Source organism: Cygnus atratus, chromosome 25 (genome assembly GCF_013377495.2).
Source record: "Cygnus atratus isolate AKBS03 ecotype Queensland, Australia chromosome 25, CAtr_DNAZoo_HiC_assembly, whole genome shotgun sequence".
NCBI classification, from domain to species: domain Eukaryota; kingdom Metazoa; phylum Chordata; class Aves; order Anseriformes; family Anatidae; genus Cygnus; species Cygnus atratus.
Window position 1 is genome coordinate 1 of NC_066386.1, and position 129,483 is coordinate 129,483.

A 129,483-nucleotide genomic window follows, 5' to 3' on the forward strand; every position below is an offset into this window, starting at 1 on the left:
TCAAGAACTACATTTCCCAACATCCCCGTGTTCTCAACATAGCCGCCTACTCGGCAGAGTCTTGAGAACTAAACATCTGTTCCCATACTCTTCCCATACACCTCTCCGGCTTCCGGACACCTCATGGCCACTAAGCCAAGCGCCCTTCCCGCGCTTCCGATGCTGAATCGGACGCTGTACCCGACGCCTCGCCGGTCTTTCCGTGCTCTCTTCGGAGCCTTGACCCCGCCGCGCCCCGGCGCCGGTCCGTCGGGGCCTCCCAGCGGCCCATTCGGGCCCCCGCGCGCCACATTAGCGGAGCTCCGCGCTTGATTTGCATGCCCCGCCCCCGTCACCGCCTCTCCCTCCCCACCGCCCACCAGCTGCGTGCACCGCCCACGAAGCCCCTGCGCCCCACCCCTGCTCCTCGCTGATTGGTGCTTCTCGTCCCTGTATTTGCATTCGCCCCGCCTCTTCACCCGCCCCCTCCGCCCCCGCCTGCCTGCCTCCGTCCCCAACGCGATTTGCATGCCCCGCCCATCGCTTCGTAGCCGCGCCGCTAGGTGCCGCCTCATTGGCCCGGGGCCCAGCGCGACCGCCCCGGCCGCGCCGACCCCGGCTACGGCCTTCCCGGCCGCGCCGGGAGGCCTCGGTGGGAGGGCTTGAGCGGCCGGCCGGGCTCGGCAGATCGCTGCCGCCGGCGGGGGTCCTCTGACCCTCCGTTCAGCGCCCGAGGCCGCCGCCTCCGGAACGAGGCCCGGGGCCCGGCCCGGCGCGGCGACCGGGGGACGGAGCCGTCGCACGAGGAGGGGCTGCGAGCGCTGAGCACCCTCGGGCCGGAGGGGAGACGCTTTTTCTGCACCAGGAGCTGGGAGGAGACACAACCGGGACAGTGACCCTAAAGGGGTGTCCGTAACGGACGACATCACGCGGAGCACCGACTGGGAAGGATGGCGACGGGCGGCCGCTGCTGAAGAACTGGCTGGGTATTCGGACACACATGTGAGCAATTGCAGCATGCATCAATAGTTTTGTGTATACATACACATGATTATTGTTGTTGTTATTATTTTCCCTTCATTTTCTATCCTGTTAAAGCGGTTTTATCTCAATCCGCAAGTTTTACCCACCCCCAATTCTTTCCCCTTTCCCGGGGCAGGGGAGAGGGGGGCACTGAGCACCAACGGCTGCACATGGTGCTGAGCTGCGCGCCAGGTTGAAGCACAAGAGCCAGAGAGGCTCCCACTGCCCCGACATCATGGCCAGACCATAACCCCCTTGCAGCCCCCACAGCTGAAGGGATGTGCCAATGTGCAACCTGCTCCCCGGGACACTGGAGACAGCAAGCGCCATTGTGCTTACAGTGGTGGAAGCAACTGCCACATGGCTGGAAATATAGCCCGTGCCCCCACCCAGAACACTATTTTGGGCCTTGAAAAGTAAGTCTTATGGTGACACAGCACCCCAGCAAGATCTGAATCACACAACGGGACTCATTTCTGGCTGAATATGAGGCATTTCTTTACTGTCAGGGTGACAGAGCACTGGAACAGGTTGTCCCAGGAGGATGTGGAGTCTCCTTCTCTGGAGATATTCAAAACCTGCCTGGATGCAATCCTGCAGAATGTGTTCTAGATGATCCTGCTTGGAAGGGGGTTTGGACTAGTCCCTTCCAACCTCTGCCATTCTGTGATTTCTACAACAACCTCATAGACACCTGAGCCAAACAGCATGGCATTGAATAGGTATACAACATCCCTTTTCCTGCACGAGCCTCCAGGAAAAATCAAACGGTACAACAGACTGTTACTACTTCTAGTGCTATTACTTCCACTGCCTCTTCCGCTTCCACCAGGCCCACAATCCCACCCACACCCAGGTACAGCCCCTTTACACAGAAGGGCTGCCTGGATCCACCCTCATTAGATCCACCTCAGAAGAGCAACCTCTCAGAAATATGGGGCCACTATCCCACAGCCCATGCTTCCTCCCTCCCATCTGCTAGTATTTATCCCACTCCCTTAGCTACTGGAAATGGCCACATACCTAGTGTAAAGGGATAGTTCCTGCTGCCCAGAGCACAAGCAAGAAAGCAACTGTATATTAACTCATGTGCATCACTTTTGTGAGGGATCCTGCAAGGGCCTCAGGGCTTGCACACTCCCTCCCCCTCTTCCCTTGGGGCACCTCAGAAATCAGGCCTGGAGCAGCATTCATACACATGCAACCATGGGGAATGGTCACCTGCTGTAGCCATGGGCTGCAGTGCAGAGGTGGAAGAAATAAAACTAAGCGAAGAATGATATGGAGCCATAGGGCTTGGCCCGGCGCAGCAATGTGAAATGTGACCAAGGGATTGGAGACGCTATTACAAAGAGGGGCTGTGGGTAGGGACTGTGCTTCGGCTGGAGGGGAGACAGCTCCAGGCCCCCATCCCATGCAGAGACACCAGAGAACAACACAGGGCTGTGTGGGCATGGGGTCACAACCGAAACCAGTAGGCACTGCTCAGAAAAGGAGCTCCAAATCCAGCTCTTTACCTCTATGATTACATTAACATAAAACCATCTCACTGTCAACTTGCCAATCATTAAATGCTAAAAAACAACAAGTCTTTTTTTTTTCCCCTCAGTGTTCTTTCTTGGGGAAGCTGCTGGCTGCACGCTGTTATCTGCTCCTGGAACATAGCTACTTCTTCTTCACAACATGTCGCTCACAGATCCAGGTGTCTGTTCCTTCCACTCTCACTGCCATTTGCATTGTTAATGGCACTAGGAATGGACCTTGCCATCACAGTGGGAGTTCCTCCAGCAGCATTGTATGTACACCCAGTCTCCAGTTTTCAGGAAGTGCTGCCGTTCTGGATTTATTTGGGCCAAGAAGGCTTCTTCCACCTGTAAATAACAGTCACTGATGTTTTACAGAAGTTAGTGAAACACAGTCATCAAGATTCATATCTGCCACTGGCCAAGGAGGCAATGCAAATCTCATGCATTGGCCTGTAAGTACCTCACAGGCACTTAATCCCAGCTGTTTAATGGCTATGGTGCATATACTAAGTGAAAGGTTGGGAATCACCTCAACCCTACTCCTTCCTGTCCCTTAACATAAGTTAGCTGATTTTTTTTTCTAGACTTTGTGGAGACTAGAGGCAATGAAAACACTCAACACAGCAAAATGCTGCATTAAATGTTGCACTATTATCCTCATCAAGTATGCACCCCTATCTGATAAAGGGTGGCAGGGATACCCCCAGGGTAAGAGAGGGGGTTCAGAGAGCCTGACAGAAGGATGGAGACAGAGAGCCAGGGCAGTGAAGAGCACAAGAAAGAAAGGGAAGCAGGGACAGGTGGAGGGGTGGGGGGGGGGGGCGGGTGGCAAAATGGGCTGGGCAGTACTCACTGCAGTTCCCACTCTTGGTGCCACCAGGAGGATTTTGCAGTTCAGGCACTTCTTGTTCACTCTTTCCCCCAGCTTCCTCCTCTTTATGGGTCTGGTGGCTCAGCTGTCACATACCCAATCCAAGGGGTCTTGCACACTTTACATGGGCCAAAGCTCTGCCAGCCTCAGCCAGACACAGATGACCACAGTGGCCACAGGGGACGAAGGGACTTCAGTGCCAGCCCTGGCAAAGAAAGGGAACAAGTCACTGATAGATGCTCTTCTTCACAGAGCCTGCCCTGGGCTGCTGGCCCTCCTCCAACTGACCAGGAGCTTTTCTGAGCAGTCGCTTGGAAATTCCCTGCGTGGGCAGACCTGGGCCTCGGGCTGCCGCCCCTCCGTTCTGCACTGGGGCTCCTGCCGCTTCCTGCCTGTGGACACCCTGGGTAGCATCCATGGGAATGGCCATGCTCCTGGCCACTGCAGTCCCCCACACCCACTTCCAGCAGGACACCAAGCATGCCCCCCCCTCAAGCCCTCCTTACCAATATTCACAGGTGGCACCCTCGAGCCTGTAACCACCAAAGGGTCTTGCCTGCCTCACTGCCAGGAGCTGCACACAAAACCACGTGCAGCCAGCAGGACTCTGTGCCTCCCAGCGCGCGTGAGCTGGCCGGGCTGTGGGAAAGCCAGCCTCACAGACACAGCCCCCAACTCCAACACGGCCCCCTGCAACAGAGCATTCCTCTCTGGCCCCACGCGGACACCAAAACGCAAATACCACCCCCCACGCCACTCCCCCCCCTTTCTGCTCAGACTCTTCCAATGTGGGTCCCAAAAGGCCCCCGGAGCACCGACCCCACTGCACCAAGCCCGGAGCGGTGCAGCCCCACCGCTGCCCCACCCGCGCGATGTCCTGAGGCACCAGCAGCCTCGGCTGAGTCGCTGTGGCTCAATGACCCGCCCCTGTCGCACCACCGCCGCTGTCGGCGAAACGCGCCCTCGGGGCAGCCGCGTCGCACCGAGCACGGTCGCCCCGCGGCCCCGCAGGTGGCGGCAGCGAGCGCCGCGGCAATACCCCCCAGGCTCGCCAGGCCCTACTGCGCATCCTCGTGGTGGGGCGCTACTGCGCATGCCCGAAAGGTGACGGTACTGCGCATGCGCTGAGCTAACTCCCGCAGTACCACGTTTTGGCCACCGGGTGGCGGGGCTCCCAGCCGCGGGGCTTCCTCGCGCGCGCAGCTCCGTTTGCTGCAGTGCCGCGGCTCGGTCACCAGGGGCGCGGCAGAGAGCGCGGCGGGTTCGCTTCGCGGCTCGGGAGTTGGGACGGAGCGCTGCCGAACTCGGGACACGGCTCCCAGAGCGCACCCATCGCGCGTTCCGCTGCTTCACGGCCCTGCGTGACCCTGGCGTGGCGCGGAGGACCCGAGAGGGGACAAAGCACGGGGGCATCCTGACATTCGAGCATTTGCTGTGACTTTCCCGGGCAGGATCTGCCACAGGCTGCGCATGCTGAGTTGCAGGCACACGCAGGCAAGAGCTGAATTGTGGACGTCCTCTGGGACCCGCTCTCACTTTTAGAGCCCCCATCTATCACCCCACTCAAAGGACAGTGGATGCAGGAAGGTTTTGGCACCAGAGCTTCTGTTTCTGGGTTGCAGAGTAACTCTGCACCTTGGTTTCCCCACCCTGAACAGAGCAGATAGGAAAGGGATCCTCCTCTGAGCTCATGGAGAGGACACAATGTTCCCTAATTGCTCCTGGGATCTGCTGGGCCTTAGAGGGTTTATCGTCATTTTCTCCCTGCTACACGGTCAGGAGTGGGCATGGTCTGAGGGGTAATGAAGTCCCCTGTGCTCACAGGTGTCACATCGGAGGGAAAATCCATCAGGGAAGGTGCCACAGTGGGTGCACAGTGGACGTGGATGCCTCTGTGCAGGAAGGGCATGCTCTGGGGTCTCCCTGGGCAGTGTCATGTTGTTTTTGTTTGTTTCTCCTCTCGTTTCCCTTTTAGTCAGGAGTCATGGAGGCAATGGGAGAGAGCTGCTTCCCTTCAGCAGCACTGGTCTTCCTGCTTTTGGGGTTGCTGGGCCAAAGGGTATGCTCATGGTAATGGAATAAGGGGCCTTTGTCCTATGCCAGCACCTGTGCTCACAGCAGGAGCCAGGGTGACTCTGGGGCTGTCTCGTTTCTCACACGAAAGGGGTGACTAAGTGCATAGCAGTTGGATGCAGAACCTAGCTGGGAATGTTGCAGTCAGACAGGGGATGTGACTGGGCTTCTGGGGTCCCTGCTTTTGTCATCACTGCCACTTCTCAGAAAACCATTTATGGTGCCCTTCAGCTCTGGGCATTCACTAGGCTGTCTGACAGCCCTCTGCACTGCCAGGGGCAGCCATGGCCCCCCACAACCCCAGAACCCACTGCTCCTCTGCCCAGGAAGTACTGGGAAAGGCCAGTTCCAGCCCCGTTTTCTCCTGTGATTGGAAAGGAGTGGGCACACGCTGCTCCATCCCGTCTGGGCATTTAGGTAGCAACTCAGAACCCTCGCAAGTCTCAGCATTCCCCCGTGCTGGACACCGTACCAGGACAGCCCCTATCTGTCTTCAATCTACCAGGACTACAGTTCCCAGGACAACCTGCGCGCAGCGGGAGAGACACAGCCAATGGCAAGTGGCCTTGCTCAACAAGAGGGACGCCGCCGGGCTCGCCTGGAATTGTATACTGCCCGGGAAGGCGGAGAAGAACTACACTTCCCAGAATGCCACGAAAAAGCGTGGGCCAATAAGGAGCGGGCGTCTTGGCATAGTGCGCAGACGCAGTGTGGCTGGCGGTCGTGGATTCATGTGGAGGTCAGGGTCGCTGCGGGAGGAGGAGAAGGAGTGGGGGAGAGGGGGGTGAGAGAGAGAGAATCGGGGACGGCCTGGTTGGCTCCGGGGCCCGGGCTGCTGTGTGGGAGCGGGCTGGGCTGGGCTGGGCTGCGGGAGACAGCAGGACGTGGGCTCGCGAGGCGCCCGGCCTAGGGGTGAGCGGCCTTGGAGCGGGTGGAAGGAAGGAGGATGGGGGGGTCAGGGTGTGGGCAGTGTAGAGGAGACCGGGGGTCGGGGCAGCGCGGGGGGATGGGGAGAGCTGTGGCCTAGGGGCAGGCGGCCTGGGCCTGCGGAGTGGTGCTGCAGCAGGGGAGAGACCCTGGAGCGCGGGTATCTGCGAGGCCTTGGGCTTAGAGCCCCAGGGAGAAGTAGCGCGAGGTGTCAGAGTGGAGGATGCCGGTGTGGTTGAAGTGGCCGTTGAGGGGGAGAAAAAGTTTCTGGGGTGAATGCGAACATTGCAGGTTGGGATTTTTGGAGGAGGATTAATTCTCAAATCTGTAGGCAAGTGCATGCAAAGTTGTGTGTTTTTGCAGGAGGGGCTTCTTAAAGGGGCTAGAACCTCACATGTGAAATGGCTGCAAAAGTGCTCGAAAGCCTTGGGAAATTTGGCCTGGGGTTGGCTGTTGCAGGTGGAGTAGTTAATTCTGCTCTTTACAATGGTGAGTGGCAGTATATCCTTTACTACATAAAGGATATCACTTTATATTCTTTTTGTCAGCATTTTGGTTGCTCTTTTATTGCTAATGGCATCTGGGGAAAACAGTCATGAAGCCTTGCTGAGCGGTTTTATACCTTATACGTTCCATAGGCAAGAGGATTGCAGAGTCCTTTCTCAAGAAAGCTGTCAATTGGATGCTGCTTTTGTGAGCAGCCTAAGGGGTCACCAGTTATGGCTGAGACTTTTTATTTCCTTTGTTCCTGACAGTATAATTAATCTCACCAGTTTCCTATAGCAAAAGATCTTAACTCATCTCAGTAGATTGTTTCTACAGAGAAGGTTCTGATGGTGTGTACTTTAAACTGATGATAATAGTTAAACCACTATTTCTTCCACAGTTGATGCAGGCCACAGAGCCGTTATCTTTGACCGATTCCGTGGGGTCCAGGACACAGTGGTAGGAGAAGGTACCCACTTCCTCATCCCCTGGGTACAGAAACCAATCATTTTTGATTGCCGTTCTCGCCCTCGTAACATACCTGTCATCACTGGCAGCAAAGGTGAGTATTTGAACCAGACAGCTGTAAGATTTCACTGCTTAGTTAGTAGCTAGATGGACAGAGGCATGAGAAAAAGCTTTATCACAGTCATGACTTCTATGATCTCTAACCTGCAGAAAAGGAATATTTGTGTGAGGCTTTTCTCTTCTGGACACGGGGTTTCCATGTATGCTGAGTCCAGTTTGGCACAGCATCAGTAACGGTTTGATCTGTCTTTCAGTTACAGAATGGATTAAGGGATCTTTCCTTCAGTTTTGTAAATTTTCCCTTAAACATAAAATCTCTATGTGTACAGTAGGGCCAGTAATATCCTGCATTGCAAGCTGAAGCTTAAATCTTATCTGTAAGGAAGATTTGGATCCCTAGATGGAAGGAATATTAAAAGTTACTCATTTTTGTTGGCAAAAAGAAGTCCGAGTGTTTATCCTTTCTCATTTAGTTACTCTAGAGAGGACAACTTCAGAATATTTCCTATTGCTGTGGTTTGCAGCTAAACTTCTGACTGTATTTCTCCAGATCTGCAGAATGTGAACATCACATTGCGTATTCTGTTTAGACCAGTGACTGCCCAGTTGCCCCGGATTTTCACAAGTATTGGAGAGGACTATGATGAGCGTGTTCTGCCCTCAATCACAACTGAAATCCTGAAGTCTGTTGTGGTAAGAATGGTGTGAGAACTGCTGAGCTCCACCTGTCACCTTTCTTTCTTCTTTTTAGTATCCAAGGGACCTGATAGAGTGTAGAAGATATAAGATGTAGTGCTCCAAACTAAGAAATCTCTTTCCACCTCCAGCTCTAATGGGCAATCCAGAAGAGCTAATTGTAGCTGTGCTACAATTTTGTGTTCCTCTGTCATTCTAACTGCCTGGCCTTTATTCAAGTGGAATGATGTCTGGATGGAAGGAGGCTTCTTCATGACTTGCTGTTAGCGCTGCCTTTCAGAGTGGGAGTCAGAAGACTTGGATTCTCGCTTCTCATTTATTCTTACATTTCAGCTTTCTGAAGTTTTCTGGCTTTGGAAGCATCCCCAGGGGACTACTGAATAAGCACTAACCATCTGTAGTACAGTTTGTATGCTTTTATGTGAGGTGCTCAACTGGACAGCAATTCCAAATATTTCTCTTAATTCAAATAGAATCATTTAGGTTAGAAAAGATGAATAAGATCAAGTCCAACCATCACCTAACACTACCAAGTCCATCACTAAACCATGTCCCTAAATACTACGTCCACACCTCTCTTGTGTACCTCCAGGGATGGTGACTCCACCACTTCTCTGGGCAGCCTGTTCCAATGCATGGGTAGCTCAGTGTTTGCAAGCTTTGGGAGATGAATTGGATTAACTCTGGGGCTCATGGGTGCAAAGACGAGCAGGGCAGGGAGAGTCATTTATGGGAGCCTTTTTCTCACTGTTGTTCACCCTGACTTCAGGCTCGCTTTGATGCTGGAGAATTGATCACTCAGAGAGAGCTGGTCTCCAGGCAAGTGAGTGAAGACCTCACAGAGAGAGCAGCAACTTTTGGCCTCATTCTGGATGATGTATCCTTGGTAAGGGTTCTTCCTTTTCAGTTTTTCTCTTTGCCCAAATAAGAGCAGTAGGGAAGAGAATCGATGGATGACCAAAGAAGGGGCCTGGAAGTTTAGACTATGTTTGTCTGTCTGCAGTTGCATGTGATGTAGTGGTTACAGTTCAAGTCAGTACCTCTAGTTTTGTCACTGGCCTTCTGTGACCTTGAACAAGCTCTTGCAGGCTCCAATGCACTGGCTTATCAACAGACTTCACTACTGTAGGGCTTTTATAGTTAAAAATGAGAAGAAAATGATTTTGTGGGTGATAGATCAGTCTGCAGTTTGCTATAAAGAAAGGCTGCTGTTCCACAGGCACCCTGAGACACAGGGAGAAAGTCTTAGGCACGAGGAGGTAGTGAAAATGTACACTTTCGATAGCATCCTTTTTTTCTGCTATGTATACTACTTCCTCTTAGTTGTGATGTCTTCTAAGGCTATTCAAGGGAGGGAGCTCTCCCCTCCTTCCCTCTACCTCCTTATAAGCTTTGAAATGAAACCTTGTGCAGCCTGACTTGTATGTGCATATCTCTCTTCTGGGATTTCCTTCACAAAATCTGCCTAGAGTAAGTAAGTAACTCTCATTTAGCTTTGAACACATAGGAAGTGTTCACAGGAAGGTGGCTTTGTAATATTTTTTTTTTTAACTTTTTTTCTGAATACACCACTTAAGGAAACTCCCCTTTCCCCTGTAACATCGCAGTGTATCTGTATGTGTCTACAGCAGCTCAGGCAGAGTACACCAGTGAATAATTGAGCGTGAAAAGTTCACGGCTGCTTGGCAGAGTGCACGCTCCCCTGGCAAGGGAGGGGAGCAAACAGACTCCCTCCTCTAGGTGTGCAAGCAAGTGATGTCAGGAGAGTATGGTATGTCCCTTAAGGTACTCGTGTTAACCCATCAGGTGGATTGGAGTTGCGCTTATGGTTTCTCTTGACGCTTCCAAACAAGTTGGGTAGGCCTGCTTGGTATAGTTCCTGTTACTTTGCAGTTCTTTTAGGGATACTGGTTTTCCATCTTCACAGATACAGGCAGGCTGCCCTCTACCTCAGAGGTGTGCTGTTCATAACAGTGCTGCAGTAAATTGTCATTGTTGTGGACTGTGATTTCTGTCCTCCAGACACATCTGACCTTTGGCAAGGAGTTCACTGAGGCGGTTGAAATGAAGCAAGTGGCCCAGCAAGAAGCAGAGCGAGCCAGATTTATTGTGGAAAAGGTACATTATCCTTCAGAGGAACTTTCACTTGGAAACAGTCCCGGGTATCTCTTTGCCAATCCAGCTCGTAGTGAACATCTCCTGTTCAGGGTACTGGACAGGTGAATGACAGATGTCACTGAGGGTCATAATGCTTATACAGCTCTCAGCTCTGGCACATCATTGTTGGATAGGTAAAGCCTAAGGTTCTGTTCTTGGTTCTTTGTTTTTTTTTCTTTTTTCCTTTTTTTTTTTTTCATGTCAAAGTCTTGTAAGACTTCAGGACAGAAGTGCCTGCAAGGATGAGAAGAGAGAATACACTCAAGGGAAAATGTTACTTATAAATGGGGTTAAAGGTTGAGATTTGCAACCTGAGTGATCCTGCTGTTTGTGAATTTTGAGAGGTGGCTGAAGTTTTCCATGGTGTTTGGTATCATGGGCGTGAGGCCTGTGTCGTAGGAGTGTTATTAATTGCATGTGAGACTGTGTAATCTCACATCAACCCAGGATGTCAGTGAGGAGCCTGAACACCCACAGAAATAATTTCATGTAAAACTACCCTGATAGAGCTGAGAACCTGCTGAACACCTGTTAAGATTGCAAGAACCTGAAACTACACCCTGAATTCATCCAGTGGATGTAGTAAGATGCATGTAATCAGGATAATTAAACAGCACAAGAGTTTATTTAGCTCCACTGGCGAAGATCTCAAATCTTTTTTAGATAACTTTCTACTAGGAGTACCCTTAGGTGGGTTGATGTTTCATGAGGTTAAGATAAGACAATCTCAAAAAGATTTTTTAAACCTTTTTTCCACAGTAGACAAAAAAAGTCAAAATACAACTTTAGAATAAAACCACCTTCTATTTTATCTCTCTCAAGTCTCCTGCTTGGGGAAAGAGCAGTAGGGTGGTGAAGTAGGAATTGCTACTTTAAACAGGACAGTAGCATTTTCCTTCCCTTTTGCTCTTGTTTTCTGTTTCATTTTCCTTCTCACTTGTTCCCTCTCAGGCTGAGCAGCAGAAGAAAGCAGCTGTCATCTCTGCTGAGGGAGACTCAAAAGCAGCTGAGCTGATTGCCAATTCACTGGCCACTGCAGGTGATGGCTTGATTGAACTACGGAAGCTGGAGGCAGCTGAAGACATCGCTTACCAGCTCTCACGGTCCCGCAACATCACCTACCTGCCTTCCGGACAGTCTGTGCTCCTCCAGCTGCCACAGTGAACCTGGCTTTGCAGCTGTAGGTAGCCTGATCACCTTTATCTACCAGATCAGCCCTTTGCAAAAGAATCTTTGTAATTTCCTGGTTGCCTAAAAGCAGAGAAAATTAAAATACAATTGATTTTGAATTCTTAAATAAAACTGAATGCTCTTCAGAACAAACCGGCATTCCTCCCATGTATGGTCAGAGTAGTGGCTCCACTGACTGTTAAGCTAGGTTTGAGAATTGCACCTTTTCATGCAGTCTGTGCAACAGGAGCAGTTTTAATCTGTTTGCTCCTGGCACAAACAAGTAGCCCAGGAGCCTCCCAGAACATGAGTGCTTGTATCAGGTGTCACAGTGATGTTCAGAACCTTTAGGCTGGCTGAACAGGGGTTGTCACATAATTACAGGTCTTAGACTACGGAATAGGGATGCTCAGGGCTTGCTCTTCAGGGAGACTGTATAGCAGCCTTCCAGTACCTAAAGGGGGCTACAGGAAAGCTGTGGAAGGACTCTTTGTCAGCGATTGTGGCGACAGGATAAGGAATAATAGTTTCAAACCAAAAAAGGGTAGATTTAGATTAGATATTAAGAAGAAATTCTTTACTATGAGGGTGGTGAGACAGTGGAAAAGGTTGCCCAGAGAAGCTGTGGATGTACCATTCCTGGAATTGTTTGAGGCCAGGTTGGATGGGACTTTGAACAACCTGGTCTGGTGGGAGGTTTCCCTGGCCATGGCAGGGGGGGGTGGAATTAGATGCTATTTAAGGTCCCTTTCAACCCAAACCATTCTATGATTCTGTGATTCTATAACAGGCTGCATTAGCTCAAAAGAACACTTGAGACGAGGTCACCTCTTTCACAAGGCAAAATGAATACAAACTGGAGTGGATGAGGCCGGCAGCCAGGCTGCTCTCCCACCAGATGGCAGCAGCAATTCTGCTCTTTGCACCGGGAGAGTGGTGGGGACAAAGAGGTGTGTGTGCCTCTGCCTCCCTGTATGGACAGGTGAGCAGGTCACCCTGCCCTGAGCTGAGGATGTACGGAGTGGATGTGGACAAGGGCACACACAATAATACACAGTGTTTGGGCACGGGGGGGGTGGAGGGGGGAGCACAAGCTGCCAGACGAGCTTTCGATGAGCTGCCATACGAGACAGGCAGTGCTGCACCCACAGGCAGGCACATTTACTCCCTGTACCAGGCTGTGCTGGTAAACGTCTGATGCCCATTTGACTCTGTATTGAGCATTTCCGATCCCTTCTCCAGGCTTTAACCCCTTTAACCTACAGTAACACACTGAAATGTGCAAATGTCTGTCTCCTTTTCTAATGCTGGTCCTAGGGTGGCTTGGCTTTACAGCGTGTCTCTTTGTAGCCCTTTCAGTGTTTCTTCTGTGCCCTTTTTGTAACCCCCAAAGGCCTTCCCTAGCTCAATACTAATTCAGGGTGGACAGAAGTAACAGAAACATCTAGAGTAACTTCAGTGGCACAAGCTCATTTAGCTTGATATTAGAAAACTGCATTGAGTCTTTGGATCCAGACCATTAGTATGATGATTTCATACCGGAAGACCCGGTGTTGGTAAAAACTTGGCAGTTTTTTAATCTGAAGCCCTGTATTTAGTTGGCACCAGAGCAATTACAATAATGGCAACACAGGTTTGTTGCTTGTATTTCTCTGAATACAGCCCAAAAACTAAGCTATGGGAACCCAGTTTGAGGCAAGGTCTTCTGTTTATATGCAATGAGAGACCTGCTGGGGCTGCTGCAGGGCCCTGTATGAGGGGGAGTGCAACCCTCTGTGCTGGCAAAAAGTTGCTAGAATGCATCTCCCACTTGAGAGTGAAGAGCAGCAGTTGGTTGCCATCTTTGCACATCAATGCCCTACAATCCATAGTGAAATCTCCCTGTCCACCCCACTCTGCCTTGGCTGCAAACTTCCAAAGAGGTGGTCTGTGTGTTTTTTTCTTCTCTATTTTCCCCCCAGGAGATTTGGTTTTACTTCTCTTTCCTTTCATGCTAGTGGAAGAGCTCAGCTTTTGCAGCTGGGCCAGTCTGCCAGCAATGTTCAGACCAGCCAAACAAACTTTTGTTCGTGATAAAGAGGAAACTGCCTGATTTCCTCTGTTCACCCTCTCTCTTCCTATTTAATAGATAACCAGCCTATCTGACTTGCGAGGAGACAACCAAAAGCGACCATATGGACAGATACTCGGGAGCAGTTGTAATTTGCAGAATGGCTGTTACATAGGAATGGGCATCTACTTCCTGATAGTTACTGATGCACCAGAGCTGCTGACGCCTCTCCAGGTAGGGGAGCTACCCAAGCTTGTAATGATTTGTACCCTGCAGCAAGCTGGCAGCATGTCTGAAGCAGTTAGAATGAGGAATAGGGAGGAGTTTCCTTATAGCTCCCTTTGTGCTGTTTATATCCACATGGATCAAGCAGAAAATGCCTCTGTCCTAAAATGCAGAGGACGGGGGAGAAACACTCATGGTAGGAGGTAGGAAGTGAATAATTGCCTATTCCAGGCTAGAGCTCAGATGGACTCTCAGATGGGAGATGGGGAGCAATTCTTAGGGCCAAATTTAGTTTAATTATTCCTCAGCTGGCACTAGGTAGCACTGAGGGCAGAGATGCTCCTCATATGCCTGTTTTCCATCAGCAGAATTAAGCTGATTTCAGTCCAGCAAGTCCATCCTGACATACACTAGTATAAGTAAATCTCAGAGGTGGGTCAGGTTTATTTAGAGATGACAACTCCCTGTGCTTTGTTTTTCTGCTTGGTGAAGCATGAGGTGAGAGTCACACCTAGTGAGAAATATCAGTGATGGGGGACAGCGTACTCTAGCTAAAGGGATGCAGAACAAACTCCAGAGAAGGTGACGTATCTGATGCCTCAGAAGAAATACAGTGGATACTTCTTTTAACCATGTGCTCACCATAACTATGGTAAGTTCACCTTCCCCACCCATAGAAAGTAATAAAAAAATAAATTTATGGGCAAAGGACCTGCGGTAGAGCAGCCATCCATTTCTTGCTGAGCTCTTCTCCGGAAAGGAACTAGAGAAGCTGGGGAGACACCAAGGGGACCTGTCCCACTTGAAGAAAGCATCATCACAGTTAGTGGTTCAGCTACAGCAGCCATTTATTGCAGCTGCTTTAGCCAGGCTGAGTTTAAACTCTTATTGCACATGGCCCTGTAAAATCACGCTGAAAACACCTGTCCTTGCTGTGTCCCTGAAGACACCGAGATTCCTGCAGCATTAAAATACTTGCTGGGGAAAGCTGTGTGTGTCTTCTCAGAAATGTAGAGTGAAAGTCACCACTACCACTGGTAAGCACCTCAGTCTGGAATTCTGCTTCTCAGGTGTTTGTTTATTGTATGAACACTACCTACATCCTGCTGCCCTTGAGGTCTAATCTAGGGCATGAAGAGATGCTGGTGCGTGTTAACTTCGCAATATTATTTGAAGGCAGATAACCTTTAATTGTGACCTAACGCTTAACTAGTAAAGGTGAATGGAGAGTGGGGACAAATTTCCTCTTTGAACTTCTACTTTGCTCTTATACAGTCTCAAAGGACAGCACTCAGGAGTGGTGGTTCCTTCAGAGAGTGTAGGGCTTCCTCTGACATGAGCTAGCAGGAAAAGCCCTTTCTTTTCCCATTGCTTGAAAGGATCCTGAATCCTGCAGGACATAGCAGGATACCTAAAAGATAAAGTGTTGGTCCAAGAGAACTTGGTTGGGTTGCAGTCTAGATCAGCAAGCTGTCAGTGTCCCTGCCCCTGCCTAAGTTTCTCTTCTCACCCTTGGCTTGTTTTCCCAGATGGGGCTGGGCCTGTTTGTTGCAGCACCCTCGAGCAGCACCCTTCTCCAAGGACATTCCTCCTTTGGGAAAGGAGAAAGAGTCCCACTCGCAACTGCATACTCGCGAGGTCCTTGATGCCGAGTCATGCCCAGTTCAGGCTGCTCCCAAAACAGAACTGTTAGGATGTGGAAACCTCAGCAAAACAGCAAGCTTGTGGAGAAGAGCTAGTGCTGTTCCACCAAGTCCTTCTTAGTGCCAGCCCCGGCACCAGCACCAACAAGCTACCAAGAGTCACCTCTTACTTTGGGAAGAGGCAGGAAGGCAACCCATCTCCCTGTTGGCTGTAGAAGAAAGAATGCTAGAAGGGCTGTTTCATTGGCTGCTGAGAGTTTCCCAAGAAATCATTGTAGCAAGAGCCCTGATGAAGCATACAGCCATCGCTGCCTGGGTGAAATAGAGAACTCTCATAAATTGTGGCTCATTCCGCAGCAGCACAGTTCACATGGGATTGCAGGCCCTGGACTAGACAGACATCTCCCTTACAAGAGGACTCCAGCCTGGGATTACTACCTGGTAAGACACAAAAAAACAGCCAGAGCAGCCAGCTCAGAGATTGCCCAGGAATGCCCAGCTTTGCAAACCCAAGAAGCTGAACCATGCCACAAGAAAATTAACTGCTGATATATGTAGGAACTCAACTCTGTCTGATTTTCCCCTCCCCATGCTATTCTGCAGCTGGTGTGTTAGCGGTTATCCCCAACGCAGAGAGAGCTGCATCTCAGCAATACTCGTACTCATTAGGTTTGCTTTCTCAGCAAGTCTAGAACACCCATTCCTATAGGAAAACAACAAAAAAACAGAGGTGGGTAACGCTGTGTTCCGGTGTGTGAAGTAACTGGTCCTGCAAGTTCTCATATTGTTACTGTATTTTTTACCCTGAAAGGTCCTAAGCCACTTAGCAAGAAATGATCTGGTATCTAGCAGGGGATAATTTCACCTACTGTTGTATTGCTACTACTTCTGGAGTGAGCTGCAAAAAGCTCCTTGCTGAAACACTGCCACAGTTTAAGGCAGGAAATGAAGATCTGTATCACCTGTTCCTGGCACTGCATGCAATGAGGAAGATGTGTGAGAGCATTTCCCATACTGGTTATACTTCAGTGAGAAGAAAAATGCCAGAAGGGGCAAGGGAGCACAGCACCTTACTGAACAGTGAACAAGATGCACAAATTTGCCTCTAGAAGTTAAACAACAGTGTGAAGGGAAAGCAGAGATGACAGCAAGGAAAACAGAGGGCTGTGATAAGGATCTGTGGCTATGAGGCAGGTGTGTGCTAGGGAGCAGATCATGTGCGACCGGAGATGTGGGACCGTTCCTGTATTTTGTTTCCCTCTACCTGGCTGACATGTCTTTTCACATCAAAAACTAGATCAAAGAGAGGAATGTAGAGAACTGAAGGTAGTGGCTGAGTATAGCAGCGAACCACTCAGCTGGCGCTCTCCCTAGGAGATGTGAGGAGCTGTCTCCTGCCAGTTGTTTGACTAAAGGCAAAATGTGCAAATGTGGGCTGCCCTGGGCATTCAGGAGACAAACCACACAGTGGGACTAGGAAGAGTCAGTCTCCTCTGCAGCAGCCCATTCCCCAACACCAATGCTTAAGTGACACAGCAGGATGATAAGGACAAATGCTTTGGTGTCATCACGTCAGAAGTCCTTCAGACTCAATATCTGCACTTTGTAGAATGGCTCAGGTTAAAAGGGACCTTAAGGACCGTCTAGTTCCAAAAGCCCTGCCATGGGCACGGATGCCACCCACCAGATCAGGTTGCCCAGTCTGGCCTTGAATACCTCCAGGGATGGGGCATCTTGGCATTCTCTGGGCAACGTGGTTCCAGTGCCTCACCTTACCCTCTGAATAAAGAATTTCCTCCTAACCTCTAATCTAAATATCCCCTCTTTTAGTTTGAAAACATTTTCCCTTTTCCTCTCACTATCTTCCTGTGTAAAAAGTCACTCTTCATCTTTTTTTATAAGCTCCCATTTAAGCACAATGAGGTCTCCCTGTATCCTTCTCTTCTCCAGGCTGAACATCCCCAGCTTTCTGTCTTTCTTCATAGGGGAGGTCCCATATTTTTCCCCCCTCTCCCTCTGCAGAGTTCTGGTTGAGAAAGAGGGACTTAGTAATTCCTTTTAATTTAGGCACAGCTCATGGGTGGAGTAACATCACCCTTGTTGGCATCACCTGAAACTGAGGACATGGAGCATCTTTTACAAGAAAGGCCTCTGTAATCCTCCAGTAGCCATTTCAACATAAGGGGACCTCATGCTGTATGCTCAGGGTAAAGAAGCCAGGGTAGAAAACTACAGACACGGCATCAGAGAAGAGGGAACAGCAAAACAACCTGGGAGACTAAATGCTCTTCCCCACACACCAGAGGGAGAACTCATCAAGGCACTGGCCTACTCTTGTCCCATGAACAGACACCAGCAGTGGCTGTGCCTTTGTGCAGGTATTAAAATAGTTGGTGGCTTCACTCTGCACCTGTGCTCCTTTGAGCAAGAATGTCCACTGCTTTCTGATGTCCCTCTGATGAAATTCAGAATTTTGAAGAGGGTCACCGCTGTCCTGTTCATTCACCTGCCAAAAAAAAAAAAAAGGTGTCCAGCATTTTTCTTCTTGTCCTCTTAAGGCTTGAAATTCAGTTACGTGGCATCCCTCGCGTACACCCAGTTAACCAACAGCTGCATCGCATCATCCCATGACATTCTCTTTATTCTTCCTCAAGAAGCTGCATTGCACAAGGGTGTTGGGCTGAACTGGAGCAATGCTAATGCTCCCAAAGCCCAGGGTCTCCCTTGACCATCCCTTCCCCCCCCTCCTGCTATACACAGTCCAAGCAGAGGAGAGAACAGACTGGGCCTGCTAGTAATAGCTCCCATGGGGCTGGTCTTAGCAAAGTGCTTGTGCTCTGCTCCTTTCCCATGCCCCCACAGTAAGGGTTGCTAGGGCAAAGAAGAAAGCTCGCAACACGGTTCTGATCCACCACGGTGCTTCTCCAGCATATACTGCCCCTATCTGATTATGCACTTTGAGAGTCCCAACCCCTGCTCTGCACAGGGAGCTCAAATCTGGATTTTAAGTTCAGTAATCAAGAGAAGATCAAATGCACTAGCAGGAAGCATTTCAGAGGACAGATGGATTTTTTTTTTTACAGAACCTCAAATCAAGTGCTCTATGCTGTTAGGGGAGCATTTCCAGCAAACAGCAGATAAGACAACAAACCACAGGTAAAGAAAGGGTTGTAGACTAAAAGATAAAAAAAAAGTGGGTGCTATGGCAGGGACATGAGTCTGAAAGTGGGCAGGAGGGAGTCAAAGTACATGACATGAGATTCCTGAAGTCCCTGGGATGCAGCTAACTACCAAAAACACTGGTGCCTTTCACCCTTTTCCTGCTTCTGCTGCTTTTGCTAATTCTTTTGCTGCTGCTAAACCTAAACCGCAGCAGTGCTCTTCCCTCCTACACAGTGCTCATAAGTGGTTTTCAAGACTATGGAGCAGGCTTTGCAGCTTCCTGGCAGAGGTTGTACTGCTGCAAAATGCTGTGCCGGCCTGGAAAGAAGCCCTGACCCACTCCACATCCTTTTATGAACCCCATACCTGACACAAACAGTGAGTTCTATCAACAGATAAACACTTCTAACTTGTCACATCTCTCATATATCACACTTAGGCCCTGTAGGTGGGTGCAATCAAGAAACCACAAGCTAGAGTTAAGTATTTATTAGTATTGTAATGGGAGAGAAAGGTTGGAACAAGTGACTACTTGGGGTTTGGCATAACAGAAACGATAGGCTCTTCCATCTACTGCGAGTCAAATTGGGCCTCGCTAATAAGGCCCTTTTTAAGGTCTTATCTAGCTCTTGAGGGGAAGCTCTGTGACACCCTACGTGGCAAGTAGCCCTTCCAAGGCGCCTCCCAGCCCGAGACCGCCACCGTCCCTGCACGGTGGCCGCTCTGTGAGGCCTTACCCACATTTATCCCGGCGGAGCAGGGCCCCGAGACCTGGCACTGGCCCGGCTCTCGTTCCGGCCATTATTCCCCAGGCCGCCGGCGGCAATACTGCGACCGGGGCCTTCGCCAGAGCCGCGGAGGGAGGCGCGGGCCAGGGTTAGCCACAGCGCGGCGAAGCGCTCGCCACGGCTTGCCCGGCTCAGCTGACTGCAATTAGGGCAGCCTCTGTAATTGCCTCAGCAGAGTAACGGTCGGCCCTGCCGGGGGAGCGCAGCTAAGAGGAGCCAGCGCCGTGCTCCTCCCCCCCTCCACCTCACCTGAGCCCCGCGGGGCGCCGGAACCCGCGCATGCGCGCCCCCCGCCCCCCCGGGCCTCACCTGCGCGCCGCGCTCCCCTCCGGCTCCGCCGCGCCCGAGGTGAATCGCGAGCGGGAGGGGAACCGACGGCCGCCCGACGGCGCATGCGCCCCTGGCTCGCGTTCCCCTCGGCCTATGGGAGTTTCCCCCCTGCCCAGCGCGCTCGCGCGCGCGCGTCCCCCCCCGCCCCGCTCGCGGCAGACACCTCCTCGGCGCGCTCCCGCGCGCGTGCGCGCGGCGGAGTCGCGAGACTGGCTGCGGCGGCCACGTAGCGCTGCGGCGGCGGCCGAGGGGAGCGGGAGCCCGGGCGGCAGCCGCGTCCGCCGGCGGTGGCGGAGCCTGGGCCTGCCCCCGAGCTCGACCCCGACCCCGAGGCGGAGGCTGCTCGAGCGCCGCTGCGGCGGCCGAAGGGGCCGAGCGGAGGCAGGCGGGGAGGGAGGGCCCCGGCCGCCCTGCCCTCCGCCCTCCCGCCTCGCCTCCTCCGCCCGCCCGCCGCCGCCCCTGCTGCGCCCCCCGCCCTGCGCCGCCCGGCATGGAAGGCGGCGGGGGCGGCCGTGAGGGGATCGGCCTGGGTGAGTGGGGGCCCCCCGCCCGGCTGGGAATCTCCTTCCCCCTTCTCCGCGGGCATGGCGGCAGCAGCCGAGCAGCGCTAGGCCCAGCCGGGGGTGGGTGGCGGAGGGAGCGGGGCAGGGCCGCCGCCCGGCCTGGAAGGGAGCGGGGCTGCGAGGGGCGGGGGGGCGCGTCGTGCCCGGCCTGCGGCCCGCGGGGGCAGCGCGCTGCGGCCGGGGCGCCCCGCGGGTGTAGGGGTGCAGCCGGGGCAGTCCCTGGCGAGCGGGGGAAACGCTCCTGGAGGCCCGGGGGTCTGCCCTGGCAGGGCACCCCGCGAGGAGGGGGCTGGTCCACCTGCTGGGAGGTGAGGGGAGAGACGGGTCAGTTGCACGAAGTGAGCGGAAAAAATAACCGTACTGCATCTGGGTTGGACCGCCTTTCCGCACATCTTGCTTTGTGGCACTGCTTTCCAGCCTCCTCTCGTGGAGTGGTAGCACGGAGGTACGGGAGCCGCTGGCAGCCCTTTACATCCTTCTTGCCGCTTGCCTGCCTAATTGTGCACCCCCAGCGGTATGCAGTCCGTGATTGTTAGGAGGAAACGTTGTTACTAAATGCACTAGCTTCTGGGACTACAGTTGTCCTTGGGTAGGTGAGGAGCTGAAAAGTAGCCTTCTCCAGTGGCTGTTTCTGGATCTAGGTACGTGTAGGAAAATAACAGATGTTTTTCCTTTTCCTCAGTTGTTTGCTTAGGTATCTTCCTCTTCTCATTGCTCTCAAGGTGTATGTTGTAGGCTGTGTGTCCCAGGGTTTTGATTTTTAACTGTCTTGCATCCACTTGCAGTTCTGTGGATGTTTTGGTACAGGCGTTGTTAGAATGAGAAGTTAATGCTTTCAGTAAATGTTTCTCGTTTGGTTTTAATAGTATCGTGTAAGTACCTTCTTCTGTCATCACAGAGTTTTGGCACCTTGTGCAGCAGAAGTGATTTAAGTCAAAGAGAGGGAAGTACTGTTAGCATAAAAGATGTGAGGAATGTGCATTTTTATCTTTCAGGGGATGACCTGAGCTGTATTGTTCTGGGAATGGCAACTGGCACGTGCTTTGTTGGCAGCAGTGTATGTGGTGAATCGAGAGAATGAGGGTGGGTTATGCATGTAACTGAATAAAGGAGATGTAATGTGTGAGCAATGATTTGTGAAGCATGGTCTGATGCACCTTGATCTGTCACTATGCTGATTGCAGCTTGCTTGTTCACGTGTACAAGTTAGACACTCTTCCTGTGGAGGTAGTTGGTGTGTATTAACAAAATGCATATTGTAGGACTATAGACAGGACTAGAGAAAATGTTAAAAAACACTGTGGAGTTTCAGAATCTCATATAAAAAGGAACTAATACTTTATCGTTGCAAATAATTTGCTTCCTTTATGTGGGTCTGCTGTTATCACTGGTACGTATTTGATGCCCCTTTCTCTGTCTTTCTCCCAGCATATACAATGCATTTTTTGTGCTTTCTAGAGATTAATCGAGTATATGCAATATAATTGTTTTGCTCTATGAGTTAAGTCCTTGCCCCAGGCACAACAATCAGATGTCGATAATAAAGTTGAGATATAAACTAACAATGTAAATGTGTAGTCAAGGGAGAGAGATTTTGAAAGCATTTTCAGAGCGTTTGAAAGAGGAGTGAGAAATCATAAAGGCTTTTTTATTTTTCTAACCAAGCAATTGTATGTAGTGGGATATCAGAGACTTAAGATTGTATTTATAAATTCTATCTAGTATTTGGTGAGCCTAATATTCATGGGTACGTCAGTATTTATTTGCAATAACAGAACAGTTGTATTTGGTAAGATCAGTAAATGTTTTGTGGCTTAGCATTTGTAATACTTTTTTTTAAAAGTTCAAAATATTTACATGCTCAGAAGAGACTTTTTGTCATTAGAGACTTGTTAATTTGTTTTAAAGGACTTCATTGATTATATTATTATTTCATGTTTAATGCTGATACAGAAAGCATTTTGCTGATGTTCTCTGGAGACTAAATTCTTCAGCAGTTTTGTATGAATGTTTAGGTATATACAGGAACTAAATTAAAAAATCTGTGAAGCTCGTTGCAAGTGCAAGGTACAGGGACTTTCTGGTTTTGCTCTCATTGCTAGAATAATAGACTCTGAAACTTTCATGCTGAGACATACAATTTCGTCTAAAGATGGGAAGTCTTTATACGCACAAGAAATTGTTTATAGGTTGGAAATACTTTGTGTAGTGCAATCCCACCTAGAGCGTAAGATATACTTGTAAGAACTACTTGGGAAGAATCCTTTGAGTGTGTACAACTGCATTAAATTGATATTTTTAGTAAACAAGGTCCCATCTTCCGTTCTTTATATCATGTGCCATACCAGTGCCTAATGGAAGAGTGGTATACCATACCATATCAGATACCAATAGTGTTAAGTCTGTGCTAATTTTCTTTTTGGAATCTTATAGTTTGGGGGTGGGGGCGTCCCCCACAGTAGTTAGAAAAATTGCGGGTTCTTATGTGGAGATCATTGTATTATCATGAAGTTATACGCTTTAAATATTGATGCAATCAATGTACCTGGTGCTGTCTGCAGTTGACATCATCCTATAATATTTTGAGCTTTTTCAAGCTGAGTAAGCATGCTGAATTGTTTCATTGTTTTCCATGAGGATCTGTAGTTTTTAACCTCTTCTTTTTGTGGATTGAAATGCCTAGCTTCCAAATATTTCCGCTAGCAAACATTTCCTAGCAAATGCTAGGCTTACAAATTTTAAAGCCTTTGCAATAACTCCTTTATTTTGTATCCAAAGCCTAAATTACTATTCTCTATTAATATAAAAATATATTTTGTCTACAAGTTAAAAATTTAATTATTTTAAGAACAGTTTCATAAAAACATTATTTGGCCTTGAAGTTGCAAGCTCTGTTTAGGCACCTGTATGAGTAAAATTATATACTATCTCAGGTCTTTAAAGGATTTTCATTTTCAGTATTTTGAAAAGTGGGTGGGATTTGCTTATAAGTAAAAGTCATGCTTTTACTGGTTGTGAGATCTATGTGAAGACTGACTTTCCTAATTCAGCTGAAACATACATTATAACTTAAACTTCTAGTACCTAATTTCAAATTAGTTTTACAGATGCTTAGTTTTTTGAGTGGTTTTAAATTGGTGATTTTTTTTTGAATTGCTCCTCCCTCCCGAAAAACAACTGCGTGGGTAATGAAACACTGGTGGTAGCTCTGGTGCCAGCATCTTAAACTCATTAACACAAACAGCTTGCATTAGTTTCCTTGACACTTTCAGACACCCTCCCCTCAGGAGGTTTCAGACTAGTACTTTTCACTCAAGAGAAACATTTAGCTATGCTAAACATCTAACAACACTTACATGCTCTAGTGTTCTTGTTAATGTATTTTTTAAGTTTGGAAACTTGATGCTGTGGAACAGTGATTTTAGAAATGTTGTGAAAGGCTAATCTAATAGAGGCTGGGCCTGCTTAAAGATAGGTTACTGGAATTAGGATCCGTATTGAGAAATTTGAGACAAAATCTGTTAAGCCAATTTCATTCTGGCTCTGGTACTAAACACAAGCAAAGTTTTTTCAGCTGGAGTTTTGGAGGAATATTTGTGGTACCACTGTGAAGACACGTGGCTTGGTAAGGTTTTCTTCTCCGTACTTGCCCCCCACCCCACCCACACACATTTCGTAGGTTTTATAGTTGAAAATGTATGGACAAGCATCCATTGATTCATGTACTGTCTTTTATGGAAATTTGGTACACAAAAAGTTGCAAATATTTGAGTTGGAGCCTAGCTTAATCTTGCAGGTGCAGAAAGATGACTAGAACTTTGCTTTTCCTATGGCTGACTAGTCTCATGGAAAATGGTGAAAATCTGTTCTACTCTGTAGTTGTTTGCAAGTCATACTCATTTAAACCTTTTTAATGCTTATGTAATGAAAGGGAAATTATGGAATGTTTCTTAATAGTGCTGTCTGAAGGCAAATGACATATGGTGACAGCTGCGAATTTTAGTGATAGAAGGCAGGTTATTTCTAACTAAAAGTCTGATTGCTGTTATATATTTTAAAGAAGCAGCTCTCCTTCCTGGCCACACTTCTGTAGCTTTTCTGGTTCTGTCCTTTCTAACAAACTATACTGTTTAATACAATAATGGGAGCTCTTTTGCTGATTCCTGTAACTTTTTTTTTCCAGGCTAGCAAATTTGAGGTATTTCTCATAGAAATTATGGGGTCGGCTGTATTGCTCTTCCTCTGTTTTGTATGCTTTCTCACTGTAGTAAGTTCTGTGAATTCACTGTTAAATGTAATGCACTACACTGAGATTTCACATTTTAACTGCATGCCACTTCAAGGAACTTAATTTGGGATAGGTGTGACATGCACTATGACATCAGGAGTCTCAACATTATGAAAATACAAGTTTACAAGTTGTGGCATATAGATGTAAATTCAGAAGTTTTTAGCAGGGTCAGAAACGTGTCCTAATAAGTCTTCATCATCTGTGTCATGTAATAATAAAAATGTCTGCTGTTAATCTCTAGTAAGCTGTATTGTAATGTGCGTATCTTGAATCATTCGTTTCACGCTTCCTAACTGCAGGACAAAATCTATTGGAGTGAAGTGCCTTTCTGACTGCAGTCTAAAAGTCTGAGAAAAGTTATGTGCAGAATTTAATTGCAACTTTTTGCCCAGCAGTTTTGTTTTAACATATACCTTGTTGCACTTTCCTTCCAGTAGTACCTTTCTAAATTTATTCCAAATCTCCTGGCTTTGTGTTTGGTATCCCCTCTCCTTTCTCATTCTTTATTATGGTGTTTTGTATTGCCTTTTCTGAACTTGTTTCTTAAAACAGTCTATTACCTTTTTTCTTTTCCCTCTTTTAAAGTTTCATAGCTCTACCTCTAACCTGCAGATTACTTGATGAATTATCCTGCCTTCTACTTCTCTTTGGTAAAATACCTAGCCCTCTTATAGTGCTATAAAATCATTTAACATAAAATCTACTGTGGACAACTGACTTCTATTATCCCACACTCCAGTCGCATTAAATTCAGACAGTAAAATGGAGCTGATTATCTGTGCTCAGTGGACACCCCTCTCCTCCTTCTCACTTCCCAACAAAAACAGCAGTCTTTGTCTGTAGGGTAGCATTGGGCATTACAGAGATGCTACTCCCCGTCTTGCTCTGGAAATTAAGTAACTGTTGTTAATTTCTGCCAAGAGGGAGAAGAAAAGTTTTGTGTGTGTCTTTTTTTTCCCCAAGTGTTCTCATTCTCGCCCTGAAACTCGCTGGCTGCTCTAAAGGCTGTCACTGTTACTGCAACTTGGAATTCTTGTGCTATGGAGTAGGTACTGAGGTGGTTTCTGTGATAGTTCAGACCTTTGAAAAGGTGTGAATTTGACTTGAAGCCTATGACTCTAATCCTAATGTTCTTAAGATACATCTGTGGTTTTAGATTGTAACATATTAGTAAGAAGAGAGAGCTCATACCTGGAATATTTTTATAATCATTAGGCCATGGAACTCATTTTAAATGAACACTTGAGCTACACAGAGGCTGAAATCATTGAAGAAAATTTCCAGTTTGCTACAGGCTCTTGAAAATACATTATTTTTTCAAGATCGATTCTTTAGCATCATCCTTGGATTTATTCTGCAAATTTGTTGTGCTTCTGGTTTTCTTACCTTGCTATTTTATGGAAGTTGAAAGCCAGATTGCACCTGTAGAGCAAACAGGTTGTTTCAGGAAGCAAAATCTTGTAATGGATGGTAGTATTCATCAAGCTGCTTGGTGAGCTGGTTCAGAGAACTGATCCAGCTGAAAACAAATCCCAAGGAATTACTGTTTTTTGGATTGTTTTCACAAGGCAGTTGTCCCCGCAACCATAAGAATGTTAGTGCTGGCGCATGAATAGGGGAAGAGTGTACTGGCTCATTTGGCCATCACACAGACTTAGATCAGATAAAATGAACAAATAACTTTTTCCTTACCTGATTATTGCCCTCACTTCACCTAGAGGGAAACTTAGAGCAGAGGCAAGATGTCTGTAGTTGCCTGATGATGTAGAGTTAAAACTGGGAATCACATCTATTGTATCAGTGAAGAGAGTATTTATGCTTGAGAATTGCACCTGACAAACGTGAAGCATGAGATGAACTGCTGCCGTGGTACACTGTGTGTTTTGATCACACGTTCAGGTGAATATAGACTTGCTGAATGGCTTTCTATCTCCATGCCTAACTGGTAACTTTAGTGAGAGTACTTAATGTAGTTTCTACTTGCAAAGGTAGAACTTTTGGAAATAGGAGTTTCTCTTGAAGTATTGTTACTTGGTTAGCATTTCTTGACAGCTGATAAATTTGTTATTAAATGTGCTTTTTGAAATTATGTAAATGCTACAAAAGCAAGACTTCATGTTTTTCCAAAAGTTTATATTGTGCATCTAAATCAATCTCTGTGTTCAGTGTTTGAAGAGATTCAGTAGCTCAAATGTACTGAATGGTTTTCAGGGTTTACAGAAGCGTTTTGACACTGTGCAAAGAGAAACACACGGAGTAGTATAGTTTTAGTATTGGCACATTTAGAGTTTGTCAACACTATCTTACCTAAATGTCTCGGGAATTGTTCCAGGACATCAGTTCCATTGGTGATTTGTGCTTGTGTGAACACACACCTCATCTTTGTACTAAAAACCACAAGGTTAAATGGAGTTGGTTTGAGTAGTGTTTGGCAATTAGGTAGTTAAAATGCTGCTAGAAGTTATAAAACTGGAACTCTGCAGGCAAATGCAGCCATATAATTTTTGTGGGCAGTTTGAAAAGAGGAGATAGTAAGAAAAGTCCAGGTAAGGAGAAGCTCCTTGTGATAGTTCTCAGTGAGTGCAGCATTTACCAGCATGAGAGAGAGACTGGTGAGTCAGGTTCCTAACCTCCTAACCAGTGTGTCTGCCACTATGCAGAGGACAGTTGTGCAGCTGCTGCAAGTATTTTGGGAGGTTTTTACAAACTTGCTGCTGGTTTCAAAGTCAAAGGTTACCTAATGTGTAAAGAGTTCTAGATTTTAAATCGGGAGGATTTCAAACCTTATCTGTAAGTACATTCCAATGATGTGAGAAGAACAAACTTTATTTTAGAGAAATCAAATTCACATTTCCATGAAGCCAAAGATTTTGCTGACTGGAAGTGAATCAGTGTTGTTGTTTTTTAAACTACATTAAATAGAAGGACTCTGTAAAATGGGTGGGTGTAACATCATGCTCTCAGCTTATATGGGATTATTTTAAACATTCCATTATTACAGTTTAAAAGGTGAATGATATAGGAGCACATTACATGCTCTGAGGTGTAGTACAGGTTGATCAAATCTGTAAGCAAACAGAGTGTTACGGAACCTGTATGTGAGCTTTCAAAACTGAACTCTTGTAAAAAGTACAAAACAAAATGTCTTTTCCATTCTAAATATTGTGAAGGTCTCCTTTAGGGCTCACTAGGAGAAGAGCTCAGCCTATTCTGGGTATAATTCTGAATGCGGGTATTCCATAATATTTTTTTTCCCTACCAAGATAGTGCTGTTAGCTTAAACTGAGAAAAAAACTTACGGAATGAATGTCCAGATGGAAGTTAATACTTGTCAACTTTACTTTGTGGACAGACCATTTAATTTCTTTAATAAAAATCTAATCCACTGATCTGTATATTCAAAGACATAGCTACACATCTACTGCCACTTTTGTCACAACTCACCCTGTAGGAGGAAAAATGCTAACTCTGGGAAAAAGAAGTACAGATCTTGATGACTGATTTCCTTTTTGTCTTCGTATGGCTTTGTGTGTAGCCTATGTTGTTAGCGCAATCACTTGCAGCCTTGCTAGTGATGTTTAATAAGTGTCATCACTGAGCATCCATGAAAATAAGTGAACGGTTTAAAACATTAGAATTTTTACTAGTTTTCAAAATATGCAAACAGATAATGAGGAAAGGAAGAGTTTTTAAAGCAGAGAGGAATCTAGCTTCTGAATGAGAAGAAAACCAGGCCAAAAAAGTGCTTTGGAACAAAGGGTAGACTAATAGGTGAAACAGTTGCCTTTCAGTATCATGGCAGTAGGTAGTTTTGTGAACTTCTGGCACATATTTTTAGGAATATGTACATTTAAAGGGACAGAAAATCTTTCTGTAATAAATTATTACAGAAGAGTGATTAGTGTGAAAGCTAGGTGTGTATGTGTGGATGACTGCTGTTGAGTGATAACTACCTGGTTTTGTTTTAATCTTGCTTTCTCTTTTTTGACATTGAAAGAAATAGACAAGTCAGAATAGTTTTGAATGCAAGGAAGTTCCTAATCCAGTCACAGTGTTTAACTTTGACACATTTAAGGTAGCACGAAGTACTAAGACTTTTTTGAATGTATATTGTGCTTTACTAGAACATTTTTCAAAAGGGTTTTGCCTTGAAAAAGAAAACTGTTGGGGTCCATGGCTGTCATATCTAAAGCTAGTTCCTAGCCAACAGAAAGAAGCCTTCAGCTTATTTCATAAACTGAGGGGTTAGAATGCTGCTGAATTCTGAAATGGTAACCTTAAACTATTTTCTGTGGAGATAATGCCTGAAAAAATTCCAGATTTACAGTTCTGGAAATCACTGGTTTGAAAACCTCTGTCCCACAAACCACATTTCTAGATACAGAGAAATAATTCATCCTAAGAAATGGAAAAAATCTGGAGGTTTTGTATCCTAGTATTATGTTTTAGCTGCAAGATGTTACATAAGGCATTTTTCTCAAATTGGAAATGTGGTCTGCTTCATTTTCCGTTAGACTGATAAATATTTAGAGGCAAGTTGCTCCTTACGATGAAAAAGTTGTCTGCTGAGTTAGCAGGATACCTGTCATAGATTATTTTAGGAGAGGTTGAAAAAAGTAACTGGAAGATGGGACAGTCTGGATGCTGTACTGCATCTTCAGCCTTTTGTATACTTTCCTGTCATATTTCTGCCAACCTTTACTTTGAGAACTGGACAGTATTGATTCAGTCTCCAGTCTTTTGTTTCCTTCCCAAGACTGACTGCAATATCTTCAGTTACTGCCAGTGCTGTGGTGTGTGTTTTTTGTTTGTTTTTTGCTTGTTTGTTGGTGTTGTTGTTTTTTATGATGCCCGAATAGCTTTAATTTCATCAAAATACAAGCCACAGTGCTACACTTTTATATCTGATCTTTTATGTAAGTTGATGGGAAAATCTGCTTCAAGCGATTTCTGGGCTTGCAGTGAAAAGAAGATTGTTGTGATTTTTCTGTTTTCACAGTACATTCCCAGGAATTCCTTTGTGAATGCTGCTTCTGAATGTCCTCTCAGCATGTTAAACCGTATTCCCAAAGTCTGCATCAGTTGCACAAAATAAACATTCTGATACAGTAGATTGTAAAAGCTATAGAGGAAAGTAGAAAAGAGTAATCCTAAGTGTTGACCCTATTACAGATACCATCTCTTAGATGGGTATTAAACATGACGAAATAGGCTGTTGGTCACGTTTAGTCTTTTTGTTCTGTAGTTAGGTGGGCAAAGGCAGGTTTGAGTACATCTCCGTAGAAATGCAAAGTCTGTGAAGATGTTCTGACTGTGCCTTTGTCTTGAGATAGAACTTAGAATTTAAGAACACTTTTTTTTTTTGCATATAAAGTGTCTGAGATGCACAAGAAGGGAGTGATTTTATGATGATATAAATGATTCCCTCCTGTCTTATAGTCCTGATTACTATCTACTGACATGATGTAACTTGTACCAGGTGTGTTTTCCCACTAACAGAATTGCTATGGCTGCTGTCCTGTTTCACGCACCTGTTCTTCAGATTGTGCAAGTGTATTGAAACACTTTTTCATCTGCTCTGAAATATTGCTGATGTATTGAAATGTACATGATTGGAACGTTTTAGTCAAACACTGTTTTTTTCACATTGCATCCACAGTTGTTTCTTGCTAATGTGCTACTCAGATTTCACAGGAAAAAAAAAAATAAAGAACTCTTATTACTAAAGGATTCAGTAAATCTAAACAGATATCTATCTCTCTGATACATTTTCTTGTATTTCTATCCTGTCATGTAAAGAAATTGACATGAAATTGATTAACAGGTAACACAGACTGTACAAATGTTAACGGAAGTTAAGTGAAAAATCACACTCCTGTTTACCTCTACGTTTATACTTACCAGAAAGATGCATTCACTTATCAGCCTTTCAAAATAAACACAATTGTGCTGTCTTAACATAGCCCTAATACTCTTCCTGTACCCAAATAAGGTCATTAATAGGTGTGAAAATTTTTTACTTAAAATGATTCTGCTGTTTTGAAAGGGTGAGCTATCCTGTTGTATTCTGATTTCACACAGTTTTTAGCTGTACTAGAAATTTCTACCCATTGAATGAACTTTGACCCAGCTTCAGGAAGCAGAGAAGCTGGCCCTCCAGTTTTGGTTCGAAATTTGGGTGGTGGTCAGACTGTCACATGTCCCAGGTATGGCATAATGTTGGCGCTGTGGTTTAATTAATCCCACAGCCTGCAACCACTGCCTTACATCTGTTCAGAGTAAAGTTTCATCAACAAATACTTGACTAGTTTGAAATCAGTGCGTTATCTTGAGTAATGTAAATGATTTATTTATACACATGGTTGTTTCACTGCTTGTAACTGAATGCAACTCTAGTTGCCTTGGGCTGTAGTGGAGCTGCTGGATTGTAGCTTCCAACCAAAAGACATTCAGGATCCTTAACACCTTCACATTGTTAATGCATGCACAAAATGGCATTGCCTTTAATTATAACACAGTTATGTTTTTTTCTTAACTTTTGCTTTTTCTAACAGTATTTTGAGAGGTCTCATTTTATGGAAAAGAAAAATTTCAAACGTCAAGATACTCAAGCTTTCTTTTTGAACTTGGTTTAATATATAGTGGTCTATATATTGGTCTGTAAGTGCCAGAGTGGAAAACCTATTCACATCATGCAGTGCTTCTTGATTGTAAAAAGTTGCTGTGAACAGATTGCTCTTAAACTGAAGCAGCAGGATGTGTGTGAAACTTAGATCTTGTGAAGTTATAGGACTTGTGTTATGGAAAGGAATTGTTCAAATAATTTGTAAAACTTTTATATAAGGTGTTTGTTATTTTGGTGCTACAGTGTTATCTATGGTTCAGATTCATCCATGGGTCAAGTTCTATATACTTGGTGGAAGAATAATTTTGTCAGGGTGTCTTGTGAGCTATATTAAAGTTGAGAGCACTTCTTGCTGTGCAAAGTTGGAAGAGAAATCTAGTACAAGTAGCTCATAAACAAAAACGTATATATATTTTTTTCAAGACAGGTACAGTTATTATATATATGTATAATCATGTGAATATGTATATGTAGTCTGTATCTGTCTTGAAAGTGTGTATTACAGGGGGAAAAAACAGCTGACCAATAAACTAATGTATTTTTAATCTTGGACAATGACTATTGCAATATCTTTTTTCACAGTATGCACTTTTCATGCAAGGTATAGGTGAGCTTCAGGAAAACCCCAAGCTCATATCCTTCCTTCTCTTTTTCCTCATGGTGTGTGTAAAACTTATCCAAATGCCAATGATTTGCAAATTCAGGCATGGATTTTTATTTTATTTTTTTACTGTAATTTTCTGGCCCTTATAGCTGTCTGGGAAGAGTAAGGGAACCTCCAGATGTTAACTAAGTAATAAATCCATACAGTGCCATCTTTATTTCTCTATACAAATCATCCTTGTGCCTGCAGTACTTTTCCTAGACTTGCCAACCTGTAACAAAGTGAATTATACCAATGTCTGACAATTTTCAGATCTAATATTGATAACTTAATGTGGGTAACAATTCAACTGGTTTTAAAAATAATTAAATTAGATCACTCTCACATTGGCCATGAGTGGCAGGGTCATAGTTGGTTGTGGAATGCCCTGAGGTGCCATTTCATCCCTTTTCTGGGAGCCAACAAACAGTCCAGGCAGAAAGAATGAATAGTTAAGTGTATATCTGTGGAGCTGGCAGCCAAAGTACGATAGCAGGCAAACAGCTGTAGGACGTGTAGGGGTCAGTAGCTTACAGGGCCTTGATATGCAGAAATGACCATGTAACAACCGCTTCACTTACTAGCCAGGGTAAAAGAAGCAGTATTTTTCTTTACTTATGGTGGATGCTTGCCAGCGCAGAAATCGTATGTCGTTGGCACAGGTTGCACTAAAATATGAGATGTCCAGACTTTCAAGCTGGTCCCTTTCTGAGCCCAACCAAGGACATGTAATTTGAAGCCATTAACTGTCGAGTATATTGAAGTTGGTCTGTAGTGATTTCAAGGCATCTACTGTGTCAGAGTTGAGGCAGGTAACTATCTGTACTTGTGTCTCTGTTATAAATTGTTCTATTTTTGGTACAAATAGCATGAAGAAATGTGGTTTTTCTTCAGAAGCAGCGAAAGCATTATACGAAGTGTTAGTCCCGCATGCACATGCTTCCTCCACCTACATATTTGCCTGCAAGTTGTTTCTACTTTTTTTTTCTGGGTGTGAGCCTTTAATATTTGTAGGCTTGCAAACCTTTCTCATATGATCTTTGATTACCAAATGTTGTATGTACCTCAAATGCATTCTATGCTCGTAATAGTTATTCCTCAGTTTCATGTCTTGATAGGGTTCCTCAGAAATAACTTCGAAACTGCATTTAAAACAGAGTGTAAACTACTGTTCACATTTTAATCAGATCTTTTATTGCTTCCATTTTTAGTATGGCTGAAATTCATTCTGTGAGCCCAAGCTGTTCAGCAGCTTTGAAAAAAGTGGATTTACATTTATTAAAGGGGAGGGAGGGGGGAGTGCTTCCTTATGTTTGGGATCAGAAAATTTAGAAAAAATTGTTCTGGTAAAAGATTTTTTGCAGTATTTAAAGTACTGTCTCTCAGAACTGTCAGTTGTCTAATAGCAAGTTGTTTATCTCAAGTATATAAGGAGGACTTTGCTTCACCGTCTGGTTGACTGCTAAATAATGTTGTTCGAAAGATGTGGGTCCCTTGAGGGTAGCAAGGGATGTATTCAAAGTGAAAGTAGGTTACTATTTCTGTAGAGTGAAGTGGTTTTAAGACCCAGTAGCTTTGATAATTCAGAACATGCCCCCTTTTTTTTTTTTTTTTTTCAATTATTTTTTGAAGTGGTAATATGTTCATACGAAGTGGTTTATTATACTGAATATTCTATAAATGAGCAGAGATTAAATGATGGCAGGGTATGTAAAGAGAATATTTCAAATGCTTCAAGAGGCATTTGGACATCACTCTCAGACATATGGTTTGATTTTTGGGTGGTCCTCTGTGGAGCCATGAGTTGGACTCGCTGATCCTGGTGGGTCCATCCCACTGTAGGATATTCACAGAATTGTAGGGGTTGGAAGGGACCTCAGGAGATAATCCACTCCAACCCCCCTGCCAAAGCAGGTTCCCTAGAGCAGGTTGCCAAGGTAGGCGTCCAGATGGGTCTTGAATGTCTCCAGAGGAGGGGACTCCACAACCTCCCTGGGCAGCCTGTCCCAGTGCTCCATCACCCTCACTGTGAAGAAGTTCTTTTGCGTGTTGGTGTGGAACTTCATGTGCTCCGTTTTGTGGCCATTGCCCCTTGTCCTGTCCCCATAGACCACTGAAAAGAGATTGGCCAAATCCCTCCATCTCCCACACTTAAGGTATTTATAGACATTGATAAGATCCCCTCTCAGTTTTCTTTTCTCAAGGCAGAACAGACTCAGGTCTCTCAGCCTTTCCTCTTCAGGTAGGTGCTCCAGGCCCCGTATCATCTCTGTGGCCTTCTGCTGGACTCTTTCCAGGAGATCCCTGTCTTTTTTGTTCTGGGGAGCCCAGAACTGGACACAATGCTCCAGGTGAGGCCTGAACAGTAGGGCAGAGTAGAGGGGAAGGATCACCTCCTTTGATGTGCTGGTCACGTTCCTTTTAATGCACACCAGGATCCCATTGACCTTCTTGGCCACCAGGGCACACTGCTGGCTCATGGCCAACCTGTTGTCCGCCAGGACCCCCAGGTCCTTCTCCACAGAGCTCCTTTCCAGCAGGTCATCCCCCAGCCTGTACTGATACATGCGCAAAATTCTATATGTTCTGTTGTTCTGTTCTGTCGTTCAATGTCAGCATTCAGTAAATGGGGGGAGGGGAAAGGTAACGCTTCCTTTTCATGACAAGTTTTTTTTTACTTTTCCTGGTTATCTAGCTGCAGAATTCTGGCAGCCTTCCTGAATTACTCATGCAGTTTTGAAAAATACTTAATATGCTGAGGAAAGAATCTCAACATGAGTGGTTTTTGGACATCTAAATAATTTTTTAGATTTTCTCAAGGGAAAAGTTAAACGATGGATTTCATTATGCCCACTGCTTTCTAACCTCGGTATAGGGTTGTTAATTTTGGCTTGCAGTCACAACCAGTTTATTATTTACTAGTTTTTCCATCTGAATATTACTTGGTATCACAAGTCAGTGTTAACAGCCCTATCTCCATGTATTTCCTGGCCCAGCTGGGTCTTGACAACCCCCCTCCTGCCTCTCACCTCTGGAGATCGGAAGCTGGGACCTGAGACCCTGCTGAGCGGTATGCAGCAGTGGGGGCAGACCCTGGTGTTGTGAGTCTAGGTTACTCTATCTGCAGGGTGCTTGTTGAGTGCATTTGGAAATACTGGAGAACTGTTCAAGAATCTGTTTAATTAACTTCAGGCTGGTAATCAGACAACTGCTTATTGGTAAGTCACTTTCACTAGTATGTTACTTCACAAAGATTGTAGGGCAAAGTTTGGTCTTTTGTTATTCAAACCACTTAGAGGTTCATCTCCTGTTCAATTAAATTTATTTCAAAGGGGGAAATTTCTTGTGGAACAGTAAGATTGAAACTACAATATATAAAAATTGTGTCAAAATGTGTTTGCAAGGAAGGTATTGCATTTGTAGTGTGGAGAGCATTTTAACTTAGAACGAAGTGGACAGAAATTTATTGTAAAAATCCTGTTTGTATTACTGCTTCAGATTGGTTTTTTTATTGTTGCTCTGATAATAATGAAAATAAAAATCAGCGTATGATTCTGCAAAGTTCAAATGTTTTATACCTGTCTGCTGGACTTTTCCCAAGTTTATAACCTCAAACTCAAGGAATTTTTCAGACCCCAACAGTAGGGATCCAGTGCTCTTCATACTTAGCTGCTCAGTCTTTCCATTTTCTCTCAGGGATCTTCTCTATCATCCAGTCATGGGATCTCCCTCAGACTCTCTATAATGAACCTCTTCTGTCTGCGCCCTTTAGTTGCAAGTTTGGCTCTGACCAATTGGTATTGTAATACTGTGCTACTAAAATGTAATTGACTGGGTAAAAAATAAATTTTTTTCCACGCCAGAGGTGGATTACTTGTATTTGTTAGGGATCACATGGTACTTTTTGCAAAAGGTAGTAGTAGTGTCTTGGCCAAATTCCAGCTTGGATAACTGCAAATGAAATTTAGATGGGCAAAAGTAATATTGTTTGGCTATTGCAGTGAGGAATAAATAGGTGGGGGAAAAGAGAATGAGAAGAAAAGAATAAGGTGCCTTAAATCAAGAGGCTTTGAGGGATGTCTGATGTGGAAACAAGCTGGGGGACACACTGTTCTTAACCTGATTTAGTGCTGCCAGTTGAAAATGTTTCCATTGAAATATTTTGTGCATATCTACGTTAATGCAACGTTGTTTGATATAAAAGTTCTTAATATGTCCTCTTCAGGGGTAAGGATTTGCTTTCTGTGGAAGTTACAGAAGAAGAGGTATTTCTGCATAGGTATACGTGTATACACGTTTGATGAAGAGGCATATGAGAGCTGAGCAGAGTCTTGGGGCCATCAGTGCTCCAGGAGAAACAGAGATCAGCATATTGGCCCAGCTTTCAGTTAGAAGGTGGTGATTTTTGACAGGTGCAGAGTATTCATTTTGAAATGAATAGCATGCCTTGATTTCTGCTTCTGAGGGTTCTAGTACTAGTTCTGGCCCACTTAAAAGATGCATGTGTTTGTACCTAACTCCCAGTTTTGCTTGAGATAATGCTATAGGACAATCCACCCACAGCAGATACAGGTCATGGATGGTATATACCTTGTTTTTTACCTTACTTGTACAAACCCAGAAGAAATTTGTAAAGATTTTAGGGTGCTTTTTTTTTTTTTTTTGTAATTGATCATGTTTTCTCTGTTGTCTTTTATAGATAAAATGTTCAACAGTTCATTGACAACTTTCGTCAGAAGAATAATTGCTACTGCTCTGCTCTTGGCTTAATATCAGAGTTCTGTGACCTACGCATCAGTGCTAAACATCAATAGAGAATCCTATTCTGTGTAGATGAAACAGGCATCGGTCATGAGAACCCATCTGAATTTAAAGCTGCTTGCTTGGTTTTCTGGGATTAAAGGTGTTCATTGAATCAGAGTGCCCCGTCCCGTCCCCCCCCACCCCATGAGTCAGACAACCAATTCTTGTCAACAGTTGGTTGAAAACTGTGCAGTGCATGTAGCAGGTATGGCGCAAGAGGACAGTCACCGTGGTCAAGTGCCACCCACATTTTATCATGGTGCCAGCCAGGAACTTGATCTATCCACCAAAGTATACAAGAGAGAGTCAGGAAGCCCTTACTCAGTGTTGGTGGACAGCAAAATGAGCAAACCACATCTCCATGAAAGAGAAGAGCAGCCGTATTTCAGGGAGAACAGATCAGTAGGAGAAGTCCGGGCTGTGAAAGAAGATAGAGAAAACTCTGACGACTCTGAGGAGGAGGAAGAGGAGGAAGATGAAGTGACTTACAAAAGGGAGCAGATTATAGTAGAGGTAAACCTTAACAACCAAACATTAAATGTATCAAAAGGGGAGAAGGGTGTCCCCTCCCAGTCCAAAGAGACTGCTGTTCTTAAGACCAGCAGTGAGGAAGAGGAGGGTGACAGTGGGGAAGAGGCCACTGAAGAAAGTAATGATGATGAGGAAAATGAGAGGCAGAAGAAAAAAGAGAAAAGAGTGGAAAAAGTTAGTGTTGCACAAAGGAGAACAAGGAGAGCTGCATCTGCTGCAGCAGCCACAACTTCCCCATCACCCAGAACTACAAGGGGTCGTAGAAAGAGTGTGGAGCCCCCCAAGCGTAAGAAGAAAGCTGCAAAGGAGCCCAAGGCACCTGTGCAGAAATCAAAGTGTGAAGAGAAGGAGACTTTAACCTGTGAGAAGTGCCCCAGGGTGTTTAACACACGCTGGTACCTGGAGAAGCACATGAACGTCACTCACAGGCGCATGCAGATCTGCGACAAATGTGGGAAGAAATTTGTTCTAGAAAGTGAGCTGTCCCTTCACCAGCAAACAGACTGTGAAAAAAATATCCAGGTAGGTTTGCTCACCTGCTTGCCAGATTTCCATACCTTCTGTTGTGCCCTAGATACAGCTAGTGGACACTTCAGAGGGGGAAATCTCTTGTGCAGACCAGATTCTGACCAAGACCTTGTCTCTACCTATCAGCGCTTTTTGGTGTCTCCCAAAAGAAGTAAATTGTAGGGAACAGAGTATGCAAGTGTTGTCTGGTTTAGCAGAGTTACTCTAGTATTTAACTACATGTTGGGGAAAACACAAAGCTACTTTAACACATGTCAAACTCTAGAGTAACTGGCCTGAAAACAAGTGCACATGACAGGAAAAAACCTACTTCTTCAGGTGCTGAGCACCTGCAGCTATCACTAGCTTTAAAGTTTCAGTGTCCTGATACTCAGTCACATATTATATCCAGATAACATTTCAAGGGAGAACAAAATTAGGATGTATATGTGGTATTGTAATTAGAAATTTTTACAATACTGGAGAGGCAAGCAGGTGAGAATGAAGCTAGTGAAGTTAGGATTTGGATTTGTGTTAAAAAGTAACCTTTTTTTAGTCCTACTGAAATAATCATAAGTAATGTACAGCATTGCTTATAGTTCATGTATGTATAGGGAAGTATATGAATTCAGTGACTGAATCTGTTCATGAGCCTGCCCTTTTTTCAGTGCAAAAAGTTCAGTAAATCTCACTGATCATAAAAAGATGTCTGGTCTTTCTTGCCAGAGGATTTGCAGCTTTTAATTGTATACAGCAATGGAAGCTCGTGTTGTAATGGAACTATTTTAAAGTTACAGTTGTGGAAAGAGTGTCAGAGGTTCTCATTCATCTGTGGTTTGTTCTTTGCTCATGGGCATCTATGTTCGCATGTAACTGGAGGCAATGTTGTTTTATATGGCGATTTTAACAAGCTTTTTTTGCCTTGTTAAACTAGGCACAGTGTTAACCACCTACTTCAGAAATACTCCCACTGCTAGGATGAAGCAGATGGGGTTCAATTTCTGTGCAGCTGAAATGTTCCTAGTTTGTAGGGCAACAAGTTTGTTTTTTTTTAGTCTGTCCAATGAGTTTTACCAGAAACATTTAAGACTTTTTTGTTGTTGTTGTTTGCTTAAATGCTAAACTGAATTTGTATTCAATTCCCACTATGCGGGAGATGGTTGAAATGTTTGTTGCAATTTCTCTTTGCTGTAAGACTCAAATGCAGCTCTGTATAACACTATGCTATTTTTCCTTATGTTTCAGCTCATAGGAGGAAGACTGAAGGAAGGAATATAATATATGATAATGAGTCTTGAACATAGTAAAATACACAAACATTTCAGTATGTCCTTGCAATTTTTGAAATAAACTGAAGTTTTATGTGGCAGAGAACATTTTCATGTAAATTTCAGGGATGCTCTGTCATCCAGATGGCTCATTCACAGCATTAAATCTTTTGATTTGAACAAGAATTTATGAATAGTTTAAATGTGTGGCATAGAATGGAGAAGCGTCCCGTAATCCATGCACCCATGTGCTTCTGAGGGGTTACATTCATTTCTCCAAAGGAATAAGGAAAGAAGAAGTTGTAGAAATTGTTTTATATCCTATACCAGAAGAACCAGGTCCAGATTTTTTCCCTGATATTCATAGGTGGTAGAAGCACCACTAGTTGTCTTCAAGTTCTCAGTATAAGTATATATTCAGCAATTATTTTTGTCTGTTGTAACATTTGGAATATGTTTCACAGCTGCCTGCAAATTTTCTATTGCACTTGGCAAAAGGAGTACAGGGATAGGAAAGTGTTACATTAATATAGGGGATATAATATATAATGTATATAAATATACATTAATATATGTCAAGGGAGATACGGAGCTTTGTCTAGAAACATGGCTTCATTATGTAAGTGGTAGTTGAACTGATAAACATGGCTGTGTCTTCTCTGTATTTTTTGAGAAAGTGATGTAATATGTCTGTTTTTCTAGGTAACTTCTGGTTTTTATCCTTTCCAAATTAGCACCCTCACAGAATTTCTGTTGTCATCTTAGATTCCATGTGGTAGATGTTAACAGTCTACAATTTCACTGATGATCAGCAGCAAGTAATTTAGATTGACAGCGTCAAGGTCTCACTGAACCTTAAATGATTTTTGATCGTTTCTTAGTATTACTTTGCTCTATAGAGTCCTGTTCTGCCTCACGTCCCCGTCCCCCACCCCGGACTACAGTTTGATCCTGACTTGCCTCCAAGTAGGTACTTTCAGAGGTAAATGATCTCCTTGGAGTCAGCATGGTGAGTGGTGTACCAGATTTTCCAGGCCTGCAGAGACTTGAGCACTGTGGAAGCAGCATAACTTGCCTGTGCAGAGAAGAAACAACTCAAGTTGTCAGAAGGCATAGTATTTGCTAGTTCTTCAGTGAGCAGCAAACAGCTGTTCTTACTTGGGGGAGGAGAGTAACTGACAGGCAGAAAAATGGAGATGTACCAAAAAACACCAAACACCCCAACAGCTAACAAAAAACAACAAGCCACAATTCCTTCTTCTTTACTTCAAAGATGAAAATAACTTTGTATCCTCACATGTATGGCTGCTATCAAGTTTATACTTGGATTATTCTGGAACTTTCAAAATTGCACAAGGATTTTTATCAAGTCTTTAGCAAGAACTCTGTTGAAAAACGAGATGTGTGAAAGCCTGTGGATCCTGCTCATCACTGATTTTCTGAATGTTTCACAGTAGTTGTGCGAAGAGGTCGAAACGTTTGCACGTGGTCATTTTAGACCTTCAGTGCTACTGATAAGTATAAATGAAGAGTTAGACCGTAAAAGATGAAGTCGGCAACATAAAACATGAAGGCAGCAACTTGCTTTGCTGTACTGAATGTGTGTACAGACTCTCTGCATGGTCAACAGCTGCAAGATAGAAGCTGTCCTCTGTACAGAACTAAAAAGGTTACAAGAGGTTCAGAGTGGTCCTGAAAAAGACAGGGCTGGATGGGCAGATGGGGGTTAACAACTAGGTGGTGTTACCCTCCTCCACCTTTGTTGGCTTCTTCCCACACCATGGTTTAGACTACCAGCAGCATCGGTGCCTGTGAAGTCGTCATTTTTGTCTTAGGACTTGCTCAGTTCCTTGGAGGCTGCATCCAGCTATGTATGTTGTTGTGTTTTGGAAATAAGGTAGCACAGTGGCTGTGGTGCTCTTTGGGTGGTGTCAAAATGCAGTGTATTAACACCATTTCTAATTGTGCTTGATCAGAATTTCTGGCTTTTCTTAGTGTATTTGTTTCAACTGTGAAACAGTAAGAGTAGGCTGTAGCGCAGTCTGAGACAATATACAACATTTTGCATTGGTTTGGGTTGCTTTTTGTAATGCAGGAGTAGGACACATGGATTAACTCTGCAAACTTGAATCACTGAATCTTTCTAATTTAAACTTCCTTGTATTATCCCATTCATTCAGTGCGTTTCCTGTAATAAATCATTCAAGAAGCTCTGGTCCCTCCACGAACATATCAAGATTGTCCACGGATATGCAGAAAAGAAATTCTCTTGTGAGATTTGTGAAAAGAAGTTCTACACTATGGCCCATGTGCGAAAACATATGGTTGGTGAGTTATTGATCAGTGCTTCTGTTGTTTCTGCCTCAAATGTGTCTTTGTGGTTCTTCACTTAGAATTGCTGGTTTTGAGGAGAAAAAAAAAGCAAATTCAGTTTATCCGTAGCTTAAATGTTCCAATCTGTGGTACTGACAGCAAGCAAAGTGTGTATATACATACATGCGTACAAACATATATATACTTAAAAGCTGTGCAAGACTAATAATCATTTTCCTTCTCAGTACCGGAGAAGAAATTTTATTCAAGAGCTTAAATGTTTGTGTGGTAGTGACCATCTCTAATGTACTGTTGTGTTGCAGCACACACAAAGGACATGCCGTTTACATGTGAAACCTGTGGAAAATCATTCAAACGCAGTATGTCTCTCAAAGTACATTCCCTACAGCATTCTGGAGAGAAACCTTTCAGATGTGAGGTGAGGCAGCAACTGTTAATCTGTTTAGATATAAAGATATAAGATATTTATTTTGTTTAACATTCTTACATTTAGATATTATATATAAGACATAAAAATAATAACACTGTCAGTAGGGCATATGGGTGGAAACTGAATTGACTAACTTGTAGATGAGGAACAGTTCCATAAAAATTTGGGGAAAATTATTCTCTGTTTGGGGAGCACAGCAGGAGTGCATCTAACAGCAACTCAAACTGAGATGTATTTGGTTTGCTTTTACTATTGGCTGTCATGTTTTTCTCAGTTAGTACACACTACAGCAAGATTTGAATGCCAGTTTTCCCTCGGTGTTCATAGTAAAGCAGTGTCATGATGTAAATTATGGTAATCCTGTTCATCCCGCCCAGTGACTTGAAACAGACAGAGGTGGCAACAGTGAAAAGAAATTGCTGCTTGATTTTCGCTTGTGAGGAAAAACTATCAGCATCACTGCAAACTGTTACCTCCTTGAGATACAAGACTAGTCTAAATTGGCATTTCCTAAACTGAGTGTATGTTTTTGGAAGGGGGAAGTATCTTGCTAGTGCATTCATGTGTATTTGTGATTTGTAATTTTGCACCTGCCCTTGGGAAGGAGATCTGTATGGTATAGACTTAGCCAGTCATATGTCTAGGGCAAATAATGTCTCGGTCATGTGATGGGGATGCTTGTGGGTATCACATGAGGGAGGCAGGCCCTGATGTAGAGCCCTTCCTGTTTCCAGGTCGGGTTGGGTGGCTCACCCTGTCCACAAAGTGGAGCACAACTTCAGCATGATATGGAGTAGTAATGGTGGTATTGCAGCCATAGTCGTCTTGAGGAGCTTGTAGGGAAAGAAATTACCTCATGTCAATTAATTAAAGCTGGAAAACTGTCTGCTTTTCTGAAACACAAGCCTGCTTTACAGAGCCGCTGTTGGTTTTCCTGTGTGAGCAGAGTCCTCTAGTGGAGGCATGCCGTAATCCAGCAGAGAGATCTGGCAAAGCTGCAAAACCTCCAAGTGATATGTTAAGTGAACTTTTCTGTTGGCATAACTGTGTCCCTCCCTCAGCTTTGCCAACAGCTATGTCAGCTAAAGGCTATGACTGTTCCATGCTTCTTGTCAAGGCTATTGTGGCAGCAGACCTTTTAGCACAGGTCAAATTCTATTCCCATTGAGTAACTTAAATCCTGCATTCGTAGAGTGTGAGGGTCTGTATCCATGCTGATTTCATAGAATCATAGAATGGTCAGATTGAAAGGCACCTTAAAGATCATCCAGTTCCAACCCCCCTGCCATGGGCAGGAACGCCACCCACCAGATCAGGTTGCCCAGGGCCTCATCTAGCCTGGTCTTGAACACCTCCAGGGATGGGGCATCCACAGCTTCTCTGAGCAATTTGTTCCAGTGCCTTACATCACCCTCAGAGTAAACAATTTCCCCCTAATCTCTAATCTAAATCTCCCCTCTTTTAGTTTAAAACCATTCCCCCTCGTCCTGTCATTATCTGATTGAGCAAAAAGTTGCTCTCCATCTGTTTTATAAGCCCCCTTTAAGTGTTGAAAAGGTGCAATGAAGTCTACCCGGAGCCTTCTCTTCAGGCTGAACATCCCCAGCTCTCTCAGCCTTCCTTCGTAGGAGAGGTGCTCCAGCCCTCTGATCATCCTCATGGCCCTCCTCTGGACCCACTCTAAGAGATCAACATCCTTGTGCTGGGGCCCCAGACCTGAACTCAGTACTCCAAGTGGGGCCTCAAAAGGGCAGAGCAGAGGGGGACAATCAGCTGCATCCACCTGCTGGCCACGCCTCTTTTGATGCAGCCCAGGATGCAGTTGGCCTTCTGGGCTGCAAGCGCGAACTGCTGGCTCGTGTCAAGCTTTTTGTCCACCAGAACGCCCAAGTCCTTCTCTGTAGGGCTGCTCTCAATGAGTTCTTCTCCCAGCCTGTTCTCAAGTCTGGGATTGCCCCTACTGAGGTGCAGTACCTTGCACTTAAACTTGTTGAACCTCATTAGGTTCGCATGGGCCTGCTTCTCAAGCCTGTCCAGGTCCCCTTAGATGGCATCCCTTCCTTCTGCTGTATCGACTGCACCACTCAGCGTGGTGTCATCTGCAAACTTTCTGAGGGTGCTTTCAATCCCGCTGTCAATGTCATTGATGAAGATGCTAAATGGTACCAGTCCCAGGACAGACCCCTGAGGGACACCACTCATCACCGGCTTCCACCTGGACATAGAGCCATAAACCACCACTCTCTGGGTGTGACCTTCAGGCCAACTCTTTGTCCACTGAATGGTCCACCCATCAAACCTCTCCAGTTTGGAGATCAGAATGTCATGTGGGACCATGTCAAAGGCTTTACAGAAGTCCAGGTGGATGACATCAGTCGGTCTTCCCTTGTCGACTGATGCAGTCACTCCATCACAGAAGGCCACCAGATTGGCCAGGCATGATTTGCCCTTGGTGAAGCCATGCTGGCTCTCTCGGATCACTTCTTTGTCTTGCATGTGCCTTGACATTGCTTCCAGGAGGATTTTTTCCATGATCCTCCCAGGCACAGAGGTGAGGCTCACTGGTCTGTAGTTCCCCAGATCCTCCTTTATACCCTTTTTAAAAGTGGGAGTGATGTTTCCCTAGTTCAGGGAAGTTCAGGTATTCTGTACTCCTTCACTTAGTACTTTTGAATGCTGTCCTGTGACTGCCTTGCTTTCTGATCTGTGATGCTTGAATATCATGGTTGCTGTTCTTCTGTTGCAGAACTGTGATGAGAGGTTTCAGTACAAGTACCAGCTGCGCTCCCACATGAGCATCCACATCGGGCACAAACAGTTCATGTGCCAGTGGTGTGGCAAAGACTTCAACATGAAACAGTACTTTGATGAGCACATGAAAACACACACTGGTAAGAACTTAGCAAAGAAAAGTACAGGTACTTCCAGGACAAAAACATTCCTACTCTTCCATCTGTATTCCATCCCTTGGAACTTGGGATCAAAGCTGTTATCCAGCCTAGAAAATCAGAAAGGAGAGATTAGTATGTTAATTTACGTTAAATCTAAAGAACTGCTTATAGTCCTGTGATTCACTGCTGGGGGAATTGAGAGTTTAGGCCTTATAGAAGGTTTTCTTGTGCATCAAAATCCAAAAAAGAGGATTTCATAAAGACTGAGGACTTCTGTAGAGCAGCTGTCTCTGCTGAACGTAGCAGTCAGAATAGATTTTGTAGTATACAGTTTGTATAAGCATGCTAAAGGAAGTCTTAGAAGATGTTTTGTGCCTAACCAGTTGCCATATCTGTGCTCAATAGGAGAAAAGCCCTTTATCTGTGAAATCTGTGGGAAAAGCTTCACCAGCCGCCCAAACATGAAGAGACATCGCCGAACTCACACAGGGGAGAAGCCCTACCCATGTGATGTGTGTGGCCAGCGATTTCGCTTCTCCAACATGCTCAAGGCACACAAGGAGAAGTGCTTCCGTGTTACCAGCCCTGTGAATGTGTCATCTGCAGTCCAGATTGCGCTGTCCACAGCTTCTCCTGCCACCACAGTCCCTGCTGTAGTAAACACACCCACCACCCCAACTCCACCTATGAACCTGAACCCAGTGAATACACTTCCTCCACGCCCCATTCCCCATCCATACTCACACCTCCACCTACATCCTCATCCTCACCATCCACATCATCTTCCGGTTCCTCCTGTTCCCCATTTACCTCCTCCTCCAGCTCTTTTTAAGAGTGAGCCTTTAAATCACAGAGGTCAGAGTGAGGACAACTTTCTGCGACACTTGGCAGAAAAAAACAGTTCAGCACAGCACCACTAACATCTTGGCTTCCTGTCAGTCATTTTCCCATTTTATGCACATGAAAACATGCCCTCATGGAAGTACAGAGGGTTAGCTGATGAGGACTTTTGTCCGTCTCTTAGCCCCAGCAGATGATCCTTGTTTTTCCTTTGAATTGGTTAGCAAGTGAGGAAATCCTGGTTTGGATCAGCAGTGCTCATTTGAACCTGGGAATCAACAGGACTCAACCCCAATTTGCTTGTGTTTTACTGGTGACTTTTATAAAATTTCAGATACTGAAACTTGTGGAATTTTATAATTTCATATCAGCTGATGAGGTATGCTTGCTTTTATATCCTGGACTTCTCCTCAAAGAGGAGAAAGCCCAGGTTTTCTTTGTACTAATCGGAAAGGCTGTGAGATTAATACAGAGCATTAATTGTATCACTGTGTATTGTAATGGATTCTTTTTCAGCTTTTGGTGCCGGCTATGGAGTGAGCCAGCCACGTATCACAGTATATTTGAGCATTATAAAGAAGACAAAAAAAAAATCTTGTTTCTGTAGCTCTCCTAACACACTCTTTATTTTACTACAGAAATTATTTTAGAGTTTTTTGTATAGACCTATTTAGTAGTTTGTTTCTAAAATGAGATGTATTTCAATAAGCGGTGTAATTTTTTCAGTGTAGCTGGACTTATGTTGTATAATAGATAAATTTTTATAATCATTGAAATGTGATTCTTAAAAGATGCATATAGCTTCTATAGTTAAAGTTATTCTTACAACTATACAACTTACAGCAGCAAAAGGTGCTTCATAGAAGAAAGCAATCCAAGAGGTCTCTGGAAATGTTGCCTCAAAAGTGATGTTGATTTCAGAACTTTACGTAATTTATTTTAGTAGGTTGGTGGGTTGTTTTTTTTTTGTTGCTTGTTTGTTTGTTATGTTGGCTTTTGTTTTTTTTTGGGGGGGGGGGCAGGAATGTTTGGGGGGGTGTTCTTTGCTTTAAGTTCCCCTTTTCAGAGTTTCTCTTACGGTTTATTTTTGGACAAGGATGTTGAGATACCATATTCTTCCTATACCGGTTATTGTTTAGTTAAGTCAGAGTCAGGTATGAAATGGGCTAGAGAGAGAGTATCTCAAGTCAGCCAAACATCTTTTCTCTCTATGTGGGAGAGCCAGTTTTAATGGCTTTTCATGGTATGGTTTTAAGCGGGGGATCATATAAAATGCTGCTCTTCAGATTGCGTGTTGGAATTCCTGGAGTTGTTAAGAGAAGGGAATTAAGTGAAATCATAAATGTGGTGTTTCTGACTGATTGTAAAAGTGAGAAGAGAAGTTTGAATGAGACAGTGGTGTTTCAGTTGCTGTGTTAAGAAAATGCTGGTAGTGTATGTACCATGGGAAGCTCTATCCCATAAATGTAATATGCGTAAAATTATGGGATGATTTCTAGAGGTTGTAGTAATACGTTTGGCAAATCTAAGTTTTACGGTTGTAGGATAGGAAACTCTTAATTGTAGGCATGTCACTGTTTCATAATCTTGAGAGGCTATGAGGAGGAAATGACAAGTTTAGTTTGGGAATTGTGGGCTGGAATGCCAAATGTATCTGTTTTAACCCTCGTGTAGCAGTTATTTTTTCAGGTTTGTATGTCTCTTCAACTAAAACTAAACATAGCAGCATTATGCAATCTAGTAAATTGTTGCTACCTTCAGTGAAGACAGAGGCCCAAGGCAACATACTGTAAGTCCTCTTTTCCTTAAAATTCATACTCTCCTGTGCTGCTTTTTAAATTTGTACTCTTCTGAGCTGCTTTTTAAATTAAATCCCACCAAACTATACATCCAGATATTCTCATAGGCAGATGTCTAACTTACTATTCTGCTTACTAATGAACTGGGTTTCTGTGGCTAATGGGATTAATTTTTTTTTAGTTTTCAAGGTAGCAGAAATGGTGGAAATTCTTCCTACCATTACTTCCTCAAAGTTACTGCTGTTAAGCTCTATGTTTTTAAAACACTATATCCTTTGTCTGTTGGGAATTAGCTCTGTAGTTCATGCTTTTCATGATTTTCTACCATCTAATCATTAATGTTGTGGGTTTTTTTTCATAACAAGCGTAGGAAACTAGGAAACAGGATGGGCAATTTTGGCCCAACAAACCTATTCAGTTTTGAGCTGAAGCCCCTGCCAGCATTTCTGAAAATTAAAACAATGTGTTTTTTAAATGTTTTCTCTATAATATTTGTGTACACTCTTATCTTCTAGACAAAAAAGACAGTCGTGATTATGACTGTTGTATTTACTGTGGCTGGTCCGCCCTAGAGGTTCTATGCATTCCATGTCACATTTGCAGCCTATATTTTCTGTTGTTCCACTATTTTATGATCAGGCCCATTATTAAATGATTTTTCAATGCTAAAAAAAAAAAACACCAAACCTCTTGGTAAATCAGTTGTATTCTGTTTTTGCAAAATGGTTTTCTTCTCAATAAATTTACAGTATTAGGCTGCTATTCAGAATTCCAAGATCTGGGGCAGGTTTTTCTTTCTTTCTTTCTTTCTTGGGGTTTTTGTTTGCTTTTTTCTCTCTTTAGTTCATAGCAATGATACACTTTATAATTTTTTCCTTCCAAGACTTAGGTACTTAGGAATTCTTTCTGTGGAAGAAGATTAAACTGTTTAACCTGTTTAACTAGGCATCTGTGACAAACATACTGAAAGCTCATAGACTGGTCTAAAAGTGTTACAGTCTGGTAGTTTATAAAGTACATATTTTAGAGAAAAATGAAAATAGATGTTACAGAAGACACAAAATTAAAGGTTGAGATTTGCTGTGGCATTTCACTTCTGCTTAAATTTGCATAAGTATGCACACCTACAGGGTTTGTGCAACGCTAAGGAATGTATTCAAGTGCATTTACTACTTCTTGCATATGTTGATAAGCTAACAATAATGTTTTATATTAGCTTTACTATAGTTAGTACATTAAGGGGTTGGTTTGTTAAATTAAGGGATTGGTTTGTGTTGCTGAAATGCTTCCCTCAAGAAGAGCAAAGACAAATTACACAAACTTTGGGTTTGGTTTGAATATTTCTGGGAAGTGGGACTAACATCTCTATTTTTTTTTCCGAAGCATCCTACAGCCTAAAGCAAAGTTTTACTAAATCTTTAAAATGAGATTTTTAAGAAGGAGAATTCACCAGAATTAACACTATCATTGGGAGGTAGGCATTCCAAGATGAGCAGTTTAAAGGGCAGTATCTTTTCTAGAGCAATTTAAACCACTAGTCCTTTGGACAGTGCCTTATCCTTAATAAAGGCATAGGCTGTGCGAGGTTGTTTAATCAGTGTGTTATCTAAGATAAATTTAGCTTTTTGGATAAAAGTGTGGTGATTACCTGTTTTGTATTGTCATGCCTGTCTGAATTATTGACTCTCCTTTTTACACAGCTAAGATGCTTCTTAGATGACCTAATTTGTATTGCTGTTGCACATCAAAAGCACTGTCACCCACCTTGTATGGGTGACAACTGCATCTTTAATTACGGGCTTTTGAAAGAGTGCTTTAAGCTGAATTCAGGCTCTTTTCACTGGGAGATTAGTTCATATCTTAACAGTGCAGTCCATCTGGATGTTTTTGTCTTTGCCCAGTTGCATCTCTTGAGCATGTAATAGCAATTTTCAGTTTATTGGAGAGGAGAAGGTAAAACTCACAAGCATGCAGTTTAAAAGATAGTGCTTCCCTTTGACAGATTTAGTCTGTTTTAGCCAAATAAGTGAAAGACCAAGTTCACCTCTGAGCTGAAAAACAGTAGTATTTTTGTAATTTGTTTAATTTGTTGTCTGTTTCTTTGCATTATAATGTACGCAGTGGTGTCACCGTCAGTGGGACTGCGTACCATTTTGTTAGGAGTTTTAGAGAGAGGCTGTTGTGCAGAGCTGTTTCGATGCTTACAAAGATAGTGTTGCATTGACACTTTTGGTCTGATTATTACTTGCGCAGTATGTAGGCCTTTGAGAAAATGATAAAAACAATACGCAGTGTGCAAATAAGGCACTCAAGAACACTAAATAATGTCAAATTTGTACTCTTAGGAACTGAGCTCAGGGTTGTAAAATGTTTAAATGGTTATTTTATGGTTTCATATTTCATTTAATTAACAGTATTAAAACAAACAGTAATATATGTCTCCACAATTTATTTACACCCACCAATGAGGAACATCTCACTTCTAAATTAGAATTTGGATCAAGTTTCTGTTCTTAAAGTTGGTTTTGGTCTTAAAACTGGGGAGACGTGTGGCACCTCTGAGAGATGATGGAGGTATATTAAATAAACAGTTTGCCCATTTTCATGGAGAAATGAACCGACAGTTTTTCCAGCCCATTATGTACTAAACTGTGATTAAGATATGAGTGATTCTTAATGGAGAACGTGACTTTATTCTTATAGTTTTCCCGCTTCTGAACATTGAGCTCTACTGTTTTTCAGGAGTGAGTATGAAAGTTCTTCAGACCTCTGTCCTTACAGTCTCATCGCTCTCTTTCTTTTTCTTTAATGGGTATATAATTTTTTATTCTTTTGTTTGGTGTAATTTTTATTGCTGAGCAGAAGACTCGTGTAAAGTTCAAGCCTGGATATGATCTTGTGCATCTTGGTTAGAAAAGCATAGAATGGAGGTATGTGTACTTGATATAACCAATAGCCACATGTCTTTAAAGGATTATATTTGTGTGTTAAAGAAAGTGAGACTGGCACTAGATATTTTGCTGAGTAATTATAGATATTATGCACTATTTCCCAGAGTTTGTGTGCATGTGGATGAAACGCAGTAATTTTCTTTGAAGATTTAGGGGTGTTCAAATCTGGACTTAATACAACTTTCACTGTTTTAGCAGATAGAAATAGAAGGCAGTTTTGAAGTAATCTGATACTAATAGGTAGTAGTGTTTGGCAGGCCTTGGAAGGTATAAATTATTTAATTTTTGGATTTAAGCCCGTTGAAAGTGCTGAAAAAAAGTTGCATGGTATATTATATGTGTATTGAAGACATGGCAGAAAAAATAAAATCCACCCTTATGGAAGGAGAAGTTCAAAAAGAAGGCAAGCACTTCTGTTTCCTTATAGACACTAGAAAAAAAGTCTTAGGGTTCCCAGATGTTCTTAATAAAGACTTTCATCCTGGTAGCAACAGGATAATTTTGCAGTTTTTAAGCTTTTAATATCATTCTGAATAAGAAATGAGAATTGCATTATTTTCATAATTATTTCCCAATTCTCCAGTATAATTTCAGACCGAGTCAACCTATTCAAATTTATCCTGGTGCCTAAGAAAGTTTGTTGTGGATTGCAAGGGGTACCCTCTGCTTTCAGAAGTAACCAGTGCTTTTTCAAACAGAGTTGCATTCTTCTCTGTTGTTAGCTGTGCCTATTCAAATGAGGATAAAGATTTGAGAGGGATTTTTTTGGCTTTTTTTTCCATTTTAAAAATTCACCTCTCTCTGTATTTTTGCAAGTAAATCCTCATATTTTCTTGATCTGTTGCTGCCTTTACAGGTTGGAATTAGCAAATACCTTCTGGTGAAATTTCTTTGAATATTGGAAATAGCTTCCTTTGTACCGAGTCATGGCCTGTGTACGTACAAATAGTAATGTAGGCCTCTCTGTACTGAGAATTTATGTTACACAAATACTGTAGTCAAATGAAGCTCCCTGAGAACACCAGTTGGTCTAAAAGTTTAAAGTCTCTTACTTCATTATATTGCTAATTATTTCTTTCATCCATGTCTTGCTGATACCTTTAATTTAGCATGAAAATGGGTTTGTGTGATATGTGGTTGCATTTCTAATTCTTATGCCATTTTTCACGATCTACGGCTCTTCACCATGTACCGTGGCAAAAGAGCCTTATAATATGCAGTTCAAACACATTTGAAATTGAGACATTATGTAAAGTTTCCACCAACAAGGAAATACTGCTTTTGTTTATTTTGTTTGAATTCCCTTCCCTGAAAAACCTGCCAAAAGCTCCTGGGCAGAGTGTGGTAGCAGACCAGAAGTCCCCTGTGGAAGTGATCTATTAATGTTAATTATTATCTTTTGCTTAGAGAACTCTGAACAATGTTACTTTTTATTCTTAGTCAACCTATACAGCAATAGCATGGTTCCCTGTTTTTGTTTTGGTTTGGTTTTCTTTTTTAATTTTGATTTTGCACAAAGATAAAATTTGTAATAACACTGACACTGATCAGTAGAGGATGTTTTTTCAATAAACTACACATCTAAATTTTCTTGAACTAGGTGTCTGGTTTCCTAAAGGGTCATTGAAGTCAGGAGAACAAGTCAGGAGAAAGCTACAGTATTTACACCAAGTAGCCAAATTACTGACAATCCTGCCCTCAACAACCTTGAACTGAAAAAACCAGTAAGGATGGGTGTTGGTTATACTAGACTTCTTGCTTGTGTGACCTGAACAAAACTGAATGTTATAAGTGCTGTTTCTGTTTACACACTTAATTTTGCAATTTCATTTTCATATTGCCTCCATGCTGCTTTACCTTATAGTCTGAGTAATAATCAAGGGGTAGCTGATAGTGCCCGCAGTAACTTGATCTTTTTCAGTCTTTCATGTGCGCTGGTACTGTGTGCTGCACATTTGAGTGGGATATGTGAGTTAAAACTATGTGACATGTTCATGTCTGTGAACTGAGCTGCAAAATAATTCTGCAGCTGTGCGTTGCCGCATCTGAGAGCTTGCAAAATGAAAAACTGAGACAGCATATTACAGAGTAGCTTCCAGTTTTGCTTTCAAACAGGAATTCAGCCTGCCTTTTTTCCTGAAGGAAAACTCAGTGCATGGCAATGAACTGAAGTGCTCTTTGCTTGCTTTCGATATAAAAGCACTAGCGTGCTTTCATCTCCATGCTTAAAACTCTTCAGCCTCTCTCCTGCACTAAGTGAGAATTTCTTAATTCCTTTACTGGGAATACAACTTTTTCCATAAGCTTTGATAAAATTAGTAAGTTTATTCAAAGAGAACTGTTGTAGAAGAGAACTTATTTAAGGGTTTCCAGTGGTGCTTACTATTGTGTCTACTTGAGCAGCCTGTGTGATTAAATTTAGTATATTACTGTCAGATGAGTAAATAAATATCCATGTTTTGTAGATGTGGAACGGAGACACTGACATTATGTAAGCAAGTGACAGCTGGGGACAGAGTTCTGAGTTATTTCTGATCCAGACTACTGCCATAACCGCAGGATCACCATTTCCCCTTTCAGTTCTTTTTTGATTTTCTGCATACTTTCCTCTGTAAGGTTTTTTCAGATAGTGGATAGAGTATATTGCAATAAAGGAGATGAGAATCAGTCAGCCCCTTTGTGGTTATGCTGAAGGTACTATATACTGGCAAAAAAAAAAAAACATGAACAGGAAAAATAGCAGCTCAGAAGTCTTACTCATCTCACAATGTGTTTCTGATCACTTAAGCTAAACAAGGAAAAGAACATAGCCTATGTTTCTGTTGGAGAGGTCTCAGAAAAATGATAAACAAAATTAGACTGAAAAATTATACCTTCCAAGTCAGCCAAAGCATGAAGGTATCGGCTTGCTGTTCAACCTTAGATATCCTTAATAGTCTGAAGGTCTTAGGACGCTTAAAATAATGCCTGTGTCCTCTTCAAACTCTAGTTTGGTAACTGTTCAGATTCTTCTGTAACATCTGTGATTTCAACAGGTATTCTACACCTGCCTTTCACAGAACAGTTCCTGCAGGGTGCTAAAATAAAATTTATTGTATGTCAGCGGAGAGGTTGAATTTGATATTAGTTGCAAGATGACCTCATTCCCGGGGGTAGAAAGAGAACCAGTGCACTGAGGGAAGAAGGTGTTAAGGAAGTCTGGTAGATACCTGTCCATTCTAGTTGCAGGTTTGTAATAGAAAAAGTATTCATCAGCCACTACCAAGGAAACTGAGTGTGTCAGAATATACTAGTTTACATAGAGTTTAGACCCCCTGAGTGGTGTTCTACAAGAAAGCCAGAGAGGAACTCTTTATTAGGGAGTATAGTGACAGGACAAGGGGTAGTGGTTTTAAACTAAAAGAGGGTAGATTTACATTAGATATTACAAAGAAGTTCTTTACTCAGAAGATGGTGAGGCACTGGAACAGGCTGCTCAGAGAAGCTGTGGATGCCCCATCCCTGGAAGCATTGAAGGACAAGTTGGATGGGGCTTTGGGCAGTCTGGTCTGTTGGAAAGTGTTTCTGCCCATGGCAAGGGGGTTGAAATTGGATAAGCTTTAAGGTCGCTTCCAACATAAACCATTGTATGATTTCTAAAAGAATCAGAGGTTTGCTAGTTTAAGGTTGTTAGTTCGTAGGAAAATACTTGGCTGAAGTGTTGTCTGAAAATGTAAGCTTTTTGTTATTACTGGAAGACAACTGTGTTCTGTTACAGTGTCTCAGATTTTCATTTATTCCTTTTAGACATTTTCATCATTTACAGTAATCCATCCACTCTGCCTCCTGTTTAAAAAAAAAAAAAAGGCAAATAATGTTAGATTGTCACAGAAGATAAATTCAGATGTTTAAGTTAATGTAACTCATGGTACCTCACGTTTCTATCATAGGTTCAAAAGGGGAAAAGGATAATATCAGGCTTTTTAGTGATCAGGTGTGTAACAGCAGGACAATGTTTGAGGGATGGTGTGCTGGTGAGGGCTTTCACTCTGCTCCACGAGGTACTGGGTACACTGCAGTGCATTTGAAATGTTTATAGACCGAGGCACGCTGTTTGAGAAATAAACAAGAGGAACTAGAACCTTTGTCTCAGTTGCGGAGGTACAACATCATTGGCGTAAGTGAGACTCGGTGGGAAGAGTCCTGTGACTGGAGTGTTGTGATGGGCACTTACAGGCCCTTCAGGAGAGAGAGACAGAGCAGGTGAGGTGGAGGGGTAGCATTGCATGTAAAGGAGGGGTTGGACTGTGCAGCACTTGCACTTAGGAATGATGTGGTTGAAAGCCTCTGGGTAAGGATTGGAAGAAAAGCTAATGTGGATGTTGTTGTGGGAGCGTACTATAGATCACCAAGCCCGAGTGATGACACTGATGTATTATTCTATAAAGAATTAAGGGAAATCTCTAGATCAGTTGCCCTTGTCCTTATGGACAACTTCGGCTTCCCCGGTGTTAACTGGGACTATCATACAGCAGACACAAACAGGTCCAGGAAATTCCAGAAACATGAAATAACCTTTTTTTGTTTTATATAGGTACTAAAGGAGCTGACTAGGAAGGATGTTCTCCCAGATCTGTTGTTCATAAATAAAGATGGTCTTGTGTGTGAAGTGATGATGGTGGTTGTCTTGGCCACAGCAATCATGAAATGGTTGAGTTTAAAATCCTTTGTGATAAAAAGCTGTCAGCAGAGCTACTGCCATGGATTTTGAGAGAGCAGACTTCAGGCTGCTCAAGAAAATAGTAAGGTACCCTGGAAATCTGCTTTTGAGGGTGTTGGGGTCCATAAATACTGGTTACTTTTTAAAAGACATCTTTTAAGAGTGAAGGAGCAAGCAATTCCTATGTGTTGGAAGTCAAGCAAGCAAGGCAGAAGGCAGGTTTGGCTGAACAGAGGTCTCCTGAAACTTAGGCAGAAGAAGAATATGTGTTGACTTAAGAAACAAGGTCAGGCTACACCGAGGGACTAGCGAGATGCCAATTGCCACTGTAGGGAGAAAACTCTTACAGCCAAAGATCAATTGGAGTCAAAGCTGGCCAGTACTGTGGCAGATAACAAAGGGTGGTTTTTAAGTATGTTAACGGTTATAGAAGGACTAAAGAGAACGTAAGTCTGTTGTGCTAATGGGTGAAGTTAAAGCAGGGATATTTAATGCCTTCTTCACCTGTTTTTAGACTGTCTGGTAGACAAAGGGAAGGCAGTGGATATGTTTGATTTTATTATTTTATATTTATTTTATTATTTTTTATTTTATTATTTTAGCAGAGCTTTTGATACTGTCTCTCACAGTATCCTGAACAAAATGTCCAGCCTACAGCTAGATATGTACACACAATATTGTGGGTGAACATACAGCTGAAGGGTCAAGCCCAAAAAGTTATAGTAAAGGGGGTAACATTAGGCTGGCAGCTAGCCATTAGTGGTGTTCCCCAGGGCTTAATTTTAGGGCCTTTTCTCTTCATTGTTTTTATCAACGACCTGGACTTAGTAAGTTTGCAGATGATAGTAAATTTGGAGGAGCCCTTGATTGCCGTAAGGGCAGAGAGGCCTTACAGAGAGATCTTGATAGGTTAGAGCACTGGGCAATCACCAACTGTATGAAATTTAACGAGCAAATACCAAATTCTGCACCTGGGACAGTGTGTTCCTAGTGGTACGTGTAGTCTGGGGGACAAATGGCTGGAGTGCAGCCCTTCAGAAAGTGGTCTGGGAGGGTTGGTTGATGGTAAGCTCAATATGAATTGACAGTGTTCCCTGGTGGCCAAAAAGGTCCACCATATCCTGGGGTGCATCAAGCACAGTACTACTAACTGATCAAAAGACGTCACGGTCCTACTATACTCAACATTGGTGCTGACTCACCTTGAGTAGTGTGCAATTTGGGGCTACACAATATAAGAAGGATATGCAAATACTAGAATGCTTCCAAAGGAGGGCAACAAGGATGGTGAAAGGACTAGAGGACATGACTTATGAGGAATACTTGGTTTGTTCAGCTCAAAAAAGAGGAGACTGAGGGTTGACTTCATTGCTGCCTGCAACTTCATCCTGAAGAGTAGAAAGCGAGGTGCTCATCTCTTGACCGGTGAGAGGATGCAAGGGAATGACTTAAAGCTGTGTCATGGGAAGTTCAGGTTGGACATTAGGAAAAAGTTCTTCATTGAATGGGTGGTCAAGCACTGTAACAAGCTCCCCAGAGAAGTGGTCATGGCCCCAAACCTGTTGGCGTGCAAGAAGCGTTTGGACCAGTCTCTTAGGTACTTGGTTTAACTCATAGGTTCTGTGTGGAGTCAATTGGAGTCAGTAATCCTCATGGGTCCCTTCCAACTCAGAATGTTCTGTGATCTTATGATTTTTCCCATCCCACAGAGAAATTGTTCCCCAGAAGGCTGGAATTTAGTCTGTGTCCTTCCTGTTGAGAACTGCAGGAGGAACATTTTGTGGAGGATTAGCCACGAGATGGCAGTGAAGCAGGTCACTGACAGCTACTCAGAGAAGCAAATGAAGTAGATGAAGGAAGTCAGCAGCATGCTTCTCTAGTCATAACAATGTTGGAATCTTTGCATGAAGTAATTTACTGAATTAGGAATTTTTCTCCAATTTTGAAGCTGGTTTCTAATTAACTGCTAATGTCTCAGATCCCCCAAATTTTCACATTATTTAAATTGAATTTTCCTAATTAGGGCCACTAAGCACTCTTAGGTCAGTCCACCTCATAAAAGCCCTATCTTGTTGCCTATGTTCCCTGACTTCTATATGTTATATGGACCCGAACATAGGAAGTAATCTGTTTTATACAGAGCTGCATAATTCCAGTTTGGCTTCTTTTAATCCCTTGTAGTGATTTTATATCATAGCTGTTTGTTACATGAATCCTTAGTGGTAATTAGTCTTGTAAATGCTTTCCTAACTGTAATTTTTAATATAAGGCTTCTCCCTCAAGATGCTTAACTAGAGAGACAGGAGCTTTTGGTGAACAAGTTATCTCAGGGGGGTTCTTTCAGTTTGTCAGAACTAGGTGGCAGTCCTGTTGGGGAGGGGGAATCCATATTTTCCAGGGTGGAGGGGAAATATAAATCACCGTGTGGTCTGTGAGCCAGAGGATAAAGAACTTGCCCAGGATTTAAGTTAGATATTTGATAAAATTTTCTTTAAAAAGAAATTGGAGTCGTACCCTTTCCCCTGACCACGAGTACAAGTAAGGTGCCTGGAGTGCTACAGAGCATGACTGTCTTACCCCATTTAATAATTTATTTTCATAAAAACAAACATTTACAAAACAGAAATTTTGGGGTTCCTGTCTATTGCTGGGTGAACCTAGCCACTCTGGGGAGTCTGTCTTTCTGTCTGTCTGTCTTTTCTGTCTGTCTTGATTCTTATCATTACAAAGCACAAAACTGAAGCCCAAGTTGGAGAAACCTTGGGAGAGCTGAGTTTTGACTGGATTAGCCTTGAACTGAGTGAAGCTGGCCACTTTCTGTCCAGTGTCCCGGCCGCTGCACTGTGGGAGACTGCAGAAATAGATGCATGGGAAGGTCACCCCAAGTAGTGAAATGAAACAAAAGGAGTGTACAGTTTGTTGGTTTTTTGTTTGTTTTTTGAGGGTGGGGATTTTGTTATTGTATGCTCAGTATCAGAAAAAAATATATAATTTGGCCACCAAAAGTATATTGTTAGAAATAATGTGTAAGATAATACTATGTTGAGAAGATGGCACAAGGTGACTAGCTGCAATTGAAGATTCCTTGTCCATGTGCCTTAAAGACAGCTGTAGAGGTGGTCTCCCCCCTGTGAATAAAGGAAAGCTTTAGTTTTACTCTGAGGTTCCCCGAAATACGTAGTGCATTAAGGGTTGGACCCTATCTGAAGCAGGTGGCTGGATGGATTTCATGGCGTCTACTGAACTAAGACTAACCTAACTTTTGTGTGTCACAGGAGGGAAATTGGGGGGGGGGCAGACACAAATACGTGGATTTTGTAAGCCTACAGTTACTTAAGGGCTGATGCAATCTACTTGTGGGTTAGAAAACAGGAGGACAAACATGGAGAGAAGTGTATATCAGTGAATTTCCTGCAGCATGGGGATGTTACACCCATTGCGGGGAAATTGTGTACTCATGAGAGGGTTGCCTGTCTGTTCAGGGGTTGCCAGGAGCCAAGTCAGCCCAGTGTAGGGAATGCTGTCCTCACTTGCTCTCCACAGTTCTTAACAGTGGAAAATCACTGGGAGACTGGATCACCCTTGCCAAACTCCTCTGCCTGTGATGTTTCTGGAATGATCTTTGCCCTAGTGCCTTTCAGTAGGAAAGCAACAGAAGGCAGGGGAGAATTTGCCCTTGTTGAGTTTCCCACTTGCCTTAGACCCACTGACAAATCGCTTTGAGTACAGACTTCTGTGTTCATAGAAGCTGGTTTAGCTCTAAGGGGGAGCTAACGCAAAAAGAAAAGCATCAAAATCCATGCTGTACAGAAGAAACTGTGTGTGCTCTACATCAAAAAGGCAAAATGTCTCTAACTAAATAGATGATAAAATAGTTCCTTGATAAGCAGGGTTCTTTTATAAGGACAGTGACTGCTGGCAGTTATCACTACGTGAAGGTTAGTGTCCTTTAACAACTGGGAGCAAAGTCCATTAGGAGAGGTCTCAAAATACCAACAGTTGGGCTGCACTAGTGCTCTGGTCGGTTGGAGCTGGAACCGAATTTTGGAGAGATGGGGAAATGTTAAAGGTCTAAGGACTGAGGCTTGACCACTTCGGCAATGTGGCTTTCCCCAGAGCAGCTGGCACCGGGGTGGGGGGTCTTAGTGGTCCTCATCCAGCCTGTGTACCACGCGTGCACGTAGGCAGCAGAAGGCCGTGCTTTTTGCAGCTCTTTTGAGGTTTGTGTCCTTCTTTTCTTAGACGTCGTTAATTAAAAAGCAAGACAAAAACCCAACCTCAGGCAGCCTCCTAAGTACATGTTTGTGAAGGCCGTGCTGTTACGTCCCCTCCCTGCCCACGCCCTCCGCTTGCAGACTTTGAACGAGCTCGGCTTTGCGCCCCCTTTAATCGCTGGTGCCTCCCGTACAAATTACACGTTCTGCAAAACCCAAGATACCGCTCCGCCGCCGCCCCGGGAGCAGGCGGCGGCTCGGGGCGGGGACGTGGCCGCCGTGTTCCCTGCGATCCTGCGGCGGGGCGGGCGCCTAAAATTAGCCCGGCTGCGGGCAGCGCCGGGCCGGCGGCGCCCTGGGCGAGGCGTCGCTGTCCCGGCTCGGCAGAAACGGAGCGTCCCGGGGAGCGCGGGGGGGGGCCCGGCCCTCGTCCCGCCCGGGCCGGGGGCTCTGAGCCTCCGTCGGCCTGGGGAGGCAAAGCCCCCAGAAGTGCTCGATTACAAACCCGCAAATTTGCCCATATCTAGGAGAGAAAAAAATAGTCTGCTGCTTGCTGCTGATGTCCCCAGGCACTCGGAGCAAAGCCCGGCCGCACGCCCGCGACGTGCGGGGGGGGTGGGGCTGCCGGCGCCCCCGCTTGCGGGAGGGCGTCGGTAAGGGCGGGGCTCTGGCGGGCACCGCCTCCTTTGATATGCGCCGGCGTGGCTGCTATTGGTTGTGCGGGCGGTGACGTTTCAGGACTGCGGTTGTCCCGTGGAGCGGCGCCGTGCCTCTGCTGCGTCGCTTTAAAGGGGCCGCGCTCGCGGCAGTCCCGGCGTCGGCGCTGGCCCCGAGGCGCTCCCGAGCCGCCGGTGCCCGGCTCCGATCGCGGCGGGTACGCAGGTCTGCTAGCGCACCTACGGGCACCGGCGGGACCCGGGCGCGCCCGGGAGGTTCCGACCCGGTAAGGAAGGTCTGGGGGCTGATCGAGCGTGAGTCGGCACCGGAACGGCTGGCGCCGGGACCGGGAGGTGCCGACCCCGGTCGAAGGCTCCGAGGGCCGGTGTACGGGGGAGGCTGGTGCCTCCTCCGGGAGGTGCCGATCCGCTGGGACTGGTGCCGGTGCCGAGAGGTGCCCGCTCGGTAGGAGTCTCCGACGGCTGATGCTGGTCCTGGGAGGCACCGATCCGGTGGGGCTACCCGAGGACCGCTGAGGCTGGTGCCGCTCCCGGGAGGTACCGGTACCCGGCAGGAGCCTCCAAGCACCGATCACGCGTGAGTCAGCCCTGCTGCGGCTGTCGCCGGTACCGGCGGGTCCCGAGGAGCGGCCACACGGGAGCTGGCACCGGCACCTGCCCTTCTCCTTGGCAGTGGGCAGCGGTTCGGGACACGTCGGTCTCGGACTCGGAGCAGCGGCCGCTGTCGGTCCCGGCGGGCTGGGTCAGGCAGCGCTCCCGGTACCGCCTCCCCCGGGGGCGAGCCGTGCCCGCCGGCCCCCGGGGACGTGTGTGCCCAGCGGCAGCAGCGGCGCCGGGCTGGGCTCTGGGAGCTGATTTTGGACTCTGCAAAGCGGCCACCATCTGTCCGGATCTGGCATTTGTCAGCTCCCAAGTGCAGCGTTTCAGGGCCAAAACAACCTGCTTCAGCTTTTTTTTTTCAGAGTCGAGGAGGCAAAGAGCGGTGCTTTGGCCCTGACGCTTGTTTCGGGAGCCTTTGGCTGGGAGCACGCTGTGTTTTGCTTCCTGCTAGACAGAGGGGGGGAGAGGGGGGAAAGAAAGGAACATCCCATCACCCAGAGTGACTGGAGTGTCTGCCATGCCCCATCCGAACACATGGGAAGGGAGCTGGGAGGACAAGTCCTGGCCTCAGTGCCTGCAGGGAAGGTGTTTTCCTATTTGCTCTTGCAAAGGGAATTCGGGGAGTAGCGAGAGCTATGGGGTACAGGATGCTGTGGAGGGGAGAGCAGGAATTAGGCACCACGCTGTGCAGATGGGGTCAGGGCTGGCTGAGATGTGCTGCTCTGAGCTCCAGTGTTTGGTATTTTGTTACTGGTTTGCTCATTACCTTCTGTTTCAGGAGCTGTTTAAAAAATGGGCCGAGCCAGGGACACAGGAAGGTCTGGTTTAATTCCAGGAGCAGCAAAACTGTCCAGTGATCCCAATGACATGTTCGATGGTGTTGGCGTCTGTGCTAGAGAGGAATATTTTCCTCTCCTTTGCTTTTGGGGCAACAGGACTCTGTTTTTCCTTTCGTACTGTTCTAGTGGGTGGTCAAACAAGTCTTCCAAAGGTTAGTGGTTGGATTTTGAATTTAAAAAAAAAAGGTTGTACGCTCCAGAAACATCAAATGGTTTGATAAGCGTAAAAACATCAAAAACAGAGGAGCAGATGAGCGGAGTAAGCAGGGTGATTAAAATCTGCTTGAGGGACTGTTCTTACAACTGGGAAATGCCCCAGTGCCCCATTTGCTTTCAAAGCTCAGAAGTACCCAGCTCTGAAACCAGGTGCTGATCCCTGTCCACGCTCGCACAGGGCCTGATCCTGCAGCAGAGGGTGAGCGTGCAGCACAGTGCTGCTCTTCTCCCTGCAACTTGTCCTGCATTGAACCCGTTATGGGATTAAGCCCTAAATCCCATGGCGGGGCGGAGTTCCCCTGGGATGCACAGCAGTAACTAGTCTGTGGAGATAACAAGGGCGGCAAATACTGCTGGTTTCCAGTCTTTCCACTCTGGGCCTCTGTGGGGCAGAAGGGTGCCTGAGGATGACTGGAGGGACAGAAAACATCAAGATTTTAGGGATAAACTACCCTGGGAAATTCTTCTGTCAGTGACACCAACAGCTCACTGCTTTTATCAGGTGTATTTTGACCCTCATCCTGAATTGGTTGTTTAACCCTTTGTGTTTCATTTTCTGTTTCAACATTCAGGCTTTGAATAATGTTAGGAAGCACAACCACTTTTATTTTATTTTGGAAGGACTTCTTTTTTTACAGAAGGTGGAAGGACACTCTTCCAGGAAGCAGCTGCCCGGTGAGTCATCTTCATGTATAAATAGCTCTGGTGGGAGTGGTACCATGGCTTGCTGCTTCACGGAGCCTTGAGGTGCAAAGTTGTGGAGGGATTTGGTCATCCCCACCACCACAGGGGAAGCCTGGGCTGCCCCCCAGCCCATACAGAGTCAGCTGTGCCCACCCTGACTGCTAGCACCACAGCCTCCCCATGCTCCTGGCTGTATTTGTCAGAGTACTTCAGAGCTGGGACATTTTTTGAGTATTTTGTCTTGTCTCTACTGCCTTCCACCTTGTGGCAGAGTCTGGGTTTAACGTGGCTGTTGCCAAATATTGGAGTGTAGCTACAGTTCACCCTGGTTATCTTTAGATGGAGAGAAAGAGCATCAATTTCTTAAGATCTTCTAATTCTGTTATCTCATGTTTCCAAATTGTAAGGAGAAAACAGCACACAGGAAAAACATGATTTGTCCAGCCTTACCCTGAAGGCCAGCAGTGAGAAGTCCCATCCTGGATCTTTATTCACAAAATAACGCTGGCTTAGATTTTATTTCCTCCTCTCATACAAGTAATGTACATACTGATGCAATTAATAGTGGTGTCAAGGAGGGCTGAGATTGGAAGAGGCCTCTTGCTGAAGCATGGCAGGGACACTCATATCTCCTGCCAGTAGATGGGGGCAGCAAGAATCCAAGTTGACACTGAAAATGGTCCAGTGGTCTCGTGCTTCCGCCACAACCCTGCACGGTCCAGGAAAGGAGAGTATTTGCTCAGAGCAAGGGGTGGGATATTTCATTGTCCCCAGATGCTTCATTTTCCTGTCTGCCAGATTTCATCTCTGAACTTGTCTGCAGGTGCTCAAGTGTGTTGGAGGGACCTGGATGGGGGATGCTGCTGCCTGAGCACTCACCTCAGACCCCTGGGGCTGGTCTGAGGCTCTTCAGGGTAACAGGGACGTCACTGCAGTGTCAGTGCTGGCAACACTGGGAGCAATGAGCCTGGTGGAACAACTGATTTTTGTTTTCCAACTGATGGGCACAGCTAGATTTATCCCCAGTGGGGCTATTGATGTCCATGGCACTTCAGTGAGAGCGAAGTGATGTCTTGGAGGTGGGGAGAGAAGGAAGGAGCTTGCAATGGGGCAAATTCACATGAGACCTGGGTGGCTAATGCTCCTTCAGACCTCATGCTGGTCAACTTTAAAAGGATGCCACGCTAAAATGAACCAACCTGGCTTTTCTCCAGCTCATAGATTTTTTTGTTTTTGTTTTGTTTTTTTTTGTTTTCAAATATTTATAACAAAACTTTAATTTGGGAGAGATGACTACATATAAGGGGATTGGGGAACCTCAGATGACAAACACTAAAGGGACTATAAACTACTATAAGATTTCTATAATATCTATGTTCAACCTCATCTGCCCATGTGTGGTATCTGTTGAGATCTGTTCTGTTTTCTGTTTTGCAAAATACAAAAATCTTAGACCCAAGAAAGCTCTTTCAGGAGTCAGATAAGCTTGTCATAGCCACATCATCTCTTATAGCTGCCTGTAACTGCTGTCATCCATGGGGGCTTTAACCAGCTGTTCTAGGGCTCTTTCCACGTGCCTGTGACTTGCTACCATAATGCATCCTTATGGTTTGAACCAAAATGATTTTTTCACTGTTGATGCCACTTTAGAATTTAAAGAAAAAAAAATGCAATTACTCTTGCACACACATTTAATACTTTTTTTCCTGTTTCTTTTGATTTGGACCTGAAAATCACAGTGACTGATTTCACCTCCAGGCTGTCTGTAACTTCATTTTGTTTCAAATACTGTCTGTTAATAAGCATCATCTTTTGATGGAAAATTTTAACATAGAAGTTAGTTTGGGCAACCTGATCTAATGGAAGGCATCCCTGCCCATTGCGGGTGGGTTGGAACTGGATGATTTTTAAGGTTCCTTCCAACCCAAACCATTCTATGATTCTGAGTAACTAGATTTTGGTTTGAAGGTTTCATAAGAAGTTTCTTTTACAAAATTTCAAGCTGGGGTTTAATTTTGAGTGACCACTTTCTTTTGCAGTGTGCTACATTTGCTTTGCAGTTATGTTTTGTTTTAGTGGATTCAGGAACTGTTTGTGGCCAAAATAGCCTGATGCTAGACTTAAAACCAGACACATCCCAAATAAATCACCTTCAGATGACAAACTTCCTATTGTGATGCTAATATCAAAAAAAATTGAAATCCTCCTAGCTTCAGCTAAGATGAGGTACTAGCAAACAATTAAAATTTCCCACTTTCCAGTATGTTTTTCCTCATTCTGACTGTCTGCCAAAGTTCCCAGACAGGTTGATCTGTGAGGTTTGGCATTCTGAGCTTTTCTGTCACTCTGTTTTTATCACTATGGACCACAAGAGGTCGGCACAATTCAGGCAAAGTAGTCTGGGACCTCACTTTGCTCTGGGGTAGCAGACTGGCATGTCTTTACTGGAGCTGCCTGAGCCTTTTTTCATTCCAAGATAATTATTCCCTTTAAAAATAAAAATAAAAAATAAAAAACTACCCAAACTAATTATACTGGAAGAAAATCAGGACAATCACGGAACAGGACATGTTGGCAGGCCATATTGCTGAGCTGGGTCCTTTCATATGTGGCAAAGCCTGAGCACTTGGGAGAATTAAGGGGGCTCAGGTGCATGCCCACTCACCCTGCTCTCTACAGAGTCATTTAGTTGTTTATTTCCTGGTATAAAAGGTCGCGAGCTTGGAAGCTCACTGCAGGCCATAGACAACTCAGCGCACCACTCCACGTTGGCAAGCTGGAGCCGCATGTTTCTGAGTGCATTGTGACTTCTGATGTGGTATCCGAAGGTGACAGACAGGGAAAACAAAGTGATTAACCAACATCACCCTTGTGGTTTGCAGTGAGGAGACCAGCACAGAGAGCCCTAAACAGGACCTTCATCAAAGCGGTGCTTGGAGAGTGATGGTCTTAAAATGAAAAGGTGCTGTGAGGGTGTTGGGCTGCCATGCCTGTTTAAGGTCAGTGTGATTCTCATCTGTTTTGACCTCTCTGTCTCTTCTCAGGGTCAGGGAGCAAAAGTAAAGTATCTGTCCTGCACTTCTCTTGACACACATGAGATGTGCACAGAGAGCAGCTGGGGGCAGTGAGCAGATGCTGCTGGGTTCAACACTGAGAGGCTGGGGCTCTCCGGCTTCCCACATTGTCAGCAACGTGGTTTTACTTTGTTTTTAGAGACAGGCAGGCCCCAGCTCTGAGTTACCCTGGGCCTTTTGGGAGTCCATGGTGCCTGCAGAGCCCAACCCAGAGGCAAACCACGTCCAGGTAACAGAGCAAAAATTAACCTGCAAAGTCTTTTCCTCTTAGGAAGAGCTAGACTTGTCCTTGAACAGGTGAGCCTATAAGAAGGAGCAGCAGGAGGGGTTTACAGGGACACAAATCCCTTTTTGCAGGTGTGACAGGAGTGGGATGGGGAGCAAACTTTCCTCCGTCCCCTCCCCAGGACCCTTGCTGCACATAAACTCCCCAAGGCTCATGCTGTCCATGTCCTTTGGAAGGACATGTATGGCAGTAGCTTAGCACACCAACCACCTCGACTGCAGTAAAAGAATTAGCAGTAGCAAAATGATCTCTCTGTAGGAAGGATAAACACCTTAGAGTTAGGGCTAAGGTATGTCAGCAGTGGACTACCCACCCCTCCCCCAACCCTCAGTGGGGTTAACAAGCAACATGGCAAAAGACAGGCAATGATAACTTAGCTAGGAAACATTGCTCTGTGGAGTTGGCAGCCTCTTGCTACTGTGTTTATTGCCCTCATTGTGCTGGGTCCAAAGCAAAGCACCTCCCACTAACTGCTGGGCTTTACTCTTCCACCTCACAGGGTGTTGGTATGGCCAGCTCCCAGCCTCCAAAGTACCTCCTCATCTTCGACTTTGATGAGACCATCATCAATGAGAACAGTGATGACTCCATCATCAGGGCAGCACCAGGGCAGGCACTTCCAGAGCACATCCGGCAGACCTTCTGCGAGGGTTTCTACAATGAGTACATGCAGCGTGTCCTGACGTACATGGGAGACCAAGGTGTCAAGATGGGGGACTTCAAGACTGTATATGAGAACATTCCCCTGTCCCCTGGCATGCCTGACCTCTTCCAGTTCCTCTCCAAGAACCATGAAGTCTTTGAGATCATCCTCATCTCCGATGCCAACATGTTTGGCATTGAATGCAATCTGAGGGCAGCTGGTTTCTACTCTCTCTTCCGCAAAATCTTCAGCAACCCATCCGGCTTTGACAAAAGGGGGTACTTCACCTTGGGGCCCTACCACAGCCACAAGTGCCTTGACTGCCCAGCCAACATGTGCAAACGCAAAATCCTAACAGAGTATCTGGCAGAGAGAGCCCAGGAAGAGGTGGAGTTTGAGAGGGTCTTTTATGTGGGAGACGGTGCCAATGACTTCTGCCCTTCTGTGACTTTGACTTCAGCTGATATTGCTTTCCCACGGAAGGGCTACCCCATGCACCGGATGACCCAAGAGATGGAGAATAAGCAACCTGGAGCCTTCCAGGCCACTGTTGTTCCCTGGGAGTCAGCTACAGAGGTCACCCGCTATCTCCAGGAGGTCCTCAAGAAGTGTTGAAGATAGCTCAAAAGAGGCTTGTTTACTATAAGCATCTGGGAAAGGAGAGTCCTGGAGGGTCAGGTCCTGTACTCCATGCTCATCTGGCACTACTCACTGGGACTCCGATTCCTGGGCTGCTTTCCTGCCTTCCTCTCCACGCTCCTTTCTCCCCGGTGGTAAAAGCACTTTCTCTACCCCCCCCCCCCCCCCCCCCCAGCCTTTCCCTTTTCCATTGCCATGTTGAGATGACGCCTTCTCTATGCAGCTTGGACATCAACTCCAGTGTCGGTGCTTGACAACACTAACAGTGTGGGGTTTTTTTCCCCTTTTGACTTCACAAGAGCAATTCTTTAAAATCCAGAAGCCAGCTTTCCTGAAGGCTGAGCCCTGCACATGCTTCCTCTTGACTTCACCCTGCTCTCCTCCTGCTCATCTTTGCTTGCCACGCAGAAACTGCGTGCTGTCACCTTCAACCTGATGCTCTGAGGGCTCCTTGCCTCTTCAGGAAGCTATTAGAAATCTAATCCATGAAATTTGTGCTGCCCAGGCTCCACAGCTTGCCATGCACCCCACACCTTCCTCAGCTGGTGAGCCTTTTGCTGGAGTTAATTGTTGCTTAAGACTTTATTTTCTGGGGGGGGGAAAAAAAAGACTAGCAGAAAGCCTTGTGGAAAGGTGGTACCTTGAAAAAAAAAATTTATATATATATATATTTTAATCTCTCCTATGAAGAAAGGCTGAGAGAGCTGGGGCTCTTCAGCCTAAGGAAGAGAAGGCTCCAGGGTGACCTTACTGCAACTTTTCAGTACTTAAAGGGGACTTATAAAGAAGATAGAGAGCAACTTTTTGCTGAGTCAGATAATGACAGAACAAGGGAGAATGGTTTTAAACTAAAAAAATAAAAGAGAGGGAGATTTAGATTAGGTGTTAGGAGGAAATTCTTCACTCAAAGGGTGGTGAGGCACTGGAACAGGTTGCCCAGAGAGGTCGTGGATGCACCAACCCTGGAGGTGTTCAAGAGCAGACTGGATGAGGCCCCAAGCAACCTGATATGGTGGGTGGCATCCCTGCCCATGGCAGGGACGTTGGAACTGGATGATCTTTAAGGTCCCTTCCAACCCGAGCCATTCTATGATTCTATGATTCATTAGCTCCCATTGCCCCCACCCCACTTTCCCAGGGTATGGGCACGAAGGCCATGTCCCACTACAGGGAAGAGGACCTGACTTCACTTTCTTCTTCCACCCACTGCTTTCACTTCCAGGGCAGAAGGTCCCCTGCATTCTTGATGCAGACAGGTTCCTCCACACTGAGCCAGTCTTACCAGCTGTCTACTTGCATTTGCTGAATCATATTGACTCCCCTGTGACCTCAGGTGTGACCTGGTCAAGAGGTGCTGAAACTCCCCCCCAGCTGGAAAGGGAGGTGTGGTGCTTTGGCATTTCTCCTGGTACTGGATCCCTGGAGGCTAAACCTTCTGTGCCCTCCTGCCCTACTGCAGTATTAATTGCCCCTTCTAATTGCACTCTGCAGGGGGGACCTGCAGCATTTGTTGCTCTCTGGTGTTGGCTTTTCCTGGATTTATCCACAGCCTTAACGGCCCCAGAGGGTGATTTGTAACTACTCCAAAGCATAGAAATCCTGGCAACAAATCTGAGCGGTAAAGAAATAACCAAAGCAGCCCTGAGTTGTTCCTCATTTATGTAATTTTTCTCTCTCTTTGTTCTTCCTCTTCTGGACACTGTTCAACTGTGTGGAACTCGAAGCCATGGAATTAAAAAAATACATATATATGTATATATATATATCTATATATTACAGATACACAGTTTATTTTTATCCAGAACGAGCACCTGGGTGTGAAATGGCTGTGAGGTGCATGTACATGGCATTTCTCTTCCTTGGGCTGCTGAAGGAGGCAGAAGGGGGGTGGGGGGGATGGGGGGCAGGGATGGGGGGAATGGGGCTGGGTTACAAATCGTGTTCTGCAGATTGGGCCTCTTTTGGCTCGGCTGCTGCCCCCCCTGCCCTCTCCCCGTTACTCAAGCAGCTGGGCACAACGAGCATTTTCCTTGGGGTTACTGCTAGAGTGCTTCTCTCCTCCTTGCACCCATGGTCATTCATGATTTCTGAGCTTTGGTTCTGCTATACCCTGGGGCCTCCCAAAGGGCCAGGAGCATCACCAGGGCTAGTCCAAGGGATTTCAGGCTTGCTGCCCTCCACGTTTCAGGCAGCATGAGGGACAGCTGAGTTGCCCTAGTGCTGAACCTTCACCACATTATCAGCAGTGATTTCTGGTGTAATTAAAAAATAAAACATGGGTGAGAGAGGTGCAGGGAGCAGGCAGTGGGGATGCGCTTGGTGCTGGAGGCTGCCAGGGTGCAGCAGTGAGGGTAGCAGCATCTGAGATGGAGCCCTAGCATGGCTGCCCTTGCCATGCTGCAGCAAAAGCTTTGAGCTGTGCAGAACACCATGTGTGCAAAGCCAAAATTCAACGGCATAGCAGAGCCCTCCCCATCTCTTGGAGCCTGAGCATGAGTGGATGCAGCTGAGCTGGGTGGGTGATCAGGGGCTGGGGGTGCAGAGGGTGCATACCCCTGGCACTCAGAAGGGCTCCACATAATTGCCAGGGAAGAAACCTACTTCCTCGCCCATGATGCCCTCACACCATCCATCCGAGTACCTCCGCGTGATGTAGATGAGGGCCCCGGGCTGGAAGGAGAGCTCGTTGTCTTTCTGCTGTGCATAGGGATAGAGGGTCACCACTGTGAGAAGAGGGAGAGAAATGCCATGGAGCAGGACAAGGCCAGCTCCAGGACAACTCACCACCAGGAAGGGCAGGAGAGAAGGTGTGAGCCCCCTCCATGCTGTCCTCTAGGGGGAGCAGAGTTGCTCCCTTGGTGCTGTGACTGAGGTCAGGGGCTCAACGGGGCAAAGAAATCTGGTGGATCCTGGTGGACCTGAGGCTGGAGCTGCTGTACCTTTCTCCAGGTAGCTCGCTGGGACCCAGGGGGGCTCCTCCACATCTGGCGGCAGTGGTGGGGTGAAATCCTCAAAGTCAGGCAAAGCTGGTGGTGGCAGCAGCGGTGGGTTGAGGTTATCAGAAACTGCAAATCCCCCCCAAAAAAAAGCAATGGGGGAAAAAGGGCTCCACATGGAACAGGGGCCACATGCAACAGTTGTGTCCCTGTTTCCCTCATGACGAGCACCCCTGGACCACCTCAGCACTCACCTGGGGGGATGATGTCCAGTGGGGGCAAGGCCAAGTCCCCCAGCGGTGGGGGGGGTAGGTCTGTGGGGAGAGGTAAGGGTGGCAGGACAGTGGCTGCAACCAGGGGAGGTGGCCCTGGGAGGGACGGGAGCGGTGGTGCTGCAGGGATGCCTTCACCAGTGTCTCCCAGGGCTCCAGTTGAGCTGGGGGTTCAGAGGCAATGCCAGGTCAGAGGAGCCAGGCCAGATCTGTGGCTCAGCCCCTTGTCTTTGAACACAGACACCTCCCCTGTGCCAGCACAGGGTGACACCCACTGTGGTCACCATGGTCAGGGACCTCAGCATCTGTGTGCAAACCATTTCCTCACTCCATACCTCAATTTCCCCATTATGTACTCTCTCTTTAAAGGTATTTTTGCTCTAGAGATGAGCACTGACTAGAGCAGTGAATCTCAAACTCCCCAAAACCATATATATATGGTTTATGGTTTATATATAAACATATATATATATGTTTAACCAAAACCTCTCTGCAAGTGGAAGCTCCCCAGAGCAGCGGGGTGACCATGGCTGCCCCAGGCCCACTGAGCCCTGGGCCTTTCAGAACCATGCTTGTACCTGACCGATGTCAGAGAAGAGGTGGACGAGGCTGTGGAGAGCTTTCCCGGAGGAACCACAGGTGGCTGTATGGGCTCAGGGACACGGGTGCTCCTCCTGCAAGCAGAGCAGCCGCTGAACCCCCTTCCTCCTCCCACTGCACCTCCTTTACAGAAAGTGGCTTGGCATGGGGTTAGGGACAGGACACCAATGACAGCAGCATCACATGAACCTGTGTAGTGCACCTTGTGACTCTGTAAACACCATTGTCACCTGCTCAGTGACACCAGCAGTGATGGTCACAGCTGGTCCAGAAAGATGAAGTCCCCACCGCTGCACCCCCTCCCCCCCCGCTCCCGGAAGCCTCACCCCAGGGTGCCTGCAGACTGTGTGGCTGACTTAACCCCTTTCCGAGCCAGGGTGCCTGTGCGGGAGAGCTGGGTGCTGTGGTCCTGCAGGCATAAGGAAACATGGACACATGACAAGCACACTGCACCCCGATGTGCTGTCCCTGTGGGCAGCAGCGTCCCTGCAGTCTTTGCGCCACCCTTCCCCAAGGGATGCTGCCAGGTGGTCCAGGGAGCTGGGAGCTGCCCCAGCTGACGGAAACAGCCAAGCAGCAGAAAGTGCTGGTGCAGCAGTGCTGTGTTGCCACCGTGGGAACAGCATCCCCAGCACCACCACTTCCCCTCCAGCCCCATGGTGGTTTCACACTGTGCATGTACTTGTGATGCTGCTGAACACCACCACCACCCTCCCCCCCCCCCCCCAGCACCTTCTGGCAAGGGCAGCTGATGAGAGCAGTTTCGGTGCTGGAAAGGTGCTTCGGGAGTGAGAGCACAGTGGCTCAGCCCTGGCCCCAGCATTGCTGCCAGCCTTGGCCAAGCAACTCCAGCATTGTGTGTCTTTGCTGCATTTGACCATGCCCTATTCTCCTCCTGCCCCAAGATAGGACCACTGAGCCCCAGTGGGATGAGTCCTGGGGTGGGCTGAGGGAGAGTACAGACAGACCCCCCCACACACACACTTCTCCATCCAGGAGGGGTTTGAGCCCATCTGTGCACCACCAGCAGAACCCCAGGTCACTGGGGACTGAGAAAGCCCATCTGAGCCTCTACCTTTCCATAGGACATCCTCCTCATGCTGACCCCATCACCAGGCTGACCTTTATGCCATGACCGATGTCATCCAGGATGCTAAAGTTGAGGGGTTTCCTGTAGTAGGGCTCCAGGCAGGGTGGGCCAGGAGGTGATATGATCTTCTGGTGGGCTGGAAACCTCTTGCTGATGGTCAATGACCCAATCTCCCGTCGAGAAACTTTCTCCTTGTGCATGTCAATCCTCTGTGGAGATGGCATTATCACCACCATCCCCTCCTGGGTTCTCCCTACGTCCTGCTGCCATCTCCAAGTCCCACCAGGCCTTCACAGACCTCCCCATGTCTCCCTCTCCCTGCCTATAAAATAAGTCAGAGATCAGGCCTAATTCAAGTTTCAGCCTGATCCCACTGGCCTGTGTGGAGCCCCCATAGAAGTCATGGGGTCAGAACCAGCTCTTCTACATCTCATCAAGGCAAGCAATGCCCTTGATGCCACCATATCCACCTGCAGTGGATTTGGCCTTTCCTAAAGTGGAAGAGCGAAGGCATGAGACAATGGTGAGGGATTTGCAAGTTTCAGCCATTTTCCTGCTGCTTCCAGAGTGACTGCCAGGTCCCTTCCACGGCAGTAAAAGCTCCAGGCAACTTTCAAGCAGCAGGAAGAAGGTGGGTGGCTGCAGAGCTCTGCGCCAGTGTCCTCAGGCTCCGAGAGGATGAGACCAGTCTTCATTGAGGCGAGAAAGCAGCTAAACCAACATGACTGCTTCACACTGCAGGTGGCTTCCCAGGTAGCTCCCATGGTCCCCTCCACTGTTACTTGCAAATACCCACACTGAGACAGCGCCTGCTCCCTCCCCCCCACACACACCCGCAGAAGACAACGGTTTCTGAGCCCCAGGTGGACTTGTCCTTCAACAACCTGTTGAGTGACCACCATCACCCTGGGGAGAGAGATCAAGCACTGCAAGATGCTCTGATGGGCTCTTGAAACCGTGGTGAAGGATGGTCTCCAGTCCTTTTAAGCTGTCCTAATGTTCTCAGTAACAGGCCCTTTTTCTGGAGACCACCCCACCCTTTTCAGGGCCCAAATCTCACAGCAACATGGACCCAACACGAAATGTCAGTGGTTGGAGAACAGACACACCTGAGCCACGCAGCTGATGTTGGCCTCCACCTTCTGCAGCTCGGCCACCTGCAGGTCTAGCAGCTGGAGAAAAGTGGTGGCCAGGCTGCTGACCTGGTACGCTACGCTGGCCAGGGACTGAGTGCTAAATGCCATTGTCTCCTCCAGCGCCTTCTGCTTATCACTCGCCTGGAGGGCAAAACACACCTGGTGAGCCAAGCTGAGACAGCTGATACCACACCATGTCATGTTCACCCTCCTGCCACCATCTGCATGCTGGGGTCATACGGGAGTGAAGATGCTTCTTCTTTCCAAATGCATCACAGTTCCTCCAGCTCAGCCAGCAGGACTCACAAACACCAGACAGTCAGCAGTGCTCAGCTTTTCTGGCACTGAGAGATCACAGTGACTCCTCCCTGGACAGTGACAGCACCATCCCGGTGCAGTGGCACAATGCAGTGTTCTGCCTTGCGTGAGTGATGCCACCAAGAGAGGATCCTTTAAAGCACAAGGGGACCCCGTTGTCATGACACTCTCCTCAGCAAACAGGGCCAAAACAACCCTTTTCCCTTCTATTGCATCCCAAAAGCCCCTGCCCCACCTTTCCTTCAGCTGGTCACAAGGGGATCAAGGCAGGGAGGAGGAGGAGGGAAGCCGATGGCAGCAGAGCTTTGTGCCCACTCTACATCAGGACATGTGGTGGGGACAAGCCCTGTGCAGGTACCCAGCTTGCTTCTGTCCTGTGAGGAGACACCTCCACAACCCCATGGACAGCTTGAGCTGGTGTTCATGGTCCCCTCCCTGGTTATCTCTGATGGCATCAAAACCCTTGGAGGACTTTCCCTTTGTCCTAGTCCTAATTCGGAGACCTGAGCAGAGAAGCATCTGTGGAGCATTAGGGGAAACCAAAGCACGAGATAAACCCTGAGAGCTTTCACTGCTGGGTAGGAAATGAGTGGGGAGGCTTGAGCTGCCATCATCAAGAGTCTTCATCATCACAACAGCCTCCCCACCCCCTACCCCTACCCCCACCCTCATCCCCAAGTACCACCATCTCAATAAGAAGCTTGATAAGGCTCCTAGCTGACTCTGACATCACAGCTCACCCCATGTTGTCCCTCAATGCCCTCACCTGCACATAGTTGCTCTCACAGTAGTCAGCGACCCGGTGGAGATTGCAATGGTTGTCGCGCAGGACCTGCCTGGCTGCTGGGATGTCACACTGCTGCAGCTGCTGCAGCTCCGACATGGTGCCGGGCTCAAGCGCCCACTTCCTCCCCAACCGCCTCGGCACCGGGTTTTGAAGCTCACAGCGGTGCTGACGCAGGGCCTGCGGGTCCCTCGACATCCCAGCCCCCACCTCCGGCATGCTGCACAGGCATATGACCTCTCCAGCCGCCTTCAGGCATTGGCCCTGGGAGAGCCAAGGAGAGGCAGGGGAACACCAGGAGAGGAAGTGAACGTTTCCCCAGCTCTGCTCACCGTGGCCCTGCGGGGAGGTGGGCTAGCAGGGGAGCCCCGTGTCACAGCCAGCAGCCATCCCACCAGGGCAGTGGACAAGAGTGGCTGCAACAGTGAAGGATCTGGGTCATGGAGGAACCTGCAGTGCAGGGGGAGCAAGCAGCTGAGGAAGCCTGAAAGCTGTTGGAGTGCTGGGACCCCAATACCCACCTCTGCCACCTGCACCCAACCTGCATATCTGTATTCACCTCCAGACTCCAAACTGCAGTTCTTTGTGGCTCTCAAGGGGGAACAGCTTCTGGAGCAAGAAGGCCTGAAAGCAAACAACACTGGAGACAGCAGGCTCAAAACAGGGCGATATTCCAGGACAATGCTGCAGTTCAGCTCCAGACAGCCCAAACTTGCCCATTTCTGAGCATTTTGGAGCCAGCTTGTAGCAACTATCAGGGGATGGAGGTGCTGCTGCCTTCCCAGAGGGTGTGAGGCCAAGCCCAGATCCACTGCATCCAGGGAGGGGAAGTTCCTTCCCCTTGCCTTTATCAGACAGGCAAGAGATACACCCCCCTAGGGCAGTGCTTCAACTGCCAGGTCTGCCTTCCTGGAAAAGCCCTGTGCACACCATTTGGGATCAAGCTGTGCCCCCTGACCTTGCTCAGCTCAGGCTGTTCTTAGCCACCAAATTCCTGCTGGAGCCCATGTGCCAAGTGGCCCAGTGGAAGCTCCTGTCCTGCTCTCACCAAGGGCAGAGCATCCCCTATGGCGCTTTGCTAACTGTGTTTTCCAATGCCACAGGACAGTGGGAGAGGCTGTGCCGAGCAGGGCTAAGGGCATGAAATTCCCACTTCCCAGCACTGTTTGAGGAAGGTCAGTCCCGGGTGCCTGAAAAATCTCCCTCCACCCTCTCTTCCTCCTCCTCCTGCAGGCACTTCCTCAGGGCCTCCTGAGCTCTGTTCACAGCCTCAGCAACTTCGCGTGGGCCAGATGGCAGCAAAACACCCTTACTGAGCCCACAGACCCATGAGTGCTTGCCTCCCTCCTCACATATGAGTACAAGGATGAGGGAAATGATGAATTTCCTCCAGCACTGGCTCTGCTTCTCACACCCTCAAGAGCCAAGAGCTACCCAAGCTGCTCCCTAGCCCCTCATGGTTTCCTTGCCCCAGCTCCCCTCCCCTTCATCCCTTCTGAAACAGGTGAAGCCTGCCCCTGTATGCACAGGGGATGTTCCCATTGCTCCATGTCTGCCAGGCAGGTCAGGATCTAACTGCCACACAGACTCAGACATCCACAGTTGGAATCAGGGGCTTCCCAAGTGCCTTAGCCATCAGCTCCACAAAGCACTCCTCCATCCCTGCCCTTCCTTTCCCATCCTCACCCTCTCCCAGCCCTCCCCTGCAGCCCTACCACTGATTACCCTGGGCTTTGAGGCTAATATTCAACACCTGACCAGCTTATTTGCCTGAGTCTATTATCAGCTTAAGGACCAAAGACATCTGCTCCCTGCTACTGGCTGGGAGATACAAAGGAGTCTTCAAGCCCACAGCAGGAGAGTGAGGGTGCAAAGGACGGCATCTTGTCGGCACATATGGGTTTCTGAACACCTCCACCACTGAGAGGGGGCAGCTCCTTGACCCTGTAGGTAAGTGGCTTTGCTTCCTCCAGGCACAAACACTACCGTAGGTGCCACTGTCTTCATGAGTTGGTAGTTCCTCAGAAAACCTGCAAAACTGCTCCTGCCCAAGCAAAGGACACATTAGATAGCTCTAGTTTGCATTTATGTTGCTTTGCTTGTTCAGGAGACACTGAGAAATTTGATGCATTCCCATCTGTGTCCTCCTAAGGGGCTGCTAATCCAACATCCCTAGTTTTTTCTCTGGGCTCAGCTGGCCCCACTGAACTGGCCACCTCATGCTGTTGGGAAACAGCCTCTGTGGTAGGCAAAAACCTCTTTAAGAACTACGCTAGATCCTCCTCAGCTGCCCTCAAACTGCATCTTTTGCTTGATTTGTCTAGTGAGAACAAGCAAACAAAAATCTGCTTACTGCAGATGTTATACAAAGTGTTTTGAAATGTGTGTTGTGTTTTTTTTTTTTGTTGTTGTTGTTTTGTTTTTAAAGCTTCAGTCCCTCTCTCAACATGAGGGTAGTTGAGATGTTACCAGCATTTGCAATAGCGTTACGGCCAAAGTAATAGTCCTAATGTGTCCTAGGTGAAGCCCATCTATAGTTTAAGCACATGCCGTTTATGTGTGGTTACAGGACAAAATGGCTCAGGATATGACAGAGAAGGAACTGCTGAAGATGGAACTGGATCAGCTGAAAAAGGAGGTGAAGAATGAGAGGCAAATGGTGAGTATTTCACCCAAAATGGAAATGTGCTTTCCCTGGGGTAATGTTCTGACCCGATTGTGCTGTGAAGGGAAAACAAACCACAACCCCCTGAAATTAAACCTCATATACAGGCACAAGCATGTGAGTTCAAACCTTTTGCCTCGAGACAAGCATCCCCTTGGGGTTTAGCCTCATGTCTCACAGTCCTGTGGCTGCAGCCCCACGGTGGAGTGTCCGTGGCACCTTGGGGATGTTCTTGGGGATACCACAGCCATGGGTAGCTCCACAGTTCTCCTCTCCCAAAGGAGCAAATGGGTTTGTAGGCAGATGACGAGCAAGAGTGCAGGTCTGCAGTGAAGGCTTGTTCCCGTAACCCATGTGGGGCATCTCCTTCCTTCCTTGTAGGTCTCCAAGACCGGCAAAGAGATCAAGGAGTACATTGAATCCATGGCAGGAGAGGACCCACTGTTGAAAGGTGTCCCAGAGGACAAGAACCCCTTTAAGGAAAAGGGTGGCTGTACAATAAGCTGACAACCTTCCTCCTCCCTCCCTGCCCTGGCCAGGAATTGGGCTGTTTCATGCAGGAGGCAAGACTCTAAGAAACCTGCTTTTCCTGTAGTCTGACCTTGGCACTGGGGAGTCCTGAACCAATATGTAGTTGCATCTAAAGTAGCAAAAAAAAGAGAAAGAGGAAAGAAAAAAAAAAAAGCTATCCCACCCCCCCAACACCGGAGATGCGGTTCAGCAGCCAGAGCAGAGTGTGTTTTTGTGCTCATGTGCTCATGTAACTGATTTACATTTGGTTTCCGCCAAGCAAAACTTCTGTATTTTTAGCAGGCAGCAGCAAACTGGGCTTTAATGAAACCATAGGGCTGTGTCTTGTCTCAGACTTCTCCAAGCAGGCCAACACCAGCATAGGCTCCAAAGCCCTGAGCTGAGCACCCCCCCCCCCCCCCCCTTCAATGCAGAAGAATGCTCCCAGTGGGACCTCACTTGAGTTATTTCCCTGTTTCCCCAGCTGGCACACGCAGACAATATACTGTTGCTAGTTTGAGGCTTCCAGAGGTCTGAAGCTTTATTCTCTTTATTCCAATGTATACTCCCAGCCCATTAATGCTGTCCATCGCTCCTACAGACTACAGCTCACATCCACAACGCATCTAGAGCCATGGGATGGTCCGAGTATGTCTGGGGACTTCAACCAACACATTGTGAGCCACAGGAAGGCACAAGGCTCCAGGCAGCTTGTTCAAAAGCTTCACCCTGCCTCTTGGTCTCGCTTCCTCCCTGGGAAACCCTCCAGCAGCCACAGGAGAGCAAGCTGTCAGAGCCTGCCTGCAGCTGTGGCAGCTCCAAACACTGCCTTGGCTTTACCATCTGCTCTCCTCTGCTGCTGAGGCTGTGCTGTGGGCAGGTGGGGAGGATGGACCAATTCCATACAGGTAGTGGTGCTGCAAAGTCTTGTCCCACAATGTCTCGTTGGTGACAGGGATGACTTGGAGCTGGCAGCCCAGACAGCCTCTGCTCAGAGATGGTACATGCACCAGGTCAGACTTAAACACAGCAATGATAATTGCTACAAATTCAGCACAGGAACAAACCTCTCCCACCACGTGGGACATGGCTGTTTGGGAAGAGGTGATGGTGCAGAAGGTACCCATTGCATATTGGGTATAGCCTTTGTCTCTCATGATGCTGGTGGAGAAAACAGCCACAGATGGGGCTCCAGAAGAGCATGGAGGTGGGCTTAGGGTTATTTTAAATGCTGCACATACAGGGAAATTGCTCCTGAACCCATCCGGAGCTGCAGTGCTTTCCTGGCTGCTGGGTCACTGCTGGTCATGCTTGACACTTGCCTGCAGGAGGCCGTGGGACTGGAGGTCCTCAGCTGTTCGACCTCAGACAGGGCTCAAAACCTGGGGCTCCCCTGTGGAACCTGAACACAACAAAGAGGTTCTTCCTCGTTGCAGCTCAGGAGGGAACTAACACAAATCCTCCGCATCTGGTGTTGTGTACCTACCTAGCCATAAATAACTGAATCAATAAAGGTTTTGTTCTTTCTCTTGCCTACACTAAATAAATCCACTCAGTGTGCACTCGAAGCACAGCCTCTGTCTCTTGTGTCTGGAAAGGACAAGCTTGCCACACAGCACGGATCAAACCTAGCGATAAGCAGCCTCAGGCATCCCCCTGCTTTATCCAGTCCAGACACCCTTACCACAAAAAAAAAAAAAAAAAAAAAAAAAAGAAAACCAGCTTCTGTGCCAAAACAGAGCTTTGTTGTCCATCCCTGCTCCTAATCCCGGAGGAGGAGGTCTCAAACAGGCCCGGGTTTCCTGAGCCCTGGGAAGATCGCCCGGTTAATCCCGGCTGAGCTCCCCAAGCCCTGCGTCAGAGCCAGCTCAGCGCCGCCGCACGCCTCGGCGCTGCGCGGCCTCCGCCCGCCCTCCGCGGCGGGCTGATCCAAGCGCTGCCCCCCGGGGGGGGGGAGGGAGCGTTTCTCTACTGCCGACCCCACGCAGGGGCCGCAGCTGCATTTATGGTGCCGCCCGGTGAAGCGCTCCGCAGCCCGCGTTAGGGAATCCCCCGAAGCGGCGGCGCCGCTTAGCGCAGAAGGGGGACGCTCCCAGCCAATAGCAGCGCGGGGAGGCGGCCGCGTCACTCCACGCGCGCAACCAGCGCCAGCAGCTGAACAGCGCCCTCCTCAGCTCCGCCCCGTCTGTGCTCATGCGCATGCGCTCATGAGAGTCGTCGCCTCCGCACAAAATGGAGGCGTGCGGATGCCCGCTACCAGTGGAGGACGGGAGGGCTTTCGGGGCAGGCCTGGTGCCGCCGCCGCCGCACCGATTCGCGCCCGCCTCCCGCTGAATTACTGGGACAGCGGAGACAAAAATGGCGGGAGGTCCCACCGAGATTTGAACTCGGATCGCTGGATTCAAAGTCCAGAGTGCTAACCATTACACCATGGGACCGCTACAAAATCCTTTTGCCGCTGCGTCTTGACTCTCGTCGCCGCCGCTCCGGTTGCTCGCCCCAGCCTCGCCTCTGCGGCCGGCCCGGGGCCTCCTCTGGGCGCCGCCGCCCTGCCGCCGCCGCAGGTAGACCGCCCGCCACCGCACGCGTCGCTCGGCACCGCTCCACCGCGCCCCGCGGGCCCGGGGAGGGGCTGGATGCGCCAGGGCTCTGCAGCGCCGCCAAACCCAACGAAATCTGCAGTCCGGTCGCGCCGGTGCCCGCGGCGTACCCGTGTGCCCGGGCAGCTGCCCGGCAGCCGGCGTGCCCGCCTCCCGCCGAGACCTCGTTTCTTCTATTTTAAACCAGGGCCCCGTGCCCGGACGCCCCTGTCCCCAGCGTGGGCCGCGGGCAGAGGGGCCGGGGGTCTCGGTGCTGCACGGCCCGACCGCGCCGTGCCCCGAAACGAAGTGGGGCTTTGGGCTTTGCAAAGGGCCTGAGCCCCGTGCCCAGCGCCCCTCAGAGGTTCTAGAAAAGTATACCACATGCTCCTACAAACCCCAGTCGTGAAACAGACCAGGTTTGGGTCCCACCGCCCATGAAGAACAGACGGCAACCTCCAAGGTTTCCTTGCTGCCACCACATGCACGTCCTCAGACACCCGTTTCCCCACCAGCACCTTTCTTTCTTTCTTCCTTCCCCGCAACGCGATGAAAAACACACAGGAACAGTGTTAGGTTGGTTTGTTTGTTTGTTTTCTTCTTTATTAAAAAAAAAATAAAAAACAACCAGAAAAACAGTGGAGTAAAGCAGTTTGTGGCAAAACCTTGCTGGAAGAGAAATGGAGCCCACATCCATCCATAATCCCAACTCCACATACAAACCAACAAAATGCCTCACACCAGAGTACAAGGGAAGAACACAGATTAGATGAGGCAAGTAGGAGAGAGAGGGGGAAGGTGGAAAGAAACATTCAGCTGAAGGGAGGAAAACCAGTATCATTACAATGACGTACAACTTCTTTTGAGGAATAGTTCGAAATTGCATTGGAGTGGCTGCTGGAAAGAGACACAGCTTTGCCCAGTGGGTTGAGGAGCACTTTTAGGTGCACCTGTCCCATGGACGAGGTGCTGCTGGGTGCTCCCGGTGTCAGGATGCGGAGTAAAACAGGACCTCATATTTGGCTCCATTGCAATTCATTGGATTGCTTTGCATGGCTGATGTGCTGCTCAGGACACCCCTTGCACTGCCATCAACCTGATGCCACTGACCTCCACCAAAAAAGATGCATAAACACATGGCCACTGAGAAAAAAACATTGAGCATGATTTCCCTAGCATCTCCCACCCATGCAAGATGGGGTTCAGCCCCACTATACTGGGGAACTGAGGAGGATGGATGTTCTACTGCTGACAGAAGTGAATATCAAAGTTCAAAAGCAAAAAGTAATGGAAGATTGAACATTAAAAAAAAAATCAGTCACAACTAAACAGTTTGGACTGCTGAGGTCTGGAGCTTTTTCAACTAACGACCACTTTAAAGTGAAAAGAAAGCCCATAAATTCTATTTTTAAAGAACATTTTTCTTTGGAAAAAGAGTTGTTTTTTTTTTTTTTCTCTACACTACAGCATGTGGAGTTGCCACTACCTAGTTTTAATCTATTGTTGCTAAGAGGTAGATAAACAAAAATGACTTGGTTATATATAAGGTCATGCCCCCGTGTTTGACATGCAGTGAAGCTGGCAAACTCCACAGGCACCAGCCATTTGGGGCTTTCAAGAAACTCTAGGGTTTCATCTGGGGCTTTGTCTCACCTGGAGTGACCCTAAAATTTGTCGTTTTTCAATTCAGCCTAACAGAGCTGGTTACAGAAGCAACGTTGGGGCGGGGGGGTATGTGTCATGTTTTAGGGCCAGATTTCCTCTTGAAGTCAACAAATTTGATCTCATGATGAATCCAGATACATTTCAAATGAACCAATATGCTTAACTGCTTGGTAACAAACACTTAAACACATTATGGTGATTTTGACAGTTAGCTTCTGCACTGATTCCAGACAATCCCACCAATTTTCTGGGACAATCCACCAACAGCAACGGGAGCCCGATGCATCCAGTGCTACTCGCCACCTCCTCCAGGATACTCTGCCTGCACAGGAGCTCAGCAGCTCTCGACAAGCCCTTCTCCACTCCATGCTGCTGAATCCCTATGGAAAACATTTACCAACTATGTCCTGCTGGACTTAGTGTTGCTTTTCAAAAACCTTTACCCAAACTGGTCAAAAAATGGCTTCAATTCTGTCATACAGCTGACTCCTGGGTCTTAATTTGTTGTGGTTTTGTTTGTTTTGTTTTAGCAAAAAATTCCTGTCATCTTTAGCTCATGTTGATACTTTGCTAATGCAGCACACAAATACTTTCCACGGTTCATAATCCACTGCTCTGTCACAATAGCAGGGACAGGCTGCCACTGCAGACCAGGCAAAGCATCCTGGCATGCGCTGCCACAACTCAGAGGTATTTGTCTTCAAGAAAAACTAAAAAAAAAAATCAGTAAGGTACAGTAAAGCAGCAGGGTTCAAATGCACACTAAAGTCAGTAATGGGCTGACTTTCAAGGAGTCCAATTTACCGCCCATCCTGACCAGTGACTATCCCAAACCTATGGTCCCAGGAGCCTTCCTCATCAGATCCCTTTCCTCTTCCATACTGCAATGCTCCCTAATTGTGGGGTGGAAGGACAGGGTACCAAACCTGCCTCTCCACCACCTGGGAGGATGTGTCTTCTGATGTGTGTGAAGACTGTCCCGAGGCTGTTCCCACGTGGCAGTGGTGCCAGACCCTCCCCTGTCCGTCAATTGGGTCAGCCTTGAGGTAGTTTGCATGTGTACATTTCCAGCTTGCATCATCTGCATGTTCTCCAAGAACTGCAATTTAAGAGCCTCTGGGTGGTTTTGCTCTGCTCCAGATCTTACCCATAATCACAAATTATTAAAAACAAACAAACAAACAAAAAATAAACACTGAAACTAGTAAGAAAGGCTTATTCAAGGCTGAATTGGGATTCATTTTTCCCTCCCTACACATCATTGATGTGCATCTCCTACACACTGTACCATGGCAGCTAAGTCCTTCAAGAGAGTTTTGCAACTTTAGATCCTCATTTTGCCTAACAATAGTTATCCTGTCGTGGCGCTCTGCTCCCAGTGAGCTGCTGCACAGGTCTGCCCATCTGACATTCCAAATTAAATTGAGCCTTGGACATGTTTATTTGCAAGCACCTGCTTGGAGGCAGTTTTCTAAGCATTGGACAGCTGACACTTGTCCACCCACTTTCGACAATCAGGCTGAATTGAAATGGAATTGAAACTTCCATGCGCTAATTCACGCTGTCAGTCACCATGCCCTTCTCTCACAGCAAATCTGTGTTCTTCACCTCCAGTCAGCAAAGCCCAGGGCCAGGCTGGGCACAGCACATTCCAGCCATTTGCTCTGCCCAAGCAGCCTTCAGAAGCAAGCACGTTATTAGGATGTTTAAATATTCCTATGCCCTCTCAGGGGCCTGCACTTTTCACAGGCTCACACTGATTTCATCCAAACAAAACAAAAGCCACAATGGGGGAAAGAAAAAAAGATCCCCACACATCCCAAAATCTCAGTTACTATTTTTTTTGAAAACAAAAAAAGTTCCAAAAATATTAAAAGCCTACGTTCTGTGAACCACCAGGGGACAGAGAGAGAAGAACTATATTAAAAACAAAGAAATTAAATTTATGTCTTTTTTTGTTTTATAACAAGTCTGCATTTCTGAACTGTTTTTTTCAGAAGCTAGAAAACACAATATTTGGAGCTAGAAATTAAGAGAGAATTTTATTCTGGCACTGATGAACTATTTGACTAACTTATACTGATTTTTTTTTTTTCCCCACTCAAAACTTAAAACACAACCAAAACGTAATGTCCAGGAACCATAAAGTGTATGTTAGAGGCAGTTTCTTTTCAGTATTTACAATGGATTTTCATCTATTTTGACTCTGTAAAACTCTTTCAAGCTTGTCAGTGCAGTCAGACTACAATCATGACTGCCAGGAGGGAGCATAGCCCAATTGTTGCTGCTGAACCCCAACTCACCTCCCTACCTCAGATACACTTAGGGGATGAGAAAGTGGTCAGAACTTGGAAGAGAAAAACATTAACTGTTGGGTTTTCTTTGTTTGTTTGGCTTTGTTTTTTGTTTACTCCTTTTCCCTAGCTGAATGACAAAACAAGATTCTGATAGCATTAAAATGAGATGAACCCCCCAAAATCCACATAGCATCATGGTTTTTAGTCCTGGCAACAATATTTTGCCTGGTATATGGAACTGAGGATCACAAAGTGCTTCAGAGACATTAATTTGTTAATCCTCACAACAGGCCTGTGAGGTAGGTAAGAAGTATTACTCCCATTGGGGAGAAACTGATGCACAGAGATTTATTTATTTGCTTTCTTTCCATTTTGCCCTATGGCCTCAGAGCCAGCCAGTGGCACAGTTGGGAAACAAACTCCGTGCTCTACCCATGTACTGCTTCCTGCCTGAAGCTACCACCCTGGCACGATCTGTCGAGCCCCAAGACAGCAAGCAGAAACTCCCTCTCCTATCCCAGAGGCTCTCTACATGCCTGCCCCTGCCTCAAATTAAAAACTTTCTAAACTGACAGGAAAGGACAATTTCAAGAAACGAACTGACCTGCCATGCACCCCTTCCAGCACCTAGGAGGAGCAGGGCTAGGTTCGCAGGGAGCAGGGATGGGGGGGGGGGGGGGGGGGGGGGGGGGAGGTATAAAATGACGGGGGGGAAAAAATCTGCTAGTACAAAAGCGAGGCAGCAGCTCAGGAGAGGAGCAATTGGTGCTGCTCATCACCCTGGTCCCCAGTGAAGATGAAGCCACAAGCAAGCATCTGCCCTGGGTCCCTGCTGTGTCTCAGTCTGGTTTCGTCAGATTTAGCACAGTGGATGTGGGTTGATTTTCTTGCCATTAAAGGGCTCCTATGGGAGGTTCCCCCTAAATTGCCTATTTTTCCAGTGCAAAGAGAGTAGCTATCAGGAAGGAGGTACTGCAGAGCAGTTATCCTCCTTTCTGCTTGCTTTCAGGTTTTACTAGAGATTTGTTTCCTGCTTCTTCACTCCAAGGCTAATTCAAAGCTTGCTTGCATCTCCTTCCCCTGGCCCTCATGACCAGTCTGGATGGGGATCCTGGTTTATGCTGGTTTAGCTGTTCCCAGCTCAGCTTGGCTCTGGAGAAATACAGAGGTGCTTAGAGGCATCTTCCTTACTGCGAATAATTTTATAAAGCAAAGTTGCTTTCCAGAAGTCCTGTTGAACTCAATGGGATATCAGTAGGAATTTAAACAGGTATTTAAGTGCTTCCCCAACGTGGGGAGAAGAGAAACGGCCAGCAGCAGACTTGCCTCTTCCCGGCAACTGGGTCTGCCTTATGAAACCACAGCTGATGCTGCCTTCCCTCAGGGAAACAGTGATATTCCCAAAAGAACCACTCACTCTTATGTGACAGCACCAGTGATGTCTCAGTTGCCACAAAGACAGCCTCAGGCAATGGTGGCAAAGGGATCAGCCTTGAGGTGGCTTTGTGCCTGTAGCCCTTTGCTGGTGAAAAGCATCAAAGGTGTCCCTGAATCATCAGATTTTAGGTATGTGTCAAGATCTTCTCACTGCAACAATCCAATTAACAGTATTGTGGGTGTTTTGTGGGTGTTTTTTTTTCCTCAATGATAGTTTGCACCAGTTATCAAAAACACTTGCTGTTGGAAAATACAATTATAATCACCGATGTCTGAATACACTGATTTATGCAAGGCTGTAAAAAGTAGAGAGCCAGAGATTTAAATAAGAAACTGTTTTTCCTAGGACAAATGCCAGTCTCTGAAAGAGAAGGAAAAACAGGCAGAAGCACCTTCTTGTGGAGGGGCACAAGTGCAGGTGCTGCACAGGTAGGCAGGGGTTTCCTCCTGCTGCCACTGTCCAGCTTTGCTCCTTTGTTCCGATCTCTCTGGAAAAGGGCCAGCACTTCTCCATCACTACAGGTGAGCCTGATCCTGTGTTCCTCATGCACCCAAAATTTCTGTGGGGTTTAGGAGTGGAAGAGAGGAGTGAGGCTGGGGAGCCAGCTGGCCACTTACAAATTGACTTTACCACCACTGATATATTTCCAACTAATACTCAAGAAAGGGTTGTTTTCCTGCAGGTATAATGAAAAAATAGCAAGATGGGACTTTTTTTTTTTTTTAAAAAAAGCACATGAACCTCCTCAGACAGGGAGAGGTTCACACCTATCATTCATTAGGGTTGTTCACTTTTTCCTCTCTCCTTAGTGTGTGTTTGTATAAAAAAGTTGGCTCCCATTTATTTCTGTTGTTCTCTTTTTTTTTTGATTGCTTGTCCTCAGTAAAACTGAGGTAAATCTCTGTAAAATATTTAACAGCATCATAGTGGAGAAGATGGTTTGAGACTTCCTCTGTGTCAACACAGGAGGACAATTTGTTTGCATTTTGAAAGATATGGCTTACAACTGTTTGTAAAATTACCCAAGCTGGCACAGTTAAAATATCAGCAAACCCCATGTACCCCACTTAGCATAGCCAGCTTGATGCCTAGGAATGGTGCTTGAAGGCAAGTCTATCCTCATATTGCCTTCAGTAGAATATTTCTGATTCCAAGCACTTTAACAATTTGGTTTCCTGTTGGAGTTGGATTGACAAAGGCCTTTCATCCAGTGGCTTTTTTGTTTTTAAATTAAAAAAAAAAAAAGTCTTTCCAACTGAAAAAGTTTGTGGGCTCCAATTTGTCCAAGTTCTCAAAGAGTCGCGACATCTGACAGCTCTTGTGTCATGCTAAAATTCATTTCTGGCTTGAAAAGGCCAAAATAATATGCTGCTGCCATCTTTTCCACTATGTCTGAAGTTTCTGTCGTTCTCCATAGAGAGCTCATAACACTTGGTTACCTGCACATAACTCCTGGCTCATAAGAAATTATGAAACTTAACTTCTCTTTTCATTAAAAAAATAAAATATTCAAGACTATCAGCTTTTATATAAAATATCAGCAAGCCCCCCCCCCAAAAAAAAAAAAATTGCTGAGGTAACTTCATACCTTGAGGTAGCTTTTTTTTTCCCCCTTATTTTTTTCTTGTTGCTCAAACACACAGCAATATCTGGCCTTCCCCTACACCTTGTTGTTGTTGCAATGTCTAAAAGGACAGTAACTGCTGCCGTGTTCCCTTATCAATAAACCACCCGCCTTCCTGATGCTGCATGATCCAAATTCAAAGCCAGTTCTCGCTTTGGAGGATGCACCCAGGAAAACGTCTGCTCAAATGGGAGGTCTGGTCTCCATTTCAGAAAGAAATGGTAAAAGCATCAGTGTGAGGTTTATTTCCAATTCCCTCCTTTTAAGCCTTGAATCAGCTCGCCCAAGGCTGCTCCCAGGTCTCCTCCTGCCTCCTGGGACGCCTGCTTTGCCCCTCTCCCCACAGCACACTGCAGGCTCCAAGCTGCGCCACCTTCCCCCAGAGCCAGAAATAATTTTGCTTTTTCACCCCCCACCCCAATTTGCAGGAAAACCAGCATCAACCAGCGTTTGGGCTGGATTACAGAGAAACATGGCACAGGGGCTTTACCTGGCATGCAGCCCCCCTGCTCCAGTCAGAGCCATGGCCAGGGGTTGCACAGGACCAGGGCCCCTCTGCCACAGCAAGGAATGCACACCAAGCCCTGCCCCAGCCCCCGTGTAGAGACAAGACCTTACCCTGCATGGAAGAGGCAATCACAGCAGTTACTGTCCCTTCCAAATACTCAGTATTAAAAACAAACCATTAAAATATATCTAAAATATAAAATCCTCATAAGAGTGACGGGAATCAGTAACCATCTTACATTCGTTTGACGTATATATTTGGTACTGTCTCATGAGAACAGTTATTCTTACCACAGAAAGAAGGGTGGTGGTGGTTGCGTTGTTTTGTTTTTAAATAAGGAAAAAAAATCTTTTAATGTGCCACATTTCAAGAATATTTTTCTCCACCTAGAGAGAGTTGGGTAGAGGGGAACATCAAATAACCCCAGAAGAGTTAAAACAAACTGGCACATCCCAAGTTTGTTAACAATATTCCCCTGGATATTTCAAAAAAAAAAAAAAAAAAAAGCAAAAACCAAAAAAGTTGTGTTGCCACACACCCACCTGTGGCTGAGCCCTGGAGACACCAGCAGGATTTCAGGGCACAAGTCTCTTGCTCCAGGTGGGGAAACTGAGGCTGAGTTCACATCCCCAGCAACCTGCAGAGGACTTTGCAAAGGAGCTGCTGCCCCTCTTTGCGCCAAATGCCAGAGATCTTGGGGCAAAAGCATGCCCTGGTTCAGCAGCAAACCTGGACTGAAGAGCCAAGTCTGCCAAGGCTCTTTTTCAATGCCTGATATATCCAGAGCCTTAAAGATCTCTCCTCCTTCACACCCCCAAATCCCTTTGGCTTTCTCCTGAACTCCAGAACTGTTCTGCATGCATTTAGTTCACATAATCTGATTATTAAAGAGATGCAGATTAATTCATACTTCCTACCAAGCAGGGTTTTCTTTGATTTAGTTATTGTTGTTTTATTGCTGTTGCTTGAAGGGAGGAGGGAAAACCAAATCACTTCCCTCACCCCTTCCCTTCTCCATGCAGTTTGCCTCATCTCTGGAACAGGTTGGCACCTACACAGCTAAGATTACTGAGAAAACGGTCACTGCTAAAGCTGTACATCCCACTTCTGCCATTATTTCAAAGGCTTCAGAAGAAACTTCTTTAAAGTAAACTAACCTAAAATGAAAAGAAACATTAAAACAAATGAAACAAAAAAGTCATCCTGGAAAATAGAGGTGCTGTCCGGGCTTCTAAGGCACTGCACACAGCACAGGTGAGAGAGAACTTCTCCAGCTTGCCCTTGGGTGTTCCTAAGATTCAATAGGTTCAGAGCTCCCAAGGGATCCAAATCCATTTGGCACTAAGGCTTTTTTTTATATCCCCCCTTGCAATGGAACTTGTTACCAATGGGAGTTGGTAAGTTTGCTACAGTTTCTTTAAAAAAAAAAATCAAAATCAAATGCTCCAAAAAGTTTAAAAGCTCTCTGGAAATACCCATCAGCTACGCTGCCAAGGCAGGAGAGGGAGGGAGGGACGGGGAGATTCAACTGCAGGGAAGCCCTGGTGGGAGCCAGAGATGGATGGGGTGGTACATCCAAAAGCTACTTAAATGAGAAGGCAAATGTTGCACCCAGAAGAGGGGCTGAGTGCTGTGGCAGTTGCAGGTTTGCTGCACTGTCCATCCCTGGCACCCGGCAGTGCTCCAGCCTCAGCAGCACAGCTGGTTCTCCCAGTGCACTGCAGCACCTCTCAGTTCATTTAAGTAGCTGTTCTGGCATGGGGAGCTAAAAATGGATCAAATTACGTGGTCTGATTCTTAACCTAGCCCTCTAACTTGGAAGCCAATCAAACTGCCTTTTAATGTCAACCAGTCAAAGGAAAAATTGTATCTGTCTATGGTAACTGATTCCCAGCCACTCTTAAGCCCAGCATTGGCTTGTTCCACTTTTCACATTGGTGTCATTGCTGCTCTTATTTCCTCCTTGCTTGCAGCTGGCCGCTCTGTCCCTTCTGATGTTGCTGCTTCACCTGGGCCAGAATGTCTCTGATCTTGCGCTGTGCCATCTGTGGACAAGAAGAGCAAAGAGGGAAACTAGGGTCCCTGTGCTGGTGTCAGAGCACCACTCCCTAGCTCTCCCCCTGCCTGCCTGTCCTGTTAAACTGCAGGGAAACAGCACTGCATGTCATGACAGATGTTGATGTGGGCAGCACAGGTAAGTCTGTCACAGGAAAAGTTCAGGACATTTTTTCACCCAACGATGACTGCAAAGTGGAATGGGAAAAAGGAATCTCTGTCACTGGTTAGTTTCAAGAACATGTGAGATCAAATACTGGCAGGAATTGTTCATGGTGGCACGGGTGGGCTAGGTAACTCCTGGAGATCCCTTCCTCTCCTATTTTACTATGGTTTTCTCAAAAAGTTGGGTTTTGGACATCACACTCTGTGAATGCATGTGCACATAAGCCCACACCTCTCCCTCCTTCCCCCACTATCTCACACCATCACCCACAGCAAAGGGGACAGCTCATGGACACCTAATTTAAAAAAAAATCAACAGCTAAGTGCAGAAAAAACTTCTATAGGAGGAAATACAGGTGAACACTACTCCTTATGAGCCATTAAGGGATCTACCAGCACCGAGCTGCCAGGACCATACCTGGCTGGCATAGAAGTGCCCGATGATCTTCACAATAACTTGCTCGTTCTCATCAGGGGTCTGATCTCGTGGTACCACCACCTCTGCTGCTGTCAGGTTCTGCAGCTCATTGACCTGCACGGAAGGGTAGAGACCAACCCGTTGCATGGTGTGGGAAGAACATTCATGTCCCCCAAGCCATCCCACTGGGAAATCTGTCACTGGGATTCCCCTGGGTGCTGGCACAAAGTGGGTGCGCTCTCACAGACATCACAACCCCACGATGCTCTCATCCCCTTCCAAATGTCACTTCTGCTTACAGTTTTGCCTCCTTTGCCAATGACCCTCCCCGCAGATGAGGCAGGGACCCGGATGTGTGTCTCCAGCTTTACTTCTTCTTTCGGTCCAAAAAAGTTTTCCTCCTTCAGCTTCCCATAAATCCTGCCTTGTGCCTGTAGAGGGGAAGGAATGTGGCATCAGGTGCAGCTTAAGATGTCCTATCCCCGCACGCCACCTCAGTGCACCCAGCTTGGCAGGTATCCATCCTGGGGACCAGGGACATATGCCAGATCCCAATCAAATCCCAGTTCCTCAGGGCTTTATATCAGCTCAGCCCCCAGGAGGGCTGGTGCTGTGTTAAAAAAAGCCACGGTCCAGGGGAGTCTCAAAAGTGCACACTAGGAAGAGGTGGCCATTCTGTTCCTCCCCACCCAGCTTTGCAGGGAAGGGGATAGTGGAGGAGGGCACTGGGAAACCCCTTCCCCCACCCCCCCTCCCAGTGATGGCAGCAAAGGGAGGGACCTTGAACTGAGCTTCTGGAGGGCCCGTGATGATGACCATGCGCACTTTGGAGTCCGGCGTCTCTGGGGGTGCAATCTGGAGGGGAGGAGAGAGACGGTCACTGCAGCAGTGAGTTGCATAGGCAGGATTATGGCCATGCCATCCTCCCCTGCAGTGCAGGATTGGGCACCCAGACACATCACCTGGGCTTTTAAGGTGTTTTTCACCACCAGAAAGGCACCCACTTGGTGAGAGGTGCTGGCAGGACAGAGCTCCTTGACAGGGAGACACTACCTTAATAGAGGCACTTGCAAACCGGGAGAGCTGCTTGATGTGCTGGCCCTTCTTGCCAATGATCGCACCAACCGCCTGCGCAGGGATGAAGACATGCACGGTCTCTTGCTCCGGAGGCTGCAGGTACAGTGTTACTGCTCAGGCTCAGATGCCATCATGAGGATCTGGGCAGTAAAGGGCCCTGAACCACCCTCTGCTAGCCCAAGTGACAGCTGTGCCTCTCCCGATGGTGCTGGGTGAGTACTTTGTCTACTGTATTTGCAATAAGTTAAAGGTCCAGATTCTGCACCCACACTGGACCTGACCTGCCAGCTGACAGCAAGAGATGCTAAAGTCACAGCCCCATTCATTGCAAGGATCTTCCCAATGCAGAGGAGATCTCTGAGCTGGAAACAAGAGCGATTTTAGCTGCCAGGTGTTCACCTACCACAAAGGAGCTGTATGGCGTGGCTCCAGAGACACTGCTAGGAGGAGGAGGTACTGCATTGGAGGAGGCAGGGAAGAGGCCAACAGCAGCCAGGTTAAGGCCAGGGATGAGGTGAGATTGCAGCTGAGGGTGAGAGGAGAGAAACGCTCATTGCTTTTACCAAGACATCCTCTTAGAGAGCGCACATCAGATGAGAGGTAGGGCAGGAACTCTGCCCAGCAGAGCTGCCGTCCCTGAGCCGAGCTGCACTCACGCTCATGGCTGCTACATCATTCTCGTAGGCTTCCCTCACTTTCTTCATGATCTCCTGCTCTGCTTTGCAGCAGTTCTCGATGGAGCCCTTCACTGTGATCGTCCTTTCAGGGTTGTACAGAGTCAGGTCCTGCAATCTGATGGGGGGAGGGGGGGTCAGTGTTACCCTGGTGAAGCAGCAGCACCATCTCCCTGCCATGCCTTCCCAGCAGTGTGTGCATCCTCCTCCCTTCTCATGGAAGATTAGCTGCTATCATCACAGCAGGCACTGCAAAGGCAGCACCTGCCCCGGTGCCAGTCAGAGCAGGGACCAAAATAATGGTTTGCATTGGGAAGTCCATCCAGCCTTCCCCAAAAATACAATTCAAGAGGAAAAAAACAATTCTCACTGGCTATAAAACCCAGCCAGACCTATGGGCCACTGCAGCACAGAGGGGAAGAGGAAGTGAATAAAGAAAACATAATACCAAGATTTATCAAGACAGCTTTGGGAACCAAAGTACCCATGCCATAGGTTGGTTTCCCATGTGATGGACAGGCATCTTTGCCCACTTTCATCACATCATCCATCTCTTCCTCATCCTTCCCATCCACCCCAGGCTGGAAAAGTTCTGCCCTGGTTTTCCCAAAGACAGCAAGGAGCCTTACGATGAGATGGTGATTTTTGTCTCTGTGTCCTGCTCCACTTTCTTCAAGTTTCGCCCTTCTTTGCCAATCAGGCGCCCCACAAAGTTGTTATGGGCCAAGATTTTCAGAGGCACTTCATCAGCTCTAGAGAGAGGAATGAAAAAAAAAAAAAAAGAGATTACTACTGCCAGAAGAAGAGAGATTGACTACAGAGTGACAGGGTAAATTCATGTTTCCTTGCTCAAAGTACTCCAGCTCTCCCAAGGCGAGGCTCCGACATGCAGATTGGAGTGCCACACAGGTCCAGGTATTAAGACAGTAATGCAGCCCAGCAAAGAGCTGTGGATAGGATATGCATGCACAGAAGGGAAGGGGGAAACCTTACGTCTTGGTGTCCTTTGCCTCCTTCTGCATGATCTCCAAAATCATTTTGCAGGCAGCAGAGCAGCCCTCAGGGGTGGAGTGGATGCTGATGGCTTTTTCTGCAGCTCCTGCATTCTCTTTTCGGTGCACATCAATCCTGCAAGCACAGGACCAATGCTGGGGTGGGGCACAGGGGAGAGGCTCTGTGGCTTTCCAGCAGTGTGAGTGCTGGCTGCTCTACTCCCCCAGCATCCCTGCAGACTGCCCTAAGATCAAGCACTATGTTATACGCACACAGGAAAGGCAAGGGGAGTTAATTCTGGGCTGAATACTTGACATGGACACGGTAGCTATAAGCTCAAAACACAGAAATCCAAATAAGGCAGCAGCATCTATTTATATTAAATAACAGGAGTGATTAAGTGGTGGAACAAGCATGTTCCTGGGAGATGGGATGCATTGTCCATCACTTCATGTCTTAGAAAAAGCCTTCCTTGGAGAAGAGCAGTAGTCAACACAAGATTGTAGGCCAAATGCAGGCGGGTGAAGCTCAGCAGGCTTGTGCTAAATGAGACCAGCTGAACCAGTGACTTCCCCATGCACTCCCTGAAGTTGCTCTGCTGCCCAGCAGTGAGGAGCCTGTGGGCCGTGATTCAGCCAGGGCCGTCCTGGCAAAGGGAGACACATGGGGAACCAGAAGGCAGAGCTGAGGAACAGCATGGGAAACTGGCTCTTGGACATACCACCCTGTACAGCAGGAGTGCCAGAGCATCCTCCAATAGCCCATGCTCCACAAAGAAATCCAGCCTCAAAAATCACTGCAGACAAGTCCACTAATTAAGGTGCAAACCAGCTCACAGGGGAAGGGGAGGAGAACAGACTCACTTGGACTGCGTCTGCTTGGTGATGTTCCTGATGGTGGCCCCTTCCTTGCCGATGATAGCACCCACATACTGTGTGGGCACCAGGAGACGGAGGGGAATGTCAACTGGCTGCTGTTTGACCGGTGCCCCTGCGGTGACAGGGGAACCCTGCCTGGGAGCACCACGTGCCCCAAATCCACCCCGCCGCCCATTCTCTGGCCCTTGCATGGACTGCTCATCAGGGATGTAGGAGACCTTCAGCGCGTGGTTTTCCAACTGGTGCCCATTCAGCTTCATGATGGCTCTGGAAGACAAGCAAGGAGAGAAGTGGTTGGGGTGGTGGATGTCCCTCCCCAAGCAGCAGCATATCAGCACCACCCAAAACAGGTCAAACCCTCCCTGGCACCAAATGTCCATTGAGGAAGCATTGGGAATGGTGCATGGAGAAGCCATCAATGCCACGAAGACCTGGCAGGGCTTTTCACCCAGCCTGGATAGGGCAAAATGTTTTAAGATGGCTCTCTCTGAGCACCCAACCCTGGGTCAGGGGACTAGAGCAAAGGATGCAGGACAGGAAGGTGCAGGGAGTGATTTCCAGGTCTCCTCTGCCTTACAATTTTTTTTTTTTTTTTGTCAATATTTCAAACCCATCTCCTAGTGGGGATTTTGAGTACTGGCTGCAAGAGCTGTAAACTGTCGATAGATGGGGCTGGCAGCAAGAGCAAAGTGACTGCTCTTGCCACAGTTTCCCACAGCTCTCCTTCTAACCTCCCAAGGTTTCTACAGAGACAATCCAAACTGCAGGTTTCCAGAAACTGCTCAGTGACTCAACTCGTGGTGGTGGTGCTAAGCAAAGCCCTGCAACTGGCTGGACAGAGACTAGTAGCCCCATCCCTGCAGGATGGGGAGGCTCCAGAGGAAAACACCTGATAAAGTGTATGCATCCACAAAAAAAAAAAAAAAACCAGGTGAGAAAGGCTGCAGACCTGAGAGTAAATCTACTCACAAAAAGCTCTTTTGCTACAGGCTTCCTAACAAGGGAAATCCAAAACATTTCCAAGTGCAAAGCACAGGGCCAGTGCAGATAGACACTGGACAGGACAAACTGGTTATGCATGGGAGCAGTACCTTTGCTGTGCTCCATGCACGCTGTGGTGCTGGACTCTGTCCCATGCTATTACAGAAAGTACAACTAAAGGGTTGTGCTCCAGTGAAGCTTTGGCGCAGCCACACATACAACCACAGCAAGTTCATGGTGGCCACAGCTTTGACAGTTGAAACATTATAGGCCAGGCAGTGATTTGGAAGCAGATGCTTTCATGGGGTAACCACACACAATGTCCCTGGGGACTGTGGCATGACCACAGTGGCCACAATTGAGACATGCCCAACTCAGTGACGTAAACCTTCCTGGATGAAAATATCAATTAGCTCCTCCTGGCTGTCCTCCGAGGAAAGTGCTGATTCCATCACTTTTACAGCTTTCCAGAGCCCTTCATCAGAGCAAGAGGAAAGTGAAATAAACACAGTGGTGAAAAACCAACTAATTTTCCATTTGCATTTAGTGTAAAGCCTAATCTTCCCCAGGCAGGATAAGGATTGGAGTTGAAAGTCTCCCAGTGACACAACCGTTAGCCAGAGAGGATGCATGTTGCCTCACACCCAGGAACCTACCAGTTTCTATGATATTCGGCCTCAGTATTACTTTTTTCTGGAGCCACAATTCCTTAAATCATTTGAATACAAGAAAATCTGTGTTTTCTTTGAAAAGGTTGTTTGTTTGTTTTTACTCTTTGAACTGCAGAAGAAAAAGCCTAACAACTTGGATGTCTTCTAAAGGGCTTTAATCTGAAGGCAAATAAAAAGAAATCCGAACAGGGAACGGGGTGTTTCTCAAAGATTTGCCATATTTTTACCCTAAGTTTATGAATTCTGGGTTAATGTGACTCCCAGCACTGAAAATCCTATTTTCTGCACATAGGAAAGGGTACAAAGCCACAGCAGCATGCCACGTAAGGGCAGCCTTGTGCTGCTTGGGTGGGCTACAAGGCACTTACTGCCTGGTCTGCTCCCGGTTTGCATAGGTGACGTTAACAACGGCGGTCTCGCTGTCTGTGTTTACTGCAAGTAAAAGAAGCAGAAATTAGAGCCAATGCAAGCATCTCAGGCCAAGCACACCTGGAAAGCAGAGAGACCATGTTCAGGATGGCCAGGGTCTGTCCTGTCCCAGCCCAGTGAGGGACGTGTACAAATTTTTCTCCTGCAAAGGAGAAGATCGTCCAAGGTTTTGAGCCATACTGGTACTACTGACAACGTCCACAGACACTGTTCCAGGCAGCACAGCCCCTTCTGCTCTATTAAAAGGATACCAGTATGTCATAGAATCATAGAATACCCCGAGTTAGAAGGGACCCACAAGGATCATCAAGTCCAACTCCTGGCTCCACACAGGTCTACCCAAAAATTCAGACCATATGACTAAGAGCACAGTCCAAATGCTTCTTAAACTCCGACAGGCTTGGTGCCATGACTGCATCCCTGGGGAGCCTGTTCCAGTGCATGACCACCCTCTCGGTGAAGAACCTCTTTCTGATATCCAGCCTGAACCTCCCCTGTCACAGCTTGACACCATTCCCGCGGGTCCTATCACTGGTGACTAAAGAGAATAGATCGGCACCTGCCCCTCCACTCCCCCTCGAGAGGAAGCTGCAGACTGTGATGAGGTCTTCCCTCAGCCTCCTCTTTTTCAGGCTGTCCTTGCTCTCTGCACTGAAGCAGCAAAGATGCCAAAGCCAGCTCCATCCATTCTCCTGCCACCCCTTGCTGGAGCCCAGGGATGGTCTAAGCTGCACCCCCCAGCCCTCCTTTCTATATCTAGGAGGGTTATGGTAACTCTACACGCATTAAGCATCTCTGGGGCAATATTTAAGCTCCTGTCTCAACTGATTACCATTAGAGACTGAGATAAGATCTGCTAAGCAGAGACAGTAGTCCCTTCACCAGCCTCCAGAGGATCCTGAACCTTCCCTGGAAGAGCTGCTGATGGCCCACATTTGTGTGGCCTTTGTGGCTCACTGGAGGGGGGCCCAAGGGTGCAGAATGATGCTGGCCAGTAACCTGTGAGGGAGACCCATGTGCACTACCCACAGCCTCTGCTGGACTATGCCTCTTAGTGGTTGAGAGTGATAACAACAACAACTAAAGGACCCATTGACCAGGCTGAGACCTCCTGACACCTTTAGCCAGGGATACAGCTGACAAACAAAAAACATGTGTCTGTCCTCTCCATCCTCCCACCCCAAATACGCAGGACAGAAAATACCTAAGTAACAGCAAGTTGGCTTCTTTTTTCAGCATTACCTTGTTCACAGTTTTCTACAGTGCCATACTGGGCTAGCAAACCATCTAGGACCTGGAAAACAGAGAAAAAAATTACATTACATGGGGACAGTCAGGATAGACTCAGAAAATACATTCAATCAATAAAGACAGAGTTCTAAACATTAAGATAGTATAAGCGATTTGAGAAACAAAGGTCCTGTCTGCCCCAGGATAATGGGTCAACGGGCCTCAGAACCAGCTGTGGGGAGCAGAGAGGTAGAAAAGAGTCAGGGAAAAGTCCCAGCAGCTGGCTGAAAGAAAGGATCCATTTTGTTCCTACAATAGATAAATCATATAACAGTATTATAAATGGGGATTTTGTTGATGTAGCTTACATTGCTTATACCAGTTGAATTTACTCTTGTAGCAGAAGAGGAACAAGTGATGTGGACACAAGGATCCAGTATAATTAGACCCAGATAAAAACAAAGAAAAGGATGAATCAGTTTTAATCCCAAGTACAGAAACCTGTGGGGGAATTACGCCTTAAATTTGCTCTAAAATTCTTAGTGGCAAGTCCTTGTGCTGTTTTCCCCGCTTGCCCCTCTTACCTCCCATCGCAGCTGGGGTGGGATGTTTCTGATTTGAATTTTCCGGCTCCTGAAATAAATGAAAAGCAATTAAAACCAGATTTGGTGTCAGAAATTCATCCATCTCACATTGAACTGTTCCTCATTGATGTATTTAATCAAGCTTTGCATTCCCACATGCTTCCAGGGTTTCTGATGGTGTTTGGTTAATTACACCCTGATTTACTGCCTGGTAGGTGCTAGATATACGCTGTGAGCTTCTCTGAGAACAAGATGCCAAAATCCACCCAACCCTTCTGCACTGACTATAGCCGTAACAAGGGCATAGCTAGAAATGCATAGATTTGACAGATTAATTACAATGATTAGAAAGCAAAAAGGGAACCATGCATTCATTTAACCTGCCCCCCACACTGGAGACAAATCCAGGCTATGAAGTGGAGACTCTGGGGATGTCAGAAAATGCTGGCAGGGAGCTTCCAGGGCATGGCCATGGCATCTGGAAACTCAGCTCCAGCATACGAGTTACTCTCAGACCACTTCTCCACTCAAATTTTTGGCTCTTCCTAACCTAACTTTTCCCAAAGTAGAAACTTTTTTTTTTTTTTTTTTTTTAATTCTGATGTCAAATTTACCCTATAGGTGCTGCTGCCTGCCACCCACTCCTCACCCAGCAGCTGCCACAGACAGCTGAGGGCAGCTGTGAGCCCTTCTGGACATTCCAGCCCCAGCACACAAACTGCTGCTGCTGATACCCCAAGAGCCCTTGCCAACAGTAAATGCCAGGAAATTTTTTTTTTTCCTCACCATTGTGATATTTCCACCATATGGTTTTGCCACCTTCTACAGTGTTGGTAGCCCACAGGAGAAGAAAACACATTGTGCACAAGCAAAGGGAAGCGGAGAGCACTCAGACAAGCCTCCTCGATTTCCTAATTCACAACACCCAGTGAGACATTCATCTCACAGCAGTAACACCCTTAGGTGCTCAGTGCTGCTTACACCCTTGGAGGATGAAGCTTTGTGAGGGCAAATGCACAAACACGGCTAGCTTTGGTCCAAGCAGAGTTGAGTTAAAGGTGCAAATGTCTGCTGGCCTCCTGCTTATGTTGCTGCAAAACACCCTGTGGGATTGACTTTTTAGCCCTCTAAAAGTTCAGCATCTAATTTAAAGGCCCAATCTGAAATGAGTGTCTAAGTGCAGTGGGAGACAGTCTCTACCCCTATACACACTCAAGCTGCTCAGCAGAACATGGAACTTTAAGATCCCTAAAGAAAACTAAAGAAAAGGGAGATTAAATGGCATGACCATCACAGGCAGCTCAGCACTGGCAGCACTATTTTTGGGTGAATACACTTGGACAAGCTCATCACAGACCCAAACTTCAAATCCAAAATATTTGTGAATGTGTGAAATAGTCCAAAAAAGGAGAGAAAATGAGATTCTATTTTTTTTTTCTTCTAATTACACAACTTCAGAAGGTGGCCCAGCTCATTTGTCAATGAGAATAAATTGGTCTCAGCATGAAAAGGTCAAAAGCAATCAGTATTATTTAGGCACACAGGTAAAGATTCCTCATAAGCGCCTTTATCATGTCAGGTAAAAGCATCTGTCTTGAGCACATCCTCCGATCTACACTGCAGATTCAAATTCACACATATCAAAATGCCTGAAAGGGCTGATTTGGTTGGTTTCAAACAAATCAACTTTGGATGTTTCCCAAAGTCATTTAGATTCATACTGGAGGGATGGAATATCCAGAAAGATGCGGGATTGCTCTGCCGTCTGAAAGCCCTAAAGAAGCACAGAAATAAATACATAAATAATCAGCACTCTCATCAGCTCAAACATCAGCAAGGCTCTGAAACACCAAATTTTGTTGCTACTATGGATGCAAACTGGTGGGGGGGGGGGGGGGGGGGGGGGGGGGGCGGGGAGGAGACATGAACAGATAACCCAAACCCTTAAAATTCAAGGTATAGCAGAGGGGTGCAGGAAGAAAGGGGAGAGTAGAGACACTAAGAGACCAGATCTCTTGTTTACATGCTTATCTACATCCCAAAATGAATAGGAGAGAGATTAAGAAATTCAGAATGCAAAGAATGTCACAGTCCAGTGAGGGACAAAAGAATTTGAACTGACAGAGAAACTACATTTCCAACCATCCACCCCTGCCACAGAAACTTCTCCACCTAGCTACCTACAAGCATTTGCACAGGCAGAGCATGTGTTCTTCACGTTTGTGACCAGAATCAAATGCACCATGGAGAGAAAAAATCTTTTATTATTAAATATTATACAAATAATATTATATAATAATATATAATTATATATATTATATATGTGTGTATATATATATATATATATGTGTATATATATATATATATATATATATATATATATAAAATACAAATAAATATAATATTATACAAATATTAAATCCCAGCAAGGGCATGCTTGGATAGAGAGATGAGTTTTATCAGCCCAACTGACAGAGCTGCAAAACACAAAGCAGGTTCCTGTAAGCCCACATGCCCTCCTGCACTGAAAACTGCAGAGATGTCCATCCAAGGAGCCAGCACCCTGAATATTTGTGGCATCAGCACTGCAGTGCCCATCCTGTGCTGAGGCAGGTGGAACTGGGACTGCATCCATCTGCCTTTCACTAAGTTCTGAAGTTCTGGCTCGATATGGACTCTCCCTGCAGCAGGTGGAAATCACCCCGTCTGAAGAGCCGCCCCTGCTTGGATTTGGCTCCTTCCAAGCCCTCGGCACTAGCTGTGGTTAGAATTACAGAGGAAGTCATGAATAAATAAATCCATCTTATTTGCTTTACTATAAGCAGGTCCCACTGTATGTTGAACCCTGTTGTGAATGTCACTCTTCAGAACATTGAATGCGACAGCCTGGTTCTGCTCCCTCCTGCTTTACTCCAAATAAACAACTCTGCTTGTCGGTGATTCCCAGCTTTTTATTCATAATGTGCCAAACCCAGGGAGCTCCTCCCTCTGCACAGCTATCTAACTCAGTGCACGCAACCTCAGCTGCAAGCTGGGACTGGCTCAGGGGCTCTGTATAACAAAGATGTAGCACCACCTGTGCTTGCATCCCTCAGGCAGGAATCACCCGATAAACCTGGCATGAGATGGCAGGAGGTCCCCACGGCCTCCAGCTGTGCTGTTTGCCTTATGCCAAAAGCAGGAACATCCAAAATCTTTGGGGTGATCTGATGCAGAGCAAACCACCTGGTAAAAATGTCTGTTTGCAAGTCTGGCCAGTTCCTGTCCGTGTGCTGGTAACTTTTTAAATAATAAAAATAATAATTAAATAAAAAAGGAAAAGGGAAAAAATGGGGAAAGGAAAGAGGAGGGTGAACAGCTGTAGGGCTCTAAGGGGAGAGGAAATGTGAGTCCCAGGAACAGATCCCAGTGTCACCATCCTCCTGCTTCATGCCTATATTGCTATTTGTGATAATGGGATTTTAGCATTCAACTATGTCAGTTCTTCAGCCCTCAAAAACCTGCACAGCTGCCTGGCAGCCCAGTACAGACATCCTGGCTCTCTTGAGGAATCAGGAGGCAGACCAAGATCTTTGGAATCACAAACAGAAAAGCTTGGTGCTTTCCACAAATCCTCCTGAGCTGTGGATAGGGCTCACTGGAAAAATAAAAACCCATCGTGATGCAACCAGACTGTAAGAGGAGGCTAAGATGGCTCCATATTATGGATATTGGGTTTAGTATTTGTGACTCCTGGACATCATGATGTACTCTGTCAAAGTCTTCCCTGGGTTTTTCCTTCAACTGTCTCTCTCTCAAGAGCTGAACACACTACCAGATTAAACCTCACAGGGGGGCAAAAGCAAAGAGATGGAGCAAAGAGCCCTGAAGCAACCTGGAGTGTCCAGAAAAGGTATGGACTATCCTGAAATATCCAGTACCACGGAGATTTTTTTGCCCTCTCATACTGTGCCTATCAATACAGCACCTGGACAGACTGCATGGTTCAAGAACAAAGTGGATCAGCAGCAACCTCTTTTCCAGAATGGACAAACTAATGCAGAGATCATTTTTTTGAAGAAGAGGCAGCAAAACAAGAGCTCTGTTCATTCAGAAAATACCCACTGCTGTTCTCTGACAATCCTGAAACCAGGTGGAAACCACGCTCTGTTTTTAACACACCCAAAGCCCTCCTTACTCACACAGCATTGCTGGCTGTCAGTGCCACAGCAGCAGCTGCACTCTGAGTTGCACAGCATCTCTACTATGGGCAGCACATCCCACTCAGCACACAGTGCTGGTATCCACTGCATCCTTCACAGAAAACCCTGATCACACCGCAGGCAGAATCATTGTTAACAATTCAAAATTAGATGGGTTTGTTTGTTTTTAAATTTCACTGGGAAATATCCCAGTGCAGATTCAGCTGTTGGGATCTCCCCTGGCATTCAAGAGGGTGGCCAGAGCCTCCCACTTAATTAAGAATTTGCTTGCAATTCCCCTGGAGTGGACTGGCATGGCAGTAGTGGCAGTGACCCAAGAAAAGGGCACTAGCTAGTTACAAGCAGGCAGCCTGGCTGGGCGCCAGCAGGAGGATGGGGCTGGCTGCTGCAAGCGATGGCAAAGCAGAATTGGTACAATCTTTTCTTGCTCAAAGTTTCCCTTCACTTTTGCATGAGCTTCATGGGGTATTTTCACAGGGATGCTTTCAGGGGCAGAGCTGCTCCTTGCTGCGTTGCCAGCACAGGTGCGTGTATTTTCAGCAAGAAGCTGCAGTGAGACTTGCTTCTGCCTCCTCCCAATAAACTTTTGACCACATGCTCCAACCAAGATGAAGCAGACAGTCTCTCCGTCAAGGGGGAAGAGCTGGATGTTTGGAGAGGAGCATCACTGCACCCACACAGCCACTGTGCAGGTCAGCAACAGAGGTTAGAATAAAACCCTCATCTCCCCACCTGAACCTGCAGACGCACCTCTTTCCCCCCCTCACAGCACATGGAACTTCGCGATGCAGACAGGGACACTACTGAGGGATTTGGATTGTTTTCCAATGTGATTTAGCCCTGAGCATTGCAGGAGGCAGCTGGAGGATTTGGTGTGGGGAGTGTATGGAGGAGCCCTATCATGCTGATGCCATGCACTGACAAGGCGGGTGCTAGCGCAGGGTCTGTGGGAGGTCACACTGAAGCACAGGGCTGTCTTGGGACATGCACTTGGAGGTGGCACCTGACCAGCATGGCAGTGAACACCCAGGAAAGCTACTTTCCATAGAATGGTTTAGGTTGGAAGGGACTGTAAAGATCATCTAGTTCTCACCCCCCTGCCATGGTACCTGATGCTCTCTCCACCCTCTGTCTGTATTAAAGTGTCAGTAATGGTGGGTCAAGCTACACAGACACACCAGAGCTGCACATGCAACAGACATGGTTTCTGTGTGATACTGGCTACAGCATCTCCCTTACATCTGATATCTCCTGGATCTTCTCTATACCTCACCACATATTTCTCAAAGCAAAGGTGACTAAGGGCACAATAGCACTGAGGGATCGAGTAATTCCAGCAAAGTATAGCCAGGCTCCAGGCTCTTCACAGCCCTGAACACCAACCAAGCATGACCATCTCCCACTGAAACCATTTCTGGAACTCCTAAAGGCAAGAGAATGGCCAAAGACAGAGACACTGGGAGAACCTACTAGAACTGAACAACATTAATGAGGGCTTTTCAATCAAATGGAAATGTTATGCAAATTTGGGGGTTGAAAACACAGTGCATCCCTGATTCAATTAACAGCATTTCATTCATCTAGTTAAGTTTTGATTCAGGAAAACACTTATTCCTGTGCTTAATGTGTTGTTGTTGTTGTTTTTTTAACATTTTAAACATTTTTAAATAGGAAAATGTGGTTGCTAAGACACAAATGTTGCCAAGGGACTCAGAAAAGTTGTAGTTGTGAGACATGAACATCCCTACACTCACTTCACTGACAAGGAAACAAAAGCACAGAAAAGGAGGTACCTGCTCAAAGACCACAGCAGGTCTCTCTCATGCCTTTGAGCACAACATGGCACCACAGGAGCTGTCCACCCACTCAGGTGGGATCAGCCTCCAGACTTCAGCCAATTTGCCTGTTATCTTCTGCTTCGCCCTCCAATCCAACACGGCTCTCAGCTTCCCCACATGCCAGTCAGTTCTTGTACTATTAAACCCACTGACACATGGACTTCCCAGAGAGACAAGGCACACATCAGCAAGGCAAGAGGAAAAAAAACTCACCAGATGATGCTGAAGCAAGCTTAGAGATCATAATTCCTTACTTGGAAGCAGAATCACTAAAGTTTGAGACATACTTACCCAGAGGCAGATATTTGATTTTTTTTCTGAATCTAAACCTCTCAGAGGTGCAGGAGGTCCAGGTTTAATTTTCATAGCCTCTGTGATTTGGTAGGAATGTGGGCATGGGAAGGAACCAGAGGAAAGTCCTCCCTTGAGCTTGTGAAAAGCCTAAATTCAGAGCTCTGAGATTAAGAGGCACTGTATTTGTTTTGTGCATTAACATCCAGATGAAACATTAAGTATATTAAACTGAAGCACATGAGCTAAAAAAAAAAATGCAGATCTGGATTGGACTGTGTGGGGGGGGAGACAAGTGTTGGGAGACCCCCAAATTAAGGGCATTTTTTCCACAGCGCTGAATTTTTCTGCCAGAGTTAAGGTCATCACTGCCCTCTCCTGGCTGTGCTGCTCTCCACCACGGATGTCCCAGTAGCAGCGTCGCTAGGGTTCCCACGTGCACATTTGTGCCCCTTGCTTCAAAGCCTGGCTTCACTGCTGGAGTTGCTAACTGAGGTGGACTTGGACCATGACCTGGACTGTGAAGTTGGACAGGTGAGGCACAGTTATACACACACCCATAGAGCAAAAGGAAAACCATCTCCATGCCTCCAACACCTTCTCCCAGACCTTAATTTAATGTAATCAGTGAAGCAAACTTCACTCGCTGCAACATCCTTCATCACAATACACACATCTCTTATCACACCCTTTTTTCTAAAACCATCTTTTGTTATTCTGAGCCACTATCTTGCTTCTTTCCAACTCCAGTGACTTGCTTGTCCTCATACCCTAAAACCTCACAAAGCAATAACGTATCCATAAACAACATGGTGGCAAAAACTCTGAAGCCAGTGCTTGCTGTTAGCTGGGGATCCCAGCTAAGGCAAGAGATGAGAGTTCCAGCTGTGTGTGCAAGAGCAAAGCCAGAGCTGCAGGGTGGCTAACTAGAGAGAGAGATTTGGGGGTGGAATAAAAGGAAGAGGAGGTTGAGAAAGAAATATGCAAATACATGACAACATTAAAACAGCAGTAGCAAAAAAAAATAAAAGGCAGAGAAAAAACCTGGCTCATACCTTGAAGATTTGCTAATGAGGCCAAGAGAAGTGATCCAAAACACCCCTCTGAGATCATGCTTTTAGGAAGTCAACAAAGGCATTCAGCTTCTTGTAGGAACACAGAAGTGAACCTGCCATGGGATTTTGGAGAAATGCATACGCATCCTCCATGCACGAATATCATACAGACCAACTTGCCCTGGTTGGTAGTTATCTCTGACAAGCAAGCAGAACATGATAAACCTTTCCATCAATCATCTCGGCAAACAGAATTTGATCCTGGACTAATAAATCTGTTTAATTGGTTTCTCCCCATTAGCTCTTTTTTGGAACTGCTTTGTACACAGAGAATTATACCTAATAATTGACAAGATTTTTCAGGGAGCTGGTGAGAATGAGAAGTTGTCCACGAACAACCCTCTGAAAGACCAAAAGAACTCATTCCTGTTTTTTAAAGAGCTGCTGAATCTCAGGCAGGGGAAGAATTGGTTGATGCCCAGTGCTGGAAAAAAACTCTCTTAAATTCCTTCCTCTACAAAGTTGCTGTGCTACCTTTCCATTTTCCCCACTGATCCCAGGTAGATGGTGTTGGCACGAAGCACATGCCATGTCCACCCAGCTAAGTGTCAACCTTCGAGAGGAGTCAACACCTCATGCTTCAAAAGATGCAAGAAATCTCGAAAACCTTTATATTCTACACACCCAGAGGAAGACTCTAATCATCCCCCAGACTTCTGGGGTTAGTCCTTGCCAAATCAATACATCAAGTATCTGCAGACAGGACAAGTTTAACAGTAAGTAATAGAGGAAAGATGGATGAGTTTTATACAATGCATCCATTATCTTCCAATTCCAATTTGCTGGCAAGTTGTCATTTATTGAAAAGCTCTTTCTGATGCTATGAACGTGACCCAAAGCCAAACCCAGCTAAATTTTGTAAGCCCCCACAACTGGCAACCCAGCTCCAAAACTGAACAGGACATGCTGCCTCTGACAAACAGGCAGGGGATAATACACTAGTTCTTTCCCAGCAGACTCCAACCATGGCTCTGCTCAGTCCCACTTCACTGAGCAGCCAGTGAAACAAGTTGAGAGATTTTCATCCCTTAAGAAAATATAAAACTGCAAATCTCAAGCTAACCTTAATCAAATCTGGCCCTTGAGCTCGTACTGGCATCAATCAAGAACTAGCTGGGCTACAAGCCTGCCGATATATGCAATGCCTAAAGGCATATTGTCTTGCAGATATTACATATTGAGGAGGAGACAGAAAGTGTGTCTTATTCCACAACTCATTTTTCATCTGTGAATCTCAAAGCACTTCTGAGACCATTACTTTGGGGAACAGTAGAATACAACATCTGCCAAAGCAGCAGGGCAAGGGAACATGTGGTATCATCTGCATGCCCTCAAAATGTTGAAGCAAGCACTTCCAACTTCACCTAAATAAAAAAAAGCACACAAGAGGTAAAGTATATACTGCTTTTTTTTTTTTCTTTTGAGACCTGCAGTTTCACACCACATTTCAGACCACCTCTCTTTACCCACTATGACTGATTTTGAACAGAAAAGATACTAAGCGTGGATTCTCAGTCAACCACGTGCCTCCAGGAGCTCTGACTCAAGCCACCAACACAACATGTGTCAGCCTACTATGTTTCCTGCTATCCCCCTCAAATCTGACAATGCATAAGTTAAAAGCTCAGATGGTGTGAAACCTAAAGCATGGTCACACCAACCCCTTTCCGGTTAATACCACCTTCATTGGTGTGCTAGGGCCAAGGTTTCAACTGGGTGTCATCTACTTCTCTTTGCCACAAGAGGGCACATCTGCCCTCCTCCAGTTCCCAGGATGCATTTCTAACTGGTTTCCAGTGGCTCTAATGGTGCTGTGGGCTCGGGGCTGCTTCAATTTGAGTACAAACATTGCAATGCAGCCAAGGGTAGCCCCCATGCAGCTGACGTCAGTGGGAACCCCAAACCCCATCAATACATGCTCTATGGTGGGTCTCAGACCATTTTAATTTCTTTATATTTAAGCATCTTTACCAGGTGATTGACAGTTGTCACTCCCATTTCATATAGTTTTGCTCAGAGAAAATGGCCAGGGCCATCTTTTTTTTTTTTTCCTGTGCTTCCAGTCCACCAAGGACAGTGGGGTGTTGGTCTGTTACTGGAGATCTTACTGCAGGCTCAGAGTACTTTGAGCTATTTTTTTGCAACTAGGGGAAGCTGCAAAGATTCAGGCTCCTCACAACTTCAGATGCTTAAGCACACACCAGTACCATGCAAGAAAGGAAGAGGAAGCAAAACTGCATGAGAACTTGGGGGTATTTCTGATGGAGGTCTGTGCCACGAGGAAGATGAGGGAGGCAGAAGAGGCAGCACAGGCGTGTGCAGGTTTGATGGTTGTGGCAGTACAGCAGGAGTTGATGTTTCACTTCGCCATACTCCCTGAGGGGGGCACAGTTCTGTATCCCTCATGCTGGCAGGTACAGATTTGTCAGAGAAAGCTGCAACAAAAATCAATCAGAGTCTCCATGCATGGCTCTGTGCCAATGGCACTGAATCTGTTTTCAAGCTAAATCAGGTTAAACTAGTGTAATGACTGCATACAGACAAGCTCTCAAAGATCAAAGTGAACTTGTCAAGGGAGTCTAGTGAGAATCCAGAAGTTACAACACAGATTATGCTATCTTATGAACCTAACTCAAGGGTGGAGAATCTTTTACCAAAACTCAAGTTAAAACCTGCGATGCCATATTCAGGCCTGCCAGTCCTCCCGGTTTGGCTGATGAGGTGGTGTGTTTTTTTCAGACCTCCAACAGCCTGTAGAGGGCAAAACAGCTGTGAGCATCCCTCATCACATCCCCCATCACATCAGACATGAAGTTTGACACAGACCTGTGAGAAGTTCCCAAAGCCCCTTCGAGCTTTCATGGGTCTGCGTACAGGGATCAGACAAGCAAGGAAGACAGAAATATGAGAGCAGGTTTGGTACCAAGACTACAGTTGAGCATCAGCTGGGTTAAAAGTATTATGTTTTTTCCATTGACAAGTGAAATCAAAATGCTTCTGTTCTTTCTAAGGGAAGGTAAAGAGAAGAAAAACTGGTATGAAAGAGTACATGTGGGACTTCTTTTCCTGCATTTCCAACATAAATTTTAAATAGGAGAATTCTTCAAGTCTGGTTGAAGCCATACTCCCTTTCTCTTGTATTTCCTCTTCAGAAAGGAGGTGAGAGCAAAGCAAAACTTTTCCAAGAAAACATGATCTAGGGTTCTCACTAAAAAATAAGATTTCCCATGCAGAGCCCACAAAAATCACCCTTTGGGAGCAGGAGGAAAGATGCCAATAAACTCGCAGAGAAGCCAGAGGCACCCACAGAGTCTACATGTATGTGGCCATGTTCTGGTTTCTTGCTGTGGCTCCTCCTTAGGTATCTAAATGGTTTGGGAGAAGGTTAAACAACAGGGTGGTTAAACCACTCTGGCTTCTTCCTTCTCCCAAAGCTGGAAGAAGAATTTATTCAGCAGAAGAAATGTAAACTTTCCAGATAGGGAAAGCCATCTTATATTTGTTAGTCCCGTTGTTTTTTTTGTTTGTTTCGTTTTTAAAGAAAGAGTGTCAGGATTGAGAGGAGAAAAGGAAAAATCTGAAGCTTGGGTAGGACAGAGCAGGAGCTGAAAACAGCAAAAATAAAGCTTTTCTACTTGATTGCCATTCATCTTATTACAGGGATGCCTAAGCAAAGCCATTTAAAGCCCACCAGTACTACTTTGGCATAGGCAACATTAAAAGCCAAACTGACATATACACCAAATAAATTCATTGCACAGTTAGGGGAATCCAGCACAAAGCTGTCTGAATATCTGATCTGGATTTTTTCCTAAGTGAATTCCCCACAGACATGTTCATGCCCTCTCTCCTGTCTGCCTTCCATAAACATTCACAAGTCAAGTTTTACTGGTACAAACAGCAGCAGAGAGTAGCTTTCAAAGTTGCATGAACAACTTTGGGGAAACTAAATATAAAATTTGCACTGTGCAAATACTCATGCCAGGCATGCAGGCATGTGCAACCAGTAAGGCACAGAAACAATATCACAAGACAGATAAAAACTCATTGATGCAAACTCTTCATTCAAGCTATAGTTTTAAAGAAATTGCAGAAATTCACTCTCCACAAAAAGTATCAAATATAAAAATCACAGCTACTTTGCATCTTTGCCATAATCAAGAATAGGCTACAGATGTCAGAGAAATTTGTTATTAGTTCAGCTGTAACTGAACGCTAAACAATGACTATATAAAGTTCATATAAAGTTGTATACTTAAGCTCAAATTCAGCATATGCCTCATTTTAACATTGAAGCAGCCCCATTAACTTCAAAAAGATGACTTCCCTGTTTAAAAGCATGTCCTTAGGAGACTTGTGAATAAGAGCCTAAAAGCAGAAAATTTATGTGAGGTTCATGGCTCTCCGTGAAATTACACCCTAACAAACAACTCCATAAAAAGAGTATAGCAGCCACATTTTCTTCCTTATAGTGGAGATCACAAATTTCTTTTATTCTTTGCTCATTTGACCAATTTGTATACACTTTTATGCCAGAGGCTTGAACCACAGGAGATCACAAAACACAAGCTAGTGTCTTCATAGCAAAGAAAACATACATTCTCACGTATATTTATATAAATGCGTGTACACATGACTATTACCCACTCTGGTGATCAAGCCTGCTTGGACATGACCAATATTAAACAAGGAATAATTAGGATAAGATTGACAGTCCTGGATATAAGGCAGAACAGCAAAGGTCATCCCACCCCATTAGCTTTCCTGTTTAGAATACAGTGTTTCCCAGCACCTCAGGTAAAAGCTGCTTATTGTTTGTGATATTACAATATAGTTATCATTTACCTGCAGGTAGTTCTCTGCATGCAACATATTCAGAATGTCTGATCCCACAGCCTTGATTCATGAAAGAGTTTAAGGAAAGGCAATGCTTTGCAGGTGACAAGTCAGAGAAAATTGAGAGCTAGACGGGAGAATCATCCCCACCTCCCTGTGCAACAACTTAGTGTCCCTTATTTCGCATTTAATCCACAAATCCAGATTTATTTTCAATGCACATTCACCAGAAGGAACCATGCTACTGAAATTCCCAGTTTTACAAGCCTTTCAGCACAAGCACTATATGCAATGGTTCTCAACACAGCTAGAAGCACAAGAGTAGGGGGACAAGTAACTTTTCTGGATTTGATAGCCTGCATGGATGGCATTCATCCCCCACCTCAGATGCTTTGGGGCAGCACCAGGGGCTGAAGACACAGGACCTGGTGGGACAGTCACTGCTTAAACCTCCCAGGCATCATCTGGCAGAGCTAGCAGATCAAAATCTCAATAATAAAATAAGAAGAAACCACACCAGTCAGATTTTTCAAAAGTACTCAGCATATCAGGTGCTAATCACACCTGAAAACGTAGCTTTTATTTAGATGATTAAGTACAACTTGGAAAATCTGGCTCTGAGTACATTTTTTCCCATCTCCTTTTATTTGGCTCAAGATCCTCATCCCCCCATTTTATACTCCAGTACAAGAGTTTGCTCCCCTAAGAGCTACACTTCCTACTTTGTAAAAGGAAGCTGCTGCAGGACCTGCATCAGAATCAAACTTTCTCCTTTTTGTGCACATCAGTTTCACTGTAACCTCAAGTGCTGTTTACACTTCACAGCACCCCCTGGATGGTGCAGGATTTGCATCTTGCTGTGCTCTGCATGGAGCCTTGTCAGCTCAGAGTGGTTCCTGGTGCATGAGGTTGCTGCTACTTTTATTATAGTCATACTGTGTTCATAGCACAGTAAACTCAATGTGGTGTATTACTCTTGAAAAAGTGCGGACCCAGTTCTGCCACAGATGCAGGTGGATTACATTTTATGTCCTTAAACTGTTTTCCTGCATAAGGACCAGACAATTAAGGTAGCCAGAAAAGTGTGAAGTTTCAGGTCTGACCGTGTCAGAGCTCCCAAGTGTCAGTTACAATAAAACAAATGACCCATTTCCTGATGGATCACAAGGGCTCCTCTAAGAGGAACAGATGGACAGATTTTTATGTTTGTTTACTATTTCTTTTTCTGCTGAGAAGGCTGCACTCCCCTGCTCTTTGGCATCAGGAGGTCAGAGCAGGCTAGGGGTGCATTTGTGCTTGTGCTACTGCCCTGATAGTGCCCTCCTGACTGCTCTTGCCCTGTCCTCAGTAATGACCCCCTCTGCCAAGGCTCTGCCAGGTCCTGGCACACTTTGAGCAAGAATCAATGAAGTGTCCTCTGCTCTTCAGGTTTATTAGCCGTGTTGGGGAGCAGCCCCAGTGTAGGGGCTGTAGAAGGCTTGACCAGAGGCAATAGTTCAGGGAAGGGTGAGTGGTAGCTGATGGTTTCCCAAAAGCACCACAAGTAGCACAGAAGCCCTCCACGGCACACAGAGACCACTGGGATAACCCCAGGCACCTTGAAACCACAGTACTACAGAAACGCAGTCTGGTAGAATCCCGCTCCAGAAACTGCTCTTGCACAGAACCTGCAGCTCCTGAGAGCCAGCACCCACCCACAGAGACCACGCGCTCCCTGTAAAACCTCCTATCCACAAGTCAAGGGCATGCCAGTGTCACGCACAACATTCAAAATGAAGCCAAACCCCAGGAAACATAGAAAGATTGTGCAGTGTCCCCTACAGGAAGAGCTGGCAGGAGCCAGCATGGTGGCATCAAGGGCTGCAACCCTTTCAAGACCCCGTGCAGAAAGCCCCATTCATTACTGTCTCCGTCCAGAATAGAAAACTGAGCAGGTTTCAATTAAAGCATGTTTTTTCTTTTTAATCCTTATACTTAGGATCATGAAGACCTCTCCAGCATCTCCAAGAGTGTGCTATGGACACTGGACATAAAAAAGATGGCAAATTGGTTTCCACTCCTGTTCAGCAGGCTATTCAATCAGAAGAATACACACTCTGGTTTTAAAAACAGCTTAAAACAACACCTGACACTAACTTTCCAACAGAGAAACACTTCGGTTTCCCAAGGGCATTACCAATACACAAGCAGTATAAAACCTCCAGCCCGCTTTGGTCTGACACATCTTCACTAGGTTCACAGCACAACTCAGGTGGGAAGGGACCCAGGAGGTATCCCAGACCAACCTCAGTGTTTCCCCCAGCCACCCCGTCTGCAGGTAAACAGGTTTCAAAGCTGCTCAGGCAGAATGGCTTGCACATCACAGAAAACACGAAACAGAGAAGAGAGGCATATGCACACCCACAGCACCACTTACAGAAACAAGGAAAAGAGGAGGCCTCTGTAATTTTCCCCAACCCCACAACATCTAGGATAAGCTGGCAATTGTCAGGTAAAGTCCAGCAAAGATTTCTGAACTAAATTCCCATGTGCTGGTAATGACCAGTTGACCTGGGAAAGCAGTCACTATAAAACCACATACAGATTACTGGAGAGGAGAAAAACATACCCCTGGCCCAGGTCTGGGCTTCTAACTTCTTAAAAAAAAAAAAAAAAGTGAAAAACTTTCCCACTGAGCAGACTATCCCACAACTGCCTCTGCAACACTTTGTGGAGCAGGTAAAAGCAATCCCAAGCAGAGGCAGAATGCTGCAGGACATTACCCCCATCTCTGAGGCATTTTTCTCCCATGCTAGTTGTTTTCCTGCATATTGTTGTAGTTGTTTTCCTTCCCTGAGCAAGTGCATTTTTAAATACCTGCAGGTATTCAGTGAAGGATTCTTCCACATTTGAGGACTTCACACTGGGCACAATAAGAATTTAAAGGTGCACAAAGGCTCAGACACCATCAGTTGGTGATAAACCTTGCAGTGAGGAGGATGGACGGATCTTGCACTCATAATTCTGCTGTTCCTTCCCCCCCCCCCCCCATCCCTTATTTTAGCTCAGTTTGTTTGGTGTCTGGGAAACCCCTCACACACAAACTGAAAGATGCAGCTGGCTACATGCATTAACACTGCTCAGGATTCGGCGATTTAGCTGAAGTGAAGGTGTGAGCTCCTATTAAATGCCTTCAGGCATGCTGAAAATGGGAGTTTTCACCTAAAACTTTTGAAAGTTTCCTCTCTGGTGAATCAAAACCCCAGAAATGTCTCTGCAACTTCTAGAAAATGCCTTTTCCTCAAAAGAAACCTGCAACCTCCGTTTCTAGGTCCCCTGAATTATTTGGGTTTCCTTCTGCTCATCTGCTGTCCTCCTCACTTTTGGGGAAGGGGGAGACACTGGCATTCCCCAGGTGCTTCTCTGTGCAGTTGCTTTAAGCTCCCACTTCTCCCTGTGCCATACAGGTATGGCCCCATTTCTAGAGTATTATAGCTGCCATGAAAGCTGTAAACCAGTAGCATCATTAAGAGAAGCAGGAAAAATCCTTTCTGGCTGCATTGAAGTAGGCAGAAATACCAAATTTGCTAAATTCAGCAAATTTGGAAACAAGAGGAAAGGCATGTGCTCAAGTCAGTAATGCCATCTCCAGAAGGAAAAGGGGCTGGAGACATTTCCTCCTGCCCCAGACTGGAGTTTCATACTTCTGGGCTAACCTTGTGCCATCCTGAGCAGCCTCTTGAGCCTCCTGAACTCTCCCAAACCCTACTGGTAACTCTGGAAAACATTAACATTTCTAGGGGCTTGGGCTGGGGGAGGGGGAAGAGATCTTCTACATTTTTAATTATGAAAGGTCTCAATTTTCAAAGTGAGTACTTTAACCCCACTTCCCTTATCCATATCTCTGTGGTTTGTTTGCTTGTTTTTTAGCCTAAAAGACAAAGACAGACACAGATTAAACTGGAGAAGCAGATTGAGCCCTAGCAATTGCCACCAATGCAGTGAATTTATTTTTGCCACCAAATTAATTCTTTTCTTCTGAATTTAAAAATCATCAGACACTTGAAGCAGGCGTCTGAGCAGGACAAAATCCATCTTCTATTGGTTCAAAACTTGAGGCTACAAAATTTATGGTTAAGTTGCAGTTTCTTGTACTTATTTCCCAGTTACTGCTCCAACTTGGAAAATGGGAAGTAAAGGCATTTCTTTAACTTCAGACTGCAAATTGTTAAATATAGTTGTTCTCCCAAGTTGTTAAAATTAGTCAAATTATCCCAGTTTTAAACTGAATTGATGAAATGTGCTCACAAATTATTAATCCATCATTGAATGACAAATTATTTCTATTTTTTATAGCTGGAAAATATTAAAATACATTAATTTCAAAATGATCACAGTTCTGAGCAGTGTAAATTCAGTATTGCAGAGTTCAGCTCAAAGATGGGCACTCAAAATAGAGAAACTCAGTATTATTACCCTTTTTCGTAATCAAGAAAAGTAGTAACAAACCAAATCACATTAAACATCCTCAGATAAAAGCATTCATCCTGTGTTTCAATTTTCAAACACTGCTGTGTACAAGGGTATTGCTAATTTTGTAACGATACTATAACTTGTAAAGCACACCTGTTTTAAGGGGAAGAGAATGCCCTTAGAAATGGCCTAAGAGGATTTTTTTTGTCTCAGTATTCAAACAGTCTTTATTTTACATGAAAAAACTACCAAAAACTTTTTTCAGTTCATTTTGTCCACAGAATCCAAACGATACGAGGGGAAAAAGGCATATTTTCTGATTAATATATACAAAGAAAACATAGTAGCTATTATCAAGTTTTAAAACATTTCATTATAAATAATTTAGTGTATGATCATGCACACACAAAGTATTTCTCCAGTGCAAAAACATTAATTTTAAACAAAGACTTAAAAAACGGCAATTTTAAAATTTCTCCATCTGATTCCATGTGCTACACTGTATCTTCATGTCATTAACAACATTTAATAATTCCCACCTCTACTCAGGAACTCACTGACCCTTCTAAATAAGAGTTGTTTATGAATGACTTCTACATAAAAATACCTTGCACAAAAACTTCTAGTTTTAAGTCTACTGGCTGTTATCAACCAAACTCCCTCTTTCCCCCAATTACTTGGTTTCATTCTCTCTGGTCGACTCACTTCCACATTCCTCATATTTGGAATGTCTGCTTGATGGATTCACTTTTTTCCCCCCTTGCCCCTCCTCCTTCCTTCCTTCATTCATTTGTTCTAATACTATCTACTGAGGTCTTTTCAGTTTTGGAGCTCCAACCCCCCAAACTGATTTTTAATCTTGAGTTGGAAAACTGAACTTTTTTCCCCCCTTAAAACTTCTTATTGTTTAACCTTCTGAGGAATAAAGCATGTAGAAATTTTCAGGTTAAAAAAATATTCTTAGGTTTCCCCAAGTTTTTCCATCAGCAAAGTTACAGAAAAATAACTCCAAAACAACAAGATACTTAAAATAAGTCTAAACAAATTTTAAAATTGAGGGGTTTTAATCAAATGTTATGTTTATCATCAATGGCTCTCCTTTACAGTAATACTTTAAAAGTATTTCTTCAAAATGGTTTCCTATGATCATTAGGATAATTTGCAGCTCTAAGTGTTATTTGAAGAATTTACTGTAATTAAACAGCTATAAATCAGTTTACTCTTCTGTGAGTTTTGGAGCAGCTACACACCAGTCACTCTTTCTAATGTCATATTAACAAATTCTCTATTTTTTAATTCATTTCTGCGATACAGTTAAGGATGGGAGAAAATTTAATGAAGGAAATACACCAGCAAGAAAGATTTCCTTACAATATGTAATTTCATTGAACATGTTTATTTCTAAAAGCACCCAAATCAGTTTTCCTGAACGTTTGTATTTGCAGTTTCAAAGAAAAAAAAAAAAAACACAAAGACAAGCTCTTCTTTTATAAATTATCTGGGAAGCATACCATAGATCATGACTTGTTTTCCCACATTTTTACACTCAAAAAAATAATATCAGGTTGGGGGATGGGGGCAGTTTTTCAGATCACACCAAAACCATCTGATTTTGTCCTCACTGCTCATACTTAATTAACCATATCGTATGTGCCTTTAAACTGGAAAATCCAGTCTTAAAAAAAAAAAAGGGGGGGGGGGAAGCCACCAACTTCAAAACAGAGGCAGTCCATCCCATCATTTCAGCCTTCATCCAGAATGAGGAGCAGAGGGGGAGGATAGCAAAATACGCCATAACATCACACACCACCGAAGATGGGGGCAAACAACCAGCAAAGTCTACAAGCTGCTGCCAAAGTTGCCTTTGCTGACCCAGAAATACAAACTTGCCTCCCAAAACTAAGACAAAGTAACTGTAGCAACTGCTCCATTGCAGCAGGCAATCACTGAGCAAGGAACAACCAAATCTCGGCTAACGAAGTTATTTCAAGCAAAGCACATGAGGAAAGTCAACAGCAAAAAATGTCTCCTGTATCTTTAAAGGCAACAGACACGGGCTATGGGGCTAAAATTAAAAGCCACCCTCTCACCCCCCACCCCAGGATTTAGCAACGAAATATAATGAATTGCATTTCTCCTGGTTCTCATTAAACCGTGCTAACTAACCTTCCGTTTGCTTCCACCTATTGTAAAGTTTCAACCAGTATTTCTTTGAATTACAGCCACCAAAGAAATATTTACATTTCCATTGAATTTCTCCCGGAGTGCTCTTAGGAAAAGTCAGAGGGGGAAGAAGGGAGCTGGGAAATACCCTGAAATCTGCTCCACTCCCCACAACCTATTGATTATCCAGCAGCACTAGGAGAGGGAGGGGGAAAAAAAAAAAAAAGCGACCCTCTGTGCCGCTCCCCCCCCCCCCCTTTTTTTTTTTTTGAGTGTCATTATGTTACCCTTCATAGGGTAATTGGCTTTCCAATAATACCCCTGCATTCATTGATATTTAAGCCACAGCAAGTCTCTGAGTGCTGTAACGAGCAATATCGATCATCCTTCCACGAGGTGGGTCTTGCTGCAAAAAAAAAACCTTGGATAGGAAATTGTTAAATGGATTTTTGCCTTTGGGATCGGCCCTCCAGGACTCATGGTCCCACTGAGGGGGCAGAGGGGCCCCTCCAAGGAAGGAATCAGTGCAGAGTTTCACAGCCCCCTGAGGGGGTTAAGACCCCAAAATGGGGTCCCAAGATGGGTTTCTCAGTGGTGAGGGAGCCCCACGAGTTTCAGGAGGAAGAGTTCACCCTTCCACCTCCTTCTGTGCCCAGGCATTGAAGCAGCCGCCTCATCACATGGGCGAATCGGGCTGCGTGGTCCAACGTGGACTACTGGAGTTTGGGATGAACTCGCCCAGCAGAGAGGGGTGCAGCATCTCCATGGAGAGGCCCCTGCAAAAACAAACTCTGAGCACCCCCAGCGCTCAGCAGCTCAGTTTCTGAGCTCTTCAGAGCTGCTCTAGGGCTTGGCATCCTGCACATGAGCCGAGCACACAACAAAGGGCCAAGAACATGGAGAGGCTGGACTAGGCAAGGCCAGAGGCCCATGAAGCCATTTCTCAGGTAGACCGAGAACGTGAAGAAATGCAGCTCCAGCCCCGAAAAGAAAAGTTGACAGTAGCCAGAAGCTAGGGCCAGCACCCTGCCCTTGCCAGGGTTTAAATCCCTCCCCAGCATGGCAAAGTGCAATAAACCCCATATTTTTTCTTTTCAAGTCTTCACCATCAATCCCAGCAAATTTTGCTTTAAAATGAAGAACAATCAAACAAAAACTTTACAATTCTGCTAGAAAACAACAAACTTCACCCATTCTGCAGAGGACAAGAGCAATGCTGGGAAATTCTTCCAGTGCCACAAGTTTGAAAATCCCAACCCAAAACGTCTCAGTCACTCATCACCTTGGGTGAGTTGCTGGATAATTGTTTAACCATTTTTTAAAACAAACAAACAAAAAAGCTTAATCACAAAGAAAGTTTTCTTTAAAAAAAAATAAAGAAAGATAAGGAATCAAATGCTCATCTTCAAAACTGCCTCTTATCTCACTGGGGACATACCTAAAGTAAAATCTCTACCGTACCTAATTTCACATGCACATATTTGGATATATTTTTTCTGCCTCCTTTATCTTACGATTTTTCCCCCCCCCCAACAGAAAAAAAAAATAGAACACTGTATTACCTTTGCTTTTTAGGTACTGAATGTTCAATCTCTAGCTGTTTTCCATGAAGCTCCACTTTCCCTAAAAACAAAATGTGTCTGGTTTTATAATCTGGGTGGAGGGGGTCAGAAAGCTTTGGATAACATTCTATCATGCGAAACTTTTGATTTAATTCGAATTACTACAAAGCACACAAAAATACATTTTCTGATTTCTTCACAAGTGCATTTTATTAAATACAAGACTGGCTTCAAATGGGAAGCGGTGGGAGGGAGTGGTGAGTTAGCTGTCTGGACAATGTTCCTTAGGAATATTTAATTCCTTAGTTCATACTGGTCTGCTTTGACCAAAAGAAAATGAATAGTATTTTGAGAAAAAATCTTCGTCTGTATTTAATTCCGTATGTTCGATCCCTCCAAAACTCCTCTAGGCAGAAATCTTCCTCCCTATTTAAAGACTAGAAATGTTAACTCCACGGCAGAAATGGATTTCTCTTTGAAAACGGGGTGGTTTTCTTTGCCGTTCGTTTATTTATTTATTTTGGAGGAGGGAGGGGAAGAGGGGAGCAGCAATGGGAAGAGCCTAGCGGGAGGAGCCCTGGGCATGGGGAAATATTCAAAAATTTTAGAAATTATCTGCTTCCCGGGGAGCTTTTTTCTGTCTGCGAGCAGCATGGCGACCTTCGCGCTACTCCACACATCACATGCCCCAGGAAACCCAGTTTCAAATCAAAATGGCCAAAGTCCCAGCCCACCGCCCGTGTCGCGACGGGACCCCCACGCCGAGCCCCGCCGGGGCAGGCGCCGCGCTGCCCCCGCCACGGCTGCCCCAGGGGGTGCCCCCGGAGATGGGGGGGGCGGCGCGGGGCAAAAGGCTGCGGGGGGCCCCGCTCTGCACCCCCACACTGCTCGTCGCTAACGCTTGGGAGGGAAAGCGGGGTCTGCCCCCGCCGCGCCGCGATGCAAACCCCGACGGGGAGCGAGGGCACGAGGCCCCCCCACTCCCCGTTGTGCAGTGAGCGAGGCCCAGGCGGGGGGCTGAGCCCCGCGGGTGTCCGCAGTTCGCCGGGGAGGTGAAAGCGGACTGGGGAGAGAGGGCCAGAGAACGCCGCTTACCCGAAAAAGTTTCGATGGCTTTCATGGCCCACTGCTCGTCGGGGCAGTCCACAAAGGCATAGCCGGACTTGACCAGGAACTGCCCGCTGAAGGAAATTTTGTGGTCGTTGAAGACTTTCTCCAAGTCGGCCGGAGTCACGTTCTCGTTTAGGTTCCCGATGTACAGCTTGTTCATGGTGGCTGCCGGCGGGGCGGCGGCGGGGGGCGGCGGGCGGGCGGCGGCGCGCCGGGACTCGGAGCGCGGCTGCCGGGGGGGCTCCACCGTGCGTCCGCACCGTCGGACTCCGGCCGCGCTCTGCCACCCCACAACAGGGGCGGGGGCTCGGTGATTTTTTTTTAAGCCCCCTCCTTTTTTATTTTGTTTGGTTTTGTTTGTTTGGCTTGATTTGTTGGATTGACGGATTTGTCTTTGGAGAGGGGTGCGGCGACTGTTGGGGGGATCCCAGGGAAGGGGGCGGCGGGGCGGGCGGGCGGCTCCGGCGGGCGGTGGCGGAGGGCAGGGAGGCGGTGGCGCCGGCTCTGGGGGCCCCCAAGTCGGTGGAGTGGCACTAGAGTGTCACCGGACGCCTCTCGGCAGCCGGGCACCGCCTCTAAATAAAACCGACCTGGAAAATGAGTGAAAATGTTTGCTGGAGGAAGCCACGTGGTGATGCGGGAGGGCCCGGCCCCCGGGGGGAGGGGCCGAGGGGGGAGGGGGCAGCCACCACTTAATTATTTATTTTAATTTAAATACTACGCTATTTACCTCCACGCACACGCACCCTTAGGAATGAGGAGCGCATCCACCCCTTTCCCCCCCCCAACTCCGCCCGTCCCGTCGGAGGCACTTTACCATCTGCTACAGTCCCCCTCCCCCACCGCGACCCTCCCCCACGCCTTCTCCGGTGCCTCAATGGGATTTTTCTGGGTGTAAAAAACTTCGGCATCAAAGGGGCCGGGCGGTCCCCTGGCGCCAGGGGAGTGGGGTTGTGGAAGAATGGCCCTCCCGCCCCCCGGGGGCGGCCCGGCGCGGCCGGGTGAACAGGGGAGCCCCCCGGGGGGGCTATTGTCCACGGTATTGTTTTAAGCCCTTCATGTGCAGCCCTGCGGAAGCCTTCGGGGGCGGCTCCTCCCGGCACAAAAGGGCCCCACGATGGAGAAGGTCCGATCCCCGACGGGGACGAGGCCGGGCCGGGAGGGGAGCGCGCCCTGTCGGCCAAGTGACCTATGTGGAGCACACACCCCCCTCCCGAGACCCTGCCTCTTTCCCTCCCCGCCTGCTTTTTCTGGATACTTTTATATTTAGGTTCGAGACGGGTTGAAAATAGCAGCGCGCCCCCCTCCCCCATTCACCCACCCGGCCGCCTTCCTGCCTCCCCCGACGGGGCGGGCGGGGGACCCCGGTGCACCGGGGGCTCTGCCCGGGATGCTGCCGGGCGGGGAGGGTGCCTCCCTCCTGCGGCGCTGCAAGTAGAGGCACGGGCCGGCCCCTCCACGCCTGCAATTAAACGCAACGCTCCCGAGCAGGACGCGCTCCTGCCTGCCTTGCCCGCCGGACCGAAGGTCCCGCTCTCCCCGTCCCCCCGATAAAGAAACAACAAACACAGAAAAATGATTTCCGAACGCACGAGTTTTTGGGGTATCGGTAGAAACGCTCGGCTCAGGGCTTTCCGGGCGCGCTTATCTCGGGCAGCTCCGCGCCTTCTGCGCGGGCACCGCGCCCGCGCCTGCCCCCGCCGCCTTTCGGGGTGGCCGCGCGGAGGGGCCAGGCCCCGGGGGGGGGGGGGGGGGGGACCGGCACTAGCAGTACGCCTGGGTTCTTTGGTTGTTCTCTCAGTACTACACAGATGTGCTGTGCTGCTTTATATTTCTAAACATTTCTTTTTATTATTACTATTTTTATGCCAGCCACGGCAGTGCTGGGGAAGAGCCACGTGGAGAATTTGTTAGTAAATAAATTTGGTATTATTCAAGAATCAGTTGCCGTGTAAACCTTAAAAAATAGATGCACATACCCAAGGACATTTCTATGTGCTCTGTGCTACAGCCACTTAGGAAACTCAATAAAATGAATAATAACAAAACTGGGAAATAGTAATTTAAAGCAATGAGTCCTTAGCTTTCCCTTCTGTATCTGATCCATTCTACTATACCGGGGTTTTTGCTTTAAAAACACGTAGATGCTGCTCACCAGGGGAAATTTGGTTCCCATACTTCCAGCTGCATTACTTGGCTCTCCTGGAAGTACCAAACCAAACTCGCCAGAGGAGTTTTTGTAGAAGAACTGCTGTGTCCGTGTGCATGCTTCTGAAGCTACCAATGAATAATCCATGCTCAAAATTCATAGGTGAAAAGAATAAAGAAATGAAATTTGGAAGTAAATTTCATGCAACTTGGAAACTGCACTTCAAGCCATGCCTGACTGAAAACTGGAATATTCACTTTCTTCCACAGTTACATCACACACAAATACAGCTAAAATAAATGATCCACTATCTGCTTCAGATCTATTTCTAATCTTGACCAGAATACTTTTGTTTTTGCTTTTACTGGTTTACAGACAACTTTCCCCATGTAACATAATCCTTTCAAATAATGAAATGAAAGAAACCAACTTTAAAAAAAAATCCAAACAAAGAAGGAAGTCTTCAATTTAGATTTGAAAAAAGAAGGCTATCAGTCAAACTCCTTCCCCTTAGTAGAGCATTCCAGATGCAAGGTATTTAGAGAATGCAAACAGCAGAGACTAAATCATTGATCTGCTTGGGGGTAATAGAGCTGCATTCATCCCTGGGCAGGAGATGAGGGAGAAGGCTGCCCTCCAACCCAAACTCCATTCACCCCTGCCCCAGCTGAGATAGGGCAAAACAAGCTCTGCAAAATCATCTCCAAAGGGAAACCTTTCTTCTCTTGCAGATTTAAATGCTACCAGGAACTGCACCAAAAATCCAGTGGGATATCTGAAGCTAGGGAAGAGCTGAGAAAGTTTTCACCCAGGCACAGTCACTTCTAAAAGCATGTGTGGCCTTTTTCCTCCCCCAGGATTTTCTTGCAGTAGTAAAAATCACTCAGAGTACTTGATTCCTTTGTGCAAGTTTACAAGCATTTTCAAATTTGTATAGCCACACTCAGTATCAACATAATGCTGCTTATGATTTTATAAATAAATTCTAATTTGGGCAAAAGCTGTTGGATTTGGGGTATTTTTTTGGTTTTGCTTTCTTGTTGTTTGCTTTAAGATTTAAATCTTTGAGTCATGCAGAAATGTTCTTAATCAGTTTTTACAATTTATCTGTAAGTCCAAATAATCACTGTTGCCACTTTGGAGTTTTGTTTTTTTGTTTTTTAAGGTACAAGGTTAAAACTGGGTGGTAAAAAATACATCTAAGATTTCAGTGAAATGTAGGTTTCAAATGCAAGGGTATAATTACTGCAGTCTGGTGAGGTATTGTTGTTGATCTGAGGCATAAAATATTTAAAATAGAAATAATCTTTATGACAGATTAGTGGTAAAATAGAATGGAATATATTGTTATTTTTTCTGCCAGTTATTTGGTTTTAAAAAATGTTGTTGTTATTTTGTTGTTTTGTTTGGTTTGGTTTTGTTTTTAATCTCTGGTGATATCACTAATGTTTAATTTGGACAACATTAAAGATATACTTGGAAACCCTGGAAACTTCAAAAAATCTTCATTTTCAAAAGTTTGAATGTATGTATTAGTTACTATGAAATATTTATGGGTTGAAAGTTTTTAGTAAAACACATAGGTCACAGAGGGGAAAAAAATAATTTATTTTCATAGAATCTAGTTCAAACAAACCTCAGCTAACAGAAATAATCTGAATATAGAGCAAGCCTGTCCATAAAATGTATGTGAGAATTCAACAGAATAAGTGTGAGGGTTACAGTTGGAAATATTTCCTTTTACTTAAGTGGAATCACAGTTTAAACCAACTTCTGTTGAGTTTTTGTTATGTGGAAACATTCTTCACTGGAAAAAGCAGCTCATATCTAAGAAGATCTAGTTGATCCAGTTGATTAAAACTTGAGTGGACAAATTAGATAAGAATCAAACTTACTATGAAACTATTAGTTTAATTTAAAACAAAATTAAGGTTTGAAGTAGATTATTAATAATCTCCTGATTTTCTGTGCATTTGAAACACAATCTTGACATTCAAATGTTGTTTTGCTAAAGCTCAGGAGCAGAAGAGTGTCCTCAGCCCCAAGCAAGGTGCTGAGCAATGGGAAACACCCTCTCCTCTCTGGAAGGGCTATTCAGATGGGAGGTTCAAAAGAAACAGTGCTGAAGATGCAATAGGTTAAGCCTGCAACTTGTTTGAAGATCTGGATATTCCCTAAACATTTTACTGCTTCAGTTAAAAACAAAGTAAATGCTGCAATAAACTCAGGCTCCAAAAAATCAACTCACATTCTGAAAAATCCTTTTGTTCTGGTACTAAAAGATGGAGTCCCTTTAAAACAAAAAAAGAAAACCACAACAAAATAGCTATTTTCTTCTCCTCTCTACGTCTGTTTGTTAGCTACTTCTGTGTTCACTTCAGGGCAAGGTGCTCATCTCTCTCAGCAACCTAAATTCTCCATTGTGTCTTGCAAATATTCAGAGAAGTGTTCAAACTTAAACAAAACAAACTTGCTTTGCATAGGTATTTTTTCTCCACAACGGAACCGATTTGCTTCAGTTTTGATTTTGCAGTCCTTTTTTTGGCTAAGTAGTAAACTCTAAATGCAAGGAAAATAAAACGCTTATTGGAATGAACCCTGAAATTTTTCTGTTCAAAGAATCCCTTTAATTTTTCATTTCCGTCCTTAATTTTACTTTTGAATATACCACCACTTCTTTATAGCAGATCTCTCTAACATGTCAATTTGTTTTTTTCTTCCTCAAAATCACTGTGAGCAGCTGGACAGATAGCTGGAGCAGACATTTCTCCTACTGATGGATAGAAAGGTGGAGGAAAGTTTTTGTCTTGGTATAATGATAAACAAAACTCACGTAGTTCAGAAAGCATTGTGGGGGATGAATCCTGCCGTTGCTGAACTCCCCCTGACCTTGTTTCAAGAAGGAGCTGATCTTTTGAACCCCCCTCCAAACATTCACAGCATTTATAAAGCACAGATTAAACATTTTCCTCTTGGTAACGGTAGGCATTTGTATCAAATTTCCTCCAGTCTGAAAGAAATACATTTATATCAGATTTATGCTACGTGAGTACAAATTTGGGGGTCCTTTAATTTCAAGTCACCATTTAAATCCCCTGAAGAAAGGAGGGCACTGCAGCACTCACTGCTCTTCACCCTTTCACTTTCTGAAAGTCCCTGAAGTCCAGGAGGCAATGAAAGGCTCAGCCACTAATACCACTTCATTTTTGTGTAATTCCTCAAACCCAAAACAAGTTTATCCCGGGAGGTGGGTAACTCTGCAGCAACAGTTTCTGTTGTGGGTCACAAGTATAGGTCATTTCACAATCTAAACCTTGAACCATACACCACCGCCTGTGCCGGGGCACCAGTACCGCTGGGCTGCTGGAAAGGTGATGTTAGGAGAGTATCAAAGGCACAAGATGGAAATAATTTCATGCTAGTGAACCAGCCACTTGGGCAGGTGCCTTGCCATTGACTGTGTTGTCTAATTTCTTGTCCTGCTGGTATGTACTTGGGATTTATCAGGACTGATTATTTCTTCTCCTTTCCTGCAGCTCCACTGCTCTAGTCTCTCCAGCCATTTAGTTCTGGCTCTGTCTTTGCTTAAAGATGGAGTAAAATATGTTTAATGTTAAAATAGCTGCCACAAGGTAAAGAACTAAAAGGTCAAGACATGTAAGTTTTGATGCTATAGCAAGTGCAGATCACCTCTCCACATATTTGAAGCAATGACAGTGCACAGCTGCACAGTGGTAAAAGGAGCAGTCTTTGGATTTTTCTCTAGCGACATCTTTGTGGTCCAAATAAATCTGTCATGCACTGATGTTACATGGGCTTTTTGCTACACTAGTTACTGTGCTGTAGCTCCCTGTTCCTGGTGTGTAAATTAAGCATTCAAGAAAAACAGAAATAGATGGAGAGTGGGACATGTAGAAGTCCATAGTTCCTATATTTTGTGGTTCCCAGTTTTGGGTGTTTTTGTTTGTTTGGTTGGTGTTGGTTTGGTTTGGTTGGTTGGTTGTTTTGGGGTTGTTGTTTTAAAAAAATAAAAAATAAAAAGCAGTCATGAAGGACCAGAGACAGCCACGCCAGTGAGCTGAATTAATCAAGAATACACAAAAAGCTTTAAAAGGCCCTAGTTTTTTGTTTGCTTGTTTGTTTTTCAGTTAAAAGGGAGTACTGGCATTTAAAAACGTATCTGGTATTTTGCTATTGTGAAAAAAATAAATAATAATTTAAAAAAAAAATCTATTCCTGCAAGCCCAGGAAGGGAAGGCAGGTTTGAACCCAGAAGAGAGGATGAAATGATGCTCATTGCTTGAAAGATCCACTGTAACTCTAGCCAGAACATCACTCATGTCCCATATGCAGCTAAATGAGAATGTTGGATAGGTTTAAGCACCAGGGACGAGATGAGGAACCAGACAAATGCTCTCTGCCTTCAGCTAGAGCTGAAGCTGCCTTTGGTGCATTTTGGTAAACCTGAGTCTCCTGACAGAATTCTGGCACCTGGGATAGGGCAGAAGTCTTTGCTACTTCTGATATAAAGGATCCATGTATGTTGGCCAAGGCTATGAGCAGGCAGTGAGAGCCCAAGCAGTCCTTGGAGGAGAGAGGGGAAAGATGGATCTGTGCTGTGGGATCAGGGCTTGGAACAAAGAAGCTGATATTCAGGACCTTGTGGTCTGCCAAGGTGGATTAGGATGAGCAAAAACAAAGCATGTAGAAGTTACATCCCTGCACAACATAGCTGGTATCTTAGGGAGAGAAATGAGCCCCCCAAAAAAGCCTCAAGCCTCTGTGCCTTTGACAGCAGCTAAGGTAAGTTAAGAACAGAAACAGTCCTGAACGAGGACCAGAGTTTGAAAGCTGTTCCAATGTCTGTGATTTCAGTGAGAGGATGAGGGTGGAGGAAAAACAACAACTAAAAATCCTCTCTTCCTTTCTCTCCCTGTGATTTGAGGAGTAGAGCAGATGTTAATACTGATCAATCATAGGTGGATACAGCCAGGAATCTCAGATCAGCCTAACGTTTGCAAACAAAATGGAGCAGAAAGTCTTATTTTCACATGTCACCTGCAACACCTGAAATCCTTCTCTATCAGAAGAGATCCCCTAACTGGTGCCACACAAGACAGCAACTAGACAGCACTACTCCAGAGGGAAAGGGAAAACCTTACTCATCATATCCACTGGGAAAAGACAGAGGTGTAAATTGTGCCATTGAAGGTGAGGTTACAGCTAAATACTGCAAGAAATTTATTGGGAAGTTCACAGTATTTCCATTTCTGAAAATTTGGGGGAACAGATCAGACTCTCATCCATTCAGAATGGTTTAAACAGAGTTGACCCCGTCTGGCAGCAGGGGAGTGAATGGATGACCTGTTAAGGTCACTTCAAGACCTATTTTCCATGATTATGGGGACATCTAATATTTGAAATGCTTTGTAATCAAAGTTGCCCTTGAGATGTTCCAGTGTCTCAAAGCAGAGCAGGACTGTTTCAGGAGCACAGCTGTGACCTTCCCAACACTCCCAAACTCCTGAAACAACTTTTCAAGCCAGGTCTGCCACAGACAAGAGGAGAACTCTGTCTCACTAAGTCACACTCACTAAGTGCTCTGCAGCAGAATATGGTGAAATGGGGCAGCACCAGCTCTCTTGCTTAATGTGCAGGGAGACAACTGCCCCAGCTGGATGAAACCTAATCTGAAGTGCCCTTTGTCCCAAGCCAGGATCCAGCTGAAGCTCATGAAACAACTTGTTATTAGAGAATGTAGCAGATCACAGATAATGCTATGGATAGCATTGCTATCTCATATCATAGCTGTGATGGGCTAAGGCTAGAGAGGAGCAAGGTTTGCATCTTTAATTAGACCCTCTGTTACACTGGAAAAAAAGCAAATGTGGGCACATGGCCCTTTTCTATGCCCGCAGTTCAGTCCTTACCCCTGCACTTTTCAGAGCTGAACTGGCAGGCAAATGTTCATCCTTTTACACATTGATCAGTGGATATCACACTGATGGAATGAAATGCAGATAGTATCTGTCTGTCTTTAGGAATCTGTGTACCTGGTTTTTGTTTGTTTGTTTGGGTTGGTTTTGATTTATTTATTGTCTGAAAGATTGTGAGAAACTTTAGAGTGATGCTGCTGTCCAAACTAGATCATGAGCAGATGCCCTGAAATAACCATAACTGTGAACAGTGGGTCAACATTTAATGTTGCTGGATATTTATTTCACTCTATTAACTTCACATCATACAGAGGCAGTTAATGAGAGGAAAACAAATAGGTTATACTTTGGAGAAACAAGATATCCAAGTTGGCTAGGAGTGAAGTACCTAGAATACACATAATAAAGATGTCAGGTTAAACTACTCCACTTTATTGATTAACAACTGTGATAGGAGTGTGAATTGGTTACTTTTAACTATTACAGTGCATCATTTAGTACAGTAGGCATGACGCTTTTGCATGGGTGAAAAGCTTTTGAACACTCTGGCATGTGTGTGTACTAATAGTTAAAGGATTAAACCAAATGTTAAGTAGTTCCTGTGAAAGTAATAATTACTCCCTAATAGCACTGAAATCTCCATCTACCCTAAAAATATCCTTCTGATCCTTTATCTTAATGTAATAGAGATGCAAGACTTTTTGCCCAAGAGGCTGGTTATGCCAGGGAGTTGTGTAACTACAGAGTAGCAAGAGTTTTGCTCTGCCAAGGAGGGCTGCAGTAAGCTGGATGCATGCTCATTCTGCACTCTATGCACTTCTGGTGTAGGAAGACAGGTGGTGGTTGAAGCAAACCTATGCCTGATAGTGTGTCACAGCAGCATTTCTCAACAACATTTCTCAGTTTTTCCCCAGGGAAGCTGTCACAACACCGAGCCTGACAAAATTCAAGAAGTGTTTGGACAATGCTCTCAGATACACACTCTGATTTTTTGGGTGGTCTTTTGAGGACCTAGGAACTGGACTCCATGATCCTCATGGATCCCTTCCAACTCAGGATATTCTATGATTCTATTCAATTAAAAAAAAAAAAAAAAAAAAGGGCAGAAAAAGTATGTTTCAGGAAGGAATTTCAAAGTAGGAAGCTTTACACAGAGACATGTACTTTAATCATGCTGGATTTCTGCATTTGTTCAGGACAAGCTACATCATGGACACTGTGCTAGCACGGTGAAACCCTTTCCCACACTGAAATCATTGATATACTTCAATTTTGCCGTTATTACTGCATTTCCACTAAGGTCTGCTTCTTGTGCAGCCCAACAAGAAAGTCTACTTCTTTCATGCACAAATCCATGATGTAGCTAAGCCAGCCCAAGCCCAGGAGAATAGGCACACATATCCCTCCTATATCCAGGTGTGTAGGGTTACTGCTCCAAGCAGCTCAGCTGAACTCCATAAACAAGTGCTGGCAGACCTGAGGGGAAGGTTGTAACTTGGATAACCTCCTGTAAAAGTTCAGGCAGCTTAGGGGAACTAAGCTACAGGCAGGACTATGTTTTACAAGTCAGCACAACCAGCCACAGGCACTGCTTCAGAAAAGATGCAAATAGAGCTTAGCTTGTGCGTTAAAATAGCACAAAGATAATCCTTCTCTGTTCCTTCAACAGATTAAACCTGGGTGCAACAAGGATCCTGGAGCAGCTGGGACACCCGTGGAGCAGCCCCTGACCACAACTCACATACTAAAATGCAGTAGGCCCAGTTCTCCTACCAGATAGGACTTGGGTTGGGTAGGGCAGGTCAGACACCACAGAGAACATCTTACCAGGCACACAATCACAGCAGAACTGGTGGGGGTGGGGTTTAACCCCTTACACTTTAATGGTATAATTAACATCAGGGGTACATCTGCTCTCCTAAATCCAGCTGTACAAGGGCAAGATGAAGTAGTTACCTTACTGACACATACCTCCAGCATCTACAGAGCCATAATAAAGCACTTGTTCAGGACAGGAGTCAAAATAGTTGCTGTGCTTCAGGCTAACTTAGCTGCCATCCTTGATCCCATATAAGCTGCTGCTGTGCCACCACCATTCATCTCGTTAACCAATGCTGCCTCACTATTTCCTAATAGTTTCCTGTCTGCTGCTATCCATCCCAAATTTTGTCCTCTTAGATTGCAACTTTTAGGGGATAGATACTGCTTTCAGTATCTAGGTTTGCACAAGGAGGTTGCAGACCACAGTCAGACTCAATGCTGATGATGACAAAAATAACAATCGAAGCTCGTGGTTTTAGCAAATTTATTTGAATTTTAAGAGAGAGAAGCAGCAAACTGGATCTCTCTAAGATGATTCTCGTGCTTCTCAAAAGAAGAGATGGATATTAATAAAACTTTTGCTGGGGAAGGAGGTGTTATGTGGAATTAAGGTTTAGATCAATACCATATGCATTATGTCCACAATACACATTCATTCTTGATTTTGCGATATACTAATGTGTAATTACCATTAATGTAAACATATTTTTAAAGGTTATTTTCCTGCTCTGCAGGTCAATGGACCTAATG

At 45.9% G+C, this 129,483-nt stretch overlaps 6 protein-coding genes, 1 long non-coding RNA gene and 1 other non-coding gene across 29 annotated transcripts; 4 read left to right on the top strand and 4 right to left on the bottom strand.

The window, feature by feature from the left end:
* Window positions 1-2,495: 2,495 nt before the first annotated feature.
* Window positions 2,496-4,468, bottom strand: LOC118260925 (uncharacterized). 6 transcript variants are annotated; one of them, XR_004782333.2, is made up of 5 exons: window positions 4,336-4,468; window positions 3,906-4,089; window positions 3,688-3,791; window positions 3,382-3,604; window positions 2,496-2,873 (listed from the first exon to the last, which is right to left on the bottom strand). It is a non-coding gene; the product is annotated as an uncharacterized LOC118260925 (long non-coding RNA). The 6 variants fall into 6 exon arrangements; XR_004782332.2 differs by having other exon boundaries at window positions 3,688-3,802; XR_007709134.1 differs by having other exon boundaries at window positions 4,383-4,400.
* Window positions 4,469-6,084: 1,616 nt separating this feature from the next.
* Window positions 6,085-11,589, top strand: PHB1 (prohibitin 1). Its single transcript, XM_035571453.2, has 7 exons — window positions 6,085-6,211; window positions 6,763-6,888; window positions 7,286-7,447; window positions 7,964-8,106; window positions 8,879-8,995; window positions 10,132-10,227; window positions 11,218-11,589. Exons 2-7 carry the CDS (start codon window positions 6,801-6,803, stop codon window positions 11,428-11,430), a joined length of 819 nt encoding a protein of 272 aa, XP_035427346.1. The 5' UTR covers window positions 6,085-6,211; window positions 6,763-6,800; the 3' UTR covers window positions 11,431-11,589.
* An 8,426-nt stretch (window positions 11,590-20,015) lies between these two features.
* ZNF652 (zinc finger protein 652) lies at window positions 20,016-45,845 on the top strand. 2 transcript variants are annotated; one of them, XM_035571451.2, is made up of 6 exons: window positions 20,016-20,164; window positions 36,456-37,612; window positions 41,046-41,193; window positions 41,502-41,617; window positions 44,376-44,520; window positions 44,926-45,845. In XM_035571451.2, exons 2-6 carry the CDS (start codon window positions 36,704-36,706, stop codon window positions 45,438-45,440), a joined length of 1,833 nt encoding a protein of 610 aa, XP_035427344.1. In that variant the 5' UTR covers window positions 20,016-20,164; window positions 36,456-36,703; the 3' UTR covers window positions 45,441-45,845. The 2 variants fall into 2 exon arrangements, with proteins under 2 accessions (XP_035427344.1, XP_035427345.1); XM_035571452.2 differs by lacking the exon at window positions 20,016-20,164 and adding an exon at window positions 21,261-21,280.
* Window positions 45,846-59,660: 13,815 nt separating this feature from the next.
* Window positions 59,661-68,444, top strand: PHOSPHO1 (phosphoethanolamine/phosphocholine phosphatase 1). 13 transcript variants are annotated; one of them, XM_050715502.1, is made up of 5 exons: window positions 59,661-59,676; window positions 61,928-62,030; window positions 64,922-65,038; window positions 65,253-65,342; window positions 65,899-68,444. In XM_050715502.1, exons 3-5 carry the CDS (start codon window positions 64,994-64,996, stop codon window positions 66,655-66,657), a joined length of 894 nt encoding a protein of 297 aa, XP_050571459.1. In that variant the 5' UTR covers window positions 59,661-59,676; window positions 61,928-62,030; window positions 64,922-64,993; the 3' UTR covers window positions 66,658-68,444. The 13 variants fall into 13 exon arrangements, with proteins under 13 accessions (XP_050571459.1, XP_035427378.1, XP_035427381.1 ...); XM_035571484.2 differs by lacking the exons at window positions 59,661-59,676; window positions 65,253-65,342 and adding exons at window positions 59,772-59,966; window positions 61,079-61,291; XM_035571477.2 differs by lacking the exon at window positions 59,661-59,676 and adding an exon at window positions 59,780-59,966 and having other exon boundaries at window positions 61,079-62,030.
* Window positions 68,445-69,243: 799 nt separating this feature from the next.
* Window positions 69,244-73,916, bottom strand: ABI3 (ABI family member 3). Its single transcript, XM_050715503.1, has 8 exons — window positions 73,800-73,916; window positions 72,687-72,856; window positions 71,612-71,786; window positions 70,816-70,898; window positions 70,468-70,563; window positions 69,872-70,053; window positions 69,621-69,746; window positions 69,244-69,404 (listed from the first exon to the last, which is right to left on the bottom strand). Exons 1-8 carry the CDS (start codon window positions 73,914-73,916, stop codon window positions 69,244-69,246), a joined length of 1,110 nt encoding a protein of 369 aa, XP_050571460.1.
* Window positions 73,917-76,392: 2,476 nt separating this feature from the next.
* Window positions 76,393-76,989, top strand: GNGT2 (G protein subunit gamma transducin 2). Its single transcript, XM_035571495.1, has 2 exons — window positions 76,393-76,476; window positions 76,864-76,989. The coding sequence occupies exons 1-2, from the start codon at window positions 76,393-76,395 to the stop codon at window positions 76,987-76,989; spliced, it is 210 nt and encodes a 69-aa protein (XP_035427388.1).
* A 2,369-nt stretch (window positions 76,990-79,358) lies between these two features.
* Window positions 79,359-79,430, bottom strand: TRNAQ-UUG (transfer RNA glutamine (anticodon UUG)). Its single transcript has one exon. It is a non-coding gene; the product is annotated as a tRNA-Gln (tRNA).
* Window positions 79,431-89,055: 9,625 nt separating this feature from the next.
* IGF2BP1 (insulin like growth factor 2 mRNA binding protein 1) lies at window positions 89,056-118,987 on the bottom strand. Of its 4 annotated transcripts, none has more exons than XM_035571474.1 (15): window positions 118,813-118,987; window positions 117,718-117,778; window positions 97,259-97,307; window positions 96,687-96,738; window positions 95,384-95,447; window positions 93,349-93,630; window positions 92,486-92,620; window positions 92,122-92,244; window positions 91,475-91,610; window positions 91,225-91,344; window positions 90,795-90,911; window positions 90,522-90,596; window positions 90,041-90,172; window positions 89,742-89,855; window positions 89,056-89,148 (listed from the first exon to the last, which is right to left on the bottom strand). In XM_035571474.1, exons 1-15 carry the CDS (start codon window positions 118,985-118,987, stop codon window positions 89,056-89,058), a joined length of 1,728 nt encoding a protein of 575 aa, XP_035427367.1. The 4 variants fall into 4 exon arrangements, with proteins under 4 accessions (XP_035427367.1, XP_035427365.1, XP_035427364.1 ...); XM_035571472.1 differs by having other exon boundaries at window positions 91,222-91,344; XM_035571471.1 differs by having other exon boundaries at window positions 90,795-90,928; window positions 91,218-91,344.
* Between the last annotated feature and the right edge of the window lie 10,496 nt (window positions 118,988-129,483).

Bases quoted from the DNA above. Each gene is read 5' to 3' on its own strand.
- PHB1 (XM_035571453.2), top strand. From the start codon at position 6,801: ATGGCTGCAAAAGTGCTCGAAAGCCTTGGGAAATTTGGCCTGGGGTTG. The intron at 7,448-7,963 runs GTGAGTATTTGA...GTATTTCTCCAG, and splicing joins TGTCATCACTGGCAGCAAAG to ATCTGCAGAATGTGAACATC. The intron at 8,107-8,878 runs GTAAGAATGGTG...CCCTGACTTCAG, and splicing joins AAATCCTGAAGTCTGTTGTG to GCTCGCTTTGATGCTGGAGA.
- ZNF652 (XM_035571451.2), top strand. From the start codon at position 36,704: ATGAGTCAGACAACCAATTCTTGTCAACAGTTGGTTGAAAACTGTGCA. The intron at 37,613-41,045 runs GTAGGTTTGCTC...CCATTCATTCAG, and splicing joins ACTGTGAAAAAAATATCCAG to TGCGTTTCCTGTAATAAATC. The intron at 44,521-44,925 runs GTAAGAACTTAG...TGTGCTCAATAG, and splicing joins GCACATGAAAACACACACTG to GAGAAAAGCCCTTTATCTGT.
- PHOSPHO1 (XM_050715502.1), top strand. From the start codon at position 64,994: ATGAAAAGGTGCTGTGAGGGTGTTGGGCTGCCATGCCTGTTTAAG. The intron at 65,039-65,252 runs GTCAGTGTGATT...CTTTGTTTTTAG, and splicing joins GGCTGCCATGCCTGTTTAAG to AGACAGGCAGGCCCCAGCTC. The intron at 65,343-65,898 runs GTAACAGAGCAA...TCCACCTCACAG, and splicing joins CAGAGGCAAACCACGTCCAG to GGTGTTGGTATGGCCAGCTC.
- ABI3 (XM_050715503.1), bottom strand. From the start codon at position 73,916: ATGTCGGAGCTGCAGCAGCTGCAGCAGTGTGACATCCCAGCAGCCAGG. The intron at 70,054-70,467 runs GTACAAGCATGG...CTGAACCCCCAG, and splicing joins TCTTCTCTGACATCGGTCAG to CTCAACTGGAGCCCTGGGAG. The intron at 69,405-69,620 runs GTACAGCAGCTC...CTCTTCTCACAG, and splicing joins AGCGAGCTACCTGGAGAAAG to TGGTGACCCTCTATCCCTAT.
- GNGT2 (XM_035571495.1), top strand. From the start codon at position 76,393: ATGGCTCAGGATATGACAGAGAAGGAACTGCTGAAGATGGAACTGGAT. The intron at 76,477-76,863 runs GTGAGTATTTCA...CCTTCCTTGTAG, and splicing joins TGAAGAATGAGAGGCAAATG to GTCTCCAAGACCGGCAAAGA.
- IGF2BP1 (XM_035571471.1), bottom strand. From the start codon at position 118,987: ATGAACAAGCTGTACATCGGGAACCTAAACGAGAACGTGACTCCGGCC. The intron at 117,779-118,812 runs GTAAGCGGCGTT...TTTTGTTTTTAG, and splicing joins AGCCATCGAAACTTTTTCGG to GGAAAGTGGAGCTTCATGGA. The intron at 91,345-91,474 runs GTGAGTGCAGCT...TCTCACCCTCAG, and splicing joins ATGATGTAGCAGCCATGAGC to CTGCAATCTCACCTCATCCC.